This window comes from Ailuropoda melanoleuca, chromosome 12 (genome assembly GCF_002007445.2).
Source record: "Ailuropoda melanoleuca isolate Jingjing chromosome 12, ASM200744v2, whole genome shotgun sequence".
In the NCBI taxonomy this organism is placed as follows: Eukaryota; Metazoa; Chordata; class Mammalia; order Carnivora; family Ursidae; genus Ailuropoda; species Ailuropoda melanoleuca.
In genome coordinates, this window is record NC_048229.1 from 36,944,572 (window position 1) to 37,084,906 (window position 140,335).

General features: G+C 52.2%; 5 protein-coding genes, 1 long non-coding RNA gene and 1 pseudogene across 10 annotated transcripts; 4 read left to right on the forward strand and 3 right to left on the reverse strand.

The window, feature by feature from the left end:
- The first annotated feature begins 31 nt into the window (after positions 1-31).
- IFNL3 (interferon lambda 3) lies at positions 32-1,952 on the forward strand. Its single transcript, XM_002927388.4, has 7 exons — positions 32-159; positions 319-535; positions 628-797; positions 1,095-1,172; positions 1,431-1,574; positions 1,683-1,766; positions 1,854-1,952. The coding sequence occupies exons 2-7, from the start codon at positions 526-528 to the stop codon at positions 1,950-1,952; spliced, it is 585 nt and encodes a 194-aa protein (XP_002927434.2). The 5' UTR covers positions 32-159; positions 319-525.
- Positions 1,953-16,516: 14,564 nt separating this feature from the next.
- LOC105241174 lies at positions 16,517-17,442 on the forward strand (annotated as a pseudogene).
- A 13,624-nt stretch (positions 17,443-31,066) lies between these two features.
- SYCN (syncollin) lies at positions 31,067-32,722 on the forward strand. Its single transcript, XM_034639015.1, has 3 exons — positions 31,067-31,184; positions 31,376-31,702; positions 32,556-32,722. Exons 1-3 carry the CDS (start codon positions 31,072-31,074, stop codon positions 32,563-32,565), a joined length of 450 nt encoding a protein of 149 aa, XP_034494906.1. The 5' UTR covers positions 31,067-31,071; the 3' UTR covers positions 32,566-32,722.
- Positions 32,723-33,765: 1,043 nt separating this feature from the next.
- NCCRP1 (NCCRP1, F-box associated domain containing) lies at positions 33,766-37,602 on the reverse strand. The gene is given in 7 exon segments (XM_011234956.3): positions 33,766-34,580; positions 34,711-34,849; positions 35,379-35,474; positions 36,061-36,112; positions 36,196-36,258; positions 36,842-37,039; positions 37,042-37,602. Coding segments are annotated over 7 exon segments (786 nt in total). The 5' UTR covers positions 37,139-37,602; the 3' UTR covers positions 33,766-34,439.
- Positions 37,603-49,562: 11,960 nt separating this feature from the next.
- On the reverse strand, positions 49,563-92,170 carry PAK4 (p21 (RAC1) activated kinase 4). 3 transcript variants are annotated; one of them, XM_019808072.2, is made up of 10 exons: positions 92,006-92,170; positions 59,333-59,406; positions 57,909-58,170; positions 54,661-55,119; positions 54,005-54,446; positions 52,715-52,850; positions 52,368-52,494; positions 51,220-51,345; positions 50,348-50,482; positions 49,563-49,914 (listed from the first exon to the last, which is right to left on the reverse strand). In XM_019808072.2, exons 3-10 carry the CDS (start codon positions 58,110-58,112, stop codon positions 49,759-49,761), a joined length of 1,785 nt encoding a protein of 594 aa, XP_019663631.2. In that variant the 5' UTR covers positions 58,113-58,170; positions 59,333-59,406; positions 92,006-92,170; the 3' UTR covers positions 49,563-49,758. The 3 variants fall into 3 exon arrangements, with proteins under 3 accessions (XP_019663631.2, XP_019663632.2, XP_019663633.2); XM_019808073.2 differs by lacking the exon at positions 92,006-92,170 and adding an exon at positions 68,114-68,277; XM_019808074.2 differs by lacking the exon at positions 54,661-55,119.
- On the forward strand, positions 91,639-99,108 carry LOC117795105. The gene is made up of 2 exons (XR_004618924.1): positions 91,639-91,697; positions 98,925-99,108. It is a non-coding gene; the product is annotated as an uncharacterized LOC117795105 (long non-coding RNA).
- Positions 99,109-100,277: 1,169 nt separating this feature from the next.
- Positions 100,278-117,613, reverse strand: ACP7 (acid phosphatase 7, tartrate resistant (putative)). 3 transcript variants are annotated; one of them, XM_019808084.2, is made up of 13 exons: positions 117,415-117,613; positions 116,375-116,656; positions 109,859-110,059; positions 109,393-109,575; positions 108,356-108,479; positions 108,052-108,114; positions 107,849-107,963; positions 107,656-107,763; positions 107,505-107,562; positions 107,342-107,409; positions 107,160-107,231; positions 104,154-104,291; positions 100,278-102,609 (listed from the first exon to the last, which is right to left on the reverse strand). In XM_019808084.2, exons 2-13 carry the CDS (start codon positions 116,481-116,483, stop codon positions 102,544-102,546), a joined length of 1,305 nt encoding a protein of 434 aa, XP_019663643.1. In that variant the 5' UTR covers positions 116,484-116,656; positions 117,415-117,613; the 3' UTR covers positions 100,278-102,543. The 3 variants fall into 3 exon arrangements, with proteins under 3 accessions (XP_019663643.1, XP_002927446.1, XP_019663645.1); XM_002927400.4 differs by lacking the exon at positions 117,415-117,613 and having other exon boundaries at positions 116,375-116,713; XM_019808086.2 differs by lacking the exons at positions 116,375-116,656; positions 117,415-117,613 and adding an exon at positions 115,808-115,838.
- Between the last annotated feature and the right edge of the window lie 22,722 nt (positions 117,614-140,335).

Genomic DNA, 140,335 nt, shown 5'->3' on the forward strand with positions numbered 1-140,335 from the left:
CCCCTCCCTGCATGAGGGCATCCTGCAGAAAGGCAAGTCCTTCTGTGGCCTCCCACCCCAGGCCTGAATCTTGCCCCTTCCGGGCACCGTGACCCCTCCTGGCAGGCCCGAAGCTGCCCCAGCCCTGACGCTTCATCTTCAGAACTCACCTTCACGCAGGTAAACACTGAATCAGAGTCCAGTTTCTCTTTCGCTCCCGCACCCATGGCTCAGCGGCCTCCGGGCTTCCCCAGCCTGGGGCCTCCCCTGGTGGTGGATGGGAACCTCCGGCTGTGTTTTCACTTTTCCTACATCAGCTGGACTTGCCCATCTGCCCAGGTTAAAAACTGCACAATGGGGCTCAGGCAGGAATCACATCTCAGACGAAGTTGGACGTTCAGAGACGCAGACAGAGCTGTCTCCTGGGACCCAGAGGAGGACACTGAAGTTGGGGACGCCCGGCGAGACTGAGTGAGGACCCCAGGCGACAGCCTCAAAGGGAACATCCGGATTCCACTCTCTGTGGAAGGAGACCAGGGCCCAGGAATGAAGCTGGGTGAGCCCCCCTATCATGGTCCGTGACCCTCCCCTCCCCCTCAGCACCTGATGCTCGCTAACCCCTCACCTTTCTGTCCTTCTGTATCACAGATACGGCTGTGGGCTGCATGCTGGTGACTATGGTGCTGACCGGGGCAGGAGCAGTTCCTGGCCCCAAGCCCCTCGGGGTCCTCCCAGATGCAAGGGGCTGCCCCTTGGCCCAGTTCCAGTCTCTGTCCCCGCAAGAGCTGCAGGCCTTCAAGAAGGCCAAGGACATCTTTGTGAGTCTCCCCACTGCCCTGCCTGTTGTGGGCTAACCTCCTGCCCCGCCTCTCTGGCTTACCATGCTGCCCTCCCCCAGAGAGGGACCTGCACCCTTCCCTCGCCTGGCTAACCTCCCCCAGTCCCGCACTGGACAGACTCCCATCCTCCTTCCTCCCGGGGTGGAGATGCCCCTACCTCCGTTTTGCAAGTTAACCTCGGTTCCTCCTCCTGCTGGTAGTATCATCTGGTCCTACTGGAGTGTTCTCCCTTCTGTCCCACCTGCGGGGGGGCTGACCTCTGCCTTTGCTCTCCAGGAAGAGTCGCTCTCCCTGAAGGCCTGGAGCTGCCGCCCCCGCCTCTTCCCCAGGACCTGGGACCTGCAGCAGCTGCAGGTGAGGGGACAGTCAGGCCCAGCCCTGCCCTCCCCTGGCCCACTCCTCTGGCTGCTTAGGCCACCCCTCACCTTCTCCTTCTCACGTGTCCCTCTCTCCTCGCTCTCCCCACCAGCATCACACGCCTCTTCCCCTCCCTGAGCACACTGGTGTGCCCTCTCTCCTGTCCCCTGTCACCTTTGCCTGTCCCTTCCTCAGTCCTCCCCACCTGTCCCCTCTTGTGTGTGACTCTCTCCTGTCTCTGTCTCCGGTCCTCAGGTGTGGGAGCGCCCCGTGGCCTTGGAGGCCGAGCTGGCCTTGACCATGAAGGTCCTGGAGACCATGGCTGATTCGTCCCTGGGGGACATCCTGGACCAGCCCCTTCACACGCTGGGCCACATCCACTCCGAGCTCCAGGCCTGTGTGAGTGCTCGGTGGGGGGGGCACCCGGGCCCTGTCTGCGCTCTGACCACCTGAACGTCCCCCTCCGCCCCGGGCCATGCCTCACACACCACTGTCCTCTGCCCACAGGTCGAGGCTCAGCCCCCAGCAGGCCCCCGGCCCCGAGGCCGCCTCCAGCACTGGCTGCACCGGCTGCATGAGGCTCCAAAGAAGGTGGGTGACCAGGGAGTGGCCAGTGTCTGGGGACAACCGGGAGCCCAGATGATAGGCAGCCACTGACCCAGGCTTTCCTCCCCACAGGAGTCCCTTGGCTGCCTGGAAGCCTCTGTCATGTTCAACCTCTTTCGTCTCCTCACCCGGGACCTGAAGTGTGTGGCCAGTGGGGATCTGTGTGTGTGACCCCTGAGACCCACCTGCACCCCGTCCCGGCATCTGCAACACTATTTATGCATCAACCATGTTTCTTCATGTTTTGCCAACAAATCATTATTTATGTATTTATGGCATGGATTCTCAAACTTTATTTTTCTACTTTGTATAAAAATTGTGCAAATAAAAAAATGAGGAAACAATGTTTCTTGTGGTGTGGGACTGTGTGTTTGTGTGGACTAAGTTTTTAGGTTTTTGTGTGTTTTGTGGTATTTTTGTTTTTTGCGTTTTTTGGGGGCCATAACCAACTATCACAAACTTAGCATCTCCAAGTAAGACAGATCTCATAGGTCTGCAGGTTAGAAATCCAGGTGGGCTCAGGAGCTTCTCTGCTGTGGGTCTCACAAGGCTGAACAAAGTGCCGCTGGCAGGATTCTTATGTGGGGGCTCTGGGGAGAACCTATTTCCAAGCTCACTCAAGGTGTCGGCAGAATTGGTTGCTTGCAGTTGTAAGACGGAGGTCCCCCTTCCCTTGAGACGTGGTGAGCGTCCATCCTTAGCTCTTGGTGTCGTCTTTCTGGTCTTGGCACATGCGACCCTACATCTCAGAGCCAGCAACAGCCGGGAAAGTACTTCGCATGCTTGCAAGCCCTCTGACTTCCCCCTTCTGCCACATTCCTCTCTACCTCCAGCCCAAGAAAGTTTTCTGCTCTTCCGGACTCAGTGTTTAGATTGGACCCACGAGGATAATACAGGGTAATTTCTGAATTTTCAAGTCCATAAACCCTGATCACAGCCACAAAATCCCTTTGCCATATAACGTAAATAGTCACAGAGTCTAGGGGTTGGGGTGGGCATCTCTGGGGGGACATTATGCAGCCCACCGCGGTAAACGCGTGATTGTGCACATGCGTGTTCTCTCTCAGGGCATGGTAGTGGAGCACTTCAATGCGTTCTACTATAAATAAAGTTTTATTGACTAAAATGCCCTCATAAAAACATGTGTCATCGTACTTGATGAGAAGTCCTGAACAACAGGTTTCCGTATGGTCCACGGGCTGCACATCACTAGCAAAGCTCTTGAAATGTAGCTAGTGTGAGCTGAGCTGGGCTCGAAGTATAAACTATACTGCAGAAATTGAGGGATTTTTATTATTTAAAATTTTTTAAAGATTTTATTTATAAAAGCTTAAGATTTATAAAATCTTAAATTATAAATTTTATTTATAAAATCAAAAAATTGACAGAGACAGCCAGCGAGAGAGGGAACACGAGCAGGGGGAGTGGGAGAGGGAGAAGCAGGCTTCCCGCTGAGCAGGGAGCCCGATGCGGGGCTGGATCCCAGGACCCTGGGATGATGACCTGAGCCAAAGGCAGACGCTTAATGACTAAGCTACCTAGGGGCCCCGAGGGATTTTTATTTAAAAATTTTTTTCCAGATGGTGCTCGCCAGGTTTCTCCACTGTAAAGTGACTATTTCCTCTTTGTAGCAAGTGAGTATGGGGGGCAGACTTGGAGACTAGGTAAATGCATATTCCTTCTCAAACTCCAACCTGTTCGTATTAGCATGCATTGACGGTGTTTGTCCGGCTGGTCTGGCTGTTACTGTCAGGACAGTTACCAACCAGTGATTCTCTTTCTATATTTATTAGCTGGCGTTCTACTGTCTTCTCCCTCATTTATGTAGTTACCGATCGATTTCTATCAGCATGGACTCATAGCTTCTTATTTTATTCAGTGGGTCGTAATTCCTTCTTCTCATTTATTTCGACGTTCCACTTGTCCCAGATCAGGTCAATGGGAACACTTTCGAGAGGGCACCTATGTCCTTTTGTGTGTCCCCATCATTCTCAGAGCACCACCTTGCTTTCTGGAATAAGATTTTTTTTAAAAAGATTTATTTATTTTAGAGTGGGGGGCAGAGAGAGGGAGAGAAGCAGACTTCTTGCTGAGTGCAGAACCCAACACAGGGCTCAATCTCACGACCTGAGCTGAAATCGAGAATCAGATGCCTAACCGACTGAGCCATCCAGGCTCCCCTGGAATAAGATTTTTCGTGAATTTTGCCCTGCCTCAGTTCTGTAAAGAGCCATTTCTCCAAGGAGATTTGGTTACTTTCAGTGGAGAACAATATTTAGGGCCCAGGATCTGGGTGCTAGGTGGGCTGATTGCTACAGGAATACTATTGTTTCTACTCCTTTGAGAGCAGAGCTAGGGAATAGATGGACGTATGTACAGAATTTTTGTTTACTGTAAAAGGCTAAAATCCCAGTAATAATTTTTCTATTGATTATCTCTTGAAAGTATATTTTAGATATATTCTTTGTGATTTCATATATTTTGTATATTTATTGTTCATATATTATTTCATATATTTCTTTTTATTTTTTAAATATGGCTACTAGAAAATTTAAAATTACATATGTGGCTCACCTAACACTTGCATTAAATGGTGCTGGTTTTGAGGGCATGATGTCATAGTGGTTCTAGGCTCTTTCTACCTGGCTACTCCTCCCTCCTCAGTATATCAGTACTGTTTCCCCTCATGATCGTAAAATGGCTGCCACAGATCCACCCATCACACAATCACTTAACTAGCCAAAAAGTAGAAGTGGCAAAGATTCCAGCTAGCTGTATCTATATTTATTCTCTTTTTCTTCCTTTACTTAGAGAACCCCTGATTTTTAAGTGGATTCAAGAGTGCTTGCTCTACCAAAGACAATATTTCCCAGCCTCCCCTGCACCTGAGGCAGCTGGTATTGCCCAATGCATGTAAGTGAAAGTGATATGAGCACCTTATGAGTCAGAAAATGACAACGCCTGTCTCTTCTCCTTTTTCCTTTCCCGCTGAATGACAGAATGAGAATAGTCACCTTATTTTGCCCTAAATTTTCCAGGATATTTTCAGTGGCTATAGAATTCTGTGTTGATGGCCTTTTTTTCTTCCAGCACATTAAAGATTCAGAGTAAGTGATATAAAGACTTAGGTCTTTTCTTTCTGGAGCTCTGTCCATATTGGGATTTCTTTTCTTACTTTCTAACTGCTCTGGAAGCTCCAGACTCTGGTGTCTGACACCTCAGGTCAATGACTATGGCTTTCTGCTTGAGTTCTAGCTGTCCCTTGCCACATGGACAGAGATGCATCCCCAGGGGAAAAGCCCTATGAACTTAGATCTCACACAGTGCATGTAAAGGTTGACTCCTCTCCAGTTTCTGCCTGCTTCTGGTTTCGCTCCAGTATCTCCAAAAAAATTTTTTTAAATTTCATTTTGGTGGGGCAGTGGCAGAGGGAGAGAGAGAATCCTAATCAGGCTCCACGCCCAATGCAGATTCCAACATGGGGCTCAATCTCACGACCCTGAGATTGACCCCAGCCGAAATCAAGAGTCAGACACCTAATCGACTAAGCCACCCAGGTGCCCCTAAATCATTATTTTTAAAAATCTTTTATATATTTTTATTTTTTAAAAAAGATCTATTTACTTGAGAGAGAGCGAGAGGGAGAGTGGGAGGGAGTGGCAGAAGGAGAGAGAGTCCCAAGCAGACTCCATGCTGAGCACAGAGGCTGACGCGGGGCTCGAACTTGTGACCCTGAGATCATGACCCCAAGATCATGACCTGAGCCGAAGCCAAGAGTTGGATACTTAACTGACAGCACCACCCAGGCACCCTTAAATAGTTGTTTTTAAAAACTCATTTTGTCTAGAGTTGCTAATTATTGTCTGTGCAGAAGGTAGTCAGGACCCTCTCACCTGTCCCTGTCCCACTCTTCTACCTGTCTGGTCCCCTCATGGGACTGATTGCACTTGGGGTCTCTCCTGTGGTGCAGACACATGTCCGCTGGGATCTGACTGATCCGAAGGTTTGACTGAGTTAGATGCCATGGCTGGCTCACTCATACGGCTGACTGTGAGCTCAGCCAGGAGTGTTGACCAGAGCATCTGCAAGCGACTTCTCCAGGTGACTCCGATTTCTCCCAGCACTGCAGTCCTGAGCAGTTGGACTTCTTACAAGGGAGCTGGCTGCCCTCCAAGCAGTGTTTAAGGGGCAGGAAATGAAAGCTGAAGGCTAGTTAAGGGCTATGTCCAGAAATGACACTAGATTCTCTTGGTCCCAGCTGTCTCAGGCCCTGTCCAGATTTGAGGGGGATGGTGGAAGAAAAACTCACTCTTGATGGTGGGGTAGCCATGTCACATTGCTGCAGAGCGTGTGGGATAGAGATATTGCTGGGAAATACAATTTGACCACAATAAACACAATCCTGAGCTATTTCCTCCACATGATACTTTGAGTGTGTATGATGCTGTGTGATTGAATGTGAGTGTCTGCCCAGTGTCCATGCCTGGGTCCATGGCAGAAGCTTAACCAACTGAGCCACCCAGGCACCCTGTCATAGGTACTATTATCAGCACACATTTTAAGTCCAGAAAGGTGAAGAACAGAGAGGTATGGGGCGCCTGGGTGGCTCAGTTGGTTAAGCGACTGCCTTCGGCTCAGGTCATGATCCTGGAGTCCCATCGAGTCCCAGGATCGAGTCCTGAATTGGGCTCCCTGCTCAGCGGGGAGTCTGCTTCTCCCTCTGACCCTTCCCCCCTCACGCTCTCTCTCTCTCAAATAAATAAATAAAAACTTAAAAAAAAAAGAGAGAGAGAGAGAGGTAAATCACCCACTCCATGTTACACAGCTAATAAATTAGCATTTGAAACAAATTATTCTTGACGGAGTCCATACTCTTTTTTTTTTTTTTTTTTTGATGTTGAGCCCTCTCCTTGTTCATTGGTCTCTTGGCAGAAGAACAGTGACTGGGTGTCAAGCAGAACTTAAGGTTCAGTGGGATTCTTGGTGTGTTCCAGGTGGAAAAGTCCCCTCCCTGGGAACCAGGGCCTCTCAACTTGCAGAGCGTAAATTTTCTGGTAGGAATCACCACTTTCTAAGGCAGGTCAGTGGAAATGATGGTAAGCAATGTTATTTTGTGATTCACTCCTTGGTTCCCAGCCTCATTTTTCTGCCCACTGGGGACCCAACGCCATCTGGTGATGGTTGATTTAAGGTGTATACTGCATACTCTGTAGTGTCTGTACTTCCTTTTTTTTTTTTTTTATTTATTTACTTGACAGAGATAGAGACAGCCAGCGAGAGAGGGAACAAGCAGGGGGAGTGGGAGAGGAAGAAGCAGGCTCACAGCACAGGAGCCTGATGTGGGGCTCGATCCCATAACGCTGGGATCACGCCCTGAGCCGAAAGGCAGACGCCCAACCGCGGTGCCACCCAGGCGCCCCATGTACTTCCTTTGTTATGAAGTCCTTTGATCATGGTGCTGATATGCAGGATCCCATGTTGGTGGATCTGAGTTCTGAAATCCCTCAGATGGTAGTTCTTGCTGAGGCCTTGAGGTCAGAAGAGGCAAACCCTTGGCTGGGTTATCCCAGTCAAGATGAATCATTGCCCCATCCAGGGTGAAGAGATCCAGTGTAGTCAACTTGCCACCAAGTGCCACCAAGTGGCACGCACCACTCTTCTTAGTGAGTGGTGCTTCTGGCTAGCAGGCTTGACATTCGGCAGCGGCATCATCCAGATCAGTTCTGATGAACGGGAGCTCATGCTTTTGGGCCCTGTCCATGGCTTTCATCTTGCCGCTGTGGCTGTTCCGTTCATGTGCTCACGGTAGCAGAGCTGGGGAGGCTGATCACTGAGGCTGCTGATGTCAACTGGCCAAGTCATCATGCTCCTTGGTTGATTAGTGTCACTTCTGTAGTAGATGGTCTCTGGCGGCATTGACACGCAAAAACAAACTATACTGTGTGTCCACTCCCATATGTCTACCCATAAACCTCTAACCCAAATGGCCCCATCTGGGATCACCTCATTTTTTTCAGGCTAATTTCAAGCTGCTGAGCAAGCATCAAGGCCGTTCGTTAGTGCTTCTAAGTTCGTGTATAGTCACCTTGGGCTACTTCTCTTTCCACATAGTGGATGATCAGCTTTACCACCTGGAGCTCTGCCTACTGATTAGATTTCCTGTCACTGCTGCCTTTCAGGGTCACCCTTGAATGGGCTATAGTGGAATGAAAGTCCATTTTCTTCTTCTCCTCCTCCTCCTCCTCCCCCTCCCCCTCCTCCTCCTTTTTTTCCCCTTAGATTTTATTTATTTGAGAGAGAGAGTGAGTGAGAGAGAGAGAAGAAGCAGGAGGAGGGGCAGGCAGAGAGAGAAGCAGACTCCCCGCTGAGCAGGGAGCCCGATCCTAGGACCCTGGGATCATGACCCGAGCTGAAGGCAGATGCCCAACCGACTGAGCCACCCAGGCACCCTCTATTTTCTTCTTACACCTGCATACTGAGCCAACACATTCATGGCCCAAGTTCAGCCTCTGCGGCCATACGTGGGAACAGAGGAATAGGCAGCGATGCCCCAGTGACAGGTGACCTGGAGGCTTGGCCCACTTGTTCATGAAGCAGACTGGTACTCCAGCCCTGCTTGTGCCAGATCTTAGATGTCTTACATCTTACTTCTGTCTTACAACAAACGGCTGCTTGGATCACCCAGCCTTACGATCTGGTGGGTCAGGCAGCTCATAATTGGTCACTTAATGTCCCAAGGCCCCGTTCTTCCTGTCAGCTGTGACCCAGCAGCATGCCAGGCACTGCTTTATGAATGGAGTGTACTTTGTTGTAGATGCCCTGACCTTGCTCCAGAACCCTAGTGGGCTCCCATTGTGATCCTCCCATTGAGGTTTGTGTCAATGCCACTAGGTTTGTGTCAATGCCGCTAGAGGTCTTTTCTTACCGTAGATCCCCCAAGTTCCATAGGGTCTGTTGGGTCACATGCTTCAAGTGACAGAGGGACTCACACCACAGCCTGGACCTGCTGCAGAGGGCTATTCTGTTCTGTACACCACTCAAAGCCGACTCTGTTCCATGTTTGTGGCTTGGACCATTATTCCCATATGCTATCTGCTGAGCCCAAACGTGCCTAACCCATTTTGTGCCTTTTTCTTAGCAAAGAGAGGTGTGAGTTGCAATAGTTTCTTTTGAACGGGGTGTCCTGACATACCCCAGGCCACTGGACCCCTTGAGACTTGACTCGTGTAGCAGGTGCCTGCAACTTTGAAGGGTTTCTCCTCCACTCTTGGGAGGATATCTTCCAATGCACTTGCCACTTCTTCCCCTTACAATCTGATTAGCATGTTGGTGTCGAAGAGTGAGCCAACATGGTGTTCTGTGCCCAGATGGCCCAGGTCCTTGCAGTTAACGTTACGGCAGAGGGCAGGATGGCTAACATATCCCTGGGGCCAGATTAAATGTGCGTCTCGGCAATCCTGAGTAAATGCGACCCGCCTCTGATCCTCCTCTCTGTAGGGGCAGAGGGATCGCACTTGCCAGGGCAACGGCCTCATATCACAGAGTGAGGCTGTGTTCATTCTGTCTGGCAAAGATATCCTGTCCAGCAGAGCAGCTGCAATTTGGGCTACTATTTGATTAAATTTGCACATCCACTCTCATCCACCACGATCCAGATAGTTTTTGAAGGGGTCAGGCAAGTGAACTAAATGAGGGTTTGATGGGGACCACCACTCTTGCATTTTTCATGTCTTTGAGGATGGCACAGATCTCTGCCATACCCTGGGGGATGTGATGATTTTTTTAAAAACAATGATGACCATAATGGGAAGGGGCCAGTTTCAGAGGATTCCATTTGGGCTTTCCCCATTAGAACAGCTCTGGGAGGGAGACCTGGGTCAGGACTCCATTTATCACCCGCCTCAATATGCACCCCTGACTCTAATGGAAGGGCCAGTATGGTGCTCTGGGTCCCCAGCATCGATATTAATCCAGACCCTGTGTTCAACAGTTATCAAAAGGTCTGAGTTTTCACCTTTAGCCAGTGCACTGTTAACCAAGGTAATTGCCATTAGCAATGGTTTCCAGTAAATGTTTAACAACTGGCTCTCTGAGAAGAAAAGCTCTAATTTGTAGCATTTTCCAATTTCTATCATGTAAATACAACCGCATGGCTGACACCAAGCTGCCAACATGGCATCCCTGAGCACGGAGTTTGGAAGAGCTGTCCAGCAGGACATCATTATCTAGTATTTCTATGTAGAAATAATAGACAAAGTATTTTACTTCCCTAGAGCTGTCATAACAAAGTCCCACAAACTGTGTGACTTAAAATAGCAGAAATGTGTTGTCTCACAGTTGTGAAGGTTGGAAATCCAAAATCAAGGTATCAGCTGGGCCACGCCGGTTTCCATCTGAAAACCTGTAGAGGAGACTCCTTCCTCATCTTTTCCAGCTGCCGGGTGTTTCCCAGCAACCCTTGGCATTCCTCAGTGCACCACTGTGATCTCCCATGGCCGTCCTCCCCCTCAGTGTCTCTTCTTCCTCTTTTTATAAGCACACCGGTCACATGGGATTAGGGCCAAGCCTAACAACCTCGTCTTAACTAATAACATCTGTAATGATCCCATTTCCAAATAAGGTTGCATTCTCAGAACTGGAGATGAGGATTTCCATGAATCTTTTTGAGGGACACAATTCAACTCATAACATAAATGACCTTGAGAGCATAGATATAATGTGGTGAAATAAATAGGAAGTGATTTACGGGTATTTGGTACTTTTTTTTTTAGTCAGATTTTAAAGATTTCATTTATTTATTTATTTATTTGAGAGAGAGAGAGCATGAGTGGGGGGGCCATGGAAGGGCAGATGGAGAGAGAGAAAAGCAGGCTCCCTGCTGAGCAAGGAACCTGATGTGGGACTTGATCCCAGGATCCTGGGATCATGACCTGAGCCAACCAACTGAGCCACCCAGGCACCCTGTTTTGGTAAAATTTTAACTTGTAAGTTCATGTAATTTCATGTTCTTAATGGTTTTGCTTAACGATAGACTTAAAAAAATTTCTGAAAATTTAACAACTGGTGCTGGTATGTTGGTACAAGCCACACCACGGGTTGTGGGTCCCTTTGGGGAAGGACTTTCCCTGAATCTCCACAACTCTTAGGAAGAGCTCCTGAGTCTGTCTTCCACTTCATCTGCCCCCAAGACAGAATCTGGCTATCAAGTCCTGCCTTGAGTTGGTGATTCCCCATATGAGCCTGTCATTATGGCCCAGGACACTTCCTCTTCCACGGGTATAGCATCCTTGCTCATTACAGGTAAAAAATTTTAACTATTGCACTGCTAAGCATGCTAGGGGTCTCCACACTCCACCTGCTCCTAGGGATGGGGTCCTCATCGCCAGCCAACCGGCAAGTGTCCCCATTCCAAAAGCCCATCGCTGAGTCTGCTTGGTAAAACCACTTTTGATACCAGTGGCCTTAGGTTAGATTTTCTGGAACACTCTAATACAGAATTTCAGGCAGAAGGCTTACTGGGGAGGGCTCTTGGGAGGTGCACCTGAAAAGAATATGAGGAAGGAAGGACTGCAGGGCAGTTCCACAGAGATGTTAGCCCTTCCTGCAGAGAGCTCGCAGATGAAATGGCCCCTCAGAGTTGTCCCAAATAGCAGCTGGGATCCAGGCTTTGGTATCTCTATGTCGGCCAACAGCCAGTGCCCTCAGAGGAGGACGAATTTTGAGGCAAGGCAGTTCCTCGTAGCTGACAGTACTTCCTTTGCGAGGGGGGTGGCCCGGAGCCGTCAGCAGCTGAATTCCCAACAGCCAGGGCCTGTGCATGCAGGTCCTGAAGAAGACAGAGCATCACCACGATGCAGCCTAAGATTCAGGGCCTCACCCTTGCATGGCCCTTCCCAGTCTGGGGTGGGGGTGGGCCTTCTCCTGTTTTTGGTCACCTGTTTTTGTAAAATAAGCAAAATAAAATCTTTTCCTGTTGGGTTTCCTTTTTTTTTTTATTGAGATAAAATTGACATATACCATTATATTAATTTCAAGTCTACAACTTAATGATTCGATATTTGGATATATTATGAAATGATCACCTCAATTCATCATCATTCATACTTAAGACTTTCTTGAGATGAGAACTTTTAAGATCTATTCTCTTAGCAATTGGCTATAGTTACTGTATATCACGTCCCCAGTAGTTATTTATTTTATAACTGGAAGTTTGTACTTTTGATCTCCTTCACCCATCTTGGCCACCCCCAACCCCCCGCCTGCCTCTGGAGGCCATCAATCTGTTCTCCGTGTCTATGAGTTGTTTAGTTTTTGTGGGGTTGATTTTTGTTTTTGTTTTTATTTTGTTTTGTTTTGCTTTTAGCTTCTACTTATAAGTGAGATCATATGGGGTTTGTCTTTCTCGGAATTATCTCACGCAGCATAATGCCCTCAGGGTCCCTCCATGTTATCACAAATGGCAAGATTCCCTTCATTTTTATGGCTGAATACTATTCCATTGTTCTATATATACTATACCTTCTTTATCCATTCATCCACTGATAGACTCTTAGGCTGCTTCCATGCCTTGGCTCTTGTAAATAACGCTGCAATGAGCACAGGGGCGCGTAGATCTTTTGAGTTAGTGTTTTCGTTTCCTTTGGATAAATACCCAGACGTGCAATTGCTGGATCATATGATAGTTCTATTTTTAATTTTTTTTAGGAACCCCCACACTGTTTTCCATTGTGGCTGCATCCATTCAGTTTTTCAAAAGGAGCCCCTAAATGGTGTGAGCTTCAAGCCCCGCTAATCCCAGATCTGCCTCCTTGAGTAAGAGCAACTCAAACCAGTCAATTCATGCTGAAAAGAGTTTGCATAAAGGCTGAGCTGCTGTAACAAAGAGACCCTCAAAGCAGTGGATGAAAAAAACTCCACAAAAGGGTAAGGCTCTACCACCCCACAGCCTCCAAGGGAGTGGTCCATTTGGCAGGATGTCTCTACCCAGTCTTCCAGGGACCCATTTTTTACTGCTCTACAATCCCCGAGAGCAGGCATTCTTACCCATTTTCATGCATTGGACCTCATGACAGACTTGCAAAGCTTCTCAAAATAAAAGAAAATACACAGGACAAAGAAATCCAATTTTTCTTGTAATGCAGTTATCAAAATATTTTTTAAAACCGTGATATAGTAAGTTATGTGCTTCTTCACTAATGCATTAAATAAAAAGTCACTTGTGGCAGCTTTAATAGCTACTTTAACTTAAAAGTAGTGATGAGCATAAATAATGTCTCAAGATGCCTGTTGGAAAATAACATAATACGAAAATATCTGAAAATATCTTTCAGTGACAATGTCACAAGTTCTGCTTACACCGTTGTGGTTTGTTGCCTGCATTTGTTAACAGACGTGGGGTAGACTGAATAGTGGGCCCCAAAGATGTTCTTGGTCCCTGGAACCTGTGCCTCTATTTCCTTACACAGTAAAAGAGGCTTTGCAGATGTGATTAAGTTAAGCATCTTGAGATGGGGAGATGATTCTGAGCTGTTCGGGTGAACCCAGTGCAATCACAGGGGTCCTTAGAAAAGGAAGACAGGAGGGTCAGAGTCAAGAGCAGGGGGAATGATGCCGAAAGCAGCAGACTGGAATGCTGTGGGGGAAGGAAACATGAGTCAAGGAAGGCAGGTGACCTCTCAAAACTGAAAAAGGCAAGGAAACGGATTCTCCTCTGAAGTCTCTAGAAGGAACCTGTCCCAACCTGCCAACACCTTGATTTTAGACTTCTGACCTCTAGAACTGTAGGAGTATAAATTCGGGGAGTGTTTTTTATTTCGTTCCATCGGTTAGGTAATTTTTAAAATTTTTTATTGTGGGGGCGCCTGGGTGGCTCAGTCGTTAAGCGTCTGCCTTCGGCTCAGGGCGTGATCCCAGCGTTCTGGGATCGAGCCCCACATCAGGCTCCTCTGCTAGGAGCCTGCTTCTTCCTCTCCTACTCCCCCTGCTTGTGTTCTCTCTCTCGCTGGCTGTCTGTCTCTGTTAAATAAATAAATAAAATCTTAAAAAATTTTTTTTCATTGTGAAGAAGACACAGATTTATCATCTTGGTCATTTGTAAGTAGACAGGTCAGTAGTATTAAGTATCTTCACACTGTTGTGCAACCAATATCCAGAACTTTTTCATCTTACAAAACTGAAACCCAGTATGCATGAAACAACAATTTCTCCTTCCCTCTCCCCCAGCCCCTGGCAACCACCACCCTACTTTCTGTCTCTATGAATTTACCAACTCTAGAGACCTCCTATAACTGGAATCCTACGATACATTTATTTTTGCGACTGGTTTGTTTCACTTGGTGTCATGTCCTCAAGGTTCATCCATGTTACAGCTTATCACGTGTCAGAATTTCCTTTTTAAAAGCTGAATAGTAGGAGTGCTAGGGTGGCTCAGTTGGTTAAGCGCCAGACTCTTGGCTTCGGCTCAGGTCATGATCTCAAGATCAAGAGACCGAACCCCACGTTGAGCCCCACAATGGGCTCTGAGCTCTGTGCTCAGTGAGGAAACTGCTGAAAATTCTCTCTCTCCCCCTCCCTCTGCCCCTTCCCCCCAGTGAATAGAATAGAATAGAATAAAATAAAATAAAATAAAATAAAATAAAATAAAATAAAATCTTTTTTAAAAAAAGCCAAATAAACATTCTATTGTATGTACAGCCCACATTTGGTTTGTCCAGGCAACAGGTGATGGACAACTTGCATTGTTTTAAGTCACTAAGTTTGTGGTGATTTGCTACAACAACCATAACAAAGTAATATTGGAAGGAAATGTCAAATTTCAAATAGAGATTAGTGAAAATTAAGATTTTTTTCCTGCCCTTCCAAATTTACAGGCCCACCCTGAATTCTTATGCTCTGATGTTGTTCTCATCTGCACAGCAGCAGGGACTGGCTCTTAGGCATGTACAGGTTATAGGATGTCAGAAGGGGGAAGAGAGGCAGACCACCTGCCATGTTTGAAGGCCTAGACCTAGGGAAGCTAGAGTCATGTGGCCACACCTCGCACAGAGGGTTCAAGAAACCGAGTCTTGGGTTTGGTGACCCAGACCAACCTCCATCTCAGAGTCAAGTGACAGAGTGGGGCCAAAAACTCAACACCTCTGAGGCAGGAGGTGGAGGGGTTCGGGTCTGGGTGCCAGGCAAAGGTGTTAGTCCTTGGCTTGCATCTGCTGTACAAAGTCGGCAAGGCTCTTTACCTCTTTGAACTACAGCTTGCTCATTTATAAGGTGAGAGAGGGGTGCCTGGGTGAATCAGTCATTTCGGTGTTCGACTCGTGATCTCAGCTCAGGTCTTGATCTCAGGGTCATGAGTTCAAGCTCTGCATGGGGCTCCACACTGGGTGTGGAGACTAGTTAAATATATATGTATATATATTATGTATTATAATAGATATGTGGTGAGAGAAAGCATGGTACCCACTAGAAAGTGTGGAAATTCATTATTCTCGGGGCGCCTGGGTGGCTTGTCGTTAAGCGTCTGCCTTTGGCTCAGGGCGTGATCCCGGTGTTTGGAGATCGAGCCCCACATCAGGCTCCTCTGCTGGGAGCCGGCTTCTTCCTATCCCAATCCCCCACTTGTGTTCCCTCTCTCGCTGGCTGTCTCTCTCTGTCAAATAAATAAAATCTTAAAAAAAAAAAAAAGGAAATTCATTATTCTTGTCTGGGGAAAGCCTCCAGCACAGGGAGGTGCCAGGGGGAGACTTTCTCCATTGTGTTCACTTTGCATTGGCTGTTCCCACTACCTGGCTGTTCCCTCACTCCCTCCTTCAGATCTTCAATCGGATGTCACCTTCCCCAACTGTCTTACAGCATGCAACCCCTTCTCTGCATACCTGGCTCCATCTCCAGCTTAGTCTTTCTCTAAAACACTTGTTAGTAGCTGACTTCATATACATTTATTACATTGTTATTGTCTGACCCTCCCACTGGAAAGTCAGCGCCATGAGGGGTAGGGAGGTTTGTGTTTTGTTCACTGCTGGATCCTTCATGCCTAGAACCGTGCTGGCCTGTAGGAACTAATCAATGAATATGTTCTTGAATCAGTGATTGGCTGATTGACTGAAGGAGGAAATAAAGGAATGAGTTCCTTTATTCCACAATCAGCTGAGTCCTTTGAAGACCTCAGCTGCACCTGAAATCCTTAGCAAACACTCATTCCCATCTCATATTGGTGTCAGATGGAGGGGGGCAAGGAGGGCTACCTTTTGCTTTCACTCTTCTGTCTTGGCCTTGCTGACTCTCTGTTCCCTCTACAGTGGCTCCCTGGGTCATCTCCCTACTGTAAACGGCCTCCCTGCAGAAGCCTCCAGCTCCTTCCTGGAGATACTTTCTGGGTATCCCCTCATTGTCTGCTGTCCACATTTGGGCATGAGTGCCCCCCCCATCCAGGCACCAATAACCCCTCCCCATGGGGCTGAAGCCGCCCCAGTCCTGAGGATTGCCCCGCTCCGGAAGTCACTTTCCCATGTCAGTTTCCCTTTCCCAGGCTCACCTGGCTTACCTGGCCCCACCCTGCTCCCTGGCTTCACCAGCCTGGGGCTTCCCCTGGCTCCCAGCACAGCCCTGCCCGTCTGTCCAGGCTAAACGTGGCAACATGGAGCCGAGGCAAGAATTATCTCCCAGGAGGAGGTGGAAATTGACAGACATTGTCATTGGGGACAGAGCTGAGACCCAGAAGGGGAGACTGAGGCCCCAGGGCAATGGATCCCAGGACGGCAGCCATATCTTCCTCTTGGCGAAAGAGGCTTAGGAGCCAGGAATGCAGCCTGGTGAGGGGCCTTAAGAAGGAGAAGGACACCTTTGTGAGTGTCCCTTTTGTTGCTTCTGCTGGGGGCTGACCTCTGCCCTTGCTCTCCAGGAAGAGTCGCTCTCCCTGAAGGCCTGGAGCTGCCGCCCCCGCCTCTTCCTCAGGACCTGGGACCTGCAGCAGCTACAGGTGAGGGGACAGTCAGGTCCAGCCCTGCCCTCCCCTGGCCCGCTCCTCTGGCTGCTTAGGCCACCCCTCACCTTCTCCTTCTCACGTGTCCCTCTCTCCTCGCTCTCCCCACCAGCACCACACACTGCTTCCCCTCCCTGAGCACACTGGCTGTGCCCTCTCTCCTGTCCCCTTACTGTCATCTTCGCCTGTCCCTTCCTCAGTCCTCCCCACCTGTCCTCTCTCATGTGTGACTCTCTCCTGTCTCTGTCTCCCGTCCTCAGGTGTGGGAGCACCCCGTGGCCTTGGAGGCTGAGCTGGCCTTGACCCTGAAGGTCCTGGGGACCATGGCTGCACGACACCCACTCTGAGCTCAGAGCACCCAGGCCATGTTTGTGGGTTCTGGGCCGGGGTACCTCACCCCTCTGTCCCAGGCTCTGCTTCACATACCACCCTCCTCAGCCCGCGGCAGGCACCTGGCCCTGAGGTCACCTCCAGCACTGGTTGCACTGACTCCAGGAAGCCTCAAAGAAGGTGAGTAACCAGGGAGTGACCAGTGTCTGGGGACAACGGGGAGCCCAGATGACAGGCAGCCACTGACCCAGTCCTTCCTCCCCACAGGAGTCCCTCGGCTGCCTGGAAGCCTCTGTCATGTTCAACCTCTTCCACCTCCTCACCCGGGACCTTCACCAGGACCTGTGTTGCCAGTGAAGACCCACGTATCTGATCCCTGAGACCCTCCTGCAGCAGGTCCCTTAGATATTATTTAAGCACCAACTATCTTCCCTAGATTATTGCCTCCAGATCCCTACTTATGAAGCCCCCAACAGATGTTTATTCTTGTGCTTTTCCTGAAACGTGTGAAAATAATTTGTCGACCTTGACCTTGTTTATAGGTGACTCTGTAAAGGACTACACGACTGCACAAGTGACTGTGGCCCCCTGAGTGTGTGTGTGTTGGGAGGGGGGAGAGAAAAGGAAGGGGGAGGGGGAGAGAGAGTATGAAAGAATGAATGAGGAATGATGGGCTCACTAAGGATGCCTTCAGCTACGAGTAGTGAAGGATTTTATCACAAGCATCTTCAACATCACAAGCAATCATGATACCCAGTAATAAGACATGGGTCAGATCAGTGTGACTATGGCTTTATCATGAGCCTAAGGTCTGTATCTGAGTATTTCTAAGGGTATGTGTCAAACTTGTGTTTGTGGTTCATTCCCCTAAACCCACTAGGGTTCCAAACCTGGAGTGACTATGGTCAGGGTGGAAATCTCTGGGGAGAAATGTCAGAGTTGTGGCCAAAAAGTCATTTAAGTTCCACCATGGACATTGTTCTATGCAGACAATTGTGCCATCTGCAAATGGTTTTATTTCTTCTTTTCCACTCTATATGCTCTTATTTCCTTTTCTTGCCTTATTGCACTGGACAGAACCGCAGTACCATGTTGAATGAGAATGGTGAGAGAGGGCACCTTTTCCCTTGTCTAGGCAGAAAGCCTTCAGTCTTTCACCATTAAGTATAATGTTAACTGTGGGGGTTTTGTACAGGCTCTTTATCAACTTGAGGAAGTTCTTCTTCATTCCTACTTTTCTAAGAGTTTCAAAAAATCATGAATGGGTGTGGAAGTTTGTCAATTTTTTTCTTCATTGATTGATATGATCCCATGGGTTTTTTTCTTTAGCCTGTTTTGGTGGATTATACTAATTAGTTTTCAAATACTGAACCTGTCTTGCATCCTTGGATGAACCCCCTTGGATCACAGTGTATAATTCTTTGATCTTTTGCTGAATTCTATGTGCTAAAGATTTGTGTGTCTAAATTCATTACTTATTTTTGTGTGAGATAACAAATTCACCTCACTTTTTAAGCCAGTTGAGTTAGGACTCTCTGTTACTTGCAGTCGAAACATCCTTAATGATACACATGGAAGTGAAAGGTGAGTTTCCCTCAAAGCTGAAGAATTTTGGCTGCATGGAATTATTCTGTCTCCATCATTCACTGGGACTGTCATTGCTGTAAAGCTTCAAAGTGTCCTTGTATTCACTCTGTGTGGAAGGGTCAGGAAGATCAATAATCTGGGGCTACAGTCCAGGGACCCAGTCTCTTCTGCCTGCCCCTATCTCTGTGACATCACTATTTCTTTAAACCTCTGTTTCTTGAACATTTCACCCCAGCTCTTTCCAATCTCTGTTTTCGCATATCCACTACTCCATCACTTCTTCTCTCTTTCCAAACAGACTGCTTTGCCCTCTACCTTATAGAAGCTGCCAGGTAGAAATTCCTCCTCATGTATACCACCCTCCTACCTGCCCCCACACATCCCTTGCTGTCTTGTCACCATGGATGAGCTGTCTTTCTGCCTAATTGGGGCCAGTGCCCGATCCTGGACCCTCCTATTTAATTCCTCCATAAATTACCCCTCTCTTATCCTCTATTTTTCAAAATTTCCTGTCCACTAGTACCTGCCCATCATAAGGCTTGCCTTTTATAAGATCCCTTCCTTAGTCCATACTCTTCTTTCCAACTATATCTCCATCTTTCTTTTCCATTGGCTCCACTTCCTTACCTATTCCAGTCTCCATACCCCTTACAGTTCGCTTCTGCCCCTAAAGCTCCACCCAACACCAACAATCTCTTCATAGCTAAATCCTGAGACTGCTTCTCCGGTTCTCTCCCCAGATGGCCCCTCAGGAGTGTAGTACCCATTCTTCACCAATTCTTTCTTTTAACTCTCTCCCACTTTGATTTTTGTGATATTACACTTTTCTTGTCTTCCTTCGACTTCTGGCTGTTTCTTTTCAGCCACATTTACTGCTTCTCTTTCTTCTTCCCACCTCTTAAATACTGGAGTTTCTCAGAGTCCTGCTCCTCTTCTCTCTTCCCTCCTTATAGTCTCTCTGTTGTTATATCATACATTCCTGTATGCATGATATACATTCATAAATACACGGATTCACCAACCACTTTCTTGCTGATTACTCTTGCATCAGTCAGCATTAGACTGGGTTATACCATAGTAACAAATGACCCTCAAATTTCAGTGGTTAATAACAGCAAAGATTTATTGCTCATTCATACAACATGATCATCATAGGTAGAGTCTCAGTTCTTCACTGGAATCCAGGGTAAAGGTGCAGCCCCAACTGAGATATTGCTGGTTTTAGAGTAGAGAGATTAGAGTGTATGATGGTCTGTGCACCTGCTCTTAGAGCATTGCTCTGAAATGATACACACCACTTCACTTCTACCTCCATTTCATTAGACAAAACAAGTGACACAGCCAAGCCTCATGTCAGTAGGGCAGAGATTTATAATTTCCCCCCAATAAATGGATTCCTCACTTTAAAATGTAACAAAATAGTTTGAATGATAAGGGAGTCTAACACATCCTAAATTCATATCTCCAACTCTGGTTTCAAGGACAAGGACAAATTAGCTTTGTTCTTGGGCACAGAAAACAGCTCAAGTTCAGATCCACACTGGACCACCTAATAAGCCAGTAGCAACAAAAACTCTGATTCTAAAAGCTCCCTTGCCATCTTCTGAATAATCAATAGAAAGAGATTGGCTTGTGGAAACCCCTCTAAGAAGAGCTAGTCTACGGTGCTGAGAGGGCAGCGCCACTGGCTGCTCTCCATGGTTCTGAACACTACTGTCTGCCAGAGCAGGGTGGTTTCTTTCATCCTTTGGCTCTTAGTGAATGCCTGTTAACTTTTTCAGGACTTATAGGTAATGGTTGTTGTTTTTCTTTATTTTTTTTAAGATTTCATTTTGGGGGCACCTGGGTGGTTCAGTCAGTTAAGCGTCTGCCTTCAGCTCAGGTCATGGTCCTGGAGCCCAGGGACTGAGCCTCAGGATCAAGCTCTGCATTGAGCGTCCTGCTCAGTGGGGAGTCTGCTTCTCCCTCTCTCTCTGCCCCTACTCCACCCCCCACACTGTGCTCTCTCTCTCTCTCAAGTAAATAAACGAAATATTTAAAAAAAGATTTCATTTATTTACTTGAGATAGAGAGCCTGAGCTCTGGGGTGGGGGGTGCAGAGGGAGTGGGACAAGCAGACTCCCTGCCAAGGTGGGGAGTCCAATGTGGAGCTGATTCCAGGACCCTGAGATGGGTCCAAAATCAGTGTGAACTGTTAAGCCAATGATGTATCTCTAGAAGTGGCAATGTGTCAGTTCTCAGTCTAAGCCTTAATAAGACTCACAAGGGTTTCCACTTGCCCTCCTGAGCTCTGGTGATGGCAATAAGAGCTCCCCTGGCTTGCTGCTGTCCCTCAGCCTGACCTCAAACCTGAGCCAGCCAGACCCACAGCTTGAAGCAGAGCCACCCAGCAGAACCTAGCCTGAATCTGCCAACCCCAGAGATGAGCAGAGCCATCTCCAGCTGGTCTGCAGATGCTAGGATAAGTAAGTGGTAATTGTGTTTTTAAGATTTTTGTGGTTGCTTATTATACAGCACAAACTGACTGATAGAACTCCCAAACTTTGATCTTCAGACCTCACCCCTGAACTCCAGGCTTATACATCAAAGTGACCACTGAACAACCTGATTTGGATGTTCAATGGACTTCTCAAACTTATCATACCCACAATGTAACTCCTGCTCTTCTCTCTCTAAACCTTTACTTCTGTAATCTTCCTCAGCCCATTAAATGGCAGCTCATCTTTTCAGACCCCCAGGTGAAAGACCTTGGAATCATCCATGGCTCCTTTCTTTTCTGTCATTTCCCACATCTGGTTAGTAAATCTAGCTGTAAGTATATGCTAAATCTGACCATTTCTTACTCCCTCCACTGCCCCTACCCTGGTCTTGTCCACCTTCTCCCACCTGGATTATGGCAGCAGCCTCCTCCCTAGGCTCCCCACTCTTGCCCCAAACTCCCAGTCTGTTGCCCATACACAGCCAGAGGGACCCTGTGAATACCTGAGTCGGGTCAGGACCCTGCCCTGCTCTCTCCTGGCTCCATTTCAATCAGAGTAAAAGACAAAGTTGTTATATAAGGTCCCACATGACCTGCCTCCATGACCTCTCTGATCCCATCTCTTCCCCTCTTCCCACCTCTCTGCATTCTGGCCACAAAAATTCCTTACCATTTCTGAAATAGTCTTTTGCTCTTGCAGTTCCCTCTGCCTGGCATGCTCTCACCCCAGCATTGCCATAGCTCCCTCCTTCCCCTCTTCAAGTCTTTGCTCAGATGCTTCTTCCTAAGCCTTCCCTGGCCACTCATTCAAAATTGTTCCTACCCTGTTCCATGCTCTCTGCTTGATTCACTTTTCTCCATAGCATGTACACCATGTGGCATTCAGTCAACTCATTTATTTTACTTTGTTTATTGACTGTCTCCCCAAACGGAATCAATCTCCACAAGGGCAATGGTTTTTGTCTGCTTAGTTAAGCCAATTACCCCCCTCCCCTGCCCCCAAATGTGAGTGGTATGACATGTCATTTCTGGGCTGACCCATTCTTCACCTGCTTTTTCCTATGACCAGAGACTGGCAATGATCCAGGTGTTGTCTGAGTAAGGACAATAACAGGCGGAGCCCCAAACTGACCTGTGATGAGCACCCAGGGTGGGAAGGAAATAAACCTTTGCAGATGTCAGCCCCTGAGGGCTACTTGTTACTGAAGCAAAACTCAGCCTGTCTTAACTTACAGGTTATTGTCACCAACCCACTGAGTGTCTATGAAGAGTAAATGAGAACACGTGTGTAATGTCTTTGGCAGAAAATCCAGCACATAGTAAGGGCTCCAAAAGTGGGCACTATTACTGGTATCACTTTTATTATTGCTACCGTCATTATTTTCAATTTTACTACTACTATTTTTGGGTGTATCAACACCAGTCAATCTAATCCAGCCCTTGCCTTCTGGAAGCCCCCTCCCCCTGCTCCCCATAATCACTTTTTTAAAAAGGTGAGGTACAATTGACCTATAACATTACATTAGTTTCAGGTATACAACATAATGATTCAATACTGGTATATATTGTGGAATGATCACCAAATAAGTCAAGTTAACATCCATCACCATACATGGCTACACACTTTTTTTCTTTTGATGAGAATTTTTAAGATCTACTGTCTTAGCAACTTTCAAGGTTTTAATTAATTAATTTATTTATTTTTGAGAGAGAGAGAGAGAGAGAATGAGCTGGGGGAGGGGCAGAGGGAGAAGCAGACTCCCCACTGAGCGGGGAGCCCGATTCGGGACTCAATCCCAGGACCCTGGGATCATGACCTGAGCTGAAGGCAGACACTTAACTGACTGAGCCACCCAGGCGTCCCTGCAACTTTCAAATATGTAATATAGATTATTAACTGTAGTCATCATGCTGTAATTACAATCCCACGACATTTATTCTATAACTGGAAGTTAGTACCTTTTGACCCTTTTTACCCATTTTGCCCATGTTCTACCCTTGCCTCTGGCAACCACTGATCTGTTCTCTGTTTCTATGAATTTGGTTTTGTTTGTTTCTATAATCCACATATAGGGGAGATCCTACGGTATTTGTCTTGGTGTGATTTATTTCTTAGCACAATGCTCTCAAGGCCCAACTATGTTGTCGCAAATGGCAAGATTTCCCTTTTTTATGGCCAAATAACATTCCATCATGTGTATATACCACATTTCCTTATCCATTCATCCATCGATGGACACTTAGGGTGCTCCTATGTCTTGGCTATTGTCAATAGCGCTGCAATGAATGAGAGGGTGCAGATATCTTTTTGAATTAGCATTTTTGCTTTCTTCAGGCAAATAACCAGGAGAGGAAGTGCTGGATCCATAATCACTTTGATTCCCAGGAAGACTTTAGCCAACCCCCTATTTCTCAGGGGATCTCCTGCTCCAGTGACTTCTAGGGAACGGGAACTGTTTGGCACGGTCACTATACTCATTTCCTGTGGCTGGTGTAACTAATTACCACAAACTCAGTGGCTTGCAACAACACGATGTACTCTCCTATAGTTCTAGAGGCCAGAAGGTGGAAGTGAGATTTCAAAGGCTAACATCAAGGTGTTAGCAGGGCTGATTCCTCAGGGAGGCTCCAGGGAAGAATTCACTTCCTTGCCTTTTTCAACTTCTGGTGGCTGCCTGCATTCCTGGGCTTGTGGCCCCTTCCTCATCTTCAAAGCACATCACCCCAATCTCTGCTCTGGTCATCACCTCTTCTCTGGAGTCAAGTCTTCCTCGGGTGCCCTCTTATAAGGACATGTGTTTCCGATTAGGGTCCACCCAGATAATCCAGGACAATCTCCCCCACCTGAAGATCCTTAACACAATCACATCTGCTACGTCCCTTGTGCCAAATAAGGTTACATTCACAGCTTCTAGGATTAGTACATGAATATCACTGGATGCCATTAATCAGCCTACCACAGCCCGTCTTCTCTCTACCATACCCAGGTCGTGGATAGGCTGGACTCCCTTTTTAACTCTCCTGCAGATCTGCGTCCTATCTGACTCTCTGTCATCCCTCGACCTGCCTCTTACCCAAGCTTTGTAACCATACTTTAATATCCATTCTTTCTTTAGTAACAGGAAACTTGACCTGTCATCCCGTAAATGGCTACCGTGGATCAAGACAGCTTCCGGTGTCATCACATGCCCACCTGCGGCTGAGTTCTGACAGCAGGACATAGATAGCAGTATCGTGTGGTACTTCTGGGTGAGGCATTCCTTCCCCCTCCCTCCCATTCTCCTCCATTGTCTGGGATGTGGATGTGAAGGATGGAGCTCAAGCAATCATCCTGGACCATATAGAGGAAGCCACATATTGATGATGGAGCAAGAGTATGGAAGGAGGTTGGGCCCTGACACTGGAGCCCCAGACAGCTTGGGTGGTTGCCTCTCTTCCTACAAAAGAAAATCCTCCTCATTTATAGTAAAACAATGTTAATCTGTGCTAGGCAGAATAATTGCCCCCCAAAGATGTCTATGTCCTAATCTCCAGTCCCCGTGAATATGTTATGTTACATGGCAAGGGGGGTTAAGGCTGCAGATGGAGCAAAAGCTGCTAATCAGGGCACCTGGAGGGCTCAGTCGGTTATGTGTCTGACTCTTGATTTTGGCTCAGGTCACAATCTCAGGGTTGTGAGATCGAGCCCCGCGTCAGGCTCCGTGCTGGGCGTTGAGCCTGTTGAAGACTCTGTCTCCCTCTGCCCCCACCCCCACTCTGCATGTGCTCTCTCTCTCTCTTTCAAAAAAAAAAAAAAAAGAAAAGAAAAGAAAAAAGAAAAACTGCTAACCAGCTGATTTTAAAATAAGGAAATTATCCTGGGTTATCTGAGTGAGTCCAATGTGATCACAAAGATCCTTGAAAGTAGGAGAGAGGGCAGAAGAGGGAGTCCAAATCAGAGAAAGGTTTGAGGATGCTATGTTGCTGGCTTTGAAGGAGGAAGGCACCACAAGTCAAAGAATGCAAATAGCCTCTAGAAACTAGAAAATGCAAGGAGATGGATTGTCCTCCACAGAGGAGTGCAGTTGGGTGGACACCTTGATTTCAGCCCAGAGAAACCCATTTTGGATTCCTGACCTCCGGACCTGTCAGATAATAAATCTGTGTTTATAAAACACCAAGTTTAAGATCACTTGTTATGGGAGCAATAGAACACCAATGCATAATTGATTCAGGCTTCTTCCCCTGAACCTTTCTCTGTCTGTAAGGCTTCTGATTAATAATAATAATCAAAACCAACACCAACACTAACAGTTAACATACCGAGAACCTTCCGTGTGCCTGACGCAATCTCAGCAGGCTACACTTATTATCTTAGGTAAGCCAAAAACACTCCTACAAAGGAAGTGGAAAGCCTTGAGTACAAACGTGGGAAAAGAAGAAAGGCTGAATATAAGCAACCTAAACATCTGTCTCAAACGCGAGAACAAGAATGGCACACATACAAAAAAATTCCAAAGAAAGTAGAATGAAAGAAAGAAAATCCAAATGCACAATAGAAACCAATGCTATTCATATTAACGAAGATCAAATTAAAGAAAAAACCACATATGCAATAGAGAGGAATCTACACAGCTAAACGTTGGTTATCGTCGGTAACTTGAAAAGAAAGACTAATATAATGGTTGCAATTATATCTTAAAACTGATCAAGGGAAAAAAAAAGAACGTACCAATGCCTAACATAAGCAATAAAAAGGGAAACGTAGCTATAACTAACTTTTGCGTATTATCCCCACTTCACACACGAGGAAGCCGAAGCTAACAGGGGTTGTCCAACGTGCCCAAGTTCGCGGGGCACGTAGATGGCAGAGTCGGGATTTGAACCTGCGCTCCAGCACTCCCAGCCCGTCCGGGGAATCTCCGTGCTCTGGCGCCATCTCGCGAGGGCTCCCAGCCTCCCCTAACCCCGCGGGCGGCCGGCGAAGCCCCGCCCGGCTTCGGGCTCCGCCGAGGGTTTCACCGCGCACCGGCGCCCGCGCCCGCACCCTCGACCGCACCCACGACCGCACCTGCACCCGCAGGGACTCTTGGGCCAAAGCTGTTCCTGCCCCGAGGAGTTTCAGACTTCATTTTCTCCACAGGCCTCCTGAAATTTCGCCGGAGTTTTCTCTTTCCATTGCAACCGCTCCCCGGCGTCTCCCTGGCCTTGCCCACCTCTGAATTCCTGCCACGCTCTCCTGGGGCCAGGTGCCTGGTTTGCAGCTGTATCCTTGCTATATCGGTCTCATCTGGGAGAGCCACTTAGCCACTTAGTGGCCCCCGGCAGCCTGGCAGCACCTGGGAGCTTGCCGGAAGTGGAGAGCCTAGATCCTCAACCGAGACCTGTTGAATCGGCATCTGTATCTTAACAAGACCCTCCCCGCCCCAAGGAATTTGCGGCGCCCTGAAGGTGGAGTAGCCCTGGCCTAGACCACTAGGGGGACATGGGACCCGGGGAGACCTGGAAACGAGGCGCCTCACCTGGGCAGGTGTATTTGAGTAAATGGTCTTCAGTCACGTCCTGAAGTTACTTGATGACTGAGGTTTTGTCTGTGTTGGAGAGGATTCAAGTTCATTGGAAGCATTTGGGTTCCAGTCACCTTCTCACGAGGCTCCACCTGGGTCTCCCAAGACATGTCCCCCTTTCTATTGCTAATGGAATGTTTTAATCAGGAAAATTATATGAAACACCTTTTACAGGAGCTGAGCAAGTTGAGGTGTCAATACAGAAAATTCTAGATGGCAATAAACCATCAGGGACATAGGAAACCTTAGAAGACCAACGCCTTAACCCAGTGGTTCTCAAACTCTAGCAGGCATTGAATCCCCAGGAGGGCATTTAAAATTCAGATTGCTGAGCCTACCCTCTTGAGTTTCTAATTCAAACCACTTGGGTGAGGCTGAGAATTTGCATTTCTTTTTTTAAACAATTTTATTTGTTTTTCAGAGAGAGAGAGAGAGAAAGCACAAGCAGAGAGAGGGGCAGCGGGAGAAGGAGCCTCCCTGGTGAGCAGGGAGCCCAATGCAGGACCCTGGGATCATGACCTGAGCCGAAGGCAGATGCTTAACCGACTGAGCCACCCAGGCACCCAGAATTTGCATCTCTAACAAGTCCCCAGGGGACGCTGATGCCACTGGTCTAGAGACCACACTTTTAGAATCACTGTTTCCAAACACAGTTACGGCTGCTTTGGAGGGTCATATTAGCCCTTAAGGGTTATATAGGAATAATCCCATTCAGTGCCATATCGAGGCAGAAGCGTAGTGAGTTCCCATGATCCAGTGTGAACTTAAGGACTGACCTGAATATTTTCCTGTAATTATGCAACAGACCGCATTTTGTTGAAACTCTGTGCCACCTGTAGTGTTCAGGCTCAGGTATTGCCCTCATGGAGACGAATACTTTCTTTTTTTACTAGTGGCAATTTCATGGGCATACCAGTCTCCTTTTTTATGGTCTTGGGGAAAAGGTGGAATTAAGTTTGTGCGATCTGAAGAGAAGACTTTTTCCTTATTGTACGAATCAAAACGTATCCGCGGATATTAAAGAAACCCTGCTATTCTTCCCACTGTGTTCCCAGAGTCCTTTGCCGCGCCCGTTTTAACGCTTTTCACATTGTGCTCGAATTATTGATTTACCGTCTGGCTTTTTCAAAGGCCCATGGGTTCCTCAAGGGCAGGTCATCCTTCCATTTTTTGAAGAAAAAAAATGGGGGAAAAAAGGAGATGTTTATTTTTCTTCTATTTGCCCAGTTTGTGTTCATACACACTGACGGAATTGCTTCTGGACGAAGATGGCTTGTGGGTGCTCCCTCTGGCCCCACAGATCTGTGTATGGGGTTTTGTGCTTTTGGGATTTCGCGGGGTGCGGGCTGGGAGTGGTTGAGGCCTGGGGGCCTGTTGGTGATGGTGGGTGTGTTTCTGTTGGGGGCACATTGTCTGGGACGGTGCTTCTCTTGGACTGTGTGTCCCAAGCAGGTGTCTACACTTCAGTGTGTGCTGTTCTCTAGGACTCACGAGTGAGGCTCGGTGACCATCATCAGGTTGACTGTGTCACAGGGTGTCCCTACCCCCCTGCCCATGTATGTGTCCCTGGATTGGAGATGCTGTGCACTCACCCTGGGTCTCCATGGGTCCTCGCTGATGCTGGCTGTGTGCTGTGGCCGCCTGGGTCCTGGCTTCCTGTCCCTGGGTCTTCTCCCTATCAGGGTCTCCTTGCCGTCCCATGTGGCTACAGTGTCTGATGCCCTTGTCAGCCGCACTACACTTACCTGCGTCCATCCCTGAGTCCAGGGCTGGGCAGAGCTGGGAGGGTGGGGGCTCTGTGTCCCTGAGGTCAAAGAGGCCGGCTGGGAAGTGAGCGGCTGGAGATTAGATTTCGTGGGCTCACAAGACGAAAGGAGGGAGAAGGATCCAGGGCTGGTTTGGGACAGGGCCAGGCCAGGATCCAGGGTCTCAGAATCATGGAATAGTCCTAACAGCTCCTGTTTACGGAGCATTTTCCATGTACCAGGCACTGTACTTGGTGCCTTATATATTTATATCGACAACTGTTTTCACTCGGTATTAAATATTAAGTGTTTATATTTACAAAGAACAATGATGTGGAGTGTTCCTAATGTTTATGAATGATATTTTATTATGTCACCTATAGATTTCTTTTTTTAAGGATTTTATTTATTTATTTAGAAAAAGAGACAGAGAGCATGAGTAGGGGGGTGGGACAGAGGGAGAGGGAGAGAGATCTTTAAGCAAACACCCTGCTGAGCAGGGAGCCCCATGTAGGGGCTCAATCCCAGGACCCTGGAATCGTGACCTGAGCCAAAGTCAGATGCCCAACCAACGGAGCCACCCACCCAGGCGCCCCAGTTCTAGGTTTCTTTATATAATAATTTTCTATTATCGTTTTCTGTTATACCATTGAAGGCAGGAGGAGACCGAAGCTCAGAGAGTTGCGTTCACTTGCCTAAGGTCACTCAGCAAGGTGACGGGGTCAAAATTTGAACCTACTTCCAAGTGTTTCCAGCCTTTGGCTCTTCGCTACGGCATTAGCCTGACAAATGCGGGAGACAGCGTCCGGGGGAGGAGGAGGGGATAAGAGCAGATGGGCGCTCATGTTTCCTTGTGCTGCTTTACATTTATTGAGCACCACACTAAGCGCTGGCATAACAATAGTGATGGCGAATGCTCACATGGCACTTGGCAAGGGCCCTACTATTAGTGCTGTCATGTGGATTAACTCGCTTACCCCTTATACCAGCGTCCTGAGATGGATACCATCCTTGTCTCCCTGAGGCCCGGAGGTGGAATCAGGTGTGGACAGCTTAAGGAGGAGTTGGGGTTTGGCCCCAGGCAGCCTGGCTCCAGAGGCTGTTCCTTTGCCCCATTCCCCCTGCACTTTCTATTGTCCCTTGTAATCTTCATAACCATCCTATGGAACAGGAAGAAAATATCACCCATTTTACAGATGAGGAAACTGAGGCCTAGATTTGGCCTTACCCACAGAGCCCCAGTCTTGAACCACTGTTTGTCTGATCAGTTCATCCACGCCTGACTCGGTGCTCATCTGGCAGGAGGCCAGGAACTCCAAAGAGTCTCCGGAGGGCCTTGGCCAGGCCTCCAGATGCCCAGCTTCCTGTCCCACTCTGAGGTCCCAGCCTCTCTACCCTTCCTGGGCCGCTCAAGTTTTCCTTTGGCTTGTGTCATTTTTGCTTGCTGATTGGTAACTGCTTATCATATGTTACAAGAATTGTCTATTTTTCCCCAGGTAAAGTTTTTGCTTAGTCTGTATTGCGGTGCTAAAGTTTCACATTTTAGGGGCGCCTGGGTGGCAGCGGTCGAACGTCTGCCTTCGGCTCAGGGCGTGATCCCGGCGTTATGGGATCGAGCCCCACATCAGGCTCCTCTGCTATGAGCCTGCTTCTTCCTCTCCCACTCCGCCTGCTTGTGTTCCCTCTCTCTCTGGCTGTCTCTATCTCTGTCGAATAAATAAATAAAATCTTTAAAAATAAATAAATAAAGTTTCACATTTTATACAGCTCGATAGGTCCTCTGTTTATTTTATAAATTCAAGATTTCCAATCTTCGTTAAGAAAATCCCCTGGCTCCTGGGGAGTGGGAGTAGGGGATGGAAGCCTCCTCTTCCTTCCCTCTCCCCCTCCAAGGCTTGTCTTTCTTGGGGGTGGCGGGGGGGGGGGGTTGTCTGATATCTTCTTGTCAATTTGTAAGCACTCTTCATATATTATAGCTGTTAATTATATCCTGTCTCAAGCGTTGCGATTTTTCCTCCCAAGCCTTTTGTGCATCGTCTTGCAGTGGTTCTTAAGTGTTGTGCAAATATGTCTATATCACAGACTCTGGGATTCCAACCTTGGTTGGGAAGCTCTCCTGCTCCGGAGGGGGCGGGATCTCTCTCCTCATCTCCTCATCTCCTCCCCTCCTCTCCCTTCCCCTCCGGGGCCCCTCTCTCCTTATCTCCAGCTTCTCCTTTCCCAAGGTTCAGTGTCCCAACGAGCCTGTAGATCCAACGCCTCCCCCTCCTCCTCCGTTGGCCTCTCCTCGGTTGGAAAGGGGGGTTTTCCGATCCTTGTCAGTTTTTAAGAACTTTTCTTATGTATACTATTAACCTTATGCTACCTTCTGTATTACAAAAGACTCATTCTCAAGTCCTGTTGACTTTTTTGTTTTATAATGTTGTTTGCCACGAGAAATCTTAAGCTACTAAATTGTACATAAGTATGTCCGTGTTCATGGAATGTGGGTCTCTGACCTAGGTTAGGAAGGTCTCCCCGCCCCGGGAAGGGGGTGGGGGGTGGGGAGTGCCTCCTTATCTCGCAGCTTCTCCCTTCCCACGGGTCAGGCGCATAAAAGAGCGCGGGGACGAGGCCCCGCAGTGTCGCCATGTCCCCGCTGTGCCCCCTGCTGCTGGCTCTGGCCCTGGCGGCCGTCCCCGGCGTCCGAGCGGCCTGCCCGGCGCCCGCGGACCTCAAGAAGCCGGACGGGGGGGCGCCTGGGTGGCACAGCGGTTAAGCGTCTGCCTTCGGCTCAGGGCGTGATCCCGGCGTTATGGGATCGAGCCCCACATCGGGCTCTTCTGCTATGAGCCTGCTTCTTCCTCTCCCACTCCCCCTGCTTGTGTTCCCTCTCTCGCTGGCTGTCTCTATCTCTGTCGAATAAATAAAAAATAAAATCNNAAAAAAAAAAAAAAAAAAAAAAAAAAAAAAAAGAAGCCGGACGGGACGCGCGCCTGCGCCAGGCTCTACGACAAGAGCGACCCCTACTACGAGAACTGCTGCGGGGGCGCAGAGCTGTCGCTGGAGCCGGGCGCCGACCTGCCCTTCCTGCCCTCCGACTGGGCGAACGTCGCCTCCTCGCTCGTGGTGGCCCCGCGCTGCGAGATCACCGTGTGGTCCCAACGCGGCAAGTCCGGCAAAACGCGCAAGTTCTCGTCTGGCACCTACCCGCGCCTCGAAGAGTTCCGCAAGGGCATCTTCAGCGACTGGTCCAACACCATCGCGTCGCTCTACTGCAGGTGCCCGCCCGGCCCCGCCTCCACCCGCGGCCCCGCCTCCACCCGCGGCCCCGCCTCCGCGTCCACGCCGCGCGGACCCGGGCCCCCAGGTCCCTCGGCCCCTAATCCCCGCTGGGAGTCCCTAGAACCAATCCTGGAGGTCCCCCTTTTGCTCCCCCAAGCCCATGCCCCTCGGATCTCTCGGACACAACTCTGGGATTCCCAGACTCAGAAGCTGACCCCACCCACCCCCTTAGCACCCCAACCTCCATTCTGGGAGCACCTGCCTCCCACTTTCCTGCATTCTCCACCTGCCAACCTACCCAGAGCTGCAGTCCTAGGCCTAGGTTGGGGAACGGGGAGCCATCAATCCTTTCACCCTGGAGCCCCCAGAACCAAAGCCAGTCGTCCCAGATCCCGCAGCAACCGGAGCCAGCTCTAGGACTCCCAGACTCTAAACTGACCCACACAAGACCCCAGACCCAGTTCTAGGAACACCCTATCTACCCTCATGCTCCCCACCCACGTAGGCCCTCTAGATGAGACGCAGCCCTGGAAACCAGTCCCAAAGTCCCCGTTGAGGTTCTGGAGCCCCCAGATCCAACTTCGGGGGCCCTGAGCCCACTGTGCACTCACATATGGGAGCTCACAGACCGTGGGGCCCTAAATCTAGGCCTAGCACTCTCCAAAACCACCTCACTTGTCCCTCTTCCCACCACAAGAGCTCCAAGAGCTCCCAGGACGCCTAGCTCCTGAACTTGGAGCCCAGCCCTCCACCCCATCTCAGGCGTTTCGAACCCAACCCCCCCCACACACACCGTGGATCTCCGAGCCCCTGGCACCCCCCTGGTGATAATTTTTTATTCTGTTGCAGGTGTTACTGATGGCTTAGAGATACTTCCTCTCCAACCCCACAGGGGGCAGAGCCCCTCAACTGGCCTTGTCACTGGGGTCTGCTGAAGGCCCCAAGTCCCAAGAGGAGAGAACTTTCTGCCTACCCCCCCGCCCCACCTTCCCTGCAATATAGCCCTTGTGAAGTTAGCCCTGTCTGCCATCTGCTTGTGCTTGGGACCCAAGTCCACACAGGACAGGGGTGGGATGGGGGAGAGAGCAGGGTGGTCATGCCTGCATCAGCCCATACCTGTGACAATGCTGTAGATGGGGTCATACACAGATTCGGCCATGAATTTAGGTGGGCACAAAGACACATGTCCACAGGACATCCGTGTGACACGTAGTGATACCATTGGCTGATATTTTTTTAAATTTTATTTATTCATTTGACAGAGAGACAGCCAGTGAAAGAGGGAACACAAGCAGGGGGAGTGGGAGAGGAAGAAGCAGGCTTCCAGCAGAGGAGCCTGACGTGGGGCTCGATCCCATAACGCTGGGATCACGCCCTGAGCCAAAGGTAGACGCTTAACAACTGAGCCACCCAGGTGCCCCCATTGGCTGATTGTTAAACATTAAAATGCCTCCCACACTTTCGGGTAGCCATCTCTTCCCCAAATGCCCCCGAGCTGTTCTGGCCTGCCAGGGACTTCCAGATTCCCTTGGGAGTCAGGCCTGGAACAGCTAGAGGCCTTCAAGGACCCTGCCCCAGGCTAAGACCAGGTCTCTCGCTTGATCTGGCCAGAGCCCAGGACTTAGGGGTTGTTACAGACTTTCAATTTCTCTTTCCCCTACACATGAAAAAACTTTTAGCTCAAATTTGCGATTTGTCCCACCACCATCCCCAGAGATGATGGCCCTTGATGGCTTTGGGGACTCTGGAGGAATGATGGAGGAGAAATGAGGGTATTGTGGGGAGGAGAGGTATGGGGACAGCTCTAGGGCGGTGAGAATTTGGGGTTGGAGGGGGAAGGGGAATGTGAGGAGCGTCTGAGAGGATGAAATAGGAGTAGAGAGGTAAGTGGAGATGCCAAGAGGCTGTAAACTGGAGATATGTGAGGAGATCAGAGGTCAAGGGAGGTGCAAACAGCACAGGGGTTGTGACGTGCTGGAGAATAAGGGTTATAGGCGGTGCCAATGGGATATGAACTCAGTGTCATTCTGAGAAGCAAAGACCAGGGAAATGCTCCGCATCCTGTGCACATGGATTTATTCATCAGTCAACAAAGATTCATGAAGCACCTACTATCTGTTGAGCACTAGCCCGGGAAGAAGTGGCCGCTGCCCTCAGCCCTCATGGAGCTCAGAGAGTGCAGAAGAAATGCCAGTCAGACATGCAAGGGGGTGTGAAGATGTCAGGTGGGAAATCAAGGGCCAGGCAGGAGTCAGGGGCTTGGGAGATGGTAAGTGATCAAAGAGAAGCTGAGGAGTCGTGAAGGTGTGAGGGGAACAGGAGGGGCTGCGCATCAGGGATGTGCTAAGACAGCAGGGCAGAGCTAAAGGGTCAGGGAGGCGCTAAGGGCCAGGGACTTCTGAGGGTCAGGGAGGCGCTAAGGGCCAGGGACTTCTGAAGGTCAGGGAGGCGCTAAGGGCCAGGGACTTCTGAAGGTCAGGGAGGCGCTAAGGGCCAGGAACTTCTCAAGGTCAGGGAGGCGCTAAGGGCCAGGGACTTCTGAGGGTCAGGGAGGTGAAAGAAATGCTAAGAGCTCCAAAGGGATAAGGGAAAAGGAGATACTAAGCGGTCAGGGAGGTGCAAAGGGTCAGGGAAGTGCTAAGAGATCAGGGAGGTGTTAAGGGATCAGGAAAGCATCAAGGCAGTGGATTAGTGAGACAAGGGGTCAGAAGAGGCCGGGAGTTGAACAGCTAGTCACTCCCTGAACTGCACGGACACGGAGGAGTCGGTCACCCTTGTCCTCTGCAGCCCGCCGTGCTCCCTCCGGTTCTTGGTCTTGTGCAGGAAGTGGACGAAGCGAACGCCAGGGCCATACTGGCGGAAGACGTGGGACACCTGTGGCAGCACCCGGGGTGAGGCAGAAATCCCATCAGGGACCCGGGTATCCTCCTCTCCTACCTCCGCCCTCTCTGAGGTCTGGGACATGAACACGTGGCTGGGGTTGGCGGCCAGGGCAGAGCCTCACCTGGAGCCAACGGCCAGGGGGGCCCCGCCCAGAGGTGCGGGGGGCCACGTGGTGCTGCGCGATGACCGTGCGGCGGTCAGCTGCCAGCAGCCAGACGTGCAGCTCGTAGACACACACGTCCAGCCGGCTGTCCTCGTACCTGGGGGTGGGGTCCAGGCCTTCGGCTGTCACTGCAGCTCCCGTGTCCCCACCTCAACCCCTGGCCCTAAACACCATACAAGGCACACTGGCGGGCTCCCACTCTGTGCACCCGGGCTGGCTAGCCCTAACCCCCCACGGAGCCCTCGGGGGAGTCATAGAGTCTGGCCATCGGGAATGCTAAGGGCTGGGTTGGGGGGATGTCCAGGGCACTGGTGCATACTGCATCTGACCCAGCTTGGGGGTGGTCAGGGAAGGCTTCCTGGTGGGGCCACATGGAGCAGAATCCCAAAGGATAAGGAGGAATTTGTCTCGAGAACAGAGGGTGACCAAGCGTCCGAGAACGAAGGAACAGTGTCGAGCCTGGCACGTCTCAGAGATTGGAAGTCGCAGAGGGAAGGGGCTAGAAAGCTAGGCAGGGCTGGATCCTGCAGTGGCATGAGGGTCTTGGTGACAAGCTCACACCAGGGAAGGACAGGTGAGCCCTGTGCGTGACCGGATGGGGCAGGCTGACCGGGCAGGGGGCGTACCAGTCCATGACCGTGATGTCTGGCTGTTCGTCATCAAGGAGCTCCTCCCACAGGCCCTCGGCCAGGAGATCCACACATTGCTGCTTCACTGTCCAGCTGCGAGAGAGGGCACGGCAGGGGAGGTCTGGGACCTGCTGGCATTCTTGAGTCATGGTGCCCTTGTAGAGACATCCCGGGCTCCCGTGTATGGGCACTGAGCACTCACTCTCCACCTTATAGCCTCAGCTCCCTCTATTCCCCCCTGAAGGCCAGACTGTCTGAACCCCATGAGGCAGACGAACAGTAGAGACTCAAGAAGGGAAGTCACTTGCCTCAGGACAAGCAGCAAAGAAGTGGCAGAGCTGGGCTCCCAACCCAGGCGCGTGTGACTCTGAGCCCCTGAATTACACCATCCCACCCCACGTGCAGAAGCAGGGCTCGGTTTATTGGAGGGTAGATGGTGCCTGGGTGACTCCCCTCCCAGGGAAAGAGGGGGAGAAGAGTGATGGTGAGAGCTGTTACTTATCGAGCACCCACTATGTGCGAGCTGGACACAGCCAGACTCTATGCTATATTTTACGAGCATTCTCTTTGACGACAAACCTCGTGTACGGAACAGGAAACTGAGGCCCAGAGGGGCACACAGTTTCTCTAGCCCTGCAGTGAGAGGCTGGAGCAGGGCCCCGGGGTCCTGGCCACTCACCTGCGGTCGTGCTGGAGCTTCTCGGTCCTGATGTACCACCCGCGGAAGTTACCTGGCAGGTGGAGGAGCAAAGGGTTAGAACATGCCCATTCCCCAGAACCGCTCTGTCTCGGGGCCCAGCCAGCAAGCACTTACCCAGAGTCTCCAGGGGCTGCTGGGTGGGACCAGTAGGGGGTGCCGGCTCATAAATGTTGATGCCTGAAAGGCACAGGTGAGTGGAGTCTCAGGCAGGCTGAAACTGCCCCCAGCCCTTCAGCTTCGGCCTGACTCCCCCCCCCCCCAGGGCTCTGCTGGAAGGGCAGGAATCCGTGCCAGGCCAGACCTGCCTGGCAGGGATGTGTGAGTCAGGGCCCTGGGAGAGCCCTGAGAATGTCCTGGGGGAAAGGGATGGTGCAGTGAAGAAGGAGGGAAGGAGGAGGAGGGCGTCCTGGTGAGACCGAGACAGAGGGACAAAGCGAGAGGCACCTAGAGAAAGAGACAGAAATGCAAGCGGAGGGAGGCAGGGAGGGAGAGGTAGACATACAGGGTAAGACAGACACAGCGGGAGAGATAGACCGGGACATATGACACAGAAAGAGAGGGCGATGCGCGGAGGGACGAGAGAGAGCCGCAAGCACTGGAGAGGAGCACAATGACAGAAGAGACAGGGAAGGATGTAGAGAAACAGAGAAGGAGACCAAACAGAAAGATGAAGAGACAGACGGTCCGAGTGAGCCGCGCGTCGGAAGGCGGAGACCGGGCGGCGGTGGGGTACCGCGCCGCGTGCCGCACCTTCCCGCACCTTCGGGGTTGGGCGAGCGCAGCAGGTTGCGGTAGAGCGGCCGCCGCAGGAAGAGCAGCTTCCAGGTGAGGCGCGGGGGCAGCTCCAGGCTCCCGCCCGGGGGCCTCCACTCCTCCAGCAGCAGCTGCCGGGCATAGGCCTCCGACGGCTGCTCGGGCTGGGGGGGCCCGGGGGTCTCAGGGGCCGCGGGGGACGGGGCGACGGGGGCGGGGGCGGCGACGGCGGCTCCGGGGGGCTGGCGGGCTCGTCGGCCTCCATCCCGCCGCCGAGCGCGTGTCGGTCGCGCTCCTCGTCCATCCGTGGACTCCGGGCGACTGTCCCGGGCTCCTCCGCAGGCGTGGGGTTAACCGGAGGCGGGAGGGGCGGGGCGCGCCAGCGGGCGTTGGAGAGGGGGGTGTGTTAGGGGAAGGCTCCGGGCCCCCAGGCCCTCCACCCTCAGACTTCGGAGTCCAGGTCCCCAGCTCCCTGCTCCGTCAGACCCAGGAGTGCAGGTCATCTCCTCCTCCAGGGCCCAGGAGTCCGGTCCCGCAGCCCGTCTTCGGTTTCCCAGCCTCCTGCTCCAGTTTCCCCAGGGCCAGCTGAGAGCCCAGGCATTGGCCCTGAGAGAGGGGTGTGACAAAGGAGCTAATGTCAGGGCTCCCTGCCCTCTAATGAGGTCCCTCCCCCTCATTAAGATCCCGCGTGGCAGGATTAAGAGGTTAATTAAGGAAGACCCCTCTTGTCCCCACCCCCACTCTCCTCCAGGAGGTAGGAGGTGGGGGAGGTCCCGCCTCCGCTGCTTCCTCCTCTGCCCTCACCTGGGACACACCCTTGGGACCCTGACATTTCCTGTTCTGGAAACCAAGGCGGAGGGCGGAGAGGCACTCAGAGGCACAGAGATAGAAGCAGAGAGGGGAGCCGTAACCCCACCTGGGGTTTGGGGGGCTGTCTACCCCGTCTCGGGGCTGGGACAGAGAGCACGGCTGCCAAAGCTTCTTCCCTCAGAGATCCTGGGGATTTGGGAGTGAGGGATGGGGCTATGGTGCGGGCAAGAGGTCGGGGTGCGGAGGAGGTGGGGTGACGAGGAACCTGTAAAGCCAGATGCCCACGACCGCATCCTGCCCGGGCCACATCCCACGGCCGGCCCAGGCGAGCGCAGGGGCGGAGTTCCACACCAACAGCAGCCTCTGCAGTGAGCGCTTTCTGGGTACTGGTGCTTACCAGTTCGCGTCATCCTCCAGCAGCAGTGGGGGAGGGGGGGCGCCACTATTACCTGCACCCTATTGACAAAGGAAGGGTAATAGCAGACCCACGTGTAAACATGCGCTCCAGTGCCCAGCGCGCCTGCGCGCCAACTGTGTGTGGGGTGGGGCTGTTATCCCCATTTCACAGAGGAGGAAAGAGAGGCCACCCTCGCAGCCCTGCTCCCGTGCTGCCCTAGATAACCGCCTATGCTTCCAGAGGCACTTCCTGCCCCAGATTCCTGCAAGACGCCCGACAGACACATGCCCGGGACACTCAGAGTGGCGCTCACACCCGAATGATGCTGCCCATGTAATTGAGGGCTGCCGGTGCGCCAGGCATTGCTCGGGGTTCTTGACGTGGGGTAATTAACTCCGTCTCCACATCCTCCCTAGGAAATAGATACTATTGCTCTGTCCATTTTGCGGATGAGGAAACAAGCACAGAGAGGTTTAGTAACTCCCCCAATGCACCCCAGGGCTGCAGCCCAGATGCACCAGGAAGTCCCCGGGAGACTCCCAGACAAACACTCACCGAGCTCGCAACACACGCGCAACTGGGGACACTCCCCGGGGGCCACCGCAAGCACACAAACACACACCCATACCTGGCGGCCAGCCCACCTGTTCTCCCCTGAGTGGAGCAGCAGGAAGAGGGGCAAGGGAGGAGGAGGAAGGGGCTGAGCAGGAGTGTCTGGTGAGGGGAGTCAATTGTCCCCAGGTCAGAATCCAGGGCCAGGAGTGGCCTGGAGCAAGAGTGTGTAGAATGGGGTTTCCACGGTTTCCACACCACATTTCCCATCATCTCCTTCCTGGGGTCCTCACCCCCTTCTATATCTCACACATACACACACACACACACACACACACACACACGCACACGCATGCAGCCATAGGGGTCTTCCAAGAGCCCAAATTCAAGCAGTGACTCCCCTACTTAAGCCCACCATGGCTCCCCAGTGACCTCAGGAGAATAACCCCAGTTCTTTGACGGCCATTTGAGGCCTGGATTTCTGGTCCCTGCTTCCATGACCTGCTCTCTCCCATATCAGGGATTTTGCTCCCAAAGTTCTTTCTACCTGGAATGACTTTCCCTCACCTACCCTCCCCAACCCCAGACTCAGTGGTCCCAAGCTCTACAGCACATCAGACTCCCCCAGGGAGCTCACTCAAAATGTGTCTTCCCAGTTTTCACTGTCAGGAGTCGGCCTCAGTCCCTCTGGGCTCAGAATCAAAAATGTAAGAGGCACCCTCCCTCCCCTGCACACGCCAAACTATGAGAAACATCGTTACTTAAATCCGAATAGTCCGGGGCACAACCCGGGCCCTGCAAAGCCCAGTGGATCTCCAACGTCCCTTCCCTCCACCTTCAAGTGGTGAAGGTCCTAGTGTGGGGGCCAGTTTTTTGAATAGGCTGAGGCCTGGGTGACTTACGTAGCACCCCTTCCCAAAGCCACCTCTCATGGGTCACAAAGCATTCAAAAGCATGAGCAATGATGGGACCACTTTGGAAAACAATTTGACGATTTCTTATAAAAAGATGCCCAGGGCACCTGGGTGGCTCGGTTGGTTAAGCATCTGCCTTTGGCTCAGGTCATGATCCCAGAGTCCTGGGATCAAGCCCCGTGTCGGGCTCTCTGCTCAGGGTGGAGTCTGCTTCTCCATCTCCCTCTGTTCCTGCCCCTGGCTTGTGCTCTCTTGCCCTCTCTCTCTCTCTCATTGGGGGGGGGTTGGAGAGAGAGAGAGCATGAGCAGGGGGGAGGGGTAGGAGAAGAGGGAGGGGCAGAGGTTACAAGCAGACTCCACCCTGAGCGCAGACACAGGGCCCAGACATGGGGCTCGATCCCAGGACCCTGAGATCATGACCTGAGCCAAAGTCAGATGCTTGACTGACTGAGCCACCCAGGTGCCCTGGAAGTTCTGTCTTCCTGGTGGTGGTGGTAATATGGGAGGGAGAATACGTTTGTCAAAACTCACCGAGCTATACATTTGAAATGGGCATGTTTTATCGTATGTGAGTTATACCTCAATAAGGAGCAAAACAAAAAGAATACAGCAACATGTCTCCATACTAATAAGAAAATATCTACAAGCCTATTAATTGAAGAGAGTAAGATGTCCAACAGTGGGCTTCATATGCTGCTATTCGTGTGAAGAAAAATAGAGAAAGAAAACAAGGATCCCTAGTTTTCCATTGCCTTTCTACCTCCTATTCTTTCAACAAATACTTAAGTATTAAGGAATAATAAGTAATAATACTGATTAAGTAATACCATTACTTAATACAAGCCCTGTGCATCAGGGATATAATGGTGAAAGAACAGACAGCCAGCTGTCCCCACAGGGCTCTGTCCCTTGTGCAAGGAGGGACAGACTTCAACAAGTCAAAGTGTAACTGGTTAATTGACAAACAGCATCAACTGCTTTGGAGGTGAAGAACAGACTGTGAGGACAGAGAAAAGGAGCCGGAAGCCTGTGGTTTTTTGTTTTTGTTTTTTTAAGATTTTATTTATTTATTTGACAGAGAAAGAGACAGCCAGCGAGAGAGGGAACACAAGCAGGCGGAGTGGGAGAGGAAGAAGCAGGCTCATAGCGGAGGAGCCTGATGTGGGGCTCGATCCCAGGACGCCGGGATCATGCCCTGAGCCGAAGGCAGACGTTTAACGACTGAACCACCCAGGCACCCCCGGAAGCCTGTTTTAACTAGGGTAGTTAGGGAGGGGTTCTCGGAGGAGGTGACATTTGAGTGGAGACCTGAAGAAGGGGAAAGAGTTGAGCATGTCCAGGCAACAGGAACAGCAAGTGCAAAGGCCCTGGGGTGGGACCAAGCTTAATGTGTTTGGGGAACAGCGAGGAGGCTGGAGCAGAGGGAATGTAGGGGAGCTGAGATCAGTGAGACAATGCAACAGCTCATAGGTTTATCTTGTAAGTAGGTAGGTGTAATGCATTCTAAGTGACTTCTCAGGGAAGGTGGGAAAGGAGGAAACATAACTGATCTCTGGCTGAGATGGATCTGGGGAGCGGTGAGGAGGGAGATGAGGATGGACGGGACTAAGAGTTGCCCGCTCTCCCAACGAAGCCATCCGGGCGCCTGCGCTCCATATGTGTTAATCGAATGAACCACTATGGTTGGTGTTGTTATTATTAAACCCACTTTACCGTGAGGGAACTGGGGCACAGAGAGGTAAAGTGACTTGCCCAAGGTCACACAGCCTGGAAGTGGCAGACCTGAGATTTGGACATTGGCAGTCTGGCCCACAAAGTCTGCATCCCTGGGGAGGGAGGCTCAGGTTGGGGTCCAGGTGCCTCATGCTAGTGTCTGACTCCCGGGGTGATCCCTCTTATCAGCCTGCTGGCCATGGGTCTGCTTCCCTTAAAACCCTTCCAAGTAAGGTAGCATTCATAGGTTCTGGGGATTAGGATGTGGACATATCTTTTTGGGGACCGCCAGTCAACCCACGCTGGACAGGGATCCCTCGGGGGACAGGAGCAACCTATGGGGAGGCAGGAGAACCTCGCTCAGGGGTTCTCAAATTTGACTGTGTGTCAGAATCCTCTAGAAGCCTTGTTAATTGCAGACTGCTGGGCTCCAAACCCTGCTCCCACCCCAAGTTTCTGATTCAGTAGTTCTGGGGTGGGCCGAGAGGTGATGCTGGCCTGGGATCCCACTAAGAACCACCGTCCTGGTGGTTTAGAGCATAAGTTAGACCGCCTGAAGTCAACAGTCCCCACACTGACACGTGTGTCCTTGGGTGAGGGGCTTTCCTTCTCCAAGCCTTAGTTTCCTATCTATAATCTGGGGCTAAAGCCTCCCCACAGGGCTACCTGCGGTGGCCCACATTCTCCCCTCACTCATGGTGTCCTATATTTTTGCTGGTCCTTGACCCTCCAACTTCCTTTCTACCTCAGGGCCTTTGCACATGCTGCCTCTGCTGCCTACCAGGCCTTCCACTCCATGCTTCCATGGCTGCCTTCATCTGCATCCAGATGTCACCTCTTCATAATACACACCTTTCTGGCTTTATTCTGCCCAACAATGTAGCCTTGTGGTTGTTCGCTATACACAAACAGCAGCCTGGGCCATCCCTGGCCAAGGTCAATTTCCCACCCCCCTGCTATTCTCTATTGCCACACCCGTTCTTTCTTTCTTGAGCTCAGTTATGATTTATAAATACCCATGAGTATGTGGATCTGTTCACTTGGTCATGAACTGTGTCACTCCGTGAGAATGTCAGACTCGCCAGGGCAGGGCCTTGGGCGGGTCTGGGGTTGTTTTGTTTGTCCCCAGCTCAGTTCTGACAAAGACCGGTTGCTTTCTTTGCTAAGCAAGGAGGACAAGAAGGCCAGCCCCAGGCAGGAGGGGAGGCTCTGTCCGGTCGAAGAAGCAGGTCCAGCATGCCTGAGTCTAGCTCCCACGGCTTCTACTGAAAAACAAGCATCACCCCAGGGCCCAATTCTACTGGTAGAGAGAGAATGGAGGGGTTCGGGAGGACAGGCACCTGGGGCTTTGGGAAACAGTAGGTTTTCCACCAGGACTGCAAGGAGTAAGGAGGCTCAGCTAGGTCAGGAAGGGGGCAGGGGATGGGAGAAAGATAAGCTGGATTGGGTGCTACCTTCCCCAAATAGAAACCACAAGAGTCTGGCGGAAGATGCGGTGAGCTAGTTTCATCCTACAGGGGGCGACAGAGAGGCAGGGATGAGGTCCCGTAGAAGGAGGGAACTGGGAGGGGGTTAGAGGGAAAGAAGAGGAGGAGGGGAGGGTGGTGGGGAGGAAAGCGGAGAAAGAGAAAGACAGAGACCAGGACAAGGTTGACCAGAGGCGGGGAAGGATCTAGAAGGTTAGAGATACCGAGAGGGCATTACCTGGGGCAGAGGGCAGGGCGGAGTCCAATGGCAGGTAGGGGAGGAGGCAAGGCGTATGGATACCAGATAAATTTGTCCATGTGCCAAATATAAAATATATGCAAGATCTGTACTGTGGCCGTGTTCAGAGCAGCTGCGGGCTTCCCGGCAGTCCACCGACTGGGACTATTTCCATAACTCGTGAGTGAGGAGTGAGGTTGCTGTTGACATACCAACAAGGAGCCACCACCAAGACACACTGTTAGGAAGGAAAAAGCGAGAGGGGGAAGGATGTGGACATTATGCGAACACTCGTGCAAAGTGGGACACAATCTGCATATGCATGTAGGTCTTTCCTGGTCCACGCATACATTTCTGGAAGGAGACCCGAGAAACTTCTACCAGGGGCTGCCTCTAGGGAGGAGGACGGAGAGGCTGGGAATGGGGGAGGGGGGAGGGGGTTGATTTTGCAACTTACCCCCTTTGGAATCTTTTGCATTTTGTACCGTGGGTTTGGGTTATTGGCTCAAATACTAAGTGTGATTAAACGAAAAAATAACAGAAAGTCAGACAAAGGAGCAGGGAAGAGGGGGAGACAGGAAGAAAAGTTGAGAGTTTACCTTTGTTTAACCCAGCCGGGCCCCAAACTTCTGTAGATGCCTCTGGTCTTCTTGGGGCGGGGGAGGCACTGAGCTGTCCCCACCTCCCCAAACCACAGGCCAGGACCCCATGTGCTGTCCCCACTCACTCCCAGCCCCAACAACTCTCAGCCCTCTCGAACAATCTCTCCTCTGAGCTTCCTTTCTGGGGCCTGACCCTGGTTGAGTTGACACTTTCCTGCTCAGGTGCCATAGTGAAGGGAGCCCTGCCTGGTCCCCGAGGCTGTGGCCCGGTGGGGATTTGCAGAGACTCGTGGGCCTCGTGTGCTTGGGTCCAAATCCCGCCTCTCCCACCTTCTGGCTGTGTGACCTCATGTTGGTGACGTGGCATCTTTGTTCCTCGGTCTCCCCAGCTGTAAAATGGGTTTGGAGAAGCTGCTTGCTCAGAGGATGGCCCCTGGGAGGGTCGTACGTGTTTCCTAGAGCTGCCCTCACGAGTTGCCACAAAGCAGAAAGGTGATGTCGCATGGTCCTGGGAGCCAAAGTCCGGAATCAAGGTGTCAGCCGGGCTTGCCGCCTCTGAAGCTCTGAGGGGAGACTCTTCCTGGTGTCTGGGAGCTGCCCCTGCTGTTGGGTCCACCCCACAGCCCTCCCGTGTCCGCCTCCCCTGGGCTTCGCAAACCTCCCTCTGCTCTTCTCTTCTAAGGACACTGCCCTGATAACCCACCGTGATCTCACATCTCAAAACCCTTCATCACATCCACAAAGGCAAGGGCCCTTTTTTCCACATAAGGTTGAATTTACAGGTTTCACATGGCTATATCTTTTGGAGGTGGCAGGGGTGCCGTTCAACACACGATAGGGTTAAATGGGGTAAACTGGGTGTCCAGCGAAGCCCTGAACACTTAGTATATATTTTTAAAGATTTATTTATTTATTTGAGAGAGAGAGAGTGTGTGAAAGGGGAGCAGGGGAGGGGCAGAGGGAGAGAATCTCAAGCCGACTCTCTGCTAAGTGCAGAACCCCACGCAGGGCTCGATCTCCCCACTCTGCGATCATGACCTGAGCTGAAATCAAGAGTCAGCCGGTCCACTGACCGAGCCCCCCAGGCACGCCCCACTGTCTTACGATTTTGATGAATGTTAGCTATTCCCTTGAGTTTGCTGGGCCCATGTGATAGTGTTCAGCACGCTGAGTTGGTTGCCTCTCTTTAAGATTCAAGAGCTTTTACATGAAAATGGGGATTTCTGAAGAAAAATCCGGACATGTGGCATCCTGGGGCCAAACTCCCACAAGGCCACAGTGACCTGAGCAGTGACTGCGCTTCAGAGGGGTGCGTGGGGCACCATTTTCCCGCTCCCCGATGTTACCGGCCTGGCCCCGGGGCATTGGGGTCTGGGCCTCTTGGACCATGTCTGTCCTGCTCAATGCTGCAGCCCCACTGCCCAGCTCAAGGCCCGCCACAGACAGCACCAAGGGACCCGAGACTTTAGGCCTGGCCCTCCTAGGTCACGGGACCCTGAACAGGTCCTTCCCCTCCGTGGCACTGTTTCCGCATCTGTGAAATGGGGGAAAGCACAAGATGCTCCCCTGGGCCCCTCTTTCTAAGCTCTGGGGCGCTGGCAGGAGGTGGGCAGGGGTTTGAGTCCAACGGTGATGCTGGGGCAAAGTGCGGGGTGGCCCCCATAGCCACGCTCCTGTTCTCAATCCTGGCTGCACGTTAGAATCACCTGGATAATTTTCATTTAAACAGCTGTGACCAGGCCCCAATCCACACCAAAGAGGGCTGCCCTTTGTTCATAGGACAGACCTTCAGCGTGACCTTCAAGGCCTTTATTCCTCTCAAGATCCCTCTCATGTTCATGTATTCTTTCTCTTTATTCCCTCTCTACCCCCCTTTCTTCCCCACTGGAAGCCACTCTATTATGTAAATGAGTCTCCTTTTAATCTTGAAAAATGGGTATTACTGTTTTATGTCTCTCATTTGTAATCCACACATGTGGCCTGGTATCATAGATCTTGATTTTACTTTCTCCATCACTGGTCTGGCTCTCCCTCCCCATGAGCACACTTGGTCCCTGGCTCCTGAGGACTGCATGGAGTCCTTGGCGTGTGGCCCCTGTGCCTCCCATTTGCTGCCCTAGAGTGGACACCCGGGCCACCTTCAGCTCCCATCCCATAAACACCATTGCAGTGAACATCCCCGTGCTTGCTCCCAGACGGTCCCATGATTTCTTTGGGATGGCACCTAGGAACGGAATTATTGCGAGATGTGTATGTGCGATACTTCATTTGACTAAACCAGACTTGAATTTTTACCAGGCTTGTGGTAGAATGATAGCTTGCTGAAATGTGCCTTCCTCTGATTACCAATGAGTTTGAGCCCTAGTACACACCCTGGTTGGTCTTCTGGGTTTTTTCTTCTGTAAGTTGCCTGTTTATACACTTTGCCCATTTTTCTATTTGGGTTGCTCTTTTTCTCGTTAAAAAAAAAAAAAGATAGGATCCATGTTAGACTCTGAAAATATTTTTTCCCTCTCTGAAGCCTATTACCCTTGCCCATGATGTATGTCCTTCCTTGAACAAAACCTTTACATTTTAACATAGTTCAATTAATTTTGTTTTTCACATTTTGTTCCATCAGAGTTTTAAGAAGTCCTTCTCTACTGCTTATCATCAAGTATTTTCCTCTGTCAATTTTATAGTTTGTCTTCCAGAGGATGTTTAATCCATCAGAGAATCTTGCCCAGGAGAACTCAGATAATGGGAAGGTCCATATCTGAACCATCTAGTTAGTAGCCGCTGGTGAACAGTGACAGTGGAAGATGTGAATTGTGACTAGTGCCACCAAGGGACTGAAATGCCTCATTTCATTTAATTTAAAATTAAATAGCCACACGTAATTGGTGGCTACCGTCCCGGGAAGCACAGACCTAGGGTTCGTTGTGGTGTTAGGTAGGGATCCCATTTTCTTTCTCTCCAGAAAATGAACCAATTCCCCCCACACTATTATTAAACAATCTATTTTTCCCTCATTGTTTTGCGGGGCCATCTTTATCATATATTAAGCTCATCCTGAATACACTTGGGTCTGCCTCTGGGTTCTAGTGAAGGTGCGGAGCCTAGCAGAGATGAAGAATCACAATTCTACAATAACAGAATTTTTAGCCAGACCCACAACCGTCCAGAATAAAGACTACGTTTTCCAACCTCCCTTGCGCGGAGTGCAGCCACGTGACAAAGCTCTGGCCAATGAGGCAATGGCACAACCTCTGGTTCATGTCCTTAAAGGGGGGTGCCCGCCTCTTCCCGTCCTCCTTCGAACCACTGATTCAGCCTGGGAATCCGCATTTCCTGCAAGTTCCTGGGGTGCTGTTGGTCCGGGAACCACACTTGGAGAACCACTCGTCTGACTTGTTTCACTCACTCATTTTGCGTCTCTGTAAACACGCCTCTGACCTACGGGCTGATACGTCCCTGGCTTCCCCTCCTGGGCCTTTGCAGTTTAGAGCACAGCGCCCCCTGCTGCCGCTGAGGTAACACTCGCTCCTTTGTGTGGGACCACGTCCGGTCAGTACCGTCTGCACAAAGCCAGTTCCCCCGCGCCACATCGCTGCTGGGGCAGGTGTCTGCTCCTGCTTGGCCACACTTGCCCTTCTGATGCTGGCGTCAGTGGGGTCCTGCCTGAAGGAAGCCCTGGGGCTGGAAGGGGCAGCTGAGGCACCAGCCGACTTCCAGGGGTCTTGGTAGTGCCACTGAGCCCTTTTGTGCCTCTAGCCCCCTGGGGGGCCAGGTTCCTGGCCCTGTTGGCTCCCCTAGCCTTCCTGATACTTTTGTGACCAACCACCTATATTCACTCTCCCGTTGGAAACAAGTAGAGGGGTTTCACTGATGCCCTGGGAACCCCTTCCAGATAACCAGGGACAGCAGGAGGGGGCGCGGGGTACCCAGAAGCGCTCTCTCAAGGCCACCTGAACCATCTTTTAAACTGCAGTGATGGTGACAGAAAGTGACAATCATGGCAGAGTTGCCACAGGGCCGAATGTTGGCTCCTCCACCACGTAATGACTGGGCAAGGGACCTCCTGTCCCAGGAAGTGGGGGCTCCTTCACCCATACTGGCCCGTCCTGGAGCGCCCCCGGGAGCCCCGGGAGGCGAGGCACTCCGGCTGGGAGCGCGGGGGCTCTGTGCCAGCCTGTTCTTCCCCCGTCCTTAGCTGCCTGTGGAATCATGGGCGTACCAGCCTCCGAAAATGAGTTGGGCTGCTATCCTTTCTCTAGTTTCTGGAACAGTTTGTACAAGGTAGGAATTACGTGATCCTTCCAAGTCTGGTAGAACTCATTTGTAAAAGCATTCAAGCCCAAAGCTTTTTCTTTGGTGTGCGCGCATGTGTGTGTGGGGGATGTTACTTTGGTCTTTTCTTGTTTTCTGTTTCTCCTTATACCCGCTTTGGCAGAGTTCTTCCCAGAGATGTAACAACTCCACCCAGGCACCCAACACAGTCATACACGGCAACAGCTGCTTCCCTCGGGATGGTTAAACTTCTGAGCCCCGAGCACAGACGCACAGACACGGCCGCCGTGGGAGCTCAGGGCCTGGGGAGAGGCGTGCTCTGGGGTGGGAGCAGGAGGTGTGGCTGAAGCCGGAATCACTACGCGTTTCCTGCCCACAAAGCAGGCTGAGGTCCCGGGGCCAGTGGTGGTGGGGTTCGCTGCTCATGCTGCAGCTGTTCCCGGGGGGCTGCTGCTGCCCCACGCCACCTTTGGGTGCTGGGGAGACGCACGCAGCCCGAGCTCACACCAGCGTGGGGCAGTCAGTGCCCAGAACACAGAGGCAGCGTCGTGTGGATGCCAGCCGATTTCTCTCTCTCCTCGTGGAGACCCCACGGGACCCCGATCTGGAGGGAGGGCTTTGGCCAGTGGAGTATCCCTAAAGCTGGCTGTTCCAGATCCATCCCCCTTAGCCAAGCCCTCAAAGCCCACCTGCCCACTGAGCAATATTCTGAACGGCCCATTGACTAACATCAGCTCATCAAGGGTCATTCCTACTCACTGAACACGCTCAAGACAAACTTTAAAACAAGTTTCCGGCGACCCTCAGAGTTGGCAAACAGGTCACTATGGCACACGGACTCTGGAGGACTGGTGTTTGGGGGGGGGTGAGTCTGGGTCCCATGTCGGGGGCACTACTGGCTGCTTTGACCTGGGGCTCCCTTCCCCCCACAGACATGGCCCTTGCCCTAAGATGGGCGGGAATCCTGGGGTTCGCCAGGCCCCCCTCTCCGTCCTCGAGTCCCTCCCCCCAGTCCCGCACCAAGATGGCCTGGACAGGGAGGGGCTCTACACACACCACACACATACACACACAAAACAAGAAAATGTTTTAATTGTAAAACTAACTCGAGGGAAGGGAGAGGAGGGTGGGGCCACACCAAGGGGCTGGGAACCTGATTCTTCAAGCAGTGGTTCTGTCCCTGGTGCCACCCCGTGGGGCAGAGACCATCTGTCCCCAGGTCAGGAGAAGGGCTAGAGTGTTATAAAATGACAATATAAATAGACTTCTAGAAAAGAGGAGGCTGTCCAGGTGCAGTAGTCATCTGCAGAGGCTGGGGATGGGTGGAAAGCCCCAACCCCGTCTCCCCAGCCAGCCACAGAAAGGGGGTGCAGGACTTGGGGAAAAGGCCACTCTTCAGACATTCATGATCGACCCCCACAATGGCTCAGGGGGGCCAGGGGGCTGCGCTGTATGTCAGGCAAGGCCTCAGAGACACCCACTCGCAGGCTGGAGGACAGAGCAGCTGGACCTTCTGCATGGGCGTGCGTGCACACACGTGCACACACTCACGCACACATGTGCACACACACACACACACACACACACACACACACACACACACGCTTTTCGTAGTGTTCTCTCCACCCATGGCAGCCCCCACTGCAGATGATTTCCAGTGATGGGGGGGCCGCCTGTCATTCCTGGAAGACAGGAAGACACAGGGAGGGACTGTCCCGGAGGGTGGGGAGTCCGGGGACCCTCACTGGCTCCCACGAGTCCCTGCTGTTTTTTTTTTTAAAGTCACAAAATCAAACCTGGAGTTCAGTAGTAGGGTCCTGCACGCTCCCCGACCCCCGGCCAGGAGGGCGGTGCCACGGAGTGTCTCCCAGGTGGGGAGGAGTGGGGGCCGGCCCCCCACTGGCCCGTGGCGGGGCAGGGGTGACCCAAGGGGCTCTTTGGTTCAGGGACAGGGCACTGGGCCTCATCTGGTGCGGTTCTGGCGCATGAGGGGCACGATGCTGGCGGGCGGGCCCGCTTTGGCCAGGAACGGGTGCTTGAGCAGCTCGGCCGCCGTGGCCCGCTGGGCCGGGTCACGCACCAGCAGGCGGTCCAGGAAGCCCTTCAGGGAGGGTGACACCTGTCGGGAGGTGGGGGAGAGAGTCGGGGGTCTCAGGGCCAGCCCCACTGCTCACTTGCCACTGGGCCGCCGCTTCCTCCCGTCAAACGGGCTGACAACATCCCCTGCCCAGGGAGGGGGCCAGGAGGGCCCAGGTGTCTTGAGCTTGCAACACATCCAAAGATGCCAGGGCCTCATTTCTTCTCCATTTTCAAGGTTTGCAAGGAGGGGACAGGGGTTGGGCCCTGGACGCACCCCTCTCTCACCGTGTGACTCGTCTACAGGGAAGGCTCCTCTCCCGGGCCTGGCTATGCTGTGTGTTCAGCCAGCCGGCCTCAGCACCACCACCGGGGGTGCGGCGAGGGTTCCGGGGACCGTGGGGGTGGGGGCGGGGAGCCCAACACAGAGGAGGTGTCGCCGCCCTCACCCCACCTGCCTGCCGGCCGGGGCCCACCTTGTGCAAGTTCTTCAGTCGGGGTGGCAGGTTGTCCCGAATCATCTTCATGGCTTTGAGCGGCGGCTCGTTGAAGTAGGGGGGCTCCCCGTCCACCATCTCGATCACCATCACCCCCAGAGACCAGATGTCCACCTGCAGCAGGGAGGGGACAGGAGGGCCGAGCTGTGCCGGTGCTGGGGAACCCACGGAGGGGGGGCCCCTGGTTTTACCTTTGCCTCCTTGCTCCTGGAGTCCTGGGGCCCCAAACACCCCCTCTGACACCTGGCTTGCCAGACCCACACGTTCCTCCCCCAAGGAGTCCTCTGAAGGGTTGTGCCCACACAGCTCCCTCCTTCCAGGGAGTATCCAGGGCTCAGTAACCAGTTGCCTGGTCTGCATCATCGGGATGCAGTAATTGGTCCATGAGCAAGCAGGTGATCTGAGCTGAGCCAATCAAAGTCAACCCGGAGACTTTAACAGAAATATCCGGGAAAACCCCAGCACTCACAGGCAGGGGGACGTCCCAGAGCTGCCCGGCCAGCTCCCACGAGGGGAGCGCCTGCCTCGAAGACAACACAGAGAAAGTCAGGGCTGGGGAGGGACAGAGCACAGGGATGGCCGGGCCTGAAGCTTGTCACTTGCCCCTAACGTCACATGTCTTGGGACTCAGAGCTTTCCTGTTTTGCTAAATCCATTTGAGCGGGTTTGGTCCCAGCACCAGCCGGGCTCAGCAGTGATGGATGCGTGCACACATGCCTACGTCTTCTCCCACAAAACCAACCCCAGGGCCCCATCTCCCACAGAGAGCCCCACCCCACTCCCAGCACTCCCGCTGTTCCAGACTGTCGCAGTGTAAACCCGTGCTGACAGCCGGGCCACTGCTGCCTTACCTCTGGCCCATAGGGAAGGCGAGAGATGAGCTCTGGGGCCATCCAGTAGGGCGTGCCAACCAGTGACTTCCTCCGTGGTACCTCCTTGCTCACCTGGGCGCAGAACCCGAAGTCTGACAGCTTCACCTGCAGCGGGGCACGGGCAGTGGGGTCAGAGGGGCTGGAGCTCTACAGCTGGACCACTGGGTAGCTCGCCCTCCTCCCAGCAGGGGGCCCTCAGGTGCCACACAACCCGGAGATCAAACCGTCTGCTTTCTTGACAGGGTCTGCCCTGGGCCTTCGGGAGGAAGTGGCTCAGTCCTACAGGTTCCAAATGCTGCACGGGGGCTGAGACACCAGCTGCCTCCCGAAGCCCGTGCCCTGGGCCCATGTGTCCCTGAATGTAGCCCTACCCCAGAGGGTGTGAGGGGTGTGGCCTCCTCTACCAACAACCACGTGCCCAGAACCACGCATTTCCACCTGCTTGGGAGCCACGGGTCCCTTTCTGATTCCTGAGGATACGTATGGACCTTCTCACCCCCAGAAGACATACGCACATGGCGTGCACACAGTTTGAGGCTTACAGATATCCCCCAAACACATCCGTGGACAGCTTTAGGTGTTCGCGGACCCCAGCTGAGACTCCTAGTGAAAGAGAGCCCACCCGTACCCCTATCTCTGCCTAATGGCTTAACTTCCCTGGGGGAAGGCAGGCGAATCACCGAGAATTCGGGACAAAGACCCCCTCCCACAGAAAATCACGTTCACTCTTGGGATATAAGTGTAGGTTCTGGGCACTGGGAGGCTCATCCGTGGACCTGAGTCAGAGCCTCCGTCTGGAGGCTGGAAGACAGGAGCGGGGTCCATGGCGTACCACCGTGAGCTCGGCTAGGAAGACCTTCTCCACGGAGAAAGAGCTGTGGCCGGCCACCCAGATGCCTCCTGGCCTCCCGGGGCCAGGTGCTAGACCTCAGCTCCCGGCATCCCGTGTGAAAGCGGTGGGCCCCTCTGTGACCGCGCGCACAGAGCCCCCAGCTGACTGGGCCCGACTCTGGGCCGTTGCGTGAGGAGCCAACCAACTTACTGCTCCTCGAGCCACCAACCCGGGGGTTAGAGAAAGAGGGGGGCTGGGGAGAGGCAGGGGGAGCCCAGGCCCACCCGCGCCTCACCCTGCCGTCGTGGGTCAGCAGGATGGAGTCGCTCTTGATGTCGCGGTGGATGACTCCCTGCGCATGGAGCACAGACAGGGCCTGCAGCACGGCCAGGCACACGGCGGCAATCTGCTCCTCGTTCATCCTGCGCAGCCCGGGGGTCAGCAACCGTGGCAGACAGCGGCCCTCCCGGGGTCCCACAGGGATGCCGCCCTCCCCCTCCCCGTCGGGACGTGGCCCCCACCCCAAGGGGTCCGAGGGGACTCCATCCTGCCATGGGACAGGTCTGAGGGGACACGACAGACCCGAGAGCCGGGGGAGACAGCGGACTGGGTGCCCGCCGGGGACCGGGGGCCCCGCGGTACCTGGTGTGCGTGACGATGTCAGTGAGGGCGCCGCCCTCCAGGAACTCCATGACCACCCAGAGCTCATCCCCGACCAGGTAGCTGTTGTACATCTCCACCACATTCTCGTGCTGGTAGTCCCGCATGATCACCACCTGGGCACCGGGCTGGGTCAGCGCTGCCAGCCCCCGCCCTGAACCCAGCCACCGGCCAGCCTCCTGCCTCCCTTCCTGCCTAGGCTTGGCCCGGCCACGCCGCAGGCCCCGGCCCACCTGTCACTCCCGCTCACTGGCGTCGTCCTGGACTGCCCTCCCCTGTGCCAAAGCCAGGAGACCCCAAAGGCAGCTTGAGGCCTGAGGCCTGCACTGTGGGGGCATGCTCCCTGCCAACACCCCATTTTCTGATCTTGCTCTCTGAGTGGCCCTGCTGACCGGGCGGGCTGGTGTGGGAAGAGGGGTGCGGAAGAGAACATCGAAGCACGGGGTTGAGGTTGCGGGACAAGCAGGTACCAGCCAAGGGCAGAATAAAAGGCTGGAGGAATGGATTCAGGGGCAAGAAGGCTTAGCAGGGCAAAGCCTGGGGAGGTGGAACAGGACACTTGCAGGGGTTCTGTTGAAGAGCTCGTGGTGCAGCTGGAGCACAGCGAGATTGGGGGGCCGGGGGATGGGTTTTGGGGACTGGTGAGAGACTAGGAGGAAGAGGCAGAGTTTAGACCCCCTCCAGGCCTGACATGCCAGGACTCCTGCATCAGAGGCTGGGGGCTGCTCCCAGCATGGATTCCTCCAGGGAAGGAGCCAGGAGTCTGCCTTCGTAACAAGCTCCCTGGCAGATGCCACCAAGAACCCCAGCCAGAGGGGGGACAGAACCAAGTACCTAGATGGGAGCCAGACCTCAAATGCATGGCAGTGGCCAGGCCTTTATCCTGAGGACACCGAGGGGTGGGGTAGGGGGACTGCAAGGGTCAGTAAGGGGGGGCAGTGTGGCAGGCCTGCATGTCCAAGAGAGCCCTTTAGCTGCTGCGTGGGGAATGCCCAGGGGGTGCCCAAGAGGGGAAGCCAGGGCAGAGCCGAGCGGGAGATGATGGGGCTGCACAGGGGGTAACGGGCTGGGGTGGGGGCCAGGGATCCAGGGGAGGGGCAGGGCTGGGAGAGACTCTGGGGACCAGTTTGGGAAACAGTGGGTGTGAGGGGCCTGGAAGTCACACGAGGGCAAGGCTGAGGGGCCTGGAGCTGGGGCTCTGGGGAGGCAGTGGTGGGTACGGGGGTGGGGGGGGTTTTTTTTTTTTTTTTTTTTTTTTTTTTTTTTTTTTCTCGTTGAAGAGCAGCTCGCGCCTCTGCTGCTTGCGCAGGTCCATCTTCTTGACGGCCACCAGCCTGCCCGAGCTGCGCACGGTGGCAATGCACACGATGCCCGTCGAGCCCTCGCCGATCTTGATGAAGTTGTCCAGGTAGGAGCGAGGGTCGCCGGGGTCCACCACCAGCTGCAAGGCCGCCCGGAACTGCTCGTGTGACACTCGCTGGGGTTCCCGCTGCGGCGAGCGGGGCCCAGGGGGCCCGGGGGCTGGGGGCCCAGCGGGGGCGGGGGCAGCGACGGGGCGGGCTGGAGGAGCCAGCTGGGGCTCAGAGGCATGGGGGCCCAGCACTCCCGGGCTGGGGGGTCCGCGGGCTCGGGCGGGAGGCCGGGAGGAGGAGGACTGGGGGACCGCTAGGCCCCCTGCTGATGGCCCGTTAGGGGCCAGGTTGTGAGGTTCCCCCTGCAACAGAAAAGAGAGATAGCTGTCGGTGGAGGGGCTGGGGGCCAGCTCTGCTCCCTGTGAGGGACAGGGGCCCTGGCTGTGGGACAGACACATGGTGGTCAGGATGGAAGATGGACAGTGGGCTGGGTACAGGCTGGCGCTGGAAGGCGGGAACGGGGGACGTTGTGGACAAAGGGGCAGTGGAAGGTCCTGGGGCAGGGGGAATGGTTACCTGGGCACCCCGGGCCGGGTGGTCCGTATCGGCCCTCGGGTACGTGTTAAAGGGCCGACCAGCTGCCGCTTTGGCCCCACCAGCCAGACCGGCAGGTTGCGGGGTGCCGACGTCAGGCCCAGAGACGGGGCGTTTGTCCCGGGAGGACTCCTGGGGTCCCCCTGAGCCCTCCCTGGAAGACTTGGGCCTCTTCTCTGGCCCCACCCGCCGCCTGTCACCACTGCTGCCACCCGCCTCACTGCGGCCGGTACCCCGGCCTTGGCTGCCCGCCTTCTCCGGGGCCCCTCTGGCCGTGCTGGCCGGCTCTGCGGGCATCCCATTTTCCTGGCGGGCACGGGCAGGTGGCGGTGGGCTGTCTCTCCGCAGGGAGTTGGAGCGTGTCACCGACATGTTCTCAAACTCGTCGAGCAGCAGCGTGAGGGCCCCATCCTTGGCGCCTTTGCTGCCCCGCACGATGGTCTGGGGTCCAGGGCAATGGCGGGATGGGGGCCGGGCAAGGAAGAGGAGGACACGGGACATGTATCCGACACACAAGGACAGGACAACACAACACACACACAGAGACAAGACAGAGACGCAATGAAGAAATGCCATGGGGTGATGATGCAGCTGGGCAGGTGGGGGTGGCACCAGGGGGGCCCCTGCAGCCCCTCCCACACCCCCAGAGATCTGGTGCAGGAAGAAAGCTGAAGGATTAACCTCCCATAGGTCAGGCTGTCGGCCCGGGATAGCTGGCCCAACTGAGAAGCACCCCCTGTCTTTCTCCTATTCTCCATGCTGGGGGCAGCTCTCTGCCCTGTGGGCAGGAGGGGAAGGAGCGCAGAGCCCACACCACCCCATAATCAGCCCTGGAGAGCTGCAAATTATAGGATGCTGGGGCCAAGGCACGGCTTGGACTTCCTTCCCTGCAGCCCGCCAGGGCTGTTAACCCCAAACCCATGCTCTGTTTCCCTGGAAGCCAAGGGTGGAGTACAGGGAGAGTCAGAAAGGACTGGGCCCATGCAAATGTGAATTCCCATGGGGCCCGTGGACGTAACGTGTGTCCTGAATCTACCCAAGTCCACACCATCCTGATCCACGTCACAGCTGCCTCCTCCCTCGAGTACTGAGTCAAGGCTTCCAGGGATCCCCTGGCCCCTCACCCAGCTCCAGGCACACAGGCCTCCTCACTGCTCCTCAAACATAGCAGGCACACGCCCACCTCAGGACCTTTGCACTGGCTGTTCGCTCTCCCTAGAACATCTTCCCCCAAGTATGCCCGCAGCTCCTTCCCTCCTCTCCTCTTTCAGGCCTTTGCCTGAACTCAGCTTCTCAGAAGGAAATTTTCGTTGACCACCCAGACTCTAAAGTGCCAGCCCCTTAACACTCCCTATTCCCCTTCCCTGCCTTCTCTTTCTCTGGAGCACTTGAAACCAGCTGCTGTGAAGCCCGCGTAAGCGGACCATCACCTGCAGCCCCCCTGCGACGTTCACAAAGGCAGCTGCTGGATTTGCCTGTCCTCCTGCTCTGGCCTCATTCCAGCACCTGGAACAGTGTCTGGTATGTATGCAGAGCGTGCTCAAGAAACACTGGCTGAGCCAGCGAAGGAGGGAGGCGGGCTGGGAGGAGGCTGCGGGGAGCAGAATACGCACCCCCGTCCCTGTGCTCTCGCTCTCTGGCCTGCAGCGGTGTGGGCCCAGGGCTGCCACACTTCCTCAAGCCACAGATGCCTCTACTGTGGCCCAAAACCACCTCCAGGCCACAGTGCCCCCGTGGGCCTCCCCCCCACAGCCCCCGGCTTCTCTTGGGCCTGGCTGCCTCCTTGCCCGGCCGGGCGCCCCGTGAAGCAAGGTAGACACCTGCTCAGACCCTGGTGCTGGAATAAGAGGCTGAGAAGTCTCTGGGGGCTGGGGGAGGGCCTGGGAAGATCAAGCCAAGGGGAAATTCCCCGCCAAGGGCAGCAAACAAGTACTCATAGGGGCCCCAAGATAGCGTTAGCCCCTGTGGCACCTTTGTGTGACTCAGGACAAGGTGCCCCCTCCTGGTGGGCACAGGCCCAAGCAGGGTTTACAGCTGCAGGCCGAGTTGCGGCTGGACTGTTGGGGGTCCCCTAGTGAGGCCACGGCCAGCACCGAGCAGCGCCGGGGCCGGCCAGGGCCTGCCGGCCCAGAGGAGCCAGCCAGCACCCTGTCCCGTGGAGGTGGCTGCCACCCCCTCAGTCCCTGCGATTAGTCAGCAGAAGCCAGAAATACAGCTCTGGATATGGAGTCTCTGCTGTTCTAAGCAGACGCAAAGAGTTCAAAGCATTCAAAAGGCCTGCGCGAGATACACCGGCAGCTCAGCGGGCCGCCGGGTGCAGACCATCCTGGTGAGTGCCCGCGTCCCCTCGCTGGGCACCGGAGAGGATGAGTCAGCCGCAGGCCTGCCCCCAGGCGCTGGGCCCGCTGACCGGCACACCCATCTCCACCTCCAGTCCCAGAACAACCCTGGCTGCGTGCCCCTGGCCCACGGCCCTTCCTGGTTCCCGCTGCCCTCGGGGTGAAGTCCGGCTGCATGGCTGGCTTCCCAGGCTGGGCAGGCTCATGCCCCGCCCCCCGCCAGCTGCACCGCGCCTGGGCGCCGGACCGCCTGGGCGCCCGGACCACGCAGACGGGAAAGGGGTTAAGAGCAAGGGCTGTGGAAACAGACTGTGGTTCAAATCCCAACTCCACCCTTTTGCTCGAGATGGCAGGAAAACCACCCCCCCAAACCAAAAAGCCTCCAAGGCTTCCCATGGACTGTTTCCTCCGCTAAAAAGCCCCGCCTCCTCTCCGTTTGCCACAAGGACTCCTCCTCAGGGTGCAGCCCAGGTGTCCTCTCCTCCACAAAGCTGGCCCAGACTCCGGGGGTGGGTCAGCAGCCACTCCGGGTGCCCCCAGCCCAGCCCTGACCACAGGGGTCTGTCCCTTGACCAAGGACAAGTTTCTGGTACTGGGGACGGGGACACGGAGCCCAGGGAGAGGAGCACAACTTGGAGCTGGTGTGGGGGGCCGTGCAAGGGTTAAGGTGGGAGTCAGTGTTGAGAGGCAAGGGGAGGGATCAGTGGGTGGAGGGGTGAAAGGTCAGCACTGGGGGCGAAGATTAGGGTAGAGGGTTGGGGTGTCTGGCAGTCAGCAAGGAGGGGGTCAGTGAGGAGGCGTTGGCCCAGGGGTCAAGCGTGGGGTTAAGGGCTAGGGGCACCATGTGGGGTCGGTGTGGGGCAGGAGAGGCAGCAGTGGGTGCCTGCATACCTTGGGGGCCCCGGGCTGGATGGAGGTGATGCAGGCGGGATCCACCAGGGGCTTGGGCCTGCGAGCCGACTCCTCGATCAGGCTCTGCCACTGGCGGGGCAGCCCCGTGAACTTCTGCTCGTGCTGGTCGAAGCCCGTGTGCACGCGGTGCTCGAAGTTGGATGGCGCAGAGATCTCGACCCGTTTCTTCTTCTTCCCAAACATGGTGCTAAGGCGGCTATCAGCACCCCGAGGGCGTAGACTTGGGCTCCTGTCAGCAGGCCTGTGGGAGGGGGCCGCTCACCAGACCCTGCCCTTTTCTCTCAGCTCCTCAGGCCCTGCCCCGGTCCTGGGTCCTGTCCCTCCTCGTCTCCTCCTTGGTCTCCCGTCCCCCACAGGCAGCCCGAGGGACCCTGTGAACACCCTCCCCCACTCAGAGCCCTCAGCCAAGTCCTCCCTGTGCCCCACCGCCCCACAACCTGCCTCTGTCACCTCTCTGCTCTTGTGTCCCCCTCATTCACACTGGTTGTCAAACCTCAGGGCCCTTGCACTGGCTGTTCCCTCCTTGTGGCACACTCCTCCCCAGTATCCGCATGTGGCTCCCTTCTTCCCCTCTCTGTGGTCTCAGGTTTGTTGGTGAATCTTTTCCTGACCACCCCAAGTGAAGGAGGTGCCCCTCTAGCCTTCTGTCACAAAGCTTCACAGCACGTTCAACTTCTGGAAATTCTACTGCTCATTCTTGTGTTTACCACAAGAATGCTGGGTGTCTACACCCCCCCACCCCAAGACTATCAGCACCACAGGCCAGGTCTCATCTGCCCAGTGTGCCTGTGGCCTACCCTATCCCCAGCACGGCACCTGGCCCCTAGCCTGTGCTCAGGGACTGAGCAATTGTTCGATGATTGCTTCCTATGCACGCCCCGGGGAGACCCACTACAAAACTCCCACTTTATAGACAAGAGACTGAGGCTCAGAGAAGGGAGTTCCTCACCAGGATCACGTAGTGGGGAAAGTTCCACCAGGCAGCAGATACTAACAGGCAAAACAATCCCCATCTTTAGGGTCTGTGGTCTCCAGGTGGATACTTCGGATGGTACCAGGCACCGTATAAACGCTCAGTGAAAGCCAGTTTTAAAACCAAACGGGCCGCGGGGGAGATGCGCTGTGGTGTGTCCCACAGGGAGACGAGGGTGAGTCAAGTGGCCAGAGCACAAATCTCTCTCTGCCCCTTACTTTGCAGGACCGGGGCAGAGCGACGTAGCCTCTCTCGCCCTCACGGGGCTGCTCTGAGGATCAACCGAGCGAAAGGGAGCAGAGCAGGGCGCGGAGTGAGGGCCCTTGTCCCCTCTGGCTCTGACAATAAAGAGTACTCCCGGCACTGTCTGGGGTGGGGAGCCCCGGTCCCACGCCCCCGTCCCACGCCTGGGCCCCAGAGCCCCACAGACCTGGTTTGATGCGGGCTGTGCTAGAAGTGCCCTCGGGCAGGTGACGTCTCCTCTTGGGGCCTCGAGTTACTCATCTGGAAAATGGGAAGAAAATATGCATGCAGGCACTGGTTCACTAAGCCTTCACTCCCTTGTGCCCGGCCCTGTACTGGTTCATGCTCAGGACGTGGCGGTGACCGAGGCCGAGATCGCCTCCGACAGCCCAGGCCGGTCATGGCTGGGGTCAGGGAGGACCAGACCCAGTCTGAGGGATGGCAGGGTGCGGGTCAGGGGTGGCTGCCCACCAGAGCGGCTGTGTGAGCTAAGACCCAGCAGATGAGCAAAAGGCATGGGGCTGGGATCTTTGTCAGCTTCATGCGGCTCCCCAGAGCCTGGCACGGTGCCCAACACAGGCTGGGCCCCAAGCTCCGTAAGTCTTGTGACCTATTGAGGACTCTCTCGAGCGTGTCTGGGATGCTGCCCTCCAGCCCCAGGTTCTCCTTCCTCCCTGTTCCTTTCCTGTGAGAGCAGCTCTGTGAGGTTAGGGGAACAGCCAGCCACCCCTGGCCCAGAGGTAGGACCATCAGTGGGTAGCTGTCTAGGAGAACCGGTTTGGCAGCAGAGCCCAGGGAGGGGGTGGGGACCCAGCAGACAACCTGTCTCAACTGGTCAGGGCCTCTTGGGCAGCAGGTGGCCGGAGCCAGGTCCAGTTTCCCTGTTGCTGCGGGCCCCTGGCTGCTGGGATGTGGGGTATGACAGCCCTGGCCAGGATGGAGGCCCCTTTGCCTCTGCCCCCAACCGAGCCAGGAGCCCCTTCAGGGTCTTCCCCCATTCCAGCCTGCGGGTGCTGCCCATCCCTCCCGCCTCGACTTCCCTCCCCGGCCCCCACCCACCCCGTTCTGGCTCCCTGGCCTCTCTGCCCTCAGCCTTCTGCCTTTCTAGTACTGGTCCTCACTTTGTCCCCACAGCCGACCTTCCCCCATCCTCCCTGCTGTAACCCCAGAACTCTGCCTCTACCTCCTCACCGTGCTCCCAGAGATGCCCCCACCCGGCCCCAGGCCCGGCCTCACCCCTCACCTTGGCCTCTCTCACTCCGCCCTACCCATCCTCCACCCTGCAGCCCACAGCCCGAGGCACCGAGTCACTCCCGGGAGTAGGATCCCCACGTGACCCCTCACTAAACCTGGGAGAGGGAGGGGCGGACCCTCCGATGGGAGGAGCTCAGCACCACGCCGGGGTGGGCGGGAGGCAGCCGGACCACGGGGCCCCCTCCTCAGAGCCCTCACCCCTAAACCCCAAGCCGCCTCTGCACACTGCAGCCAGCGCCCCCCCCCCGCCCCGTGTATCCTGCCCTCCGTGCGTGTGACCGTGCAGGGGAAGGGGATGGAGGGACACACCTCCGGATATTTGCCCGGGGCCACCCCTTCCCTCTGGGCACCGCATGGAGGGAGGGACAAACAGAGGAACTGACCGTGTTTATAGTGATCGGGCTCCAGCTCCACCCTGGGGCAGCTCTGGCCTTGGCCGGCTCCCTCACCAAGTCCCCAGGCTCCTGACCTTATGCGGGCCACAGAGGGGAAGGTGGAGGGGCTGCTAAAACGAAGCCAGGTGCCTGTGCCAGGAGCGTGAAGAGGGGTGCTGGGCTCCCCAGTGAGCTTGGAACCCAGGAGTCTGGGCCACCTCACCCTGTGTACTTGGGAGCCAACCCGCCTCTGGAGCTCACTGTGAGACTGGGGGCCAGCAGCTCGGTCACCCTGTGCCTCAGTTTCCTCTGTTAAAGAGAATAATGCCAGACCCTGAGTTCCGAGAGGAGTCAGAACACAAGGCACTCGCACGCAGTAGGCAGTGCTCGATACCACGGCAGGAGCCGATGCACCTACTGTGTGCTCGCCCCTCTTCTAAGCACCCTGCCCAGAGCCCCTCGTTTCATCCGCGGACGTGACCTGCGAGAATGCGGCCACCACGAGCCCTGAGTTAGAGCCAAGGAGAAACGAGGGGCAGGGAGGGCACCCCACTCGCCCAGGGCCCACCGCTTGGCAGCAGAGTGGACCTGAGGCTCCAGGCCTGTTAACCCAGAGTCTGCACCCCGCCGGGTCTCGGAAATAAAGGCGGCGGTGCCCTCGGAGGGCCGTGCATGCCAGGCTCTGCTCCCCACCCTCTGCCCCCCATCCCTCTCTGCCCTCACAACTCACCGGCCCCAGTTCACAGATGGGGAGCCTGAGGCCTGGAGACAGGAAGCCCCCTGCCCAGGGCACCCAGCATTCGAACTCGAGCCCACGCTCTTACCTGCCTGGCCTGCTCTGAGGGCCACGCGGACGCCACTGCTTCCTGTCACTGTCACCTACAGGGTGGCCTTCCTCCCTCCCAAGCCCACACCCTGCCCTTCCTTTTTTCTTCTAAGTTTATTTATTTGTTTTTCGTAATCTCTACATCCAATGTGGGGCTTGAACTCACAACCCCGAGATCAAGAGTTGCATGCTCCTTCAACTAAGCCAGCCAGGCACCCCCACACCTTGCCCTTCCGGTCCTGTCCCGACACCTCCCCAGGCTGAAGCTCCCCACCTATCTGACCTGTCCCAGCCCCCCAAGGGCAGCGGAAGGCAGCAGAGAACAGGGATTCCTGTCCCCCGTCGGCAAGATAATCTGGGGGGGGGTGTGGAAAGATGGCCACATACCAGTCCCCGCCACCAAATGCGCCTTTCTGAGGCTCTGCCCCAGTATTGACATCACTACCGCCACCACGAGGGACCCCACAACCCTGCCTAGATGCAGACGCTCAGCTCACGGATTCCCCATGACCCGGGGGGAGCAGCTATTCTCATTCCCATCTTGCAGATGTGGAAACTGAGGACCACAAAGGTGAAATCTCTTGCTCAGGTTACCAAGCAGAGCTGGGCCCAGAAGACAGTTGGTCCACCACAGCGGTGACCTCCTTAAACCTTCTGCTGGCCCCGATACCCGTCCCTGTGGCCCATATGATCTGCCTGTCACCTCTGCCCCCTTGCTGGTTCTGCCCCAGCCATATGCGCCCCCTTGCGGTTCTTCAAACACTAGACATGTCCCCACCTCAGGGCCTTTGCACTGGCGGTCACCCCAGCTGCTGGAACTTCACTCTCACTGATCTGCACATGGCTCTCTCCCTCCCTTCCTCTACCCACGTCTGTCCTCAAATATCCCTGCTCTTGTCCTGTCCCCCTCTACACCTTTCCCTTTGCACCTGTCATCTTACTCCCCACTGTACCCCAGTGTCTACAACACAGCCCAGCCAATACTAGGCACTCAAGGAACCTCTCTCTGGTGAAGGAACTGACTCATCTGTACCCGCTATGCTACACCCCTGCTCAGACACCTCCAGTTCTGCCCAGGCGGTCCTTGGGAAACTCTAGGAGAGGGTGAAGCAGCAACCTCAGACAGAGGGAACAGGGTGCGGGGGGCGGGCAGCTACAGGCCACCAGCCAGGCCACAATGCCTCTGAACTCCAGTGTCTGATCCCACGAACGCAGGCACATTTTCCATCCTACTCTCAAAAGTTCACTGCAATTTAAAAAAGGCTTTTGAATTATTTGACACATGGGACAGGCAGTTTCCAGCCTGTCCTAGCCAAAGCTTCCAAGTTTCCCGTCACCCCTGCACTTGCTCGTTCTGTCCTCTGAGCTTTCATGGGAAGAAAATGATACCCACCCACCCCACCCCACCCCTAACTCCCTCCACCAAGGAAATCAGCTCTGGTAGAAAAGCAAGACCCACTTGTGTGACAAAGCCATCGGGGAGTGTGTGTGTATGTGTGTGCGTGCACGTGTGTGGGTGTGCACGCGTGTGGAAAACTTACCTCCTCTCCCCTCCCCTCCCCCCAAGCTCTGAATCACGCTGCTCCCCTGCAGTTTGGGGAGCTGACCAAGCAGGAACCCAGGGGCCCAGGGAAAGAGCACGGATGTGCCATGATCACGGTCTCCAAAATGAAATCCTCAATCAGGAAGAGGACCATGAAGGAAGGCTCACTGTCCCCAGCCTACACCACTGGCTCCCACTTACCCTTCCGCAAAGACTTTAATTTTTTAAAAAAAGATTTTATTTATTTATTTGGGGGAGAGAGAGAGAGAGAGCGGAAGCAGAGGGGAGAGGGAAAACCAGGCTCCCCACTGAGCAGGAAGCCTGATGTGGGGCTCGATCCCAGGACCCCAAGATTATGACCTGAGCCGAAGGCAGGTGCTTCACCGACTGAGCCACCCAGGAGCCCCTGCCAAGACTTTTACCTAGTAGCTCTGGGAAGCCCTTCCACCTCAGTTTACCCCATCGCCCCTGGCTGTGAGGGGGAGTCCAGCCTACTTTCCTAGCCCCCGGCAGACTCTTCACTGCCTCCCTTAACCCCCCACACCTGTCCCCCCACGCCTTTGCTCAGCTCTCGTGTGCCCACCTGTACAGGCCCCCTGCCCTCCCCAGTACAAATGTCTCTCCCAGCCCCCCTGCCCTGAGCCTAGGTCCTCCGAGGAATCCTTAGGGACCCTGACCCCAGACGCCATCTGAGCTTTGGGCCTGACACGTGCCCAAGCCCCCTCCTTGGCAAACACCTACTCTACCCCCAAAGGACCCCATCACACTCACGTACCCGCCCACCGTCCATGGCTACTGAGGGCTGATCTCTGCCAGGCCGGGGCTGGGGCTCCTAGCGGTGGTCAGAATGGCCAGGAGCATCCCAGCCCTTGCGGACAGAGCTCACATTCTAGGGGAAAGGAGACAGTTGACAAATGAGCTGTATCAGAGAAATATCTAGTAACTCAGAGGCTAAACGCTGAGGACATACACAAAGCAAGGGTCAAGAGACTGCTGAGGGGCAGGAGAAGCTGGAAGTTTCAGTGAAGTGGTTGGGGAGGGCCTCGCTGGGAAGGTGACCCTTGAGCAGGGACCCTAGGTGGGGAGGGCTGAGGGAGCCCCGTGGACACCTGGGAGCAGGAAGGAGTCAGGGCAAATGTCCCCAAGTGGGGACGCGCTTGATGTGGTCAGAGCAGAAGAGGCTGGGTGGTGGGGGTAGGTCACGTAGGGACTTGTGGGCCATGGGGACAACTCTGTTCTTTCCCCGGAGTGATGTGGAGCCACACAAGGGCTCTGAGCAGGGGAGGGACGTGGCCTGACTCAGGTGCCCACAGGCTCCCTGTGGCCGCGTGGAGCCCGGGGAGGTGGAGGATGTGACAGCGCAGGGGTGGGCAGGCGCACGTGGCGGCTCTGGGGGAAGAAAAAGGCAGGCTCTGGGCATGCGGTCCCGGCCAAGATGCCAGGAGCTGCTGAGGACTGACACCGTGTTCCATACCAGCCGTGGCAGGAGCGCCACGGGGCGGGGACTGCGTCCAGTCTTGCCCATCACCGCATCCCCAGCGCCTGGCTCGTCCCATCTACGCTCTCCCGGCCCTTCGCATCACCTAACGCATTACGCGGTGATGAGTGTGCCCGCAAAGTCTGTGGCTCGGTGCAGGCAGGAAGCATGTTTCAGTCTGTTACAGCTCGATCCCAGCACCTCGGGCAGGCCGTTCCTTCCCCGTGCCTGAGCCGATGGAGGGGATGGGCATGCGCTTTGGTACGGACTCCGGCCCAGGCCCAGACTGGGTGCGCAGACCAGGCCACCCTGAACCCTCCCGACAGTTCTTGGGTGAGTGGGTTGGGGAAGTCCTCTTCTTTCCTGTTTCCCAAACCAGAACAACGAGGCCCAGAGAGGGGAAGTCACTGCCCAGGGCTGCCCAGCACCAGGTGGCCCACGTTGAACTGCAGAGAAGGCCTTGTCGCCAACCCCTCCACCTCCTGCCTCCCGGCAGCCCTGGCTCCAGTCAAAGGACCCCAGGGGTTTATGGGACAAGAACAAGGGCCGAGACAACTCTAGTGTCAATGACCAGAACCAAGATCATAAAGGTTGCCTTGCCTAGGCAGGAACCAGAAGCACTGTTAAACAAACAGCTCTCCCACTTGGATAAAGGTCCCCACTGGGACCCACAAAGGCCTGCCCAGCTGGACTCGGCCAACCTCGGGACCCCACTCCTTCTTCTCGCTTCACTGCAACTGCGCTGGCCTCCTACTTTTTAGTCTTGGAGGCCTCAACTTGTTCCAGGCTCAGGGCCTTTGCACTTACTGTTCCCTCCGCCCAGAGCTGTGTGGCTCACCTCTTCCTGATATTCGGGTCTTTGTGCAAATAAAACCTCACTAGAGGGGCACCTGGGTGGCTCAGTGGGTTAAGCACCTGCCTTTGACTCAAGTCATGATCTTGGGGTCCTGGGATCGAGACCTGTGTCGGGCTCTCTGCTCAATGGGGAGTCTGCTTCTCCCTCTCCCTCTGTGCATGTACTCTCTCTCTCTTTCAAATAAATAAAAATCTTTAAAAAATCAAACCACATTAGAGAGGCCTTTCTTACTCCCTGACAAAATCTTCACCCCTGCTTTATACTTCTCTGGGGCATTTATTACCACCTGACATCATATCCATGCACACTGTTGGTCCCCGCTTCCTCCCCTGCCCCCATTAGGGGCTCCCTGAGAGCGGATCATTCTTGCTGTGTCCTTGGTATCTACGGCAGCAGGCACTCAGCAAGTATTTGTGGAACAAATGAATGATGCCATGGCCCAGTGAGGAGTCTGGACCCTGAGGAGGAACCGGCCAGGGAGGTGCGGGGCAGAGGGCAGACAGGAGTCCCCGGTGCCTGTCCCACGCTGCCTGGAAGTTGGACCTTCATGCCTGAGCAGGAACTGGTCTGAGTCTTTAGAGACCAAATCTGGCTATTTGTGAATAAGCTGGCCTGTGTTCCAAATGCCCCAAGAGGTGCCCCCGCGATCCTAGTCCCAGTCCACCCCACCTCAGGGAGGCCCACACCAGCCACGCTGCCTCAGCTGGAAATGTGAGGATGTGGCAGCCCGTTTTGGCCACAGGCAAGAGGCAAGTCACACGGTGAGAGATGCCGCCCAGAACCCACTGGTCCCCATAACGGGTGAAATCCCATAGGATGGCACAGATCCACGGTCACCCCGGCCTCGGGAAGCCACGGGCGTCGGCAGTCTGGGCCGCGAAGAGCAGCCCTGCTCTCCATGTTCTGGCCAGATGCAGCGCCATCTCCCCGCACCAGGCCTTTGCACAGACCATGTGAGGGCAAGGACTCGGCAGAGAGATGGCACCTGCCACCGAGCGGGTCCTCGCTACAGGTTACCCTGCTGGCTTACCACTGCTGTTGTTGCTGCTGTTGCTGAAAGCACGGGAGAAGGAACAGATAAGCGAAAGACGGTGCTGGGCACACTTCTCTCCCAGCCAGAGCAAGGGTCCAGCCTTACTCTCTCTGCTGTCTTACTTTCTCCAGGGCCTGGATCAGGGAGCAGAACGGGCTGCGCTGTCTGCGCTGGGAGCCCCCTGAGAGGGCGCACCTGGGGCCATCTCAGCCACCCTGTGTCCCCAGCCCTGCCCAACATGGGGTGGGGTGCAGCTCAGACAGTGTGGCTGAATGAAGAGAAGGTATTTCCCAGGCCCAGCCAGGCCAGTGCTCCGAGCCCCCAGGGAGGCCAGGAGGCTCCTCTGGCAGCCCCAGGCTCAGGTGCCCCCTCCCTACCCGGGCAGGCCCAACAGGGCACAGACACAAAGGGCACTCCCCAGCAGTGCCCAGGGTGGGGGATGGATGCCACATCAAACCTGAGAGTGTGGGCGAGCCCCCAGGGACCAGGAAAAGCAGATCAGACGCCATTTACTCTTCCCCTGAGGCAGGGCAGGAAGGAGGGAGGGGGTAACAGGCAGGAAAGAGGCTCCAGAGCCCTCCCAGGGCACCCCCCTCACTCCAGCCCTCCCCCGCCATGCAACTCCCTGCTACACACACACACACACACACACACACACACACACACACACACGTGCGCAAATACCTAGATACTGCAGCAGGTGAAGTCGCCCCAGGGCGCCCCGCTAACAGCAGCCACACAGGAGCTTTGGCATAGGCAAGGACAGCCCACCCTGAGCCTTAGTTCCCGCCTTTGGGATACAGGCCCCAGCAGAGCCCGCCAGAGCTTTGTGGCCTCAGTGGGAGAAGGCAGGGGAAGCAGTAGGAAAGCGGGGCCTGGTCGGAGGAACCTCTCCGAACCAAAAGGCCGGAACAATCGGGCAGCCCACAGCTGGATCCCTGAAGGAGCCGTGGACCCAGGCCCCCCCTCCACAAATAGTATAAAGACCCACACCCCCCACACTCCCAGGAGATGCACGGACTCCTGAAAGAGACCCACAACACATGCCAACAATATACACAATACAGACCAGCCACCACCTCAAATTGCAGGCACACGTGTGGATATACACAATCCCCGATGCCCCTCACCGCCAGATTTCTCTAGAAAGGACCCCATACACATACCTGGGTACAGTCCCCTAGACACAGAGTTAGACCACAAGACCACACAAACCTAGATCCACACACGGGAGGAAATGAGACCCCACAACAGACCCAAGCACATCCACCGCCAACTCCAGGGTCACTCGGGGTGACCCAGTGAGGCACAGCCCCTCCGAACCACCCCNCCCCGCGAACCAGACCCCAGGAATGTGCTCCCTCCCCCACCAGGCGCTCAGGGACCCGCGCAAAGGCACTTGGTAAACCCCAGCAGACAGACACCTGCCTCCAAACACACGGAAACACGGGGACCTCAGCCCGGCCCCGAGAAAGGTGTGGTCCCCCCAGCACGTGCTGACACTGGCTCGAGTGGCTCTGCTGTCCCGGCAGCAGGACTGCCCTCCCACGCCGTGGGCAGTCCTCCCCTTTCCTCCCTGCCCGCCTGAGGCCAGGGTCAGCTCACCTCCACCATCCTCTCCCCTTGTCCGGGGACAGCCTCTGTGGGAGAGGGCAGCAGGCAGACAGGCTTCCCGTTGGCAGAGCAGGGAGTGGAGACCAAGGGGCTCCCCTGGCTCTGGATGCAGGCGCCCACCTAGGAGAACTGGCTGGCTCTGCACCCCGGCCTCCCTGGCAGTGGGTGGTGCCGAGGCCCTGCCCTGGCAGGAGTTGAGCTGCCTGTGGCTCCAGTCCATGGAGGGCGGAGGGCGGGAGGGCGGAACGGAGGGAAGGAGGGGCCCAGCCTGGAAAGCCTGGGCCATGGGGCCACCACTGGCCCAGCAGAGGGAAGGGCTGGGCAGGGACACAGGAGCGGGGGATGCAAGCGCCAGCCCTTGCTTCAACAGGGTCCGTCCCCCACTGGCACCCGCACACCCCCATGCCGGACTTGGCACCGGGAGCCAGGGAAGCAGGGGCCACACCATATGGGGCTGAGTGGCTGAGAGTGGCTGGCAGGGCGGCCAGGTTTGAAACGACAGCCTGGGCTGGGGGGCTAGACAGAGGGACAGGGATGGACAGGCTCTCTGATGGCTGGAGATCCAGAGCTTGTGGTATTGGTCCCCCCCCCCCCAGTGATTCCAGCAAGAACTCCAAGAGGGTGCACAAAAGGGGGCCTCAGCAGCTCCACCCCTCTCTCTCATTAGATGTGGGGCAGGTCACAGTGGACCCCGGACAGAGCCATTTCTAGGTGTGAAAGTGGGGCTGGTAGGTGTGAATGGTGGGAATGGGGAGAGAGAAAGGTGGGGAGGGCTGAAGCCCCTGCACACCCTGCTGGCTCCGTCTTGCCAGCCATGCCAGGATGCAACTAACCTGAAAGTGAGGGGCCCAACTCCCCAGGGAACTTACTCTGGGCCAGGCCCTGCTCTTAGCATTGACACTCACTAAGTCATTCCCCCACCCCACCATGGTCCTGAAGGGATAGGTATTTTATCAGGCTCATTTTACAATGGAGGAAACTGAGGCCCAGGGAGGTCGAGAGATTTGTCCAAGGCACGCAGCAGGAGGGTCGGGCACCAGGCTTTCCAGGCAGCTGCTCTAAACATACGGCTAGCTTGCCCAGAACCCCCATTACAGACAGAGGAAAAGATGCTCAGACAGGGGAAATCTAGAAGGGGTGTGCACACCCCACCCCACCTCTGCCTCACACCTCCCTTCCCCTCCAGATCTTACTTCCTCAGCAAAGCCTTCTGGGGTCCAGGTCAGTGCTCCCTGGGTGAAATTTGTTTCTTTTGTGGTTATCTGTCTGTCTTCCCTCTGACAGGGGACCTGGGGGGGGGGCTGCCTGCTTCATCACTAGTCATCCTTTAGGGAGGGCCTGCCGCAGGCACCTTTCCTCCAGGAAGCCCTCCCTGACGCCAGGCTGGGTCTGGTAGCTCCTCTAGACTCCATCCCTGGGCTGACCCCGCCAGATGTCCATCTCCCCCATTTGTTCACGCATTCCCCAGCTCCCAGCACCCACCAGGTGGGCCTTTTGGACGCCCTGACAATTCCAACTAGACAAAGCTCCCCGTTTCTAGGGGCTGATATCTGAGTAGGACTGTTCCCTAACCGGGGGCTCCCGTGAGCAGCAGGGACCAGGTTCTCAGGTTCTCACAGGTGGCCCAGGACAGGTGCCCAGTCGACGGTGAGCCTGTGAGAACAGTGAGCAAGTGGCCCAGGCAGGAGGTGGATAGAGACGCCTGTGTCCTTCTCACCCCCCCTGCTCTGGCACCTGTACCCAGACTACTCCCACTGTAGTCAACTCCCTGAGGACTTTATCACCGGGACCAGGGAGGACTGCAGTGGCTCCAAAGTCCGGGAAATCCCAAGGTCCTGGACAGCCTCCTCCTGCCTCCACCTGCCCACCAAGCCAGGGGCTCCCCGTTGGGCCTAGGCTGGGCCTGGGGCTACAGCAGGGCAGCTCTAGGAGACCCCAGGAGTCCTAGATCCCAGGCCACTCCCTCCTCTATGGGGTGGAGCACCAGTCTGGCAGCTGCCCAGAGAGGAGCCAAGTGGGTGGGCCCCCAGACCTTCCCAAACCGGCCAGGCAGGTTTGGGCTCTGGCTGGGGAGGCAGTCCGGATAGGGCAGTTTTGGCCAGCCAAGGGAAACCAGGTCCCAAGGGGAGGAATGGAGGTGCGGAGGGAGTGAGGGGGAGGGAGCACCCATTCCACCAGAAGTCCCAGAAGTCGCAGTGGAAACAAGGGCTTCTCCTGAGGCCCGGCTTCGGGAGCGACGACAGGTTGCTCCAAGATCATCTCGCACTCGAACAGATGGTTACAAAACTTCGTAAGCATACTCCCAAACAGAAACTAAATCAATAAACCCACGTAAAGTTCATCACTCAGATTCTCAACTATTTACAGTCTGCAACATCTGGACTCCATCTCTCCCCTTTCTTTTCTTTCCTTTCCTTCTGTCTCCCGTAGGATCTGGGCACGTAGTTCAAAAGCCAACAGCCCCACAGGGTAAACAGTGACAGGACAGCGCCCTCCCTCCCGGCCGCCCCAGCGCAGCCCCAGAGGTGACCTCTATTAGAATGTCCTTTCTTTCCTTTCTGAGAGAGCACACGTGTGTGTGCACACACACACTTGCAAGCCTTTTAGAAAACTAAAAATGGCAGCACATCATGCACACTATTATGACCTTGCTTTTCTCAAAAACTCCTGGGTGCCTGGCAGCATCCAGCAGAGGGGAAGACACCCACTGGGGATGCTCTCCCAGGCACATGCCCTCGGGACCTACAAAGCACTCTCCTGGGTTATGTAGCCAGGCAAAATCTGGCCCGCTGGCCTCAGGGACATTGGGGGGGGGGGTTCCCGCAGATCTGAGTCAGCCAGAGAGACTGGAAACAACCCAAGTGCTGGTCCACGGGAGCCGATGATGATCTGGGATCTCCTGGCTCCACATACTCATGCACGACAGTGTGAGTAAATGACCCACAGCTACAGGTGAACAAATACCAAAAATGAAGAAGCAAAACGTGAAACAACACATTCTACGACTGCCTTTGTTTAGAAAAAGCTCAAAGCTAGACGAAATGAGCATGCTGCTTGGGGTGCGGACAGAGAGGGTGAACCCCCCAAACCGAAGGGAAACGCCAGGCAGGGGGCGCCTCCGGAGTCAGGGGAGGGGCTGCCTCTGGGACAGGGAGGGCCTCAGGGGGGCTCCTGGGGGGCTGGCACCCCCTGCTTCTTCACCTGGGGAGGAGGCGGCTATGTGGGGTTTCTCTTTATAGTAACTGGTTATGCCACACGTTCATGCTGTACATGCTTTGCGGCGTGTGCGTGAACAATTTAGAATGACGATGTTAAAGACAAAGAAATATCCACGTCTTAGTGATTTCCGTGCCTCCATCTCTGCAAAGCGCGGCAGTGCTGCTTTAAGCGTGGCGTGGAAGGGCAGCCGTGCCCTGAGCCAGTCCCCACGGGGCCAGCTAGGTGGTTCCTGGCCCTTTGCTCTCACAAATGGTGCGCAGACGTCACCTCACAGGTGTGCCAGTGTGGCTGTGGGCCACAGGCCCAGAAGTGGCCTTGCTGGGCCAGGATCACAACCAGGGAGCTGCCCAAGTGAGGGCTGCCCCCGCCAACCCCTCAGCCTCCCCACCTAGGCTGCGGTCAAGCTCCCCTAGCTCCTGGCCAGTCAGAAGGTGGAGTCTGGCCCCACTTTGCATTTGCATTTTCTTAGGATGCACATCCTTTCCTCCTTCTAAAAGCCATCAGAATTCCTTGCCTGCCAAGTGTCTCCACAAAGCCTATCTTCCCCTGGGGCCAGGGAGACCTTCGTAAAATCCAACTGATGTCCCTCTCCCGCTGAAACCCCACCAGAGCCCACACAGCTAAAGCCACCTCCTCTCCAGGGAACCCCAGGCTCTGCGTCTCCGGGCTCAATTCCTCACCTTCCCTTCCAGGGGTCATGGGTGTCCACGGCATGCCACCTCCTTCCCCCCCCAATCAGGGATCCTGTCCACAGAAATCCAATGCACGTCCACTGTGTGCCACCAGCGTCCACTGTGTGCCACCAGCGTCCACTGTGTGCCACCAGCGTGGGCGCGGGGGTGCAGCACGTCCCTGCCTGGTGGGGCCTCTAATCAAGGATCACACAAATGAAATGTGAAATTCCAGCTGGGAAGGGCAGGCTGGAGGGATGAGGGTGGGGTGGAGCCAGGCCAGGAGCCCGCCAGGGTGCTTGGAAGATCCAACCCTGGCTGGCCTGTCTGTGGAGCACGAGATCCAGGTGGCTTGAGTGGGTGTGGGGACAAGTGACAAGAGGCAGCACTGCTCCATGCTGCTGATGAAGGCAGCTGGGACGGCGGGACCCAGAGAGAGAGGGGGACAGACCGGAGCTCCGTCTGCCAAGAAAAAGCAACACTTGTTGATTTGATGAGACAGACATGGGGGCTGAGGAGGAGCAGGTGCCAGGGGTGACCCTGAAACTGGGTAAACCACAGCGCCACCTTCCACAGGAGGGAGCCTGCAAGGAACTCCAAACATGATAGGCGCCTGGGCCCTAGAATAGCTCAGCTGGGGACCAGAAAAGGGTGGAGGCGTCACCCCCCCAAGCTACAGTAATCAGACAGTGTGGATAAGCACGCGGGCCCAGTGAGCAGCAGGGGCCCACACACAGACCCCCACAAATACACACGCTGGTTTTAAAAACACTGATTTTTCTTCTTTGGGTAAAACATACATAATATGTATCATTTTGACCATTTGGAAAGCGCATAATTCAGTCCATTAAAGACAGCCACAGTGTCATGACCACCATCGTCTATACCCAGGACTTTTTCATCATCCCAACAAAAACCCTGCAGCCACTGAACAATGGCTCCCCATTCCCTCCTGCCTCCCAGCACCCCCCCAGAACCTCTATTCTCCCGTCTCTGTGAATGTGCCTATTCTGGGGTATCTCATGTAAGTGGGGGCTTACAAACATTTCTCCTCTGTCTGGTTTATTTCACCAGGTGTAACGTTTCCAAGGTCCATCCATATTGTAGGGGTTTCTTTCAAAAGCTCATTCATTTCTGTGGCTGAGTAATAAATAATCTGCTGTGTGTATCTATCACACCTCGTGCAGCCACTCATCTGCTGATAGACCTGGGTTCCTTCCACCTTTTAGCTTGTGAATAACGCAACCATGAACGCCGATGTATGGCTATCTGTCCAAGTCTCTGCTGTTGATTCTTTTGGGTATACACCTGGGAGGAGGACCGCTAGGTGACCGGGTAGTTCTGTATGTAATCGTTTGGACGACTACCAGGCTGTTTTCCATAGCGGCTGCACTGTTAGCTTCCCGCCCACGATGCATGAGGACTCCATCAACGCCTGTGAGATTCCCTTCTTTGGGGAACAGCCATGCTGGTAGGTGCGAAGTGGTATCTCATTGTGGTAACTCACTTTTGGCCCAAAAAAACAAAAAAAACAAAAAACAAAAACCCTCAACTGTAAAAGTTTTTTTAACTTTCAGAAAGCAACCGACCAAACCAACCCTCAGGATCTACAGCTAGGCAGAGTTGTTAGACTTGATACCAAAAGATCCATAAAAGGAAAAATTAATAAAGTAGACCTCATCGAAATTAAAAAAAACTTTTTGCTCTGCAGAAGTCCAAGAGAGGAGAGGAAAAAAAGCTATGGACTGGGAGACGATATTTGCAAACCTATCTGACAAAGGACTAGCATCTAGAAGAAAGAAGGAACTCTCAAAATTCCACAATAAAAACCCCCAAAAAATCCAGGTAGTAAATGGGCAGAAGACACAAGGAGACATTTCACCAAAGACGATGCCCAGATGGCAGATGGGCCCATGAAAGGATGTGAGGCACCATCGGCTATTAGACACGTGCAAATTAAAGCCACGATGGGTTGTCATTACATGCCCAGTCGAACAGCTTAAAAAATCCAAAACAGTGGCAACACCCAATGCTGGTGAGGATGCAGAGAAATGTTCATTTGCATGCTGCTGGGGGGAATGTAAAATGACAGAGCCAAACGGTTTGGCAATTTCTCTACACCAGCAGCTGCACTTCTGGTTATCTCAGAAAAGTTACATTCACACAAAAACCTGTACGCAACTGTTTATGGCACCTTTATTTGTCATAGCCCCCCCGAGGGAGACAGCCCAGATGTCCTTCGGTGGGTGAATGGTTACACTGTGGTACGTCCATACCACGGAATACTGCTCAGCAAGAAAAAGGAATGAACTACTGATTTGGGCAATGACTTGGATGGATCTCCAGGGAATGAAGCTGAGTGAAACAAAGGCTCCATTTACGTAACATTCTTTTTTTTTAAACGTTAAACCTTATTGCTTTATTTTATATATTAAATTCTCTTTATTGTTATTGTTCTTTACATTATGATTGTGAAAATTGTTCCATAACACATCACATTCTTGAAATGCAGGATTATAAAAATGGGGAGTGGTTGCCAGGAGTTGGGGACATGCCAGAGAAGGAATGTGGCTATAAAAAGGCATCAGGAAAGATCCTTGTGATGGAATGTTCTGTATCTTGACTGTATCAATGTCATTATCCTAGTTGTGGTCTCATGCTAACTAGAGTTTTGCAAGATGTTACCATAGGGGGAAACAGGGGCTTTCTCTGTGTTCTTTCTCTTTTTTTTTTTTTTTTTTAAAGATTTTATTTATTTATTCGACAGAGATAGAGACAGCCATCGAGAGAGGGAACACAAGCAGGGGGAGTGGGAGAGGAAGAAGCAGGCTCATAGCGGAGGAGCCTGATGTGGGGCTCGATCCCATAACACCGGAATCACGCCCTGAGCCGAAGGCAGACACTTAACCGCTGTGCCACCCAGGCGCCCCTCTCTGCGTTATTTCTTATAACTGCCAGCGAATCTACAATTATCTCAAAACAAAAAGTTTCACTTGAAATAATAATTTATGAAACACACCAGACACTTTCCCACCTTTTAGCCTTTGAACATGCTATTTGCTCTCCCTGGAACACCATTCCGCACACTAACTCCTGCTCCTTTTTCAGCCCTGGGCTCAGCTGTCTCCTCTTCCAGGAAGGCGTCCCTGATTTCCTAGGCCCAGTCCTCTGGGCTTCCTCCACCACAGCCATTGACAGAGGTCTGTGCTCCCCCCAAGGTTACTCTGGTGCTGTACCGTCCCCATCACTGGACCGCAAGTTCCATGAGGGAAGACCACGGGCTGACTGGTCCCGGCCCCTCCCAGGCACTGGTCCGCACAGGGCTGGAGGCAGAGGAGGTATGCTGCGAGCATCTACAGAATGAACGAGTGACCGGCAATAAGGACAGTAATACTCACAGCTAGCACGCATGATGAGTTTCTCCTTGCCACTCTCTTTTGAGTGCTCTACGTGGACGAAATAACCTTTATACAACCCCATCTTACATGGGGAAACTGAGGCCGACAGGGGGAAGCCACCACATGCCAAGGTCACCCAGCTAGTAGGTGGCAGTGCCGGGAGCAGACCCAGGCCTCCGCACCCAGAGCCTTTGCTAGGACTCTCCATCCCGGAGGGCCTCTCCGCGAAAGACCAGATGAGCCTGGCTAACAGGGGAAGCAGAGGGGTCCCAGGGGCAGGCCAGAGAAGAGACCGTCTGGCCCCTAGCCCCCATCCGTTTCCACATGGAGGGACAGGCTGACCCAGGATGATACCAGAGCCTCCTTTATCCCTTACAGGTGCTTGGAGAAGACCCCGTACATGACAAGGGCCTGTGACTGAATCCCATTTGGCGACCGGGGAAGCCAGCAGTGCCCTCCATGGACAGAAAATGCCCACTGTCATGTGAGGTGGTGGTTTCAAACGCCACCCCCCCCCGTACCCTCCCGACGCCCCACCAGGACAGGGCTGCTTTCATCTAGCTGCTGGGTGGGGGTGGCTCTGACCCATGCTGAGGATCATTCTATCGGCACGGGACTTTGTTTATCCACCTGGATAAAGCCTCGAGGGCAAAATATTGAGAGCAAGTGACAGCCAAGTGCTGGCGGTCCAGCACCATCACGCTCGGTTTGAAAAGCTGCGGGAAGGGGCGCCTGGGTGGCTCAGTCATAAGCGTCTGCCTTAGGTTCAGGGCGTGATCCCCGTGTTCTGGGATCGAGCCCCACATCAGGCACATCCGCTGGGAGCCTGCTTCTTCCTCTCCCACTCCCCCTGCTTGTGTTCCCTCTCTCGCTGGCTCTCTCTGTCAAATAAATAAATAAAATCTAAAAAAAATTAAAATAAATTAATAAAAGCTGCAGGGAGGGCAGGGGAGACTGAGGCACGCACACCTGCAGGTGGGCACCGAGGGCTTTAACCAGGGCAGGAGTGTTTTCTCCCACAGGCGAGCAGAGTGCCTAAGCGGGGGAGGGGTCCATCAGGTAACCCTCTGTCCCCTTGGGGGCACTGGATATCTCTCACGAGTCACCAAAACAGAAACGAGAATTAAAAGGAAGAAAAGGGGGGTTGAATTTATCTGCCAAGGCTGTTAAGAGCCCATGAAGGAGGGGGCTTTTGGGGTGCTGGTGATGCCTGTCGTCTTGGTCTGGGTGGTCATTAATTAGATGGGTGAATGCTTATCGTGATAATTATTCATGAAACTGAACGGGGAGTTATGTACATTCTCCACGCGTGATTCTGATGGCCGGGAGCTTCATCTCTACGCACGTGTACCTTCCATCTCTCTGTTTTGAGCCCTCTCCACCTCTCAGCGCACATGCACGTACACACCCCCCAAAGCTGTAAACTGCTACCATAATCAGAACAGCAGTCCTCCTTGGCCCCTTGCAGCTCTTGGCCTGTTTCCTGCCCAGAAGACAGAGGCCTGGAAGCAGCCAGACCTAGAGCCCTCCGACGTGGCCACAACCCCACGTCTCTCCATATCCTGGGCACTCTCGTGTCCCATGGGAATCACACTCTTCAGGTAGCTTGTCGGCCAGGGGGACATACCCATCCACGATGTCCCTGCCCCAACCCGCCCTGGGGCACCAGCAGCCCGTCATACATAGTGGAAGGAGTTATTTAAGATTTAAAGCATCCCCACGGCAGGGGCAGCCCCTGGCTGGCTCACTGGGCCGGATGCTGGAGACACAGGACGGTGGCGAGGCCAGCTACAAAGCGTTACGTTCAGGCACCACGCTAGTGCTCAACAAGGCAGCGAGCAGGGTGCTGTGAACACCCCCATGCCGCAGAGGAGGAGAGTAAGGCTCAGAGAGGGGAGGTGCCGGCCCAAGGTCACACAGCGTGTATCAGAGCCAGCAGTCCACAGTAGGTCTGACCCGGGCCCAAGTCCGCTCACTTAACCATGTGCTTCCCTCACTCACTCATGTGCTCCATCACTGTATTATGCACTCACTCACTGTGTGCCAGGCACGGTTTCAGGCACTAGGGACAGAGCAGTAAATCACTCAGCCCCTCCTTACCAGAGCTGACTTTCCCATGGGGGAGATGGCACAATACACAAGTCAACTAAAAAGTATGCAATGAGAGGGAAAGGACAGAGAGCACAGTCAGAAAGGGCCCCAAGGGGGGTGGGTGTCCCTGGAGCCAGACCAGACGGCCCGGAGGAAGCCACGTGGCGACCCAGGGAAGCACATTCAGGGTAGAGGGAATGGCCACTGCAAAGGCCCAAGGACCGAAGCCGGCCTGACACGTGCCAGAATGTGCAAGGAGGCCAGCGTGGCTAGGAGGGAGGCTGGGAGGGGAAAGTGGTGGAGCTGAGGTCAAAGAGGCCTCCGCTAAATGCAGAGGAACGGGGCTTGTAGAGCACGCACCAGGCATCACGCCCTTTTCTGTACTGTCTCCTGACGACGACCCAACCACAGCCCTAGGGGGGGTTGCCCCCATCACGTTCCAGAGGGGAGAGCGGGTGGAGGATGGGAAAACTCCCCAGGGTGGCCCCGCTGGCCAAGGACACAGCCAGGGCAGGAGGGCAGCGCTGCACCTCCAGATAACCACCAGGCCAGCTGATGCGGGCAGAGTCAAGGATGGGGCGGCTGGGGGGCAGCGAGGGCTCTTGGCTGGGGGCCTAGGGTCCCAAAGCTGTGCACTCCCACGACAGACGGTTCGTGGAAGCTGGAGGCTAACACCCAGCCCCTGGCTCCCAGGCCCTCGCAGTTCCTGATCCTTGGTCCTCAGGCCCCCCTGCTCGATCTGGTACCAGTCTGACCTGCGAGCAAGGGAAGAATTTTTCCCCCCCTCTACTCAATTTTTTTAAAATTTAACAGAATCTGTTTTATCTTATCTTCTTTTAAATTTTATTTATTTGTTTTTTCAGTAATCTTGACACCCCACGTGGAGCTCGAACTCACAACCCCAAGATCAAGAGTTGCATGCTCTACCGAGGGGGCTGGCCCGGTGCCCCTGAAGTTTATTTTAAAAGTGACCCAGATGCTAATGTTGACCTGACGTTCATACATAGAGCACCACCAGTGAAAGAAACAGAACTCAAATACAATCAGACCTCTAGACCTAAGTCCCAGTTTATAGGAAGCACAGGGGACAGCGGAACAAGTCGAATGACACCACAAGGATTCCTCGGCTGGATCCAGACTGTGGAAAACTCGAGGGGACACAGGACAAGGGTCTTTGCCAGATACACGAGGCAAACAGCAAGCACACAAAAGTGCCAACACGAGAAATCCCATCGACTACAGAAGACTTGAGGGACCCGTCAACCAAACGCACAGCGCGAACCTTGTCTGGATTCCAAATCACACAGGCACATTGAAAAAGCATGATAAGACAACTGGGGAAATGTAAGGATCTTAAGGAATCACTAGTCCTTTTTTGTCCTGCAACAACAGTATTGCGGGGTTTGTTTTCATAGACTCTTTAATCTTTACAGGAGAAAAAGCTGAAAAATTTATGGCTCAAATATATGATGTATGGGAATTGCTTTGAAATAATCAGGGAGGTGGAGCCTGGGTTACAGATGAAAAAGCCTGGTCATCATTGGTAATTGCGGGACACCGGGGACGGGGACAGGGACATGGGGAAGGCATGAGACCATTCTCCCGGGCACGAGTGAACACTTCCATCATACAAAGGTTTTAAACATTTTGCAAAAGGAAATGTGCCCTGATCATAACAGTGAAGAATTATGGATGGCTCACTGGGTGAATCTTTGTTACTGAGTCTGAACACGTGTCCTGCCTCTAATAACTAACAGTGATCACAGTCAAAGCCACCACAATGACAGAACGATGGCAGCGCTGTGCCAAGCGTCACACACGCCACTGACTCACTCACTCCTCCCAGCTACCCCGGGAGGCCACAGGAACCCGTCTCCTCCTGCTCCAGATGTGGGAACCAACACTGAACAATGTGGGGCTCCGGGCCTGGCCCGAGGTCAGAGAGGGAGCTCTGCCAGAGCGGGAGAGGCCCAATGGGGAGCCTCTGCCCTGAGTAGGTGCGGGAGGGGAGGCCAGTGAGCCCTGGCGAGCAGGGACGCACAGGAGCCCTGGCCTTGTTCCCATCAAATAGTAAAGGCTCCTGCAATCCAATATTCACATCTTGGCACGAGCCTTTGCCGAAATCAAACCTTCGGCCACCCCAAGGGAGCCTAAAATGATAACCGACCACGGATGACACCAGCAGACTTTTGGGCCCACAGCAGGATCTTGGGTCACAGAAGCTGTCATATCAGGGTCTGTCTGCCTGGACAGTCCTCCTTCGAGGTCGCAAAGCCAGTCCCAATACCCCCGAATATCAGCGGGATGCGTGCCCCTGCCCCCACTCCAGGAGCCAGGAGAATCGAGGGAGGATGGCAAGTGACATTGGCACCCTTCCCATCCCGGTCCTGGGCCTGTGGGAACCATCTCCCTCTGTGGCTTCAGTAGGATCCTGGCTAACAGCGGAAGCCAGGGAAACTTCGGGGTGGGGGTGGGAGCAGAAATTGAGGGCGGGAAAGAGGAAGACACACAAAAGGCAGCAACATGGAGAGAAAGAGGAGGCGAGGAGGGAGACAGAGAAGAAGGTGGCCCGCCGGGAGCCTGCAGAACCCAGGGACCCAGGGACGGCAGAGAGGACCGTTCTGGGCCTCAGCTGCCTTGCCTGTGACCTGACCGTGCGTTTGTGGGGGTGACGTTGTGGCTCAGTCACGCTTGGTCAGAAGCCTAGAAAAGTACCCCAAACATTGCAAAAGTGAACACATTTGCTATCATTTCTGGAGGACAGTGGCTCTCATCCCAGCTAGTCACACAGGGAGCTTAAAAAACACAAACCAAAAACACCCAATAAATGCTCAGGCCCCACCGCCGGAGACTGGGATTCAAATGGCCTAGGCCGGGGGTACTGCATCATTGCCCCCACGACGGGAGGGGCGGGGCAGTGCCCAGGAGGCCCCTCTGTCTGCCCACCCTCCCCCACCTTGGGCCACCAGGAGTCGGGGACCTGCTGAGGAATGCGAGGCATGGAGCCGGGCCTGGCACAGCCCTCTCCCATCTCGAGGGTCCCCTCCCCCTTCACGAACTCCCAGGAGCCCATCCTGCCTCCGGGCCAGGCAGAAGCCTCCCCTGGGAAGGTATCAGCCAGCTCTAGGTCGCCCAGCCCTGAATCCCCACTCCCAGCCTTCTCCTTGGAGCGCCAGTCCTGAACCCCATCTCCTCCTGGGTCCCCTTCAAGAAGCGCTGATCAGTGGTGGAGTGAGTGACAAGGAGCCCGCAGAGCTTATCTCCTGCTCTGGTGGGCAGGGGTGACCTGAGAAGGCTTCCCAGAGGGGATGACCTTTAGGTCAAGACACAAAGAATACATGAGAGGAAAGCACTTAACAAAGGTCGGGAAGGCTAAAGTGCAAGCAGATCAGGGCAAGGCCTGGTCCCCCAGGGGAGGGACTGGGTTTGGGCCCTCTCCCCAGGCAGTGGGGGACATGGAAGGATTTCAAGCAGAGAAGGCCCCCTCCTCAATGTGCTGACTTCAGCCACACCTGCTACCCTCCACCTTTCTTTCACAGGGACAGAGAACTCCAGCTGGCCCACTGGAGAGTGCCAGGGGATCCCCAGGTCCTGCCACCCCTGCGGGGTAGGGCCGGGCCCTAGCTCCTTCCTGCCACGCTGTGAGGAGACCCCACCAGAGCTGCTTCCCCCAGCCCTGAGCCTGTTCCCCAATAATTAAACCGTAAGCTGATTAGTCAAGGAAAACCTTTAATTAGCCCTTGAAATCATTCAGGAAAATTACAACCTCCTCTCCGGGCACCCTGCCCACCCTCTGCCAGGGACTAGGAGTGGTGCCAGGGAGGAAGCAGGGTCGGGGGGGGAGGATGGGGGGCTCCTGCCCCTAAGGTGAGCCTCACCCGGCAAAGGCCAAACCTAGGGTGCAAGGTACCTCGTGGGAGGGGACGGCAGACTCCCCCGGCCACATCACAACCGCCCCAGAATAAATCCACCAAGAAGTGGGCAAGGACCGTGCTGGAAAAGTGTGGCACTCTCCTGACAGACATCAGAGAAGACAAACAAATGGAGAGACAGATCACGTTCACAGACTGGGAGACTCAATGTCGTGGCTGTGTGTGTGACGAGATGCATGTCTAATATTTAAATAGAATTCAAAGAGCCAAGAATGGCCAAGACACTCCTGAAGAACAAGTAGGAATGCTTGCTCTCCCCAAGATCAAAACTTCTTATCAACGACAGAAACGAGGGCAGGGTGGTAGTGATTCCGGAACAGGCCAGAAGAGCAAGAGAAAAGGACAGGGCATCCGGCAACAGAGCCACTTATACAGACACATGATTTATGATAAGGGTGGCCATGGAAAAAAGTCAGTCTGTTTTTAATAAAAAGTCCTTGGATGATTGGGGATCCAGGCGAAAACTATGAAACTGGATGCCTACCTCACACCACAGACCACACACACACATACACACACACACTCTTCCAGAAGCAAGAAAGGTAAGAAGCAGAATTATAAAACTCTAAAGGATACGAATAATATATTTGACCACATTAAAATTAAGCGCTACTGTTCATCAAAAGATACCATAAAGAAAGTGAAAAGACGAGCAGTAGGCCGGGAGAATTATATCTTCGAAACAAAGGCTCTCCTCCAGAGCCTGGGATTTAACTCAAAGAAGTAACAAATAAAAATGCAGAGAGCCCGATTGGAAATAGGCAAGTGACTGGAATGGGCTCTTCACAAGAGAGGAGCTCCAGATGTTCAGGGAACAGGTGAAAAGCTGCTCCACCTGACTGGCGGCCAGGGAAATCCAGGGAAATGCAAATCTGCACCCCGAGGAGATGATCTGCTCAGCACCAGTTCGCAGGAAGTGCCAGCGCTCACCATGGGTGCCGCCCATCCCCTCCTGTATGTGCCATACCCTCCTGTCTGTGAAATGGGCCGAATGGTCGTAGCCACCTTCCGGGATCCCAGGAAGGCCTGGGCAGACGCCGGGGAGTGCTACGCAGGGCACTGGGCCTGGCAGGCGCAGACCTTCAATTAGTTTTCCCTATTAATCAGTGTAAGGAATAAATCACTCCCCAGACCCAAAGTCATTTCAGGCCTTCCCCTGCCTCAGAGCAGGGATGCCCCAGAAGGCTGCGAGTCCACAAGACAGACGCCAAGTGGGTAGCAAGTGGATCTGTTTACCTACCAACCACCACGTCCCTGGAGGCCACAAAGGACCAGGCACTCCAGAATATATGGAGGAGAAACACGACAACAGGCACGTTCATATTTATACCCCAGGCACTGGTGTAAGTATGTTAGGAGCAAAGCTTCAGAGATACCCTAGAACACCAGGGTGGCCTCGATTCTAAAGGACAAGCAAGACATGGAGAGGCCCCCAGTGGCTCTCTGCATTCAAATCCAGACCAACCGGCAGAACTGACAGTTAGCTACCCCTCCCCTTGTCCCTCAGAGGCCCCTGCCGCTCTCCCCTCCCCTCCCTCAGCCAACTCCTGCTCACCCTTCCCATGGCATTCCCTCCTCACTCAGGGCAGATCGCCCATCATGCACTGCGGCAGCGAGACTCAGGGCTTATCGCGGCTCCTTCATTCCTTCCTCCCTTCACGTTCAGCCCGCCAGTGTTGACTGAGCCACCTGGTCGCATACATAGCAAGCTGAGGTTATACAGCAAGGGACACAGTAAGGGTCCCCCCCACCCAACCCATGAAGCCAAGTTATGAGGGGTAGGGAGGACAAGAAGCCAACCGACCCACAAATCATAATGTAATGTAAGTAGCAATGATGAGTGCCACAAAGAAAATCAAGCCCGGGAAGGTAAGAGGGAGAGTGACAGGTCCCAGACGGGGCAGCATGAACCAAAGGCCCTGAGGCATGACCCAGCCTGGAATGTTCCAGGAACAGCGTGGCAGGAGAGAAGAGGAAGGTGGCAGGAAAGCTGAGCCAGGATCTCATGACCCCCCCCCCAAGAGAGATGAAGCCAGGCAGAAGACGAGGGTGGCTTAAGGAGGGGCTGCCACGGAGGAAGAGTGAAAGGTGCCAGGTTCTGCTCTGCAGGTAGGCAAGTGCCCTTTCCGCCATCGTGGCTGCGAAGGAGGGACGAGAGGAGTCAGGGTGCCACCAGGCTCCCGGCCCCATCGAGAGGATGGATGGGGCGCCCGTTAATGAGACAGGTTCACAGTGCGGGGGGGGGGGGTGGGTAGGAGATGGGGGCTTGGGAGTCCAGCTTATTTTACCTGTCTGTGTGTAGATCTGGGACCAGGGTCTGTGTCTCCTACACGAGGGAGCTCACGAAGGGCTGCCCGTGGGCCCCGACTAGCTTCCCTGGGGAAATGTGTGCATGCATGCATGCCCGCCCGCACGCCAGGGGCAGCCGTGTTCAAGGACACTGACATGCGCACAGCAGGAGACAGATCAGGTCTGGGTTGTTCTCACACTAGAAGAGTACACAGCAACGAGGGGGGACGAACTACACTACGGACACACTCGACCACGTGGCTGGACCCCACAGACTAGGGATCAAAGAAGGCAGCTGCTAACAAGACGTGCGGGAGGACTCTGTTTCTACGAAGTTCAAGAGCAAGCAAGGTGGCGGTCTGTAATTCAGGGATGCACGCCTGGCAGGAACTCTCTAGAAAGGCAGGGATGCCGTGACCCCCAAGGTGAGGGGAGTGATCGCTTCCGGCTTCCGGGGTCGTGATCAACAGGGTGATGGGGGGCTCCTAGGGTGCAGTGTTCGGCCTTCCCCTAAGGGTGGCGAGGTGTTTGTTCATCTCATCATGATGATAAACCGACATTTGCACTTAGGCACATTTCCAGAGGCACGTTCCACTTTGCAATTATTAAAGGTTTAAAAGTAGAAGAATCATAAATGTACATAACTATATATACACAACACGGCATCTCAGAGTCAGATCATCTGGGGCCAGCCTGCTGTGGAAGATTCGGGGGAAGGGAGGACCGGGCTGCCGAGCCCCCTGTGGGCAGCAGAGGACGGATCCCCAGGGAGAGAGGAGGCAGAAGTGCCTGGGGGGGGTCCTCACCTGAGGGAGTTAAGCTGAAGAGCCCCGCCTTCCGGCCATGTCCTACTTTCTCCCCAGTCCTGGCCTGGACCGATGAGGGGAGGGGAGGGGAGGGCAGGAGGGGAGCAGGACGGAGGAGGCCCAGGATAGCAGGCTGCTTCCCGTTGTGTGGGAGTGGCTGAAACCAGCCTGGGGAAGCCAGCCCTAACCCAGCACAATGCTGCTTTATCGGGAGTTTCCAGGGCCAGGCTGGGAACCTGGCGGTGGAAGTGGGGAGGGCCTGGGAGGGAGTGCACTGTCTGGGGACCATGCCTGGCGCCCCCACCTGTCAGAGTGCTCCCTTCCAAAGCTCTGTGGCAGCAGGCCTGGAAGGAAGACACAATTGGGGGGGGGGCGGTCAGGGAGGGAGAGCCTTCTAATCCCTCAGGCTTAGTTCAGGGGTGGCAGACGGAGTGAGCCACAGTGGTCAGGAGCCAGACTCTGCGGTGACCCCACATAAGTCTCCCAGGTTCACAGTCTCCTGCCCTATGAAAGGGGAATCAGAGTTAATAACTACATTTCGGGGTGCTGGGAGAGTCAGAGGGAGCACTCAGAGCGAGGCCTGTGAATAAAAATGATACAGAACAAGGCTGAGCTCGCGTCTTTGAGCACTTACTATGCGTTCTGCCTGATGATGATGCATTTATAGCCTCAAAACATCCCTGAGGAGCCCCGTTATCCTCTCCGTTATGTAGATAAGGACGCCAAAGCACAGAGCAGTTAAGCAACTAGTCTGGGACCACACAGCTAGTCGTGGCCCAGCTGGTTCCAAAGCCCAAGCCCTCCGCCTCCACGGGGTCCCAGAAGTTAGGAACTCCAGATTGGAGCCATGAGGCCAGGGTTCCAGTCCTGGATCTGCCCCTTATTTGCTGAGGGGTTGCCAGCCCATGCCTCGGTTTCCCCTTCTCAGAGAAAGTGAAAATAGCACAGCTAGACAGCTCCCGGGAAGGGAAGCCCAGATGGCTCTCGACAGACACAAAGATGCTCCACTTCTCTCACCTTAAAATCAGAACCAGCACGAGAACCTTCCCTGGCTGGCGAAGGCCAAGGCTGCCCCAAGCACGTGGCCAGCAAGTGAGGCAACCCCGTGCCATCAGACACTGGGGCTGGGGTGCCAACAGGCTCACGCTCTCGGACAGGCCGGAGCGCTACTGGCAGAGCTACCGGGGCGCACATCTCTGACCCCCGAGCCCAGAGATGCGCTCCTGAGCGTGTGTGGCCCCATTCGGAGGAGGGACACACCGCAAGGGCCTGAAGAGCCATCAGCGAGAACACACGTGTGTCAGGGAGTGGCACACGGCCACAGAAAGCACAAGGAAGCATTTCCAGGTCCTGCCAACAGGACTGAAGAGTGAAACCCGCCAGGGTAAGGGCAGAACACAAACGTGGGAAGTCGGCTCCACTGGGGTAGAGACAAAAGGGGACAGAACACGCAGGGACTCCAAGACGCCGGGAACAATGGCTGTGTCGGGGCAGGGGGCGGGCGGCGGGGCTGGGAAAGGGATGTCCTCGTCACTGTGTCCCCTTCTGGGCCATGTGCAATCATTATTTAGGGGAATAGGTACTACGTGCGCACGGAGCAAAAATGTGCCTTCTTGAAATGAAAACGCTGGAAAAGAGAAATGAGGTTAATAACACGTCCTCCTCAGGGTCTCTGGGCAGAACCACTGCGCCGACGCTCACCCAGCACACATCGGCGCCCAGCGGGCCGCAAGCGGCGGGTGAGGACAGTATCACTAGAGGCTGGGAGCCGGCGAATGGGAGGCTGCAGCCCGGAGGGGACAGGGCGCAAGGAAACGGAAATTGTTAAAATTGTTGAATTATTAAATTGTTACCACCAGCTTACTGCATGCCAGGCAACCCTGGGAGCTCTTTACCACACGATCTACGATCCTCCCAACAGCCCATTTGGCAGGTGACGAGTGTGAGGCCCACGGAGGCTCGGCTCTTTCCCAGGGGCCCCAGTGAGGGGGTCAGGGACAGGAGTGGACTGCGTGGCCCCCGCAGAGAAGTCGCTATTGCCCCCGAGGATGGCGGCAGCACCCGGGGCAGGGCAGGGAGGGACCAGAGGGCCCCAGGAGACAGGCTGCCGTGAGTGGAGGCCTGTGTCACATCTGCCGTCGCCGGCTCCCCTGGGACCTGGGAAAGCTCCCCTCTGACCCTCCCTGCTCCCCCCCACGCCGACACCTTCCTGTGGGCCCAGGCATCTGGCAGAAAACAAGCCCCAGCCCCGGAAAGGGTGGCGGGGGGCGGGAAGGGTCCCATTTCCCTGGCCGTGACTTGGAAGGAGGCTGCTTCCTGCTGGCAGCATCTGTGGCCGCCTGGCTCGGGTGATGGGATAAACAGCTGGTGGGGACACCCCGACCGGCGTCTGGCCAGGAAGTCTGCTTTACTGTGAGCCAGCAGGACAAGGAGGGGTGTGGCTGTGGAGAAGAGAGTGAAGGGGCTGTGGGGGCTCTGAGGGAGGTAGGGAGCCAGAGTCCAGAAACACCCTGGGTTGAACAGACCTCCAACTGGGATCTCCAAGAGATTCCAACTAAAGAGGAGCCTGGGGAAGAACCAACTGGACAGGAAGTGGCCTCGTCTTATCCCAACCACTTCCAAATCACTGGGAGGCAGCCACCACTGGCCGTGACTCGAGAGTCCGAAGGCCTGGAGTTCAAGTCCTACCTCTGCCGACTCGCCTGCTGTGTAACCTTAGGCACATCACGGACCTCTGTGGGTCTCAGCTTTCCCATCTCTGAAATGGGGACAATAATGGTGCCTACCTTGTAGGCTGTTGTGGAGATTAAATGTGTTAATACGGGGAAAGAAGGGGCACCTGGGTGGCTGTCGGTTAAGCGTCCCACTCTCGACGTCAGCTTAGGTCATGATCTCAGGGTCGTGAGACTGAGTCTCATGTTGGGCGTGGAGCCTGCTTAAGATTCTCTCTCTCTCCCTCTGCCCCTCACCCTGCGCGCACTCTCTCTCTCTTTCAGATAAAAATAATAAAATCTTGAAAAAAATATATGGGTTAAGTCCTCACAATCCTGGCAGCACACAGATCCCTCCTCCATCACTGGCGCCCTCCTCCTATCCACCCTCATCTCCTGCTCGGACCATCACACCAACCTCCCCGTGGGTCTCCCTGCTGTTGTACCCCGTGATCTGCTCCCCACATGGTAACATGAGTAATCCTGATAAAAGGGAAACTAGATGTTGCTTAAAGCCTTCCGATGACTCCCCATTACACACAGAACACAGTCCACGCTCCTCACCTCAACCTGTCATCCTCTGGTATACCTGCCATATCTTCCTCACCTTCCTTTTTTTTTTTTTTTTAAGATTTTATTTATCTTTTGACAGAGAGAGAGACAGCCAGTGAGAGAGGGAACACAAGCAGGGGGAGTGGGAGAGGAAGAAGCAGGCTCCCAGTGGAGCAGGGAGCCTGATGCGGGGCTCAATCCCAGGACTCTGGGATCACACCCTGAGCCGAAGGCAGATGCTTAACGACTGAGCCACCCAGGCACCCCCTTCCTCACCTTCCTGACCTCGCCGCCCACTCTACCACATGGGCCTCCCTGATGGTACTTAACCATCCCAAGCTCATTCGGACCTCAGACCTTTGCACTTCCTGTACCCACTACCTGCTCCATTCTTTTCACCTCCTTTCTTAGGCCTGACTCACCCTTTCTCATGGATCAGATGTCTCCTTCTCCATAAAGCCCTCACTGACTTCCCAGGCTGCTCAGGGGCCTCCTTTGGATTCCTGCAGTCCCTGTGCCTCCCGTATCCCAGCCCTAACGCTTCTGCTTGTATTTCCTCATCCCAGCCCTGACACTCTGGGCTGTCACTGTCTCGGGATGGGTCCGTCTTCCTTTGTATACTAAAATCTGTGCAGACAGGGCCAGGGCTGTGTGGGTCGCCAGTGGGACCAGCAGTCGCATGCAAAAAGATTGTAACAAGGCTCTATCCCTCCTTTTCTACACTTCACCTCCTTCCTCCCTGCCCCCTTCCTGAGGAGGTTCAAGTCAGTACAGTTTCCTTTCCCACTGTCAGCCCTGAGAGATGCCTCCCAAGGAGAGCTGGGTCAAAGTTGTGGTCACTATCCTGGATGTCCTAGAGGGCAAAAGCCTGGGTGTGGGGGCTTGGTGGGTGTCAGACCCTGCTAAGCCCATCACGTGAACCATCTCCCCAGCTGTTCCCAGCTAGCCTGGGGGGGCTATAAACCCACCATCTGAGGGCTGAGTAAACCACTTCAGCAAGGGCCACAAAGTTGCCCCAAAGCAGGATGTGGAGTGAAGGGAGCCCTTAAGCCCTGTGGGAAAGCAGACTGGTATAATTGCTTTGGAGAACAATTTGGAAGGCCCTGCATGTCCATGGTGAGCCACATGCCCAAGAGAGACCCTGGCCACAGTATACAAGGAAACGCATTTTAGAATGTTCAATGCGGTGTCATCACTGTCCCAATGGGAAACCACCCCAATGTCCACCAACAGGTGAACACGTAATTCCTATGTGGCACAATCACAAGAAGAGAGACACTCCCGGCAGAGACAACGAATCCTAGAGCTACGCGCACGTCCTGGCAGAGAGAAAGGCGAAGTCGAACGTTGAGCGGAAAGAGCAGGTTGTTGACCGGGACGCTGCTTACATCAGCCGGTCAACGGTAAAACAGTGGCGGGCCACCCTCGCTGGCCACTAGAACCGCATACTGAGGCCCGCCCCACCCCAGACCCAATGACTCCAAGTCAGAAGCCCTACAGCGGGCCTGGGCCGCGGCAGATTTGAAAGCTCTCCAGGTGACTGCAGAGTGCAGCTGGGATTGAGAGCGGTGGCCCTATCAGCTGTGAATACATTCGAGGGGAGTAACAGCAGGAAGACTTGCAGGGAGACGCCAAACACCAAATCCAAGTCCAGCATCGCCCCAGCAGTTTACCAGTCTGCAGGGAGGCCGGGGAGGGAGTGGGGCATTGAACGCCATCCACCCTGCGAGTTCTGTCCCAGGCCGGATGCTGGAGGCGAAGGGGTTCTGTTAATTGAAGGCTTTACTTTTCCCCCTAATCTAAAATGCAGCTTAAGGAACAAAACCCGCAAGGAAGGTCCCACGGCTGGTGACAGGGCAGAGACCTGAATTCGGGTCTCTGATGTCAAAGCCCCAACCCTCACGTCTGCACCAAGCCCGGGATGCTGAGCAAGCTGGAACCCCGAGGCCAGGAGGTGGGGCTGGCCTCACAGGACTGCTTGGCAATGTGCCCACCCAGTGACCCGGCCACAGCCGGAAGGGGGGGCGCAGTTTCCTGAGAGAGCCAGGAGGCAGGTGCAGAGGGACCCTCCTCCATCTCTGAGGTTCTCCCCAGGTGGCAGTGGCAGCAGGACTAATGCCAACACAGCACCTGGTGGGTGCCAGGTCCAGGCCACGCGCTTTGCGCTCTGTGCCCTCCCGGCCATCCCACAAGGTGGTCACTCATTTCCATTTGGCAGGGGAAGAAATGGAGGCCCAGGAAGTTAAGCGACTTGCCCACGGTCCCACAGCCCGTGTGAGTGACAGGGCTGGGTCTGAACCAGTCCCCAGAACTGCTCCACCGACACAGGGCAGCTCCTACTCAGCCCCTGCTCCACTGGCCCCCCACCCCCAGGCCAGGCACCCTAGGGGTCCAGACGTAGCCATGTATCACTGGCTGGGGGTGGTTCCAGTAGGCTCCCACCAAGGGACACCGAGAGACCCTGGAGCCCAGGGGTTCTGCGTCTTGTCCGCTGCTACAGACCCAGCACCCAGCACAGTGTCCAGCATGCAACCACCAACCACCAAGCACCCTCCATTGGCCAGGTGGTGCTTCAGGCGGGGATTCAGGGAAGGAACAACATGGAGAAATTCCTGCCGTGTGGGGCCCACATTCTTGGCGGCGGGAGGTGGGGGGAGGCAGACAACACACGGGGCCCTGACAAACAAGGTAAGCACAGAGCAAAGGCCTGGGAAGAAACAAGATGTGAGGGACAGTGAGAGGCAGGTGGTGCTGGTAGGGCTGCACGTGGGTGACCGTGAGTAGGGGGGCGGATGGTAAAGGATTCCAGGCAGAGGGAACAGGAAGGTCAAAGACCTGGAGGGTGGCATATGCCTACAGAGCTGAAGAACAGCAAACAGACCGGTGGGGTTGGACCTTGAGAAGGGATAGGGAGAGCCGTAGGAAATGAGGTAGGAGCAATCTGGGACCACCATGAGAGTTTGGGGTTTTAAGTACAGAGAACACTCGGCTTTGTACTGGATCCCACTCAGGGACACCCTCCCCAGTCAAAACCCATCAGACTCACTAGGACTCTGGGCCACCCACAAACACCCCACTCCCATAGGTCCAGGAGAACTTCTCTTCCCAGATCACACCCTTTCAGGGAGCCCAGAGACAATCCATTCCAGTCCAGGGAGTGGTTTGGCCTTGCCCAGCCCCCTGCTTCCAGGAACTTAACAATCTACAGTGTAACAACTGGGGGCAGGAGCTCCCGAATCATTCAGACCCTGCAGGGAATCTGCCTCTGTTGCTCGGCAGAAGCTACCTGAGCCTCAGTTTTCCCCTCTGTAAAGCGGGTCTACCCAGCACCCACGTCACAAGCTGTGTTATAACGAAACAAGACTGCTGAGCACAGCATTAGTCCTCATTAAATATTAGCCAAAATTGTGATTATTTGAGAGGCAAAAGAACATAGTACATCTCTGGGCCCAGAACTCGAGTCTGAACCTCAACCCCACAACTTATTCATTAGATGATCCTGGGCAAATCACTTGGGCTCTTAATAACAGAGCCAACCCCATAACGTTGTAGTGAGGATTAAATATATGGAAAGCATCTAAATGACCTGGCACATAGTGATTTATGAGCGTTTGCTATTATTTTCATTATTTGTGGGAGGGGGCTCCCCTTTCCTTGGCCAGGAAGCACCTTTGATCTCTCTCGGGCATCCCTCCCGTCCTCCCCAGCAATGTCTCCCACTAGGGTTTTAACTTTGACCCTCACGTATACCATCTGTCAGATTCTGACCTTTGCCCCCTTTGGCCACGCCCCACATTTGATCCCTTAAAAAGGTGCCCCCCAACCTAAATCTTATGCATCTGGTCCGCTGGTTGCTGCCGTAAAACCTCCAAACCACCGCCCCCATGGTTGTGATCTCTGACTTTGGTAAGCGCACCCTCCCTTCAAATGATTTTGATCCCCATTTTTTGACACTCGCCCCCATCCCCTCGAACCGGCCCCACTTCAAATTTCGAACTTTGTGGTCCCCTTCGCCACGCCCCCTTCGCTCGTTTGACCTCTGACCTCCTCTATACCACCCTCCCCAGCAGCACTGACCCCCAACCTCCTGGAGGCGACCCTTCCCTCCTCGCGTGAACTTTGACCCCAACGGCCCCGCCCCCTACTTGCGTAAACGCTGTCCCACCGCCATCGCCCGGCCCACCCCAATTCCCTGGCCAGACCGCTGATCCTACCGGCTCGGCGTTGCAGTCGCTCGCGGCCTAGCTGCTCGACCCGGGATTCCGAGCCCTCACACCGCCCTCAGCTGTCTTGCGCCGCCGCCACCGCGGCCACTGCCGCCGCCATGTTAAATCCCCAACGAACATCCGGGGCTTTCCCCCCCTCGCCGCCCACCAGTCCCCATAGCAACGGGGCTGACCGGGCAGGGGGCAGGGCCCGCTCAGGGGCGGAGCTGGGCCATTGGCAGAGCCCGCTTCAGCCTCTGATTGGTGCATATCGTCCAATCGGAGACCTTCGGGCTGAAAATGCCAAGCGGGGATTGGAAAATTTGGAAAGGGTGCGGGGAAGCTGGCTCCCCGCCCAATCGGGTCCTTAAAGGGGAAATGACTATCCTCGTGTAATAGTCCCACCTTACACCAAAACGAGTAGGTGGGTGGAAGGCCATAATGCGTAAAAATGGCCAGAAACAGTTACTAAGCACTTATGTGCCACACACCTGGCCAAATGCCCTCCCTGCATTGTCTCACTAAATACTCACTAAATCTCTATTATAATACCCATTTTACCGATAAAGAAACTGAGGCTCAAAGGGGTTAAACTAGCTGCCTCAGGATTACAGGAAGTTGATAATGAGTTTTGAACGACAGTCTGCCTGAGTCCAGGAACTTGACCTGGAACCAAGACACTATTTGACCTTAATGTTTTCTGCAGGTTTTTAAAAAGTAATTAGTTCGTCAAAAAAAAAAAAAAAAAAAAAAAGAAAAAAACCAAAAAAAAAANTACCAGAAAACATACAGCAACAACAAAATCCATAAACGAAGCCCCTGCATCCTCTCCTATGATTTCACTCTCTGGGCCCCGGCTACCTTGCTCTTCCAGAAAAAATATCTGGAGCTCTCCCTCCTCGAAGTCTTTGCATTGGCTGTTCCTTCTGTCTGGCATAGACTCTTTCCCCAAGTATCCTCAGGGCTCCCTCCCTCGCCTCCTTCAGGTTTTTACTCAAATATCACCTTATCAGTGACTTTATTCCTTCCCACCCTAACTAAAGCAGCAAACATTCCTCTTGCATGCTACTGAACCCCTCCCTTTATCTGCTTTTTTTTTTCCTGCTCTAATCAACTTCTAACAAACTAGACGATTAGCTAATTGTAGTTAGTTTGTTTTGGTTGTTTCCTCCACTGAAATGTCAGCTCTATGAGAGCATGGATTTTTGACTGTTTTGTTCACTGTGCAAGCCCGGTGCCCTTGCACTATTGGCACGTAGATGCTCAATAAACATTTGTTGAATGGATGGTTGGATGAGTCCTAATTCCACCCCCTCAGAGATACTCTTAAATGCTAAGTGCATCCCCCCCACCGCCCCACCCCAGCACAGTGTCTAGCACATAGTAGCCATTTAATTAATGTCTGGGAGAAGCAATGAATGAACGATTGCATGATGAGTCATTTTTTTCCTGTACATTTACCTACCTCTTTCGTTCTTAACAGAATCAGTGGCACACATTATAAAGAATTTTATATGTTTCTAAAAACAAGATTAGAAATATCATCAGTATCTTTCCACGTCATTTTCTTCAGGAACATGCGTTTTAATGGCTGCATAGATGCCCTATCAATGAACTCTAATTTGTTTAACCACCCTTTCTTGTTGAACATCTAAGCTGTGATAAATATTTTGCTATTATAAATAATACCCCCCCCAATTCAAGCAGTTAAATATTTGTGCACATCTCTAAATATTTCCTTTAAATAGATTACCACAAATGGAACTGCTGGGTCAAAGGAAATGTACAGCTTTAAGATTTAATAATAGTAACAGTTCCCATGCATGGAGCTAAGCTGTGTAATTTTAACAACAGGGGCTATGATTATTCTGGCTTCGCAGAGGAAACCTAAGCTTAGAGCAGTAAGTTTATTTGCCCAAAGTCGCTCAAGCTAATGGGGCAGAGCCAGGGCTCATCCCGTTTTGGCTCCCGGGCAAGGCTCTCGCTGACTGCTCTCTGCTGCCTCCCCGCGGTCTGGGACACACATTGCCAAATTGTGCTACAAGGATCCAATTCACATTCCCACCAGCGCTCAGAGGGACCATGCACTTTAAAGTACCCTAGCCAGCCTTAAACGTTCTTGTTTTTGTGCTCTTTTGAAATCTGTATGCCTCACAGAGTCTCCGTGTTTTGTTTTTTTTTTTTTTTTTAAACAAGTTTCGTAGCTGAGATGACAGCGCTTAATCCAGGTCGCCGTGATGGGAGGAGGGCCAGGTACAGCCTTTGCCTCTCGAATGCCCTGCACAAATTGCAGGGTATTAGGCTCTAGAACCCACGTTTGGGGAAGCCCCCCTTGGAACTCAGTTGGAGATCTCAGTCAGAGATCAGATGTGGAACAAGCCCGGCGGTAGATCTGCTCCAAGGGCTTCCTCAGGATGGGGCTCTAAGAGAGAAAACCAGCCCCAAAAGAGCCTCCTACAGAGGGCTTCCTGGAGGAGGTGGTGAGGAGGCGACCTCCAATAGATGGGAACAGGTGGGGAGGGTGAGGAGGATTTGGCCTCATAAAAATGATACATCAAGGGAAAAGATAAGTGGCAATATATAGATGGCAGGCAATGCTTTATGGCCTTCATATGTAGAGAGCATTTACAAATCAATAAGAAAGGTGAACATATGACAGAAAAACAGGCAAAGGACATGAACAACAATTTAAAGTACAGACAATGGATAAGAAAGAAATGGAATCCATAAATAAGAAATTAATGAAATGGATATTAAGCTATTAAACAGATCCTTTTTATTTATTTTTTTTTTGGTCTCTCAGAAAAATATGTATTTTTAAAGATTTATTTATTTATTTGAGAGAGAGAGGGCATGAGCAGGAGGGGCAGAGGGAGAGGGAGAATCTCAAGCAGACTCTGAGTTGAACATGGAGCCCCATGTGGGGCTCGATTTCACAGCCCTCAGATCACGAACTGAGCCGAAACTAAGAGTCGGATGCTTAACCTACTGCACCACCCCAGAAAAATATTTTTTTACTATTATAAGCAGTGCTGATGAGAATATAAGATACATTGCTCTCATACCCCACATATAGGACATATAGGACTATGATCTGGGGCAGATTTTGGTGATATCCATCAGGAGACTTAACAATGCTGTCAACCTTCCAAAACAGCAATTCCACTTCTAGAAATTGTTCTTTTCTTTAAAAGATTTTTTAAAAAGATTTTATTTACTTGACAGAGAGAGAGCACAAGTAGGTGGAGTAGCAGGCAGAGGGAGAGGGAGAAGCAGGCTCCCTGCTTGATCCCAGGACCTCAGGATCATGAACCGAACCAAAGGCCGATGCTTAACCAACTGAGCCACCCAGGCGCCCCTTTTTTAAAGATTTGTATTTATTTATTTGAGAGAGAGAGAAAGCATGGGCAGGGGAGGGGAAGAGGGAGAGGGACAAACGGACTCCCCACTGAGCTCAGAGCTCTTCACAGGGGTCTGACTTGACCTGAAGTCAGATGCTTAACTGACAGCCACCCAGGCGCCCCTAGGAATTGTTCTTAAAGGAAAAAAAAGACATAGACAAAGTTATATATTTGAGTGTATAGGTGACCCTTGAACAACACGGGTTCGAACTGCATCAGTCCACTAATAAGCAGATTTTTTTTTCAATAATTGCAATACAGTACCATACATGTATTTTCTCTTCTCCATGATTTTCTTTTTTTTTTTTTTTAAAGATTTTATTTATTTATTTAACAGAGATAGAGACAGCCAGCGAGAGAGGGAACACAAGCAGGGGGAGTGAGAGAGGAAGAAGCAGGCTCATAGCGGAGGAGCCTGATATGGGGCTCGATCCTGTAACTCTGGGTTCACACCCTGAGCCGAAGGCAGACGCTTAACCGCTGTGCCACCCAGGCGCCCCTCTCCATGATTTTCTAAATAGCATCTTCTTTTCTCCAGCTTACTTTATTGTAAGAATACAGCTATAATACATAGAACATACAAAATGTGCAGTAATTGACTGTTTATGTTATTGGTTAGACTTCTGGTCACACAAGGCTATTAGTAGTTAAGTTTTGGGAGAGTCAAAAGTTATACTTGGGTTTTTGACTGTGCAGGGGTGGGCAACACTAACCCCCACATTATTCAAGGGTCAACTGTATTCATCCTTAGTGTTATTTTAGTAAGATTTTTAAAAATCGCCATTGTTTTACAATTGTTACCATTGTTATACCACCTCATTGTTTTTTAATTATTGATGTATCATACCATACTTCACGATTTCCCTATTGTTGCCTGTTTAGATTGCTTCCAATTTTTTTTTACTGCTTGCTACACCAGACTCTCTCTGAACACTTTACCTACCTGATCTTTGCTAATCCTCGACACTTCTCTGGAAGATGGATCCTTAGCCCCATTTCACCGATGAGGAAACTAAGGCATGGGAACAAAGTCCCACCACCTGTAAGCAGTTTTGCTGGAATTTTAACTGGGAGTTCTGACTTCAAAACCCATGTGCTTAAAGACCGCTCAAATTCAGGGCACCTGGGTGGCTCAGTCGGTTAAGCGTCTGCCTTCAGGTCCTGTCATGATCCCAGGGTCCTGGGATCGAGCCCTGCATCAGGCTCCCTGCTCAGTGGGGAGTCTGCTTCTCCCTCTGCCTCTCTCCCCAGCTTATACTCTCTCTCATAAATAAATAAAATCTTTAAAAATAAGTGCATAAATCTTAAAAAAAAAAGAAAAAGAGACTGCTCAGTTTCATTTTATAAATGTATTGGTTGAGTGCCATCTGTGTGCCGCGCATGTTGATAATGACAACTGCAAACATTTATTGAAGATTTTCTTTATAGCAGGTCCTGTGCTAAGCACTTTACATATGCTACCTCGCTTATTTTTTTAAAAGATTTTATTTATTTATTTATTTTAGAGAGAGAGAGAGCAGAGGGAGGGGGGCAGAGGGAGAAGGAGAGAGAAAATCTCAAGCAGACTCCCCACTGGGCACGGAGCCTGAAGCTGCTGGATCCCACAATCCTGAGACCATGACCTGAGCCAACATCAAGAGTCGACGCCTCAACTGACCGAGCCACCCAGGAGCCCCATATTACCTCATTTAATCCCCACAACCCTATGCACTATGGTTAGTCCCGTTCTACAAGTGTGCAAACAGAGAAACAGAGAGGTTAAGTAACTTCTTCAAAGTCACACAGGCAGCCTGGCTTCAAGGTCCAGGCTTCTAACCATTTCTCTTCTTTTTCAGAAAACAAATGCTTGGGAGATAGCTAATAAACACATGAATAAATAAATAATATAAAATAAGGTGATGAGCAGAGCTCAAAATGTGTCACAGAATACAGCTATGCAGCCATCAAAAGAACGCGCAAGACACAGGGACCCAGCGATCCCACTCCTAAGTATTTACTCCAGAGAAATGAAAACATATATTCCCACAATGACCTGTACAGGAATGTTCATAAAGCTTGTTTTCTTTTTTTTGCTTTTGAGTTTTTTTTTTTTATAGCACCCTTTTTCATAATCACCAGAACCTGGAAGCAACCCAAAATGTCCATCAACTGCTGAACAGATAAATAGATTACAGGATATCCATTCCATGGGGCACTACTCGGCATGAAAAGGAAGGAATTATTGATAGGCGGGACATCATGGCTGAACTGCAAATGTAGTAAACTGAGTGAAAGAAGCCAGTGTCCTGTGGTTCCATTCCCAGCATTCTGGGAAAGGTAAATCTAATCTGTAGTGACAGAAGGCAGATTCATTGTTGCCTGAAGCTGGGGGGCAGAGGGGAGGATGCGCTGCAAAGGCATGGGAGGGAAACTCTGGGGTGGTAGAAATGTTCCGTGGCTTGATTGTGGTAGTGGTCTCATGGGAATATACATGGGTCAAAACTCATGAAATTATACACTTTAAAAGGGTCCAGGTAATTGTATTAAATGGAGTTATATTTAAAAGTTTTTAAAAAGATTTTTATTTATTTGAGAGACAGAGAGAGAGAGAGCAAGCAGGGGGGAGGGGCACAGGGAGAGGGAGAAGCAGACTCCCTGCTGAGCAGGGAGCCCGACTCAACTTGATCCCAGGGTCCTGAGATCATGACCTGAGCTGAAACTAACAGTCGTACACTTACCCCAACTGAGCCAGCCGGGTGCCCCTGATTTTTTTTTTTTTTTAACAATGAGTGTGTTACTTTCTCTGCTGAAGTAAAATCACAATATTATTACTTTTTAAATTTGCTGAAAAGCAGCAGCAAAGATCTGGGGGGAGGAGAGGGTGGAGGGCTGAGAGGAGGCGTCCTGCCCAGGGAGTAGGGACGCCAAGTAACAGGGGTGCCTGAAGAACTCGAAGAGCGTGTCTCCTCGGGCGTGTGTGCGGGATGTGGGGAGGAACTTTTTGTCCTTTCTATGTCCTCATCTCCTCCACATCCTGTCTTGCTCATTCCTATGGTTACAATAAAAATTTAGCCGGTAAAAATACCGGATGCTCAGCTAGTGCTGATTTTCAGATAAACCTCAAGTCATTTTTTAGTATAAGCCTGTCCCCATGCAATATTTGGGACATATTTGGACTAAACATTTAGGGACTGTCTCTGAAATTCAAATGTAATTGGGCACCCCGTATTTTATCTGGTAATCCTACGCACTCCGCACCAGTCACCCTGGCCTCATGGCTGTCTCTCAAACAGTCCTGCCTCAGGGCCTTTGCACCTGCTGGTTTCTCTACCTGGATCACTCTTATAGGTTTTTGCTTTGACTAGCTCCCCGTCCTTTGGCTTAAATGTCACTTCCTCAGAGAGGCCTTTCCTGGGCACCTACTGAGAGCACCCTTTGCCATCCCATGCTTTAATTCCCACTGTATTTTCTCCACAATGCTGATCACCATCTGGAATTCTCAACTGATAATATTTTTGTTTTCACAGTTTCTTCTCTATCTCCCCCAGGAGAATGTCAGCCTCACAAGGGCCAAAATGTCCTCTCGGCCACCGCAGTACCTACAACAGCTGGATCGTGTTGGGCGCATTGTTCTTTCCTGCTTCTCAGCTGTAGTTGACAAAAACCATTTCTGGCTGATTTGAGCAATGAGGGACTTCAGTAAATAAATATTTGCTAATGAATGAATCCCGAGACCCACAGCTTCCCCCTTCTTGTGTCTCCATAGACCCCAAACCACCTCACGGGCCGTCCCTGGGACCTGCTGCCTCTTCCAGGAGCGTCACCCCAGCCTGCTGGGCAAGCATCTGCATAGCCTTTGGCCTCGCTCGGCTTTGCCTTCCAGAAGCTGTAGGGTCTTCAGTCCCGCAACCTGTCACTTCCCGATCATGTCACACATCGTAGGTGTTGCAATCAGCCAGATGTGCCTGTGTCCTGTGCGCCCAGCAGCGGGAGCCCCAAGGGCTGGCCTGTATCTGACTCACCAAAATCCCCGTCATTCCTACTATTTATGACCTGTTCCTTGGGCGCCAAGCGCAGCTTCAAGCGTGTGATCTGAATTTCCCCTGCCTCCCCTCAGCCATTCAACCAGTGTTTATTGAGCAACTACTATATTTCGAGTACTGGAACTCCAGGGGTAATCAGAACGCGCAGAAACCCCAGAAACCCCTGCCACCCCCAGAGCTCACTTTCTGATGGCGAGATAAAGAATACATCATGAAAGATGTCTCTTCACAGTAGGCTACGATGTGGAAGCTATCTGAAGGAAAAGAAAGCAGGGAATGCTGATGGGAGGTAGGGGGCGGGATGCTGTTTTAAACAGGGTGGTCAGGGGTGGGCTCACTGCAAAGGCTTGAAGGAGGGGAGGGAGAGAGCCATGTGAGTAGTCGGGGGCAGCGTCCCAGGCAGAGGGAACGGCCAGTCATCTGATACAGTTGAGGCCAGTGTGGCTGGAGCAGAGTGGACAGAGACAAGCAGTGGGAGTCGAGGAGAGGGAGGTGACGGGCAGATCGTGTGTGGTGGGCCATGGGGAGGACACTGGCTTTTACCCCAAGGGAGATGGTGCCACGGGAAGCTCAGGCAGAGGAAGGACACGATCTGACACAGATGTCCATGGGTCCCTTCAGCTGCATGTGGAGCAGACTGGGGGGAGGGGATGGGAGCAGAGGGGAGACCAGGTAGGAGGGAGGCAAGGGACAGGTGGACGGGACCAGGGTGGAGGCCTTGGAGATTGGAGAAGGGGACAGCTTCTTGATAGACTTTACAGACAAAGTCAGCCGAATTTGCTAGCTTGTTAAATGTGGGACGTGAGAAAAAGAAGAGTCAAGGACAACATCAAGGCTTTCAGCCTCATTTAATCCCAAGGCAATGCCATAAAGTACGATCATTCTTTGGTGACAGATGATGAAACTGACATTCAGAGCGGGCTGGTGATGCCACATCCCACAGCAAGTGGCAGAGCTGAGATTCAAACCCCGTTTCTGTCTAGCCCCAGTGCTAGGCCCTCGCGCTCTGTGGACCTCCCGCCCAGGCCTGTCACAGCCTCCCCTGGCCTGGGACGGAACGGGCCAGGCCCACGTGGGCACGGGCTCAGGCACCAGTGATGCATGACACTGCGGCTGGCGACTTCACAGGCCGGGTGCCTCCCTCAGTGGCCTTCCCTCATTGCATGTTGCCCAAGTTGGGTAACCGCCTTGCTCTGCTCGCCGGTGAACTACAGGGCCCAGCTGGGGCTGATTCATCCCTGTCCCCGGGGTGTCCCTGGCATTGTCCAGCTAGAGCCTGGCATGTGGTGGCCTTCATTAAGGCAACAAATATTTATGAAGTGCCTCTCTTGTGCTGGGCTGTGCTGGGCTGAGCCCCGGGCCCCGCCCTCCCGGGGCTGACAGTCCAGTGGGGGAGACAGAGCCACCCCCAGACAGTGCCGGCCCAGGATGGGCGGGGCTGGGGTGAGGGGGCGCGGGGCCACTGCCCGGCCTGAGAAGGGGTCTGGGAAGGGTTGGTAGAGGTGAGAGACCCACAAATGAACAAGATGGCCCTGGTCTCCACCCGCACAGACCCTTAGCCCCAGGGCTTGACTGACCATGGACAAGCATAAATCAGTCCGTGATTTCCAGGAAGTGAAGAGCGAAGTGCAGTGAAGCAGGGATGGGACAGAACGATGGCAGCTCTGTTCGCTGGGGCTGTCAGGGGAGGCGGAGAGCTCAGGCTGAGAAGGTGCCAGCCCAGGATGAGCCGGGGAGAGGGCACGCGCAGGGTGAGAAAAAGCCTCGCATAATTCAAGAAACCGCAGGAAGCTGGTGTGCCGTGGGCACAGCAGTAAGTGTGAGGAAGCCTATGCAGCTCATGGAGCAATAATGCGAGATCGGCCTGCAGGGCTGGGAGCCCACGGGAGGCCCCGGGGAAGCTCTCAGCCCTGGGACCAGCGCCCAGCGTGGCCTAGGCCTCCTACGGTCAGAAGTGTCTGTCACTGACTCAGAGCCCTCCTGCAGAAAAAGGACAAAGTCCTCTTGGGCCCCACAAGGCCCCACACGATCTTTCACCATCAGCTCCCTGTCTCTATCCTCCCCTACTCACTCTGCCCTGGCTGCACTCGCCTCCACACTGATACCCTGCCAGGGCCGGCATGTTTCTGCCTCAGGGCCTTTGCACAGGCTGTTCCTCTGCCAGAAACACTCTGTCCCTGTGGCTTCTCTCTCAGACTCCTTCAGATCAAATGTCACCCTCCTCGTGAGGTCTCCCTGATTATCCTTGTAAAAACTGCAACTGTCCCCCCGCAGGCCCCTTCCCTGCTTTTTCAGAGCGCTTACCAGTATATACCCTGCTTTACATTTTTCTTATTTATTGTGTTTGCTGTCTGACCCCCTGGTTAGAGTATCAGCTCCGTGAAGGCAGAGATCTCTGGCTTGTTCATAGCTGTCTCCCAGGACTGAGACCAGGGCCTGGCACATGGGAGATGCCCAATAAATAACAGGTGAGTACATGAAAAGGAAGGGGATAGAGACAGGGAGGAGAAAAGGAAGGGAAAGGGGAGGAAAATGGAAGGTGTGTGAGATCCTAAGGCTTGCAAGCACCCCCAGCTTGGAGTCGGGTGTGTTAACACTTCTCAATGCTGGGCTGGGACTGAGGCGCTCCTCAGGCGTTAGGAGCATTGAGGGCCGGCCTAGGAGGAGAAAGTCACTGTTGCCACCTGCTGGAGAGTAGTGTCATGACAGCCGTGCCCACTGCTGACTTAGGGCTGGTGATGCCCCTCGACCTGACGGCCCAGGGGGCATCCCCCGCAGAAGTGCAGAGTCCATGGCCACAGCTATAAGCCTCTTTATTCCCGGGGCCCCATGGGAGCCCCACCCTGTCCGTGCTATGCAGGAGAGCAGGGCCGCGCCGCCCCACACCTGCCCTGCTTTGCTCTGCGCCTGCACGTTGGCCCTCCCATCGCAGCCGGAGGGTACCCCCACCTCTCCAGGAGGGGAGAGCTGCTCCAGCTGCTTCGGGACTGCATCCACCCCACACGGGGCCTCAGAAGGGCTGGGAGTCAACCTGCCCCAACTCTCCACTTGGGCCTAGGCAGAGTCAGGTCACACGAGCCAAGGCAGCGAGGCCCAAGGTTGCTGATGACAGCTGCCCCTGTGCCTAGAGATACATCCTCCGGCCAGTGAGGGGTCTCACCACCCAGACGTCATCCACAATCTTCCCGTCCTGCAAGGGATAAAAACAAAGGAGGTAGTGAGAGCGCAGAGTCCAGAGTCTGGGGCCAGGAACCTGGATTCAAATCCAGATCTTTAATGGGCTGTGTGACCTTGGGCGAAGTGCCAGACCTCTCTGAGCCTCAGTTTTCCTTCTCTGAAAAGTGGGGAGGATAGTAATAGTACCTTCCTCATAGATGTTGTGGGAATTAAAAGAGATTATTTGTAGAGGGCTTTTTATTTTTTTATTTTTATTTTTTAAAGATTTTTTATTTATTTATTTGACAGAGATAGAGACAGCCAGCGAGAGAGGGAACACAAGCAGGGGGAGTGGGAGAGGAAGAAGCAGGCTCATAGCAGAGGAGCCTGATGTGGGGCTCGATCCCACAACGCCGGGATCACGCCCTGAGCCGAAGGCAGACGCTTAACCGCTGTGCCACCCAGGCGCCCCGGTAGAGGGCTTTTTAAAAAGGGATCCTGGGACAAGGCAAGGACTGTATAATGTGTAGGCTATTATTATGAGCACAAACCCTGGAGTCAGACAGATGTCACTTATATCCCAGTGCAATGGCTCTCTACGTGGCCTTAAGAATGTTCCCCAACTCTGAGCCTCACTTCCATACTCTATATGCAGGGGAGAACTGAATGTGATAAACACATAAGCCTAAAGCCTACCCCCGGTGCGTGCACCGCTCAATGAAGGGTAGTTATTTATAACAAAAAGAACTCAGTCTTTGCAGTCAGATCCCAGCTCTGCCCCCAGCTGTGTGACCCTTGGAAAATTGCTTCCCCCCTCTGAGCCTCAGTTCTCTCATCTGTAAAATGGAAAGAAAAACTGTCCCATGGGATTGCTGTGGTGGTGAAAGTGCTACTAGATGTAAAGTGTCCAGCCCAGCATCTGACATACAACAGGTGCTCAAGAAATCATCATCATTATTATCTTTAAATGACAATGGCCAGGGCTCCTAGGTGGCTCATTTGGTGAAGCGTCTGACTCTTGGTTTCAGCTCAGATTATGGTCTCAGGCTCGTGAGATCAAGCCCCAAGTCGGGCTCTGTGCTCAGCTCAGAGTCTGCTTGAGAGTCTCTCTCTCTCCCTCTGCCCTTCCCCTGACCCCTTTCAAATAAATAAATCAATCTTTAAACAAATAAAATAAAATTACAACGACAAAAATAAAGAAAGGTGACCCATGATTATTTGGGTCCTTCTAACCTTGGGCCACAACTGCCACGTACGAATCATACTGGTTTCCCTCCACCTGCTCCCACCACCCACCTTTCTCAGCCCCTCCTTCAGGCTGATAAATACCTATGGAATTTACCATGCTTTGGAAACTGTTCTCAGCATTTTATATATAGTAGGTCAAGGAACTATTATCATCCCCTTTAACAGATGGGAAAGCCGTGGCTCAGATACTTGAAATAAGTTGCTCGAGGTCAGCCAGCCAGTAAGTAGCACAGGCAGGATTTGAACCCAGGATTTCCAGCTCTGGAATCCATGTTTTTAACCAGCTGGGCCCGGGTGCTTAGGCAGGTGATCTGGCCACCGCTCACTGACCTGGTCGTCCGACACCTGCTGGATGTGCACGTGGGTCCCGTTGAGAATGTGTAGCCGCGTGTACCCATACTCCTTCACGCGCACGGCGCTCCAGGGCCGCGGGAAGAGGGAGAAGGGGGTCAGTCGCTCCTCACAACCCTGCCAGACAGAATCCTTTAGACCCAGGGCTGCGGTGGGTGGAGGACCTGCAAGGAGCAGAAACAACCTCCCAGGCCGGGAGACCCTGATGCCCCCAAGGAAGGCGACATCTGTGAAGACTTGACCTCACTAAGACTTCTAGAAAAGTGCGTGGCTGTGAGAGACTGTCCACTGCAGCGTTTTCTATAAAAGCCCTAAGCTGGAAGGCACCCAAATGCCCATCAGTGGGGGTCAGTGAAATAAATTATAGCGTAGCCATCACAAAGAAGGGTGTAACAGAAAGGTGGCTAAGAGGTACAATAAAAGGGAAAATGCAGTTTGAAGAGTAGACCAAACCGGTGGGTCTCAACACTGGCTGCCCAGTAGACCCTCCAAGAAAGCTTTTGAAGTCACCGGCGCCTGGGGGAGAGCGAGTGCTCAGCCTTGCAGTAGAATGCCAGGCAACATGAGCAGAGACCATGAGGGACCTTGAAATACCACCGTTTTGCAGCCATTGTTGTAATCATTAATGGAAGCAAGAATCATCAATACATGGTCAAACTCGTGGCGAAAGTTTGAGGAATAGCCAGATAACGGCATAGTCCCGAATGATCTCGCCAGGGAAAATAATATATTAATAATCATTCATTGTATATAATATAATAATATTATAAAATATTAATAATATAATAATAGCCACAACAAATGAAATAATAAGAAAATAGAGATTAAAACAGATGTGGTTGGGACGCCTGGGTGGCTCAGTTGGTTGAGCATCGGACTCTTGATTTCGGCTCAGGTCATGATCTCAGGGTCGGGGGACTGAGTTCTGTATGGGCTCCTTGCTGGGCATGCAGCCTGCTTGGGATTCTCTCTCTCCCTCTGCCCCACCCCTCCCTGCTCACACGCACCTGCTTGGACCCGTTCTCTCTCTCTCTCTCTCTCAAAAAACAAACAAACAAAACAAAAACAGATGTGGTTAAATGTTCACATTTGGGAAACACTGGTAAAGGGGATAGGGAAAGTCTGTATTTTTGCCACTTTTCTGTAAGTCTGAAATAATTTCAAAATTTGAAATTGAAGGAAAAACTAATCTGTGCTGATTAAAGTTCAGAATAGCGATCACCTAGGGGTCTGAGGAGCCATCTGGTGCTGATAACATTCTATTTCCTGCTCCAGGTGGTGGCTACACTGGGGCCAATGCCAGGGCCCCGGTTCTCAGAGAGTCTGGTGTTTTTCTGGAATGGGGCCCAGACGCTGGAGTTTTAAAACTTCCCCATGTAATGTGCACCAAAGTTGAGAACCCCTAGGGGATGAAGCATGATCCAAGCTGTTTTTTAAAAGTGGGTAGTCCAGTAACCCATCTCTATCAAGACAATTACTCGATTGCACATGAGGAGAACATTTTAAAATGCTATCCAAGAGACAGAACGCCAGAGTGGGACTAAGAAGGGGTGTGGATGGCTGGTGTTCACCTCCAGCCCTCTGCACTGTTTGAATTTTTTTTTAAATTTTGTTTATTTATTTGAGAAAGAGAGGGAGATCACAGAGGCAGAGGAAGAAGCAGGCTCCCCACTGAGCAGGGAGCCCAATGCGGGACTCGATCTCATGACCCTGGGATCATGGCCTGAGCCAGGCAGAAGCTTAGCCGACTGAGCCGCCCAGGTGCCCCGTGCACAGTTTGGATTTTTAGCACAAGTGCTTCTTACTTTGATCTTACTAATTTGTAAGAACCAGCTTAAAAAATAAACCCTCTCTCCTTGCAGAAGTGAGTGATTCCAAGGCGGAGAGGGGAAGGGCAGGGAAACACAAGATGATCCTTGGAGCACACTGTGGGGCTAAAAAATAAGGAAGAGCTCACAAAATGCCGGGGACGCGCGAGGAGGCACAGGCCCTGACCTGAAGGGTTCCCAGTGGCCAAACCCAGAGCAAGCTGAACGGCAGCATAAATCACAGCCATATCGGATTATCGCTCACAGGATACAGCAATTACCTGTGAGTCCACACTGGTATAAATCAATAACGAACTATGTAAATGGGACGGAAGGGACAGGTCTTCCTCACGAGAGGATTCTAATTAATAAATCTAGAAGGAATGAGGGAACGAGAAACTTCCCATTAGAACACCGCAGTAATAACTGCTGCTGGCAAGACCCATTGGGGGGTTCAAAAATCAGCGGGTGAAAGTTTGAGGAGAGACAGGAGATTCGCATGGCCAAAAGGAATCTCGTGAAGATACTTATTCAGTAGAAAGGGAAGCAGAATAACCTTATGGTGGAGGAGCCCCACAGACAGCTCCTCAACCAGGCGACTCAGAGACACGCACGGCAGGAGCCCCGGTCCAGTGCACCGAGGAGGACACAGCGTCACTTCTGGGTTCATCTTGCCCAAAACACATAACCTGAATCTCAGGAAAACGACGCATAAACCCAGACCCAGGGGCCTTCTGCAAAACAACTGGCCAGGAGTTGTCCAAAATGCGCAGGATGAAAGACAAGGAAAGACTCAGTAGACACAATAACTAACTCGAATGTGGGATCCTGGAACAGAAAGCGGGCATCAGCGAGGAGTTTGGTGCAAGGGGAATGGAGTCTGGAGTTCAGTGGCAATGATGATAATAAGAAGCCCTCTGTCTTTGGATCCATCCGGTAAACCTGGGCAAGGACCCCAACCCCTGCCACTCATTGAGTCTGCGACTGAACGAGAATTTGACTGCCTGAGCCTCTGTTTCCACATCTGTACAATGGGCCTGCGACTAGGGCTACCTAAGCTCTCGGGGTGAGAGTTGGCGACAGCAGCTGTATAAACACCTGGCTCCCCAGGCAGGTACAAGAGGCAGTAAAAATCAAGAGGCAAGAAGCCAAAGGCACCCTTCCCCATGCTGCTCACAGCAGATCCCGTGATGATGTGGACCGGGCCTCGGGGGTTGGTGTAGGGCATCTCTCGACTGCCATTAAATACCTGGAGATGGGGAACAAGGGGGAGGGGCGTGTCACACAGTGCCAAGCTCCAGGTGTCCAGGGGTCCACCGACACCAGCCGCACTGGCCCTTGCCCCTCCCTGAGACTCACCTGGTAGTCGTAAATGGGCCACAGGCGTTCGTAGGAGTGCTCATGAGCCCACAGCTGCAGGTCGACCCCTGAGACAGAACAAGTTGCGGTCAAGCCACTTGATCCTGGAGAGATGGGGGGGGCGGGCTGGGGCCTGGGTCTGGGAGTCCCCCAGGTCACTCACCGTATTTGTAGAAAAGATCCTCCAACCCGTAGAACTTGCCACGGAGGCCTTTGCGAACCTGGCAGGGCATGCAAGGAGGTGAATGGTGACTCAGTCCGGCCCCCCCAACCACCTGGCTCTTAGCACCCCGCCCCAGGGATGGGGTCCTCACCTTGCTCTCATGCCACGTACAGTCATCCAAATCAGCATTGGAACAGTACATGGGCCGGTGGCCCATGGTAATGATCCACGGCCGGGCTGCCCGGTTCTTATTGGCTTTCTGGAGAGAAGGACCCAGAATGAGGGGCGGGGGTGGGGGAGGGGAGGCCGGGCAGGGGATTATAGGGGACCTCCACCCAGGTTACCTGGAGGTCGCTCTCCAGCCAGTGGAACTGTCTCTCTACCAGGTGGCGGCCGTAACCGAGGAAGAAGTAGACCTCCGTGGAGAAGGAGATGATGTGGGCAGGGCCTAGATCCCAGCTGGAGGGGTTAAAGGGCATGGGTCAGAGTGGGGGGTCTCCTCGGCATCTCCCATCCATCCTACAGTCCCCAGGGTCACCCAGATTACCTGTACCACAGGCCTTCATTGTTCCCTGGCATGCTGAATCGGGCCTTGTAGTTAGAGAAGTTGCTGGATAAAAGGAAGTGAAAGGGTGGGGAGAGGGTCTGGGTTCCCTGACCCGGCCTCCCCCACCCCATTGCCAGGCCAGGTCTGGCTCCCAGCCTGGCCCTCATCTCCTCTCCTCTCGCTACCACTAACGTGCTGTTGCAGAATGAGGGACTAAGACGAGACGCTAAGAAGGACACGTCTGTTTGCTCTGGTCAGACCCTCGCCTGCCCTGAAGCCCCAGGCCCAAGCCCCAGGCCCTCACTAGCGTTCCTCGTGATTCCCAGGGCACGTCATGTAGGGCAGGCTGGCGGCCACAGGTTCGATGAGCCGCATGAACTTGTCCCCGACACGAGCATTGTCCTGATCCATGTTGTAGGCGAAGTCTCCTGGGGGGCCGGTGGTGGGGGGAAGCAGGGAGAGAGTGAGGACCCAGGCCTGGCTCTCCTCTTGCTGGAACTGCTTGTCTCTGCAACCCCTGGCCCTCAGCCATCCCGGTTCTGTGATCCCTACCTCACACCCACCCACCTGTGCACTTGGAGCTGTTTCCTGAACCTCTGGCCCCTGAGACCCCCCCCCACCCCACCCCCGTGAGACCACTCTGGTCTCTGTGCTCTGATCACACCAGCGCCCATCTCTGCCCAGCTTCTTGTCCCCTCCCAGGACAAAAACGTTCAGACTGACACGATCTGATACTGGCTTTGTACCAGGCACAGTTCCAAATGCTTTACATACTTGATCACCTGAATCTTCAAAACACCCTCTGAGGTGGATGTTATTATTACCCCACCTCAGATGGGGAAACTGAGGCCCGGAGGGGTTATGTCCTCACACAAGGTCACAGGGCTGGTTAGTAAAGATCCAGGAATCAGGCCCTGGCAATCTGATTCCAGAGTCTGCGGCAGTGAGCCATATCAGCCTCAATCTGCATCTCTCATGTGTGTCCCTGTCCCCTGAAGCCACAGCAGCAATGATAATGACAAGGAACACGTGGCACTTACAGCATGCCAAGCAATGTCACCAATGTAGTCATCATGACCATCCCATGAATTCTGGACCAGCCTCAGCCCTCATTGTAATAACGCGGAGGATAAAACCAATGCATGCAGCTCTCCGTGTTGGAGCTGGGATTTGAAACTGGGCAGGCTGGTTAACCACAGACACCCTCTCCAGGACCCGTGTCTCATCGACTATCCCTTCAGAACCACACTAACCCCAGCACGGTGCCCTCGACAGCCCCGGGATCGCCTCCCCCCCAAGCCCCACGCCTTGCCTCCGGGCGCAGCCTTGCCAATGCCTCACCCACATGGAGAACAGCATCGTACATGCCCTGCTGGGTGTCCCTGCGCAGCCGCGGGAAGGCCTTCGGGTTGTCAGCCCCCAGGTCCCCAAACACAGCCAGATGGGGGCTCCAGTGGGGACCATTCTTCAGGGCCCGGAAGCGAAACCGACGGCTCCAGCCCTGAGAACTGCCACAGCGGTAAACTGAGGGAAAGGGGAAGGTCACAGTCAGCTGGGAGCACCTCCTAGCTGCCTCCTCCCCACCCCTCAATCCATCTTCACTTGGTGGGGGGAAGGAGTCGGGATCGAGGGGTTCTGACCCATGCCCTTCGGTCCACCCCGCCCCAGACCCCAGCGCCTTCCATAGTCATGCCAGAGTCCCCTACAATAGGCGCCCAGCCTGAGCCCCCCACCAGCGGTAGCTTCTTGTCTATCTTCCCCCCCTTCCTGTTCTCCCCTTAGCACTTGGGCCTGGGGCCCCTCTCACCGTACTGGACCCCCGGCAGCAGCCCCCGCAGCGTGACCCGGTGTATGAAGAGCTTCCTCCGGAGAGCGCCCCCATCCACAAAGGGGCTGAAGGTGCCCTGGGCCAGGAGGGGCAGGGGCCCCGTTAGCTGCAGGCCGAACTGCACTTCCGACGGGGTGGGGACCCATGTGGTCCAGGTCACAGTCATGGAGCCCGGCTCACCTGGGGAGAAAGGAGCAGAGCGGGCTGGGCAGTAGGCCCGAGCTGGAGTAGGGAGGGATGTCCAGGCAGAGTGAGGGGCAAGAGCCAACAGCTGGGAACACTTAGTCAGTAGGGACACGGGTTCCTGAGCCCCCCCGCCCCGTAAAACCCCAGCTTTGCCATTTCCAAGCTGTGCTTCCCTGGGCAAGTCACTGCACCTCTCTGAGCCCCAGTTTCCTTATCTGTAAAGTGAAATAATTATGATTTCTACTCTAAGCATTTTTAGGAGGCTTAGGGGAATAAATACGAGCAAACACTTGGAACGGTGCTGTTAGGATTCCGTGAGTGAATGGACAGTATTGTCAATGTCATTGTTTACTGCGTGCAGCCCCCGTGCCAAACATTTTACAGACATGAGATCATTGAGGGGTTATAAACTCAGATGTCTAGAAGCCTGCTAGGTAATATAAACGGGGACAAAGGCCAGCTGGAAGGAGTCAAGAGGCAGAGAGTTCTGGAGTGTGTGGCCAACTGTAGACTCCGCCCTGTCTTAAAGGGGCAGCCATGGCTCACTGCCATGTGGCCACCATGCAGGAAGCAGGCCGAGTGCCCCTAAATCTGTCAAATTCTAGAATAAGTCTCTATACAGTGATTTTTATATGCCAGGAACAGATAGACAGATAGATAGATCCAAACTTTTTTTAAAAAGATTTTTTAATGTATCTATTTGAGAGAGAGTGTGCCCATGAGCGGGGGGAGGGGCAAAGGGAGAGGGACAAGGAGACTCCCTACAGAGTGCAGAGCCAGCCAATGAGGGGCTTGATCCCAGGACCCGGAGATCATGACCTAAGCTGAAGTCAGACGCTTAACTGACTGAGCCACCTGGGTGCCCTGATTAATCCAAACTTTAAGGGATAACTCAAAATTCTTAAACGCCAGCCACCAAATCAAGGTTTTCAACACACCACATGGTATAGTCTGATGTTAAAAGCATGCATTCTTGTTCCAGATTCTTCATTGCAGCACTGTTTGTAATCACAACATAGCAGGACCAAAATGCCCAACCACAAGAGAGGGGCCGAATAGACCATGTAACATCCACACAATGGAGCACAAGGGAGCTATCCAAAGAAAGAGGACAAGTTCTAGGAACTGCTACGGAATGACGTCCAGGACAGCCAGGGAATTTAACAAAGTACACGAGAGTGTCGATAGGTAGTCGCCCACTCTTCACCTTCACGTAAGAGGGTAGACATAGGTACCCACTTATCTGTATGAAAGAAATACAGGAAGGATACAGCAGAAAGGAAAGACATGGGTTACTGACATGGGTTACTTACATGGTTTCGATGGGAAGGGGGTAGAAAAGGGGAGACAGGTACAGAGCAGGAAAGACCAGGACAGAAAACACTACCTTTTTTGTGTAAATCTGACTCTTAGAATTACAGTCATGTTCCATAGTTCCTTCATGCACCCCCCAAAATAAACTAACAATTACGATAACAATGCAGGAAGAAGCCAGTATGGCATATGAACACTGACCAATGGATGTAACTATATTCAAAAATTAAATAAAGCAACCACACCGAAGGGGTGGGTCACCATGGGATAGGTCTTGACTGGACACTGTAAGACTATAGCAAAAAGGTACAAACTTCCAATCATAAAATGAATAAGTCACAGAGATGAAAAAAGTACAGCATAGGAAACATAGTCAAGTTTATCGTACTAATGTGGCATGGTGACAGACGGGGACTACCTTTAGTGGTGAGCACCGAATAATGAAGAGAATTGTCGAATCATTCTGAAATTAACATAACATTGGACGTCAACTTATACTTCAGTACTAAAAAAATGCTTTTAAAAAGACTACAGAGTCGGGATGCCTGTGTGGCTCAGTCAGTTAAGCGTCTGCCTTCAGCTCAGGTCATGATCTCAGGGTCCTGGGATCAAGTGCCCCATAGGGCTCCTTGCTCAGCTGGGAGACTGCTTCTCCCTTGCCTGCTCTGCCTGCCGCTCCCCCTGCTTGTGCTCTCTCTTTCTGACAAATAAATAAAATCTAAAAAAAAAAAAAAGAAGACAATAAAGAAGGGGCACCTGGGTGGCTCAGCTGGTTAAGTGTCTGCCTTCAGCTCAGGTCGTGATCTTGGGGTTCTGGGATTGAGCCCTGTGTCAGGCTCCCTGCTCAACGGGGAGCCTGCTTCTCCCTCTCCTCCCTGCTCATGATCTCTGCTGCTATCTCTGTCTTTCCCTCCCAATAAATAAATAAAATCTTTAAAAAAAAAAAGACTACAGAGAAAAAGGACCATACATACATGTTGTCACCTAGTAAATGTTCTTACAGGGATACAGGCAAATCCTTCTGAAACTGCTTTCTGCCTATACTTGCATCAGACAAATACCTAAGTATACTGCAGAAGTGGGAGGCAGGTTTTGCAATGCTGGAGAAAGAAGTTACAAATAAGGAAAGAAGAAGGCTAAAATAAGCCCGTGATGTTGGACTAGAATCAGAGGTATCGTATGATCTCACGGCAAGTGCTATATACATACAGATAGATACGGAAACCAAGACGTGTGCTTGACCATGTGAAACACACACGTTTGTGAAAGGGCCTGGGAACCATGATTCCTCAGTAGCCACGAGCACACCTAGTGCTCAGATCTCAGATTCTAAATACCCGTTCTCCAGTGAAAGAAACCAGGGCTCCTTGCAGAAGCAGTTGATTCCAAAGACGGGACAGGAAACATACAAGATAAGCCTGGAATGACATGTGGTGCCAGAAAGTGGGGGAGTGCTCAAGAAATGATGGGGGGTTGTCAAAAGGACACAGAAGCCGATCCAAAGGAATTCCAAAAGACCAAATCCAGGACAATTTGAGTCGCAAAATAAATAATGATGGTATCGAGCATTTAATCCAAGGAATCAAACTAAATATCTATAAGTCTATACTAAAATATATAAATAAATAAGTGAATGGATAGATGGGTAGATGGATGGATGGATAGAGGAGGAATGGGACAGCTTTCCTGACAGTAAAATTTCCATTAGAGGGAAAGAAGGAATTAGAAAGCCACAAAATCACAATCAGGCAAACACCATGCTAATAATGTTGCAGGCAAGATCCACGGATGGATGCTAAAATCAGTGGGTGAAAGTTCCAAGAGACACATAATTTGCATGGTCTCAAGGAATCTCCCCCCACATATGTATTAACTGCAAAAGGAAGAAGAAAAATCCTGTGGTGGAGAAGCCCAGCAGGCACCACTACAACCATACAGTGAAGGTCCACATCCCCAGTAACAGCAATGAGCTGTGTCAGCACCGGGAGCTCTCTGATACCAGGCACCGGGGAAGACACAGCATCACAGCTCCGATAGTCTTGCCAGAAAACACATAACTTCATTCTGATCAGGAGAAATATCCGACAAACCCCAAATGAGGGCTACCCTACAAAATAACTGCTGCGTACTAAAAACATGTCAAGATCAGGAAAGGTAAGGAAAGACTGAGCACCTGGAAGGTTGGAGGTGACTAAGGAGGACAGCTAAATGCTAGATAATGAAATAACCAAATGGGAAAACTGCTGACATTCCAACAGCAACGTCCTGCGATTTTTTTCTTAAGACTTTATTTATTTATTTGAGAGAGAGAGAGAGCACGTGTTCCAGAGAGCACAAGTTGGGGGGAAAGGCAGAGGGAGAGGGAGCAGCAGACTCCCCGCTGAGGAGGGAGCTCAACATGGGGCTGGATCCCAGAACCCTGAGATCAAGACCTGAGACGAAGGCAGATGCTTAACCAACTGAGCCACCCAGGCGCCCAACTTCCCGGTTTTAATAAACACATTGGGGCACCTGGGTGGCTCAGTCGGTTACGTGTCCAACTCTTGATTTCTGCTCAGGTCATGATCTCAGGGTCGTGAGATCGAGCCCCGAGTCAACTCCAGGCTGGGTGTAGAGTCTGCTTAAGAGTCTCTCTCTCCCTAGGGGCGCCTGGGTGGCACAGCGGTTAAGCGTCTGCCTTCGGCTCAGGGCGTGATCCCGGCGTTATGGGATCGAGCCCCACATCAGGCTCTTCTGCTGTGAGCCTGTTTCTTCCTCTCCCACTCCCCCTACTTGTGTTCTCTCTCTCGCTGGCTGTCTCTATCTCTGTCGAAAAAATAAAATAAAAAAAATCTTTAAAAAAAAAAAAAAGAGTCTCTCTCTCCCTCTCTCTTTGCTCCCCTCCCCCCGCACGCATGTGTGCACTCTTTCTAAAAATAAATAGGGGCGCCTGGGTGGCATGGCGGTTAAGCGTCTGTCTTCGGCTCAGGGCGTGATCCCGGCGTTATGGGATCGAGCCCCATATCAGGCTCCTCCGCTGGGAGCCTACTTCTTCCTCTCCCACTCCCCCTGCTTGTGTTCCCTCTCTCGCTGGCTGTCTCTATCTCTGTCGCATAAATAAATAAAATCTTTAAAAAAAAAACAAAATAAATAAATAAAAATAAAAAACAAATACATAAACATACCATAATTATGTAAGATGCTAACATAACAGTAGGAGAAAGAGGGTGAGGGGGATATGGGAACTCTGTAATATTTTGGTAAATTTTCTGTTCAGTCTAAAATTAATGCAAAGTTAAAGTTTTAAAACAAATATTGTGAGCTCTTGAGTCAGCCTGCTGGGCTTCCATTTCCCCACTATGTGACCCGGGGTCAGACCTCTTCGTCTCTACAAGCCTCGGCATACTCTTCTGTAAAATGGGAGTAAGGGCAGAACCCAAAGCTTCAGACCCAATGTGAGGCTGAGTGACTTACCCCTCTGATGCACTTAGTAAGAGCGGATTTGCTACTGTGATTGTGCAGGGCAAACAAGGGACCCCGATTATCTCCCTAGATTGTCACGGTAACACCAAGATATGGGTTTTACTGTTGTTCCATTTTAGAGAGGTCTCCAGGCAAAGTGCCTTGTCCAAGGTCACTGGTCAACAGATGCCAAAGCCAGTTCATTCACGTGGTTTCAAATTCTACATCGGAACTAACCTTTAAGAAATGATCTTCCTCACAAGTGTCAAGGACATAAAAAAAACAAGGAAAGCCTGAAGAACTGTCACAGCGAGGAGCAGACTATAGAGACGGCAGTGGGATGCGGTGTGGGATCGGGGGTCGGATTCATGGAAAAACTGGTGAAACCCAAGCAAAGTCCATAGTTCAGTTAGTGATACAATGCCAATGTTAATTTCTTAGCTTTGACAGTGGGCACAAAAGACGCTGGCATTAGGAGAAGCTGGGTGACGGGGGTAGAGGGATTCTGCACTATCTTCACAACTCTTCTGTAAATCTAATTATTTCAAAATAAAAAGCTAAAATTATTTGAAAGACTGACAGAGAGGGCTGCGTGTTGAGTTTCAGCGCAGTATCAAAAAGGAATAGGCACAATTATTTGAAACTCCTTTTAAAATCTCCTCCCTGTTTCAACCCGGAGTCTGCGTGAGACCAGATTTTCTTCGTATATCTCAACCAAAGCAACCTATCAAAACAGACAGCAGCGGAAGCAGATGTGGGGAGAATCTGGCTGGCTCCTATTAAGCCAGACATTAAAGAGACTTAAAAAGATGTACACCAATGCCACTCTTCTCATTAGATTTCTTTTCTTTTGTATCGTTTTTCATGCAAAACGCCATTTACCTTAACACAGAATTGATGTATTACTGCTCATTTTAAATGACTTAAAAATGTTTAAATGCCTCAGTTTTAGTTTCTAATATGGCAAATATTATGGATATTACTCACATAAACTAAAGCTCCTCGAGGTTCTCAATCATCTTTAGCTGCGCAAAGGGACCCTGAGACAAAAACGTGAAAACCATGGCTACGCTCCATTTTGCCACGTCACAGGTAATATCTCATTTACTCCCCGCTATGAGGTCACACTAGTGTTCTCCCATTGTCCAGATGAGGAAGGGGAGGCCAGAGAGGTTAAGTCACTTGCCCACGGTCACATAGCAGGTAAGTAGCAAAACGGGGATTAAAACCCGGGAAGTTTGGGTCCAGAGCGTCCAGAGTCCAAGGCCTTACCACCACCCCTAGATCAAGGATCAAGAGGCAGCTGTGTGGGGACACAATGAATAAGGACAACAGTGGTCCCCTTTGGAGAACGCTTAGTATAGTCTGGACACCACAATCATTTCCCGCACAGCCAGCTGCCCCACTGTCCCATTTAACAGAGGAAGACAACTGAGGTTCAGGAAGAACAAAGCCACCAGCCCAGGGTCCCACAGCAATCCATATGGGATACCTGAGCCCCCAACCCACTGGGCCTCCCTGGGAAATGCCCAAGAAGTGGTCCCGGAAACTTACCTGGGTAGGACAGGTGGACTTGCTCAGGGGCAGCCCTGGGAGCCACTGGGGTCCCCTGGACTCCCAAGGAGAAAACCAGGAGCAGACAGCAGGGACAAAGGGGGCTCATGGTAAGGGGGCAGTGTGGGGGGCAGATGGGGAAGTGGAGGGGTCCACAGTAGATCAGATCCCGTCAGGAACAGCACAAAGGGGCTGGGAAGATGGAGAGTGGAGGGAGATCAGGCAACGCGGGGAGGGAGGCAGGATAGCGGGGAGGTCTTCAAGGGGATGGTTATCCAGATGCTAGAGAGAAAACAAAAATATTGATCACTCCCAAGCACCAGATGTTCTGAGACTCGCTGGGAGCTGAGCACTTTGCATAGATTAACTCATGGGAGCCTCACAGCATTCCTGTGTGGTAGCTGCTCGTATCATCAGGGCCCTGTCACGGACGAGGACAATGAGCCACAGTGATTCAGTGCACAGAGAGGATGTGATGGGGCTAGGACTGGAACCCAGGGGTCCGGGTTCCAGAGCCCTAGCTCTGAACCACAGCTCACTCTCAGTGAGAGGTTTGGGAAGGGGGTGGGGATTCAGTGTAGAAAGTTGTCCTTGGCAACCCCATCCTCTGCATTCCACTCTGCTCTTAGCACTCTTAGCAACCCAGGCTTCTGGGACCATGGCCTCCATTCCTAGCGTTGTCCCCCCCTCCCCAGAGCTCATCACTGTATTTCCGCCTCCAGCCTTCCATTTTGGTCTTAGTGACCCCAATCCCGCACTCCATCCCCAGGTCCCCCGCCCCCAAATTCCATCCAACCTGGAGCAGCCCCTTCCTCTCTATCCCCTCCTCAGCATCCCATCCTGCCTTGGTGAGCCCAATCCCCCCCAGCCCGGCACCTGCCTACCCACTCCCCTTCTCCCCAGCCCTTCTAGCCGGCTCCAGTTCACTCTCCAGCTCCAGGAGGACCTGCGGGGGTTGGGGAGGAGCCCAGCCGGGCCAGGACCGTCAGCCAGGAGGTCGGGAGCTGGGGCAGGGGACTCCCTCCCGGTCCCCGGCTCACCCTCGGGGCGCCAGCTGCCCGCACGCGCGCACGTCTCCGGCCACCAGTGAGGTGGCGGTATTTATGAGTTTGCAGGCACCGCGGCATCCTGCCGCCCACAGCTGTCCCAGCCCCGGAAGAACCTGCCTTCTCGAAGTGACAGGCTCCCCAGACAACCGGGGCCCCGGGTCGCACAGGTCCGGCCGGTCCTGGGCGCCCCACGCCCACCCACCCACCCCCCTTCCCTGGGTGGGGCGTGGGAAGGGGGACCCAGAAAGGTTTGTTACGCCGCAGCCGCCACCTCCAGGCTGACCACCAGAGGAGCGTCGGGACAGGTAAGGCTGAGCTCGTCCCCCAGCCACCCCACCCCGCGACTGCGGAGTCCCCAGGGCACAGACACTGGCCCCCACCCCGGGCCCTGCCAGGTCCCGCAGTACCCAGGTGTGCCAGCCAAGGGGCCCGCGACCCAGGGGATTCCCCCATCCCTTCCCTCAGTCTCCTCTTCTTCTCAATTCCTTCTGCCTTCCTCCTTCTCCAAGCTTAGCTCACGGATTCTTACCCACCCCACCAGAACCCTCACTCCACCCCGAGGCGTACTGAAAACACAAAATCAAAATCCACGAGAAAGGCAGTGCTGCTTCTGAGCTGGGTGCCCTGGGCGGGTTACTTAACCTCGCTGGGCCTTGGCTTCTCCACCTGTAAAACGAAGATAATAATAGTATGTACCCTATGGGCTGTGCGAGGATTAAACCAGATGAGGCATGAAATTTCATGCTGAGAACTCGGCTTGGCCCAGGTTAAGGTCTGGTTAAGAATCAGCTATTTTATTATGATGAATGCATGAACTCCAGAAATTGCCCTGGGGTCTAGGTGGGAGGGAGTAAGAATATTCCTGTAAACCTTCGTGAGCTGTTTGAAGGTTGAGTGTGGCTTGCCACAAAATGTGTTTGGGGGTTCCCCCAGCAGCAGGAAAAGTGTGGAGGATCCAGGTTTCTCATCGTTCTCCCTTCCTGTCGGTAGATAAAATGACCCAACCATTTGGCTTTTGTAAATCAAAGTATCGCAGTTCTGGGATGCCTGGGTGGCTCAGTCGGTTAAGCATCTGCCTTTGGCTCAGGTCATGAGCTCAGGGTCCTGGGATCGGGTCCTGGGATCGAGTCCTGCGTTGGGCTTCCTGCTCAGGGGGGAGTCTGCTTCTCCCTCTCTCTCTGCTGCCCCCCCTACTTGTGTTCCCTCTCTCTCTCTCTCTCTCTCAAAAAACAAAACCAAACCCACAAAGTATAGCAGTTCCCCTGGTTGGGTACACAGATTTCAGAGACTGACTCTGAATTCAATGCTACTGAATTATAGATATAGAAATATTTTAACATTTTATCTATTTAAGTACTCTCTGTACCCAAGGTGGGGCTCGAGCTCACAATTCTGAGATCAATGGTCGCATGCTTTTCTGACTGCGCCAGCCAGACGCCCCTAAAAATATTTTTAAAAAGAATATGTGATACAGTAAGATATGTGCTTCTCTCTTAATGCATTAAACTTCCTAGCTCAGGTTCAAAAAATTACGGTAACTCAGAAGTTTCAATGAGTGTTTAGATGCTTGAGAGGCCTGAAGTGACTGCAGTGGGATATGAAACCATCTTTGACTTCTTTCTTTCTGTCTTTCTTTCTTTCTTTCTTTCTTTCTTTCTTTCTTTCGGAGAGAGAGGGAGCACGCGCTGGAGGGAGCACGCGCTGGAGCGTGTGAGGTTGGGGAAGGTGGGAGGAGGGGCAGAGGGAGAGGGAAAGAGAATCTTAAGCAGGCTCCACGCCCAGTGGGGAGCTCAATCTCATGACCCTGAGATCATGACCTGAGCTGAAATTAAGCGACCTGAACTCTTAACCGACTGAGCCACTCAGGCACCCCTGATTTCTTCTCATGGCAGAGCTGGAAATCTGCAAATAGGACGGGAGGACATGGTAAATTTCCATCGCAGCAGCCATTCTTAAATTGTACCCTCTTAAAAATTATGGAGGTCTCCAAAGAGGTTTTGTATATATGGGTTATATCTATTCATATTTGTCATGCAAGAAAATTAAAATGAGAAGTCTTTAAAACATAAGAATACACATGCATACATTCCATTAGCCATCAGATCAATGACGTCACCACAGGTCAGGCAGGCTTTGGAGAGTGGAAAGGACAAACACATCTTCGTATTATTGTGAAAATAGTTTTGACCTCATTAACGCCCTGGAAAAGGTCTCGAGGATTCTCGGGGATTCTCAGACCACGTTTTGAGGACTGCCAAGTTAAAGGGCAGTAAAAGCAAAAGGTCATTGGTGTTCCCATTCAAATTCATGTAGCCCCTGAATTCCATCCACCAGCTCTGATTAAAAGCCCCACTACGTTGTACCTGTTAGTCCCTGACACGGTGGATGAGGGCACCCAGCTCCCTTGTGGCCCCTCTCCCCCACTCCTGCTCAAATCTCAGACCACCCCTACTCTCAGGACAGCCATAGAAGTATTTCCAGTTCCTCTTTTCAGACAGCTCTGGGTTTTAAGAAACATACTTCCACTTCTCTTATTTCTTCTTCTCCTTGTGCTGGTGAACTCTGGGGCCAGATGGCCTGAGATTAGCTCTAGCTCGAGCATTGACTAACTTCGGCAAGTTACTGACCACCGTACCTCAGTTTCCCCATCTGTTACAGGTCAGTAATAATAGTAACAGACTCATAGTGCTGTTGTGAAGATTAAATAAGGTACCAGATACCAACAGCTGAGAACAGTGCCTCGCACGAAGCAAGTGTCGCCTGCATGCCTTCCAATTATTATTGTACCTTAACGCACCTGGGCTGCTCAGTGTAAGCTAAGGCTGTGACGAACTCGCTTTTCCAAATCGTTTTAAATTTATTTGACCCTTCTTTATTGTGAAATAGGACATACTTACAGAAAGTACCTTAAATGTAAATAGTCCACTTAACGAACTGTGACAAAGGGAACATACCTGTGTAACCACCACGCAGGCGAAGAAACAAAGCCTCCCAGCTTTCCTTAAGCTCCTTCCCGCCTCGCCCAGGCACTACTTTCTCCCCCCACGCGGAAGTACCCACCGGACTTAGGTTTGGCCGCCTAACTATGCCTGCTTATAGCCAGTTTCATTGTGCCTCTTTTCCACATGATGGGAAGAATATTACGCGGTATGACCTCTTGTGTCGGTTTCTTTCGCTCAACGCTGTGATTGTGAAATTCCTCCGGGTTGGGTGTATGAGCGCCATCCGTGCCATTGTGGAATCGTAGTCTGTCTACACATAGACTGTCCACTGTACTGTAACTGTATTTTCTCTTCCTTATGATTTTCTAAATAACATTTTCTTTTCTTTTGCTTACTTTAGGGTAAGAATACAGAATATAATACATATTACATACAAAATATGTGTTAATTGAGTGTTTATGTTATTGGTAGGGCTTTCAGTCAAGAGTAGGCTATTCATAGTTACCTTTTTGGAGTGTCAAAAGTCATACTGGGATTTTTGACTGCATATGGGGGGGGGTCAGTGCCCCTAACCCCTGAGTGGTTCAAGGGCCAACTTATTACACATTTCTCTTGGGTAAGAACCCAGGAGTAGAATGGCTGGATCATAAGGCAGATATGTTTATCTTTAGTAGATATGACCAAAGAGTTTTCCAAAGTGGGTGTAATATTTTCTTTTCCTTCACCCATGTTGGAGCATTTCCATTACTCTGCATCCTCAGCAACACTTGGCATTGTCGGGCATTTTGTTTTGAGCCATTCTGGTGGGTGTGTAGTGGAAGTTCATTGTAGTTTTAATTTTGCATTTTAATTTGCATTGGCATTGAACATCTTCTCATTTGCATGTTGGCCTTTTGAATATCCTTTTTTGTGATGTGTTTGTTCAAGTGTCTTGCCCAATTTTTTTTTTCTAAAGATTTATTGTAGAGAGAGAGAGTGCATGCGGGTGCATGAGGGAGAACAGGGGGAGGAGCAGAGGGAGAGAGAGAATCTCAAGCAGACTCCCTACTGAGTGCAGAGCGCTATGTGGGACTCGATCTCACAACCATGAGATCATGACCTGAGCTGAAATTAGAAGTCCAACACTCAACGAACTGAGCCACCCAGACGCCCTCTCTTGCCCAATTTTCTATTGGGTTGCCCATTTGTCTTAGATGGTCTTCCTTTCTTTCTTTAGAGAGAGTGTGAGTAGGTGCACGTGTGCACCAGCAGGGGGTCAGAGGGAAAGGGAGAGAGAATCTGAAGCGGACTCCCCACTGAGTGCAGAGCTGGAACTCACAACCCTAAGAAAATGAACTGAGTTAAAATCAAGAGTCCGATGCTCAACTGACTGAGCCACATAGGCGCGCCATCTTGCCCAATTTTCTATTAGGTTGTCCATTTTTAAATTTTAATTTAAAATTTTTTAAAGATTTTATTTATTTATTTGACACAGAGAGAGCACAAGCAGGGGGAGCAGCAGGCAGAAGGAGAGGGAGAAGCAGGTTCTCTGCTGAGCAGGGAGCCCGATGTGGGGCTCAATCCCAGGACCTTGGGATCGTGACCGAATCGAAAGCAGATGCTTAGCCGATTGAGCCACCCAGGCGCTCTGGTTGTCCATTTTTAAAATGCATTTGTTCTTTATATACTCTGGACACAAGCCATTTGTTAGTTGTTTAATGGCATGCTTAATGGCATTTTTTTAAATAAACAGAAGGTCTTAACTTTAGTGAAGCCTAATTCCTTGATCTTTTACTATGAATAGTTATTTTTATGTCTTGCTCAAGAAACATTTCCATAGCTCCAAATGTGTTGATATTCCCTTATGTTATTTTCCAAAAACTTTATCATTTTGCATTACATTCAGGTTAACGGTCTATCTGGAACTGATTTTCCACTGTGTGGTGTGAGGTAGGGTTTTTACTTTTATTAAAATAATACAGGTGGCTAATAAAATAAAGGTAAATGAGTCTATTTTCTGAAGGAGACTACTTTTTATTTTTTTTTTAAGATTTTATTTATTTATTTGACTGAGAGAGACAGCCAGCGAGAGAGGGAACACAAGCAGGGGGGTGGGAGAGGAAGAAGCAGGCTCCCAGCAGAAGAGCCTGATGCGGGCTCAATCCCAGAACGCTGGGATCATGCCCTGAGCCAGAGGCAGACGCTTAACGACTGAGCCACCCAGGCACCCCGGAAAGAGACTACTTTTTAGAAGAGTAGTTTTCCATTATGGAAGGAAATCATCTTATCACTGAAAATTAAGAAATTAGAAAGAGCCAGAAAGGTTTACCAGCTCAGGAAACTGACAAACCTGGATTTGAATCCTGATTCTGCAGCTTATTGACTGAGTAACTTTGGCAAGTCCTGACCTTCAGAGTTTCAGTCCCTAATCTCTACAATGGGTATAGCAGTGCCTACCTCGCAAGTGCTTGGAAAGATACAGCACATAAAGCCTGTAATACAGGGTGGGGCACAAAGAAAGAGCTCAATTAATAATAGCTGTCCTGAGTAACAAACGATTTTATTTAATCACTCAGTGTCCATTTACCCCTAAGCTACCACTGGTGACAGTGGGTGCCCCTCCTTCGAGCATTTTTTTCTTAGACACAGGATCTGGGTTGAATCATGATCATGCCATAGTCCTGAATTATTTTTACGGGACTCTTCTAAACATTCTTTTATACTGGTTGCATGATATTCCAATGGGTGGCATGTTTCACCCATACTAAGGAGAAGCAAGATAGCATGAATGAGTAAAAGCCAGGGATTGGGAACCAGATGGTCCGGGTTCAAACCCAACTCCAACATTTAGTAGTCATAAGTCTTTTGCCTATCTGTATCTCAAATTCCTCATCTGTAAAATGGGGAAAACACATTCTACTGCATACCTGACGTGTTTCAGAGGGTTGATGTGAGAACCGAGTGAGTGAGTGGAAGTAATGAAGTAAGGATGTTGATGAAAACCGTTTTTGGTGCCCACTGAGTCCTCAAAGATCTTAAGAGGAATATTTCAGATCTTGAAATTCATCATAAGAAAATAAGATGGACTGATGGCTGGACAGAGGAATCCATAGAGGTGTGAGGAAGCAAGAATAGTAAAAGGTTAATGGTAGAATCCAGGTGGTGGAAACCTGTGTGTTTCTTGTAAATTTCTTTCCCTTCTCCTGTGTGTTTGAAAATGTTCATAACAAAGTGTTGGGGGAAATATTTGTGGAGATCCATGTAGCTGTTGTGGATGATGGTCATGGGAAAAAGAGCAGCAGTTGATTCCTGAGCACTTGGTGTAGGCCAGGCCCCCTGTACATGGAATAGTTGGTTTCATGGTCCTGACTTTCTGTGATGCAGACTTTAGGAGGCCCATTTTACTGCTAAAGAAACTGAGGCTTGGCAAGGCTTAGCGCCTCACCGTGTGGCCTTCAGGTCACTGACTTGGCGGGGTGGGGGCAGAGCAGTAAATGGACAGATTCCTTCCAAGAAGATGGTGTGCACCTGGGACAGTGACCTGGGCCGACACATCTGGGGGTCCCACCTGGGGAATGAGCCTCATTTTCATAGCTGCCTTGCACAGAGCCCTCCCTGTGTGCCAGGCATCATTATGAATGCTTTACGGGAATATCTCATTGAGACTACGCTCCGGTTATTAACCCCATTAACAGATGGGGAAACTGAGGCTAAGAGAGATTGAACGACTTACCTAAGAGCACACAGCTGGGACGTCAAGCTGGGACTAAAACCCTGCTGTGTCTGACTTGAAAGCCTAGGATGTAAACACTTTTAGGAGAAACTTTACCCAATTAGGATATTATCTCTTGAGAAATACTGTCAGCTCCACCCTCGAATTTATCCGGAATCTGCCCACTTCTCCCCCTCCCCAGCATCTATGCATCGTCTCCTTCAGGGACTATCTCAGCAGCCCGACCTGACCCCACCGTCTTCCCCATGTGTAACCAGAGGGAGCTGCTCCCTCTCCCTGAAACATTCTTCCCTGATGCCTGTATAGCTCCTTCCCTCTTTCCTTCAGGCTTTACCCAAATGTCACTTTGTCAGTGAGGCTCTCCTTGACTTTCTAATATGAAATTGCAATCCACCTTCACATACCATTCCCAAGCCCCTAAGCCAGGGATCTGCTGTAAAGAGCAAGATATTAAATAGTTAAAGGCTTTGCAGACCATATGGTTCCTGGCACAGATACTCAGCTCTGTGGTTATAACACAAAAACAGCCAAAGACAATATGCAACCCAATGAGCGTGGCTGTGTTCCAATAAAACTTTATTTATGGACACTGACATGTGGATTTCATGCAAATTTTATGTGCCACAAAATCTTCTGTTGATTTCCTTTTCCCAACCATTAAAAGAAGGAAAAAGCGCTCTTAGCTTGCGAACTGTACGCAAACAAATGATGGGCTTGATTTGATCTGCAGTCGGCAGTTTGCCGACCCTGCCCTGAGCTCACCCTGCCCAGTATTTTCACACGGCACTCACCACCTTCCAACAGACTAGAATATTTACCTCTACATTATGTCTGTTGTCTCACTTTCCCACTAGACCGTCAGCTTCAAGAAGGCAAGGATTTTGTCCGTCTGGCACATGGTAAGAGTATGATAAAAATGTGTTAAATGATTGCGTACATGAATGAATCTGCACTCTTGGAAGTATGCACTCTCTCTTTACTTCCACACCTTCCTCGCCAGGGGTAACCATGGCTGTTGCCCGTCCCCTAGGATCCGGCTGCTTCAAGAAGAACCCAAAAGTGCTAGGTCCAAGAACTTGAGATTGGGGGGAAGAGACAAGCAGAGACAATTTCCTTTCATTCCAACCTTTGAGCTCATTATTTCCTTCTGCCTATGACGTCATATGTCAGGGGACCTGTGAGCCATCGGAGGTGAGGGGTGTGACCAGGGCACAGCTCACCTCCTGGGAGATGCCACTCTGCCTCAAATTATGGTAGGAAGGAAGGATGACTCACCCGCTTGGATTTGGAAGCTTCCTGTCACAGGCCTAGGGCAGCCCCCCTGAATATTCAGTTTCTGCCTACCTGAGGCTTCATCCTTCTAATCATGGCCTGAGCCAGTTGGGCGCTCACTATGTGTCAGCTACCATGCATGTGATTGTGTAGATTCCACGCCCCTCCTCATAGCCTCATGTTCTAGAATGGGAAACTGAGGCTCAGAGACATGAACTCACTTACCTGAGACCATCCCATTAGTAAGAAGAAGAGCTGAGATTTATTTCCAGGGAGCCTACCTCTGGGGCCTTCACCACTGGGCTCCACCACCTCCATTCATCCCTGCGCCCAGAGACATCAGCTATCAGCTCTGGCCTCAAGTCCGGTGGCATTTCCCAACACCGTCCAATCACGGGGTAAGAGTAATGGTTCCATAAGATCCAGGACTGAGGCCTGGGACAGAGTAAACCCTCAACGAACGTGAGCTCTGATCAGTCTCTGTCCAACTGTTTATCGTACCATTGTTTGGCTATATTTTCCATTGGAGTCACGTTGGAGAGGTAGGGGAGGATTGACTTTAAAGTCAATATATAAGAGTTAAAAACAGATGTGATTTAAAAACACCTTTAAAAAACTCTTCATATGTCTTTAAAAAATAAAAAAAGAACATTTCCAGAGTACTCAGTGGGTGCTAGGGTATCATTCTACATGCTTTACACAGCCAAACAAGGCTGTGAGGTAGGGATTTTATTATACCCATTTCACAGATGAGGAAAGCCAAGCATAAAATTCCCGCCTCTGGGTAAGCCACCACATAGATGCCCTATTTTTCCTCAAACATTAGAGTTGATTGCTGAATAGTGATTTAGAAAAAGCTTGAGTTGAGGTTGAAATCTGAGAACGATGACAAAACACCGCTGAACATGGCTAACTTGCATTTGAGGTCCATGATATCTTAAAAATAGATACGATTACCTACTGGAGCAGTTACCGCGAGAAAGGTGTTCGGGCTATGAGAAGAAACAAACAAAACGTTGAAACGCATGCTTATTGAGCAGAATAGCCTTTAGGGATTTGGTTTTGTTTGGAGGGGAAGATTTTCCCTGAGAATACAGAACTGAATGCCTATGATGTGTGTGTTCATTCTGGTTGGGAGTGTCATTGGTGGTAGCAAATCGCTACTCAGCGTTCTGTGAGACGCTACCCAAATATTGTATTATGTTTCATACAACATAGTACGGAGTATAAAACCCCTATGGACAGCTTAAAGAATAACAGTTTAAGAGCCTGTAAACTCATCACCTGGGTAAGGAACCAGATCTTTATCAGTGCCTTAGCACCCAAGTCCCCTTTTAACATTACCACGGTCTCTGTGTTAATTTTTCTCTTTCTTTTATTTATAGTTTATCACCTATGCACAATTCCTCCAACATCACAATGGGTGACATTTCTTTTTATTTTTTAAATTTATTTATCCATTTATTTTATTGTTTTCTTTTTTAAGTAAGCTCTAGGCCCAACGTGAGGGCCTAGAACTTACGACCCCAAGATCAAGAGTCACATGCTCTACCAACTGAGCCAGCCAGGCGACCTGTGACATTTCTTTTTAATCTTTTTATTTTAGAATCATTTTAGCTTGACAGAAAAGTTAGTAGTTCTCTTGCCCAGTTTCCCCTAATGCTAGCATCTTACGAAACCACAGGACATTTGTCAAAACTAAGAAATTTTTATCAGTACAATATTATCAGTTAGACTACAAACTCTGATTGGGTTTTCCTTCTCTCTCTCTCTTTAAAGATTTTATTTATTTATTTGAGAGAGAGCATAAATGGGAAGAAGGGCAGGGCAGAGGGAGAACCAGGCTCCCCTCCGAGCAGGGAGCCCGATGCAGGACTCGATCCCAGGACCCTGGAATGATGCCCTGAGCCAAAGGCAGACACATAACCATCTGAGGCACCCAGGCACCCTGGACTTTCCTTCTCATAGCACAAACACCTTTCTCATGGTAACTGTATCCTAGTATATAGTAATATCTATTTATCCACTATCATGGTTAGTTTTTAAAAAACTGTAAGAGAACCCAGACATGACTAGGAAACTTGGGAGCCCAGTGGCCTTTGAGGGGCCTGTCTGGCATTCCCCTGGTGCTGGGGCTCATGCCTGAGCCTCTCCGGTAGCCACTGGGCAGCTTTGTAACCACCATGAAGCTCTCTCCCAAGCCATGGCCCAAATGGAAACAAGAACAGGAGGAAAAAAGGGTAAAGAGAACAAGCCATCTATCTGTGTAAAGGAAGAGTGGACCAGCCACTCGTAAGTAGAAGTCCTTGGAAGAGGATGAGCTGGACCATATCCAGGTCACAATCTGGTGGCAGCTTCCTTGAGATTCTACACAAACCGCTTCTGGAGAATTCAATGGAGGAGGGCCTGAGCGAATGCAAGAAAGCACGCGGCTAACCATAAATGAATCTAACTGTCAGGGCCAGAATGTGGGCTGTGTCCCGCACAGCCAGCAGGAATGTGGTCAGCCCTGGATTTTCCACTTTTGAGAAAACCCCCAGCCTTCCACTGCTCTTGTGAGTGGGAGCCAAGCAGCACATTTATCAGGGGAGAAATGAGCCCCCTCGGTGGATCAGTGGTGGCGGGAGAGCAGGGTCTCCGTCATGGCCAAGACAAGTCAAGTACAGACAAGAATGTGGTTCATATCTACCCACCCGTTCTTGCCTCAGGTTAAAAATCAAATGAAACAAAACAGTACAGTGGCACTTGGCATGTTGGGGATGACAGCCCTCAACATGAGTGTCCCTTGAGTCACATGGTCCTACTTGGACTGGTTGACCTCTAACTTTGATATCCAGCTGCCATGCTGGGATTTCCATCATCCTTGGGGTTCTCCTCACTTCTCTCCTGTGAGGGGTCCCCTGTATCTTGGATCCCAGTTCTTCCTCTTCTTTAGTGATGCTTTCATTTTGGTAGAGCACATCTTCTAACTTCTGAGGAAGGCTTCTCAGGGGGTGAATTTTTTGAAGCTTGCAGTTCAGAAAGTGTCTTCAACTTCCTCTCTTGCTTAATTGATAGTTTAGCTGGCTATAGAATTCAGGGCAGAGAGTAGTTTCCTTCAGTTCCGAAGACATCTCTCCCTTGTCCTCCTGTTGGTAGTACAGACGGTCCCAACTTACAGTGTTTCAACTTACGATTTTTTGACTTTACAAAAGTGCAAAAGCAATGCACATTCAGTAGAAACTATATTTCAAATTTTGAACTTTGATTTTTTTCCTGGGCTAGTGATATGCAGTATGTTCCCCCCTCTGGATGCAAATTGCAGCTTCCAGTCCCATGATCATGAGGGTAAGCGACCGATACACTTACAACCATTCTGCTTTTCACTTGTAGTATAGCATTCAATAAATTACATGAGGGGTGCCTGGCTGGCTCAGTCAGTACAGTATGTGGCTCTTGATCTTGGAGTCATGAGTTCAAGCCCCATATAGGGAGTAGAGTTTATTTTTAAAAATAAATTAAATCAAATTGTAAATAAAAAAATAACATGAGATATTCAACACTTTATTGTAAAATAGGCTTTGTGTTAGATGATTTTACCCAGCTGTAGGCTAATGTTAGTGATCCGAGCGTGTTTAACATGGGCTAGGCTAAGCAATGATGTTCGACAGGTTAGGTGTATTAAATGCACGTTTGACTGAGAAATATTTAGATTGTCCCCTATCTGTCACTATTTCAAACAGTATTGCCATGAAGTACCTTGTACACACAGTTTTTGTACTCTGCATGTGCCATTCCCATACACACGAATTTCTGGGTCAGAGAGTAGATGCATTTCTAATTCTGACAAACGTCGCAAACCATCCGCCATATTGACTGTACCAATTGACACTCCCACCAACAACGTGTGCCCTTTTCCCGAGGGTCTTGCCCAGTACAGGGTGTTGCCAATCTTTTTGTGCTTTGCCAAATTGCTTTATTAAAAAATGGTAGGGGTGCCTGGGTGGCTCAGTCTGTTAAGCATCAGGCTCTTGACCTCAGCTCAGGTCTTGCTCTCAGGGTCATGAGTTCAAGCCCTGTGTTGGGCTCCATGCTGGGTAGGGAGCTTAATTAAAAAAAAAAAAAAGTATCTCAGTGCTACTTTTTTTTTTTAAGTTTACTTAAATAGTCTCTACACCCAATGTGGGGCTCACACTCGTGACCTCAAGATCAAGAGTCACATGCTGTTGGCACTGAGCCAGCCAGGTGCCCCTCAGTGTTACTTTACCCTGCATTCATTTTACTTCGAATCATGTCTTATATCGTCTTACATATTTCAGAGCCATTTCCGTTTCTTTTTCTAGGAATTATCTGTTCATATGCTCTGTGCATTTTTTTCCCTACAGGGTTGTTCCTTTTCTTATTGACTTGTGGGAAATCTATATACATAGCGGGAAAATTAGCTTTCTGTGTGTGATACGATTTGTAGTTTTCCCATTTTGTGAGTGTTAATTATGGATCGATCAAATGTAGACATTATGTTTTAACTCCTTGTTACAAAACATGGAAGATTTGGATTTCTTACCCCCTCCCCCCGCCTTCCTTCTCCCTTCCCTGTGATTCCCGTTGTTAGAAGAAACGTTACTACATCTAATCTTCTTGCAAACACAGGCGCCTGACTGGCAGGCTTCTCGGATAAAGCCAGGATGATCTAATCACACTTGAGAAGGTTGCTGGAAAAGAATCAGAAATTGTCAAGGAAGCGATGTGAGGGGACAGGGTGGGTTTGCGTCCACCGCTGTCAGAGAGACCTCTGCCCTGAGTCCATACTGCGCGATCACTTTGAAAGTCTTCCAATTCCTGTTTTAGAGTGTGGTTTTCTTTTTCTTTTTTCTTTTCTTTCTTTTTTTTTTTTTTTAAGATTTTATTTATTTGTCAGAGAGAGAGGGAGAGAACACACAAGCAGGGGGAGCGGCAGGCAGAGGGAGAGGAGAAGCAGGCTCCCCGCTGAGCAGGGAGCTCAGATGTGGGGCTTGATCCCAGGACCCTACTGAGATCATGAACTGAGCCGAAGGCAGATGCTTAACCTGCTGAGCCACTGAGCCACCCAGGCGTCCCTAGAGTGTGGTTTTCGAAGTTTTCTGACTACAATTCGGAATCAGAAGTGTATTCACATCACACCCAGCCTGCCCACAGATCCGCGTATAGTGCTGCATGACTTGTGCGAGAGTCACAAAGCAGCACTGGCTGAAATGGGCTCTTTGCTATTGTTTCGTTTTTGTTCTCGGATTCTCGTGCCCATCCAGTTCATCAATTTCAAGTCCTTAGCAGATCCAATGCCTCCTTGCTGTAACAAATATATATTTTCAAATTTTTCTGCAGAGATATTTTAAAATTTATGTTTTATTCAACTTGAGTGAGGCATAATTTACATTACAATTACAATGCAACAAACCCGCTTTAAGTGTGCAGTTTGATGATTTTTGGCAATTGTCTACCACCCCAATCAAGGTAAAGCACATTCCCATCACTCCAGAAATTTCCTTTGTGCCCCTTTGTAGTCGAACCTCTCACCACCCACTCCCCTGGGCTACCTGCTGTTCTGAGTTTTACCACCATAGACTAGTGTTACAATAAATATTTTTAAATGCTCCTTTTACTACCCTGAAATAAAATTTATGGATAATATAACCTACCCACACACAAACGTATTTTTTTCAAATCAAGATAATGCCCTTATTGTAAGATAAAGAAAGAATAAGAGGAAAGTAATTTGTACTACAATAATGAAAGACTCAGGCCTGATTAAGCTGCAAGACATAATGATGGGGTTGGGAGTGTACTAGGAGCAGAATCTTCCTGAACACTCTCCGACTGACACGAAGAAGACGGACACAGTATACTGTATTCACGATACAAAGAACCCAATGGGGAACAATGAACACACTTCCCTTGTTGTTCACGTATTTGCATTCCTGAAAAATGTATAAGTCTGTTTACGAGTCAGTGGAGCCCAGTGCGGACCTCCAGTAACTAGAAACAGGTTCTTCACCTCCACCAGCGTCTGAAGGGGCGTAGCGCTGGACTATGTGTCTGGGGCCACAGTGAGAAGCCTCTCGGGACGTTTGGCGTCCTGGCCCCTGGGCCCCTGTCTGGGAAGGGAGGTGCTGATGGCGCCCCCTGATCCTTGTAACAGAAACCTTCCTCCAGTTTCCCAAACACCCCCTGGGGAGAGGTGGCCACCCCGGAAATGATTCTCAACCACGATTCCAGGGGCTCTTGTCTGGCTCAGTCGGTAGAACATGCGACTCTTGATCTCAGGGTCACGGAGCCTACTTAAAAATAAAAAATAGGGGCGCCTGGGTGGCGCAGTCGTTAAGCGTCTGCCTTCAGCTCAGGGCGTGATCCTGGTGTTCTGGGATCGAGCCCCTCATCAGGCTCCTCCGCTGGGAGCCTGTGTCTCCCTCTCCCACTCCCCCTGCTTGTGTTCCCTCTCTCGCTGGCTGTCTCTATCTCTGTCGGATAAATAAATAAAATCTTAAAAAAAAAAAATAGAGGCGCCTGGGTGGCTCAGTCGTTAAGCGTCTGCCTTTGGCTCAGGGCATGGTCCCAGAGTCCCGCATCGGGCTCCCTGCTGCACTGGGAAGCCTGCTTCTTCCTCTCCCACTCCCTCTGCTTGTGTTCCCTCTCTCGCTGGCTGTCTCTGTCTGTCAAATAAATAAATAAAATCTTTTTTTAAAAATTAAATAAATAAATTAAATAAAATAACCACGATTCCGGGGCACCTAGGTTGCTCAGTTGGTTAAGCGTCTGCCTTCAGCTCAGGTCATGATCTCGGAGTCCCAGGATGGAGTCCCGCATCGGGCTTCCAGCTCAGTGGGGAGTCTGCTTCTCCCTCTGACCCTCTCCCCTTTCATGCTCGCTCTCACTCTCTCTCTCTCTCAAATAAATGAATAAAATCTTTTAAAAAAAACCACAATTCCCAAAGTATTGCTTTACAAAATAGTTCCTCCCATTTTGGGGGGTGCAGGATTTAAATGTTGGACTGTCTGGGATGGGGAACAGGAAGGAAGAGGGTGTAAGCAGCCAGCTAACAGCGGCTGAACCGTTTGGGAGTAAGTAACAATTTTAAGACTGCTTTGTCAAGGGTGGGAAAGTGGCCCAAAGATGTAGGTAAGACAGGGATGATTGGCTGGGTGCCTGAAGGGAGGTAACAAGGCCTGAGCCCCCCAGGGCTAGAGACACAAGCGTTTGCTGTTGTGTCAATGGTGTCGGGGAGATGGGGCACCCGGTGCCTCTGAACATCTTTGAACAACATCTCGGGGTTAGCCATCAGTCAGATGACTGGGCTGTGCTTCCTAGAGATCTGCAGCCCGGGGTGGGGAAAGAGACGTCTCGCAGAGAATACTCGCTTAGGGGCTCAGAAATACGCAAGAGGCCAAAAAAGCACTAGTTAAAAACAGGCCGTGTTCAGAGCTCGCAGGAACTCACCAGTGTTTTGGGAAGAACATTTATGTACACACACACCACGCACGTCCGTGCACTCACATGCATACACAAACTCCAAATTAGGATGCTTCAGACTAAAACATACTGAGATTTGTTGGCCTGTCTGATGCCCGGAGACGTGGTTGGTATCACAGGTTCCCATTTCGCTGCTCTGTGGTCTCTCGGTTTCAGCTTCAGCCTCACGTTGCTGGAAGGCTGCCAACACCAGCGCGACACGCATCCTTGTCTGAGTTCAGCAGAAGAAAGGGAGAGAGACAGGCAGACAGAGATGGGCATAGAGACTGAGAAAGCACCTGTGTCTTCCTGAAAGACCCTTCCTTGACAGCGAGGAGAACGCTGTTGGGGTGTTCAGGAGCTGGTAGTAATAATACCAATGAGCACAAACCTCGCACTTTCTGTGCTACAGACATTATTAAGGCTAAGACATAGCCTTTCTTTTCTTTCTTTTCTTTCTCTCTCTCTCTCTCTTTTTAAGATTTTATTTATTTATTTGACACACAGAGAGAGAGACCACAAGCAGGGGGAAAAGCAGTCAGGGGGAGAGGGAGAAGCAGGTTTGCCACCAAGCATGGAGTTGGACAAGGGGCTCGATCCCAGGACCCCAGGATCATGACCTGAGCCGAAGGCAGACGCTTAACTGACTGAGCCACGCAGGCACCTCTATTCTTTTTTTTTTTTTTAAAGATTTTATTTATTTATTTGACAGAGATAGAGACAGCCAGCGAGAGAGGGAACACAAGCAGGGGGAGTGGGAGAGGAAGAAGCAGGCTCACAGCAGAGGAGCCTGATGTGGGGCTCGATCCCATAACGCTGGGATCACGCCCTGAGCCAAAGGCAGACGCTTAACCACTGTGCCACCCAGGCGCCCCCAGGCACCCCTATTCTGAACCTTCCTATATGCTGTTTCCTCAACTCTAAGATGCGCTATTTGTGAGAGGCATCTTAGAAAAACCACAGCTAATTTGACCACGACAGCCCATCTATTTTAACAACTCAGCCCGATCCCGTAGAGAATGAAACGCTCTACATTAGTTTATTTACTCCTGTCACACCCCTGTGAGGTAAGTAGCATCACGCCCCATGTCGTATGTGGGGAAACCGAGGTCGCAGACTGGACAGCATGAGTAGCTGGCCACCAGCAAGTCCCAGGACAAGCCTGACCTTGAACCCAAGGCCGTCTGTCTACCGAGTAGCGGCTCTAATCTACTCGCCCCCCTGCGTCCCTTGGCCGACTCCGGGGCTATTTGAGAAGCAGAACCAGGCAGAGATGGGAAGGTCTGCAGGTTGGTGAGGCTTCGACAGGTGGCCACAGGGGGCTTCCCTACACCCCAGGTTGAAACTATTCTCCGAAACGCAAGCTTCTCCCTGGCAAGATTAGAGGCACATAGATGAGCTCCAATGAACCATTCCCTCCCCCCTCCCGGAGGCATCATGAAGGGCAGAGCCAAGCCAGAGCTCTTCTCCCTCTGCTTCTCCGTCCTGGGGGACGGAATGAAAAGCATCCCCCTCACCCAGTAACATGGTGAATGTTACCTTGCAAAGTACAGGCAAGGGAAAAAATCTTGTCCTTTTCCTCCACCCGTCATGAAAAAACACAATTCAATTGCGTGCTTTTGAAGATTTAATTGGCTCTATTCAACGATTCATGAATTGAATTGATCCAGATACTCAGTGAATTGAACTTAACTCATCACTTCATTTAGCAGAACTTTAAGGTTCTGGGTTACCAAAAAGAATAGGGAAAACTATTTAAGAAGTAGGGACGCCTGGGTGGCTCAGTCGGTTAAGCGTCTGCCTTCGGCTCAGGTCAGTCCCACAATTCTCCCTCCCCCTCTGTGGCTCCCCCTGCGTGTGCCTCTCTCACTCTCTGTCAAATAAACAAATAAAATATTTTTTTAAAAAGTTCACCTAAAACCTTTTTATTCTACTTACGTCTATTTAATTTACTTGTTCTTAACAATTATTGTAGAGGCCGCCTTGAGACAACAGGCATGAGCAATGGACCGGCACAAGGGCCCACAGTGACCCCCTGGCTGAATCCACACACCCCCAGCAGGCGACCCACCTCAAAATATCCACAGGCCCTAACTGACCAATGGGCTCCTTAGAACCAGACACAGTTACCAAAGAAGGGAGAATCCCACCCGTCCCATACTTCCTCACCTTCCTGTTTTAAATAGAGCCCCACCCCCCTCAGTGGAGAGTGTGCTTCTCCCTCTCCCTCTGCACCCCCCTTGTGCTCTCTTTCTCTCAAATAAAAATTTTAAAAATAAAATAAAATACAGCCCCACTCCCTGCCTCCTTGCAGAGGGCCTCTCTCCTGCTGTCCCGCCCTCTCTCCCTTGCAGTGTATTCAATAAACTTCTATCTCCTTTGTTCTGCCTCAAGCACCACGGGCTCCCCAACCTGATTGGGTCAACACATTTGGGGGAACCCCAACCAATCAGGAGAGACCCTACACTTTTTTTTTTAAAGATTTTATTTATTTATTCGACAGAGATAGAGACAGCCAGCGAGAGAGGGAACACAAGCAGGGGGAGTGGGAGAGGAAGAAGCAGGCTCATAGCAGAGGAGCCCGATGTGGGGCTGGATCCCATAACGCCGGGATCACGTCCTGAGCTGAAGGCAGACGCTTAACCGCTGTGCCACCCAGGCGCCCCCAGGAGAGACCCTACACTTATGTTTAGACCACCCACAAAAACTTTATGACAGGGCAACTGGCTGGCTCAGTTGGAGGACTGTGCAACTCTTGATCTCGGGGTCGTGGGTTCAAGCCCCACATTGGGTGTAGAGATCACTTAAAACTTAGAAACAAAGACTTTAGGAGACATTAGATGTCACATTGAATGCTGGTAACTCTGAAGATGATTAAAATGTCTATTTTAAGGAAACCAAACTTGAACTAGATTTTCTTTGACAAAGATTATCCCAGATCACTTGGACCTGAAAAGTAGTTGGCTTAGTTTCTATTATATTTTTGAGAACTTTTATGAATATGTAATCATGTAAGTGTTTGATTTTCTTCAAGCCAATTGAATAGGGGTCTTTTACAAGTTAATTTTGACAATACCACCCGGAGGTAGAAAATAACACATCCACAACACACACACACACACACACACACACACACACACACACACACAGAGAGACCTCATAGCTTCCACACACTTAAGATTTCCCATTAGCTAAGGTTCAAAATGATCTTCCCCCCTTTTGTTTTCCTTCTGACCAGAATCACTTCCCTGAAGTTCGACTTCAACATTTCTATCTCGAAGGCACAGGGCAGAATGCGAGTTATAAGTCTTTCAAGGTAAATAGGGGAAGTTTTGGAATAGGGGGGAAAAAAAGAAATAACTAAACTTCAAACTTCCTCTAGAGTTGAATTTCTGGTTTTACAGAGATTTGTAAGGTAAGGACAGTTGCTCTCAGTTCTTCCAAGAGTCAGATTTGCAACTTAAAATGACCTCGTAGGTTGTCCTCATACAAGGGCTTTAGAAGGTTTTCCTTTCCTTCTGGGTACAGAGTTTCATTTTCACGTAGGGGAGAAGGCTTTAAAAAATGTTTCCATCAGGCCCTGCAATTTGGCCAATTTCTGACCACAGAACTACTTTATCCTTTTTATTTATTTATTTATTTATTTATTTTTAAAGATTTTATTTATTTATTTGACAGAGAGAGAGACAGCCAGAAAGAGAGGGAACACAAGCAGGGGGAGTGGGAGAGGAAGAAGCAGGCTTCCAGCGGAGGAGCCTGATGTGGGGCTCGATCCCATAACGCTGGGATCATGATCTGAGCCGAAGGCAGACGCTTAACGACTGTGCCACCCAGGCGCCCCTACTTTATCCTTTTTAGCCAGGGCGGGCAGGAACTATTTCTGGCAGTGTATAACAATGCCTCGGACTCCGGGGGCGTTCCTGAAGGGGGTACGAGGAGATTTTATTTTCCTCTTTCTCCTGTTTACTACAGACCAAGATGCGGGAGAGCTGACTCTGGCTCCAGTTCTCACCCTTAGCTGGCTTCTGCCACTCTTTCCAGAATCCCATCTGTAGCTCCAATAGTTTCCAGAATCTGGCAAGGTTGTTCGTTGTTAATTTCAGTTTTCCTTTGGCTTTTTAATAAGAGAATAACATAGCAGTTTATGAGAAAATTCCTCTGAGCCCTAGTCAACTTTGGGAGGGTCCCGTACAGGGGCCGAGTCTGAGGACACAAAGGGGGTCCCACAGGACCAGCCTAGAGGGTCCTTGGCCTCTCGCAGGTTGGACTCGAACGCGAGCCCACAGGAAGTGAGAGCACAGTTTATTGAAGATAGAGAGAGAGGAGATAAACAGATGAACGTCTGGGAGACTCATAAAGGGAAAGGAGAACGAATCTCATCTTTTCCTTGGGGGCTTGGAGTTTTTATTGAGGACAGTGGTCTGGGGTGTGTCCTTTTAGGCATCCAGGGACTGGTAGAACAAGAAGGAANATTTAAAGATGAGAGTTTTTATTGAGGACAGTGGTCTGGGGTGTGTCCTTTTAGGCATCCAGGGACTGGTAGAACAAGAAGGAAGGTTCAGTGGTCTTCCGTAAATCACTTACGCCCTGGAGTCAGTGGTCTTGGAGAACGTTCATCACGACCCGGCCCGGTTACTTCTTAGATGTTAGCTGTTGTGCTAGAAGACTCCAAAGAAATCATGAATGCCTTGACCTTGATCCTAGCAAGAAGAGAAGCAGGAAAAGAAGCGAAGGGAAAAAATGGCTTTTTTTGAGGGGTCTCTTCAGTTTCCCTGTCTCCCTTTGAGGGTAGACACGGCAGGGATCTGTATTCATTTGGCCAACTTTTGTTTATGGTCAAGTAAAGGGAGTTCACCCCGGAGATTACTAGAATGAATACGCAAATAAAGGAGGAAAGAGAGAAACAGTAGGAGCTTTGTCAGTCTTCTTGTTTTGTGTGGCTTCCCCCCCCCCAGATTTATTTATTTATTAGAGAGAGAGAGCATGAGCGGGAGGGGCATGGGGAGAGAGACCCTCAGGCAGACCCCTTGCTGAGCGTGGAGCCCGACAAGAGGCTGGATCCCGCGACCCTGAGATCACAGACTGAGCCGATACCAAGAGTCAGTCGCTTAACCAACTGTGCCACCCAGGTGCCCTTGTTTTTTGTTTTTAGGGATCTGTTGCATTCTTCAAGCTTTCATTAGCATATCTTTTGATGAAGTTGTTTTGGATTTTTGAAGGCTTTTGGAGGCTCTGGCACACCTATTAAAATAGGCATCCCATTCTGTTTTATTTGGAAGCCTTGCTTTTAAGTGCATTTCTGAATCGATCTTACCTAATTGGAATGTTCCTCCTAATGGCCACTGTTATCCTAGGTTATAATTCCTCTGGGGGCCGGCAGCAATTTGGTAGGACCCCGGCCACAAATGGGATGTAACCCACATTTCTGCCAGACCTTATTTCTGGGTCCCTAACCTGACTGTTACCAAGCCAGGTTCTCAGGACACAAAACAAGCTTGTTAAGAGTGTGCTGCTTTTTGTAGATATTTATAGCTTCTGGGACCCCAGGTCTTTGACATAAAATAAGGAGGTGTGCTGGAAGTTGGTGCATTTAACTCTTTAGAGTTTAAGGATTCCATTTTTATTATTATTTTTTTTTCAGATGAACCTTCGGGTTTCTCAGAGCCAAGCTAATACCTGAAAGACATGTGCCACCAGGTTGGGGGGGGGTGATGTCTTATAGTATACTTTGTGGCAAAGAAGTTTCTTTTTTTTTTTTAAGATTTTATTTATTTATTAGAGAGAGAGAGCACAAACAGGGGGAGCAGCAGAAGGAGAGGGAGAAGCAGGCTCCCCACTGAGCAGGGAGCCCGATGCAGGACTCGATCCCAGGACCCTGGGATCATGACCTGAGCCGAAGGCAGACATTGAACCCGCTGAATGAGCCAGGTGCCCCGAGAAGTTTCTTAAGGCCAGCAGGTGACCTAGTGTTGATCTTACCCCTTCCATGACCACTTATCCCAGCATACGAGTCTTCTGAAGGTGGTGAGTGCTAGAACAGCTCTTAAATGCTTGATCCGTGCCCAATTCTTGTGCCTTTTGGACTTGTGAGGTCCCGTTAATGATTAGCTTTTATTTACACAAAACAAGTCAAACACATGCACCTGAATGCATCAGAGATAACTGAGAGATACCACTACCTCCCGGCAAACAAAAGCCCTGCGTGCATCGCTGAACAATTCCCACCGTGGAGCCTTGAACTAGGGAAAAGACGGAACCAGCGAAAACCCCAAGGAACAGAGAACTGAGAAGTACCCCCAAGAGTTCCCACATGGATCTTGGGACAAATCCCCTTCCCTGAAGGGGGAGAGAACAAGTTTTTTATAATCCTAGGGGTTGAGATTGCAAACCTAGTGATGAGAAGGGCTGATGAAATTATGACTAATGAGGAAAGATGGAGCATGCATGTGGAGAGAATAGACATGTCACGTACACCCCGTGCTCACTTAGGGGTGGAGACATCATCAGAACCACGAAAAATGCAGCCCCTGACTCAGGAGGTTATCTTAGGACAAGGAGAAGGGCCTACAGGCATGCTGGGAGAGCCGGTGTCAACTGGATGGGATCTTGGGCGTGTTATCTTGTTCTCTTGGGAAAGGAATGCAGGGCCTTGCTTGTTCCTAGGCTGAAACCGTATGGGTTGACCTTGAGTCCAGATTTCTCCAGAGACCCCTAGTGGATTTGTTAGGGTTCTGAAAAGACACCTTAGCTGATTAGTGGAAAACAGTTCTCTGAAAAACATAAAATTTCTGCTCGCTTCAACCTCATTTACCCTGGGGGGCACGGACTCACTCACAACCAGGGGGCATTTACCCACAGAACAATGATTTAGAAGAACTCAAGCATTCACAGGGTACCATGTTGGTGTTTCTTGTCCCCCAAATGCCATCAGAAGTTCCCTTCAGATCCCACCACTGCCACCAGGTATGTGAAAAGACACAATTCAGCTGAGTCCATTCAAAGATCTAATTGGCTTTATTCAACAGTTCATAAATCGGGCAACATCCCCTCTAGCAAAGAGAAAGGAGCTCCAAAGGGCTGCAGAAAAGGACAGGTTTTTAACGGCAGACAGGGAGTGGGACAAAGAAGTCATAAACTTTAACAATGGGTTTGTTCTAGTCAAGTCACCTTCCTTTGCGGGATGAGAAGGGCTATCAGTAGATTACCTCCCTAGTGCCAACCGGGAAATTCCAGCCTGACTGGTTAAAGATCACATTCCTGGGGAAGTTTGAAACTGCAGTGAGGTTAGGTGATGTGGGCTTAGCACAAGTGACTCCATTTGGAGCCTGTGGTTCCTTTTTAACCCCATCGTAGGTATCCAGCTGGGCCCTGTAAATTAATCTGGCCGAGGACAGATTAACAAGAGAGAAATGAACAGAAGTTTATCGACACGTGCAAAGCACATTATTCATGGGAGCACCCGGCGATGAGTAAACCAGAGGAGTGGCTAGAACTTGGGTTTATATATCATTTCAGGCTAAAATAA

What these genes read in the sequence shown, in the direction of transcription:
- SYCN (XM_034639015.1), top strand. Translation starts at nt 31,072, where the DNA reads ATGTCCCCGCTGTGCCCCCTGCTGCTGGCTCTGGCCCTGGCGGCCGTC.
- PAK4 (XM_019808072.2), bottom strand. Translation starts at nt 58,112, where the DNA reads ATGTTTGGGAAGAAGAAGAAACGGGTCGAGATCTCTGCGCCATCCAAC. An exon ending in GACATCGTCACGCACACCAG is followed by an intron (nt 52,495 to 52,714) that starts GTACCGCGGGGC and finishes CGGGCTGCGCAG; the next exon opens with GATGAACGAGGAGCAGATTG. An exon ending in GCCTTCCCTATGGGCCAGAG is followed by an intron (nt 50,483 to 51,219) that starts GTAAGGCAGCAG and finishes TCCCTGCTGCAG; the next exon opens with GTGGACATCTGGTCTCTGGG.
- IFNL3 (XM_002927388.4), top strand. An exon ending in AGAAGGCCAAGGACATCTTT is followed by an intron (nt 798 to 1,094) that starts GTGAGTCTCCCC and finishes TTTGCTCTCCAG; the next exon opens with GAAGAGTCGCTCTCCCTGAA. An exon ending in GGGACCTGCAGCAGCTGCAG is followed by an intron (nt 1,173 to 1,430) that starts GTGAGGGGACAG and finishes TCCGGTCCTCAG; the next exon opens with GTGTGGGAGCGCCCCGTGGC.
- ACP7 (XM_019808084.2), bottom strand. Translation starts at nt 116,483, where the DNA reads ATGAGCCCCCTTTGTCCCTGCTGTCTGCTCCTGGTTTTCTCCTTGGGA. An exon ending in GGCCCATTTACGACTACCAG is followed by an intron (nt 107,232 to 107,341) that starts GTGAGTCTCAGG and finishes CCCCATCTCCAG; the next exon opens with GTATTTAATGGCAGTCGAGA. An exon ending in ACATCATCACGGGATCTGCT is followed by an intron (nt 104,292 to 107,159) that starts GTGAGCAGCATG and finishes TCTGTCTGGCAG; the next exon opens with GGTTGTGAGGAGCGACTGAC.